Below are 144,179 nucleotides of genomic sequence, written 5' to 3'. Positions count from 1 at the left end.
AACCTGACTAAGGTGCATTCATATGCAAACGGACATTTCACACTGACAGGCTGGGTGGAAGGGAACCGATTGACGTCATCAACATTTAACATGATTACTGGAAACAATACCCCGAGAGGTAACTCAGACACACTCGGTCTCCTGGTGGAAGGCAGGAGATGGCCGGGCCATTGTCTTCCAGGAGAGAAGCCAGTTAAAAAAGATCGGTTTGAGATCGAAACCCATTACATGCTAATGGAGGCCATCAACTCAGGGAACGGCAGACGCCCAGTAATCAGCACCCATTATCTCTCCAGGTGCAAGGCCTGGGAGTGGGATAACGAAATAGCATTTTTCACAAAGATTTCAAAGGTTATGAGTCACTCCAGGCCACGGGGGGCGGGAGGGGTGGTGGTCGAGATAGATCACCTGAGTCAATACATCGATGAGTATAGGATCTGCTGGGCTCTGCTTTCTGCTCTCTTCTCTCCTCCTCGGCATCGATCTACAGCGAGTCTCCCAAGTGGGGCTGAGGTCAATTCAACGGAACACCGCCAGAAGCTGGAACTTGGATAGTGTGTTGGCGGCACGGAATCAGGAGCGAGACGTGCAGGAAGAAACTGCAAGCAAGACAACGGGCAATCGGGGTGAGTATATTACCTGCGTCTATACATCTACAAGACCACTTAGCTGTGTAAGGATTTGTCCCAACCATACCTTAGAGGGTTTTCGTGCTGGGGGTCCTATAGAATCATAGAATCATAGAAGTTACAACATGGAAACAGGCCCTTCGGCCCAACATGTCCATGTCGCCCAGTTTATACCACTAAGCTAGTCCCAATTGCCTGCACTTGGCCCATATCCCTCTATACCCATCTTACCCATGTAACTGTCCAAATGCTTTTTAAAAGACAAAATTGTACCCGCCTCTACTACTGCCTCTGGCAGCTCGTTCCAGACACTCACCACCCTTTGAGTGAAAAAATTGCCCCTCTGGACCCTTTTGTATCTCTCCCCTCTCACCTTAAATCTATGCCCCCTCGTTATAGACTCCCCTACCTTTGGGAAAAGATTTTGACTATCGACCTTATCTATGCCCCTCATTATTTTATAGACTTCTATAAGATCACCCCTTAACCTCCTACTCTCCAGGGAAAAAAGTCCCAGTCTGTCTAACCTCTCCCTGTAAGTCAAACCATCAAGTCCCGGTAGCATCCTAGTAAATCTTTTCTGCACTCTTTCTAGTTTAATAATATCCTTTCTATAATAGGGTGACCAGAACTGTACACAGTACTCCAAGTGTGGCCTCACCAATGCCCTGTACAACTTCAACAAGACATCCCAACTCCTGCATTCAATGTTCTGACCAATGAAACCAAGCATGCTGAATGCCTTCTTCACCACCCTATCCACCTGTGACTCCACTTTCAAGGAGCTATGAATCTGTACTCCCAGATCTCTTTGTTCTATAACTCTCCCCAACGCCCTACCATTAACGGAGTAGGTCCTGGCCCGATTCGATCTACCAAAATGCATCACCTCACATTTATCTAAATTAAACTCCATCTGCCATTCATCGGCCCACTGGCCCAATTTATCAAGATCCCGTTGCAATCCTAGATAACCTTCTTCACTGTCCACAATGCCACCAATCTTGGTGTCATCTGCAAACTTACTAACCATGCCTCCTAAATTCTCATCCAAATCATTAATATAAATAACAAATAACAGCGGACCCAGCACCGATCCCTGAGGCACACCGCTGGACACAAGCATCCAGTTTGAAAAACAACCCTCTACAACCACCCTCTGTCTTCTGTCGTCAAGCCAATTTTGTATCCAATTGGCTACCTCACCTTGGATCCCATGAGATTTAACCTTATGTAACAACCTACCATGCGGTACCTTGTCAAATGCTTTGCTGAAGTCCATGTAGACCACGACTACTGCACAGCCCTCATCTATCTTCTTGGTTACCCCTTCAAAAAACTCAATCAAATTCGTGAGACATGATTTTCCTCTCACAAAACCATGCTGACTGTTCCTAATTAGTCCCTGCCTCTCCAAATGCCTGTAGATCCTGTCCCTCAGAATACCCTCTAACAACTTACCCACTACAGATGTCAGGCTCACTGGTCTGTAGTTCCCAGGCTTTTCCCTGCCGCCCTTCTTAAACAAAGGCACAACATTTGCTACCCTCCAATCTTCAGGCACCTCACCGATAGCGGTGGATGATTCAAATATCTCTGCTAGGGGACCCGCAATTTCCTCCCTAACCTCCCATAACGTCCTGGGATACATTTCATCAGGTCCCGGAGATTTATCTACCTTGATGCGCGTTAAGACTTCCAGCACCTCCCTCTCTGTAATATGTACACTCCTCAAGACATCACTATTTATTTCCCCAAGTTCCCTAACATCCATGCCTTTCTCAACCGTAAATACCGATGTGAAATATTCATTCAGGATCTCACCCATCTCTTGTGGTTCCGCACATAGATGACCTTGTTGATCCTTAAGAGGCCCTACTCTCTCCCTAGTTACCCTTTTGCCCTTTATGTATTTGTAGAAGCTCTTTGGATTCACCTTTGCCTGATCTGCCAAAGCAATCTCATATCCCCTTTTTGCCCTCCTGATTTCTCTCTTAACTCTACTCCGGCAATCTCTATACTCTTCAAGGGATCCACTTGATCCCAGCTGCCTATGCATGTCATATGCCTCCTTCTTCTTTTTGACTAGTGCCTCAATCTCCCGAGTCATCCAAGGTTCCCTACTTCTACCAGCCTTGCCCTTCACTTTATAAGGAATGTGCTTACCCTGAACCCTGGTTAACACACTTTTGAAAGCCTCCCACTTACCAGACGTCCCTTTGCCTGCCAACAGACTCTCCCAATCAACTTCTGAAAGTTCCTGTCTAATACCATCAAAATTGGCCTTTCCCCAATTTAGAATTTTAACTTTTGGGCCAGACCTATCCTTCTCCATAGCTATCTTAAAACTAATGGAATTATGATCACTGGTCCCAAAGTGATCCCTCACTAACACTTCTGTCACCTGCCTTTCCTTATTTCCCAAGAGGAGGTCAAGTTTTGCCCCCTCTCTAGTCGGGCCATCCACATACTGAATGAGAAATTCCTCCTGAATACACTCAACAAATTTCTCTCCATCCAAGCCCCTAATGCTATGGCTGTCCCAGTCAATGTTGGGAAAGTTAAAGTCCCCTACTATTACCACCCTATTTTTCTTGCAGCTGTCTGTAATCTCCTTACATATTTGCTCCTCAATTTCCCGTTGACTATTTGGGGGTCTGTAGTACAATCCTATCAAAGTGATCTCTCCCTTCTTATTTTTCAGTTCTACCCATATAGACTCAGTGGGCGAACCCTCGGATATATCCCCTCTCACTACTGCCGTGATGTTCTCCCTAATCAAGAACGCAACTCCCCCTCCTCTCTTACCTCCTGCTCTATCTTTCCGATAGCATCTGTACCCTGGAACATTGAGCTGCCAGTCCTGCCCCTCCCTTAGCCATGTTTCAGTAATAGCTATAACATCCCAGTCCCATGTACCCATCCATGCCCTGAGTTCATCTGCCTTGCCCATCAGACTTCTTGCATTGAAATAAATGCAGTTTAATCTAGACTTCCCTTGGTCTTTGCCCTGCTTTCTCAGACCATCTGCCGGTCATGTTCTGTACACTCTCCCTTACTGCCTTTTGTTTCTGTCACCACTTTATTTCCCACTGACTTCCTGCATCGGTTCCCATCCCCCTGCCACATTAGTTTAAACCCTCCCCAACAGCACTGGCAAACACTCCCCCTAGGACATTGGTTCCAGTCCTGCCCAGATGCAGACCGTCCAATTTGTACTGGTCCCACCTCCCCCAGAACCGGTTCCAATGGCCCAGGAATTTGAATCCCTCCCTCTTGCACCATCTCTCAAGCCACGTATTCATCTTAGCTATCCTGTCATTCCTACTCTGACTAACCCGTGGCACTGGTAGCAATCCTGAGATTACTACCTTTGAGGTCCTACTCTTTAGTTTAACTCCTAACTCCCTAAATTCAGCTTGTAGGACCTCATCCTGTTTTTTACCTATATCGTTGGTGCCTATATGCACCACGACAACTGGCTGTTCACCCTCCCCCTCCAGAATGTCCTGCAGCCGCTCCGAGACATCCTTGACCCTTGCACCAGGGAGGCAACATACCATCCTGGAGTCTCGGTTGCGTCCGCAGAAACGCCTGTCTATTCCCCTTACAATCGAGTCCCCTATCACTATAGCTCTGCCATTCTTTTTCCTGCCCTCCTGTGCAGCAGAGCCAGCCACGGTGCCATGAACCTGGCCACTGCCACCTTCCCCTGGTGAGCCATCTCCCCCAACAGTATCCAAAACGGTATACCTGTTTTGGAGGGAGATGACCGCAGGGGACCCCTGCACTGCCTTCCTACTCTTCCTCTGTCTGTTGGTCACCCATTCACTATCTCCCTCAGTAATTTTTATCTGCGGTGTGACCAACTCACTGAACGTGCTATCCACGACTTTCTCAGCATCGCGGATGCTCCAAAGTGAATCCATCCGCAGCTCCAGAGCTGTCAAGCGGTCAAACAATAGCTGCAGCTGGACACACTTCCCGCAGGTGAAGGAATCAGGGATACAGGAAGGAGCCCTGAATTCCCACATCCCACAAGAGGAACATGACACGGCCCTGGGATCTCCTGCCATGACTTAACCCTTAAATTAGCTTAAGAACAACTACAATGTCAAGAGAAAAAAAAAGGAAAGAAAAACTACTTACCACTCCCTTTAAGGAGTTTACTCCTTTAAATTGTTCTCAATTTAGAGAATGTTAACTACACTCGGGACCTTGATTCACTAAAAAATAAACGCTACTTCCTATAAGACCTGCAGACCTTCCCTTTCCTTTTACTTTAGTTACTGTAGATAAGTAGAAATACTCACCTGAACCTACTCACCAATCAGGTGCCTCCCCTGTGTCGCGTCCCGATCTGATTCCTGACGTCACTTCGAACTCGGTCGCAGCTCCGCTCGGCTCGGATCCTCTCAGCTGTTCTCAGCACTCTGAAATCCCGCCTTTTATCGGACGCTCCCTCCGCTCGGCTCGGATCCTCTCAGCTGTTCTCAGCGCTCTGAAATCCCGCCTTTTATCGGACGCTCCCTCCGCTCGGCTCGGCTCCTATGTTAGTTTATTTCATGGTTTTTTTTCCTCTTATTCGGCCGTGGTAATTTAGCACGGTAGGGTTATTCGGTTTGGACTGGTTACCAGTGTTATTGTTAATCTTATTAAACACAATACGGCTGAGCCTGAAAACGTGTGTCCGAGTCTGATCTGTGCTGAAATCCCTATCGTTCCAGAACTTATAGTAAGAGGTGTGTTTTCAGTACGCCCGAGAAAACCACTTACATTCTGGCACTCATCGTGACCTGCACGATCCCGAGATAAACTTGTATGGGGCCCTCACCTGCCTGCAGCAAGCGACTCTAACACCTCCCAAAATATGGGTGTTAAAACAACATTGGGCAAGAGTGTGGTATGAACGCAGAGCTAAGGACGTTATCATGATTTTAACTCCCCCACACACCCCGTTCTGGTCAGCCACAGGGGGTTATAATTGGGGCTTATATTGTTTACAGAAGTGGATTTAAAGAGTCCTATAATAAGATTCGTAGCAGCATTTTGAGGTTATTGTTAATTACTACTACGAGAGAAACAAACACTTGGAGCTGTTGTCTCTGTGCCAGGAATTAAAGTTCTAGATGCAGAGGGGGTAATTTTAACCCCCCATATGGGCAGGACAGTGGCGGGGGGGTTAATTGTTTAACATGGGAAACCTGATCCGAACCCGCCGTGACTGTGCCTACTTCCGGTTTAACCGCGGCAGGTTGGGGGACGGCCGAATAATCCGCTCTGGAGAGGCGGGTCGGTAATTATAATATGTTAATGAGGCTCCACGCCTCAGAGTTTGTCAGCATTTTGAATTTAATGCCTCTACCACAGGTTTCCTGGGCCTCGGGAAACCCGGCAGCTGAAGGAAGGCGAGAACTGCCGGATCCAGCAGGTAAGTGCTTTTCCAGCACTGCTTGTGGGCCAGGAGGTGCAGGAGTGCTTCCCTCGGCCCCCCAAGCAAACCTGCCTCGACCCTCAGACCCTCATCGCAATAGAACCATAGAACCATAGCAAAGATACAGCACAGAAGGAGGCCATCCGCGTCAGCTCGAAGAACAGCCAGGTGCCCATTCTAATCCCACCTTCCAGCACCCGGTCCGTAGCCCTGCAGCTTACAGCACTTTAGGTGCAGGTCCAGGTACTTTTTAAAAGAGTTGAGGGTCCTTGCCTCTACCACCAATTGGGGCAGTGAATTCCATACACCCGCCACCCTCTGGTTAAAAAGTTTTTCCTCATGTCACCTCTAATCCTTCCGCCAATCAGCTTAAATCTATGTCCTCTCGTTCTTGAACTCTCCGATCCTCAGAATCCCCCCCCCTTCCACGATCCGGTCTCTGTCCACCCCGCGATCTGACCTCTCCCTGTGCGATCTCTCCCCCCGCAATCCGATCGCTCACCCCCGCGATTCAACCACTCCCCTCCACAATCTGATAACCTTGTCACCGTAATCCCTTCTCCCCTGCTCCGTCCACCGTTACTTATAACATCAAGTGTGAGGAGCTCATGGATTTCTTTATCACTAAGGTTGAGACCGTCCGTTCAGCTGTCTATGCCGCATCTCTCCCTTCCCCTTGCCCACCACACCAAGCTGCCCCCAAGGTGCTCCCCTGCCATATCCCTGAACGCGCATCTTTCTCTAATTTGCCTCCTATCTCTACTCTTGCCATCTCTGAGCTCATCTTGTCCATGAGATCCACCTCCTGCTCTCTGGACCCTTTTCCCACTAAACTGCTCCCAATTTACCTTCTTGGCCTCCATGCTAGCTAATATTGTAAACAGTTTCCTCTCCTCAGGTACTGTCCCTCTCCCTTTTAAATCTGCCATCATCACCCTCCTCCTCAGAAAACCCACCCTTGTTCCTTTTCTACTTGCAAACTACTGCCCCATCTCCAACCTCCCTTGTCGTCTCCCAAATACATGCCTGTCTTTCTTGCAACTCCATGTTTGAACTTCTTCAATCAGGTTTCCACCCCCGCCATAGCACTGAAATGGCCCTAATCATAGTCACAAATTACATCCTTTGTGACTGTGACCACAAAACACTATCCCTCCTCATCCTTCCAGACTCTCTTCATTCTTTGACATGGTTGACGATACCATTCTCCTCCAATGCCTCACCTCCATTGTCTAGCTGAGTAGGACTGCCCTCACCTGGTTCCACTCTCACCTGTCCAGTCATATTCAGAGAATCTATTGGAATGGTTTCTCTTCCCACTCCCACACCGTTACTTCTTGAGTCCCCCACGGATCTATCCATGCCACCCTCCTATTTCTTAATTACAGCATTTACAGGTTATCATCCAAAGACATGATGCCAGGTTCTACATCTACGCTGATGACACTCAGCTCTACCTCACCACCACCTCTCTCAACCCCTCCATTGCCTCTGTGTTGTCAGACTGCTTGTCCAACATGCAGTCCTGGATGAGCCACAATTACCTCCAATTAAGCCGTTGTCTTCAGCCCCCACCACAAACTCTGTACCCACGCCACCAATTCCATCTCCCTCCCTGGCCACTGTCTCAGGCTGAACCAGACTATTCGCAAACTCAGCGTCCTATTTGACCCTGAGCTGACGTTCCCACTCCATATCCTCTCCATCAGAAAGGCCGCCTACTTCCACCACCATCTCCGTCCCTGCCTCAGTTTATCTGCTTCTGAAATCCTTATCCATGCTTTTGTTATCTCCAGACTCGATTATTCCAATGCTCTCCTGGCCAGCCTCCCATCTATAAATTTGAGCTCATCCAAAACTCTGCTGCCCATATTCTAACCCATTCACCCATTACCCCTGTGCTTGCTGATCTACTTTGGCTTCTGGTTCACCAGCGACTTGTTTTTAAAATTCTCATCCTCATGTTTAAATCCCTCCATGGCCTTGCCCTTCCATACCTCTGTATCCTCCTACAGCCCTACAACACTCCAAGAAATCTGCGTTCGTCCAACACTTGCCTCTTGTGCATCTCCCACTTCCTTCGCCCCACAAACGGTGTCTGTGTTTTCAGCTTTCTAGGCACTCTGGAATTCTGTCCCGAAACCTCTCCATCTCTCTCTCTTCCTTTAAGACCCTCCTTAAAAAATACAGGGGAAAAATTGGATAAGGGTCCGTTCTGGGCAATGGTAGATGCGCTACCACCCCCTCGCCCGACAGACCCTACGCAGGCAGCACGTGAACTTCATGCTGCCTGATACTTACCCTGAAATCTCCCTGCAGCAAGCGCAGCCCTCACTGCACGGAGAATGAGGAAGTTTGAAATGGGCGTGGACAGCGCACGTCACCAGCTGCCTGCACTACTTAAAGGTGCAGTCACATTTCCAATGGCAGATACACAGCCAAGGAGGATAAGGGAGAATGGCATCACGAGTAGCTGCACCGGCAAGACAGCGGGCACCATGATTCTCCGACAATGCTCTGGAGGCCCTGGTGGAAAGTGTGGACCAGAGGAGGGCAGCCATGTATGCGCAGGGTGGCTGGAGACCGTCTAGACTACAGCTGCGTAGGCATTGGCAGGCCGTGGCACAGGAGATGAATGTGAGGAGCATTGCACCACGCACGTGGGGGTAGTGCTGCAAGAAATTTACATGAGTGGTCAAGGTGAGTGAATGCAAGTGTCAAGTGGCACATCCTACCAACTGTACCAATACTCCATGCACGACACCTCCCGTCACCCACCCACCCACCAACAAACACTGCCATCCATACGCAATGGAGCGTCTCAACCGCACATAATGCCACACTTGTAGGCCACACAACCACCACTCATGTCACACAAATTGGCAGCTATTCGACCATGACAGGCACATCACCCACACACCTTGCAGGACACTCCCTGACACACTGTCCTCTGTCTTGCAGGAGAAGGTGGCGTATAACACACGGCAACAGGAGGGACTTGAGGCTGGACGGGCATGTCTGCACATCCTCACCCTCCTAGAGGAGATGGTGCTGCGGATCATTGGGCGGGCCGTCGCTGCAGCTGTTACAACGTGCCGCGCTGGAGGTCCTGATGAAGGGGGTCTCTGCATATCTAATGCTCCTTCTCCTTTTCCACATCTCCCTCCTCCCATAATCTTTTCTGACTCACGTGCTGCACATGCTGCCAGCACGCACCTCTTACTTGCTCCTCTCCCCACTCCACAACTCAACCTGTTTCCCTTTGTCATTGCAGATACCCAAGAACACGTGATGGTGCCCGAGAAGGAGGAGGACACTGAAGCCACACCGTCACTCGATCTGACACTTGCTTCCACCAGCTCAGAGACTGACACTGCGCGTCCTTTAGAGGTTAGGTTAGAGGAGGGATCTGCAGGTGGTGAGACACCAGGCACAAGTGCACAGGAACCGGGGCGGGGGGAACGGATACCACAGGTACCAGCTCATCGGAGGGTGAGGTCACTCACTAATTCTGCTGCAGAGGAGTCAGATGATGACTTCGATGGGCCAGGCTACAAAAGACGGCTGATGGGCGTACACCAACAAATGCTTGGGGCACTGGAAAACCTGCGCACAATGAGAAGGGGCATGGAGGAGTCCAGCTCCAAATTGGCGCAAGGCTTTGCGCAGAGCTTGGAGCCCATCCTTTCCAACATGGAACAGGTGGTCACCTCCATCAGCGCACCTGTGGAACCCACCATGATGCAGCGTCTGATGACTGATGTCACTGCATCCAAGGTCTGACTGTTGCATTTGCAGCTCAGACTGCTGCCTTGGAAGTTCAGACTGCTGCTATCGTGGGTCTGGGGACCACTGTGGAGCGGGGCTTCCAGGGCGTCACGGAACTCCAGCAATCCGTTCTCCAGCTGATCACCAGGATTGCTGTGGCGCCGGCCTGGGAGAGTGGCAGTGGCGCCATGGCAGTCGGACCTGCTGTCCTCTCTCAGGACGATAGCATTCCTGCTCCCACTCCTGCCACTCCACCAGTGCCCCTGTTGTTGTCTGTCGGCCAGCCAGGCCATACTGCTGCAGCCCATGTTGAGATGGAGCAGTCTGAAGCCGGGCCCTCCAGGCCCAGAGCTGCTCGAGGTCGTCCTCCAAGGCCATCTGGACGTACCTCCATTGAAAGCCAGCAGCCTTCCACCACCCATGTTCGAGCCACTGGGGAAGCACCTCGTAGGGGCACTAGGATAGGTAAAGGCACTATGGGAATGCACAAGGGTGAATAGTTCTGTTATGTTTGGATATTTTCATTTTTTTTTATTCGTTCATGGGCATCGCTGGCGAGACTGGCATTTATTGCCCATCCCTAATTGCCCTTGAGTAGGTACTGGCGAGCCGCCTTCTTGAACCGCTGCAGTCCGTGTGGTGACGGTTCTCCCACAGTGCTGTTAGGAAGGGAGTTCCAGGATTTTGACCCAGCGACGATGAAGGAACGGCGATATATTTCCAAGTCGGGATGGTGTGTGACTTGGAGGGGAACGTGCAGGTGGTGTTGTTCCCATGTGCCTGCTGCTCTTGTCCTTCTAGGTGGTAGAGGTCGCGGGTTTGGGAGGTGCTGTCGAAGAAGCCTTGGCGAGTTGCTGCAGTGCATCCTGTGGATGGTACACACAGTGCGCCGGTGGTGAAGGGAGTGAATGTTTAGGGTGGTGGATGGGGTGCCAATCAAGCGGGTTGCTTTATCTTGGATGGTGTCGAGCTTCTTGAGTGTTGTTGGAGCTGCACTCATCCAAGCAAGTGGAGAGTATTCCATCACACTCCTGACTTGTGCCTTGTAGATGGTGGAAAGACTTTGGGGAGTCAGGAGGTGAGTCACTCGCCACAGAATACCCAGCCTCTGACCTGCTCTTGTAGCCACAGTATTTATATGGCTGGTCCAGTTAAGTTTCTGGTCAATGGTGACCCCCAGGATGTTTATGGTGGGGGATTCGGCTATGGTAATGCCGTTGAATGTTAAGGGGAGGTGGTTCGACTCTCTCTTGTTGGAGATGGTCATTGCCTGGCACTTGTCTGGCACGAATGTTACTTGCCACTTATCAGCCCAAGCCTGGATGTTGTCCAGGTCTTGCTGCATGCGGGCTCGGACTGCTTCATTATTTGAGGGGTTGCGAATGGAACTGAACACTGTGCAATCATCAGCGAACATCCCCATTTCTGACCTTATGATCGAGGGAAGGTCATTGACGAAGCAGCTGAAGATGAGGAACTCCTGCAGCAATGTCCTGGGGCTGAGATGATTGGCCTCCAACAACCACTACCATCTTCCTTTGTGCTAGGTACAACTCCAGCCACTGGAGAGTTTTCCCCCTGATTCCCATTGACTTCAATTTTACTGGGGCTCCTTGGTGCCAGACTCGGTCAAATGCTGCCTTGATGTCAAGGGCAGTCTCTCTCACCTCACCTCTGGAATTCAGCTCTTTTGTCCATGTTTAGACCAAGGCTGTAATGTGGTCTGGAGCCGAGTGGTCTTGGCGGAACCCAAACTGAGCATCGGTGAGCAGGTTATTGGTGAGTAAGTGATTTATTAATCCATAAATGAGAGTTTGGTTTGACATTTGGTGGTGATTTTTATTCATGCAATGAGCTGAGATGGACACCAATGTGTAATCTGTAGGAGGGCGATTTGATTGTCTTGTGGGAAGGGAAAGGTGGGGAATATAGGACTGTTGGTGAATTGGGGGATGTAGTTCCAATTATTGATAGCGGGCACGGATCAGGCGAGCACGCACAGCCCTTGCAGACAAGGTTTGTGGATCCTGCTGCAACCTTGCGTCTTCCTCCACCTCCTCTTTCAGCTCCACCCCCTCCTCCTGCTCCTCCTCAGCCTCTTCCTCCTCCTGCTCCTCGGCCTCTTCCTCCTCAGCCTCCTCCTCCACCTCTGGCTCAGGATCTTCTGCGGTCATTGGTGGCAAAGGCTGGTCCCTCATGATAGTGAGGTTGTGCAGCATGCAGCAGACCACCACGAATCTGCCCACCCGCTCAAGGGCTCCTCCAGACCAGTTTAGGCAGCGGAAGCGTTTTTTGAGGAGGCCTATGGTGTGCTCCACGATGTTGCGTGTGGCAGCTTGGGTCTCATTATAGGCCTGTTGTGCACGTGTGCGTGGATTCCTGACCTGTGTCATGATCCACGGCCTGAGGGGGTAGCCCTTGTCGCCCAGTAGCCAGCCTTTGACTTGCCGATTCGGGTGAAAGATAGCTGGCACGTTGGACTGCCGCATGACGAAGGTATCGTGACTGCTCCCAGGATAGCGGGCATCGACCTCCAAGATGTGATGCGTGTGGTCGCACTCCACTGCACGTTGAGGGAGTGGAAGCCCTTTCAGTCGACGAAGACAGCCGAGTTGATGTGTGGGGCACGCAGGGCAATATGTGTGGAGCCCATGGCACCCTGCACTATGGGGAAGACAGCAATGTGAGCGAACACCCGTGCTCGCTCCTTCTGATTGTCTCTGTCGAGAAGGAAGGCGATGAACCTGTTCCTCATGTGTTTCAGTGCATCTGTGACCTCCCTTATACAGCAGTGCACTGCATACTGCGAGATGCTGCACTTGTTGCCAGCAGAGGCCTGAAATGCTCCTGACCCGTAGAAATTCAGTGCCGCGGTTACCTTCACAGCCACAGGCAATGCTGTCCTTGCCCTATTCTGAGGCTGCAGTTGTTGCCGCACCAGTTGACAGATCTCAGCGATGGCTTCCTTGGCCGGCGTCGGATGCAATCCTCCTCGATCATGTTGAGGTAAGAGAATTGATCCCTGAAGGCCCTCATTGGGTAGGGCCTCCTGCTCAGTGCCCTGCGCCTCCTCGACCTCTGTCTCCTCGCAGCTTGACCTGCTGGGCGTGGCCTCTCTGCATGCTCCCAGTCAGGCTCAGTGCCCAACGGGAGCCCTAGCAGACCACCCATGGTTGGTAGGAATGTTGTTCAAAAGTAGTGTAGGAACTCTCAATAAGAATAGGGAGCTTCAAAAAACACTTCCTACTCCTCTTGCAGCCAGAAGCAATAATCCAGCAACTAACCTGCAACACCTGCATGGCCCTTTAAATAGCGCTGGTGGGGGGTCCTTCAGGCACTGTAAGAAACGGTTAGATGGTTGGGGACAAGACTGTGCGTTGAGTTGAGCGTTAAGGTCCAAAATTGTGTGTATCACTTTAAATCAGTGTTGCACACTGATTGCAGCCATTTTCTCCCTACTTTACATGGCTCCAGCATTCGGGATTAGCGCATGCGCTAACTCCTATACCAAGATGGCATCTGACGCACATCACGCAGGAAACGTGCGTGTGCATCCAAGACGCCATCTTGGATGTCGGAGGGGCCATGTAGCGCCGAAACAACGGGTGCTACACGGCCCAATTTAACGCCCAATCTCTTGAACCAAGCTTTTAGCCACCCATCCTAATATCTTCTTTGGCCCGGTGCCAATTTTTGTCTGATTATGCTCTTGTGAAGCACCTTGGGATGTTTCCATATGTTAAAAATGCTATATAAATGTAAGTTGTTGTTGTCTTATGTCATCCTACAGATATCACCTGCAATAACAGATTTTGCAAAAACTGTCTTCTAACCACAAAATAGGGTCCTGAACATAAAATAGATTCTTTAATAAAGCCACCAGACACCAGAACTGCTAACGTTCCTAACAGTTATTTCTGAACCTTTTCTTTTGTTCCTTTTCTCTTTCCACTTAGTTGGTCAAAATAGCTTGTTCAGAATGGGAGCTCCTCCTTTACTAATGTTTTTTGGAGGAACAAGAGGAGGAGAAATGATGGAATGCCAGTCAAATCCATCTGCATTAGAGTCCGGCTGTGCCCACCGGCTGACATTCTTCCACCCACGTTTAGAGGAAGAGGTGCACCTTCCTGGCAATGGCCATATGGAACTGGCTCCATCAGCTTTAGGTCAGCAAACAGCCAAATGAAGAGCTGTACCATCTACTGCGAGGGCACCTGCAGCTAACATGCTGCAATGTAAAACCTGGCATCATGTCTTCAGATTTTGTCACTGAGCGGCAGTATGTAAGTAACGATCAGCTACACCCTCCAATCCTTCTAGACACGCTGTAATGCTGCCCTGTAGGGAGGGCATTTTGAAGTAGTAAACAAAGCCACCTTCTTGCTACCACCTCATCAAGCACTGCTCCATTACTCAGCTACAGACTTGGTTTCATAGAAAACATAGAAACATGGAAAATAGGAGCAGGAGTAGGCCATTCGGCCCTGAAAGCCTGCTCCACCATTTGATATTATCATGGCTGATCCTCTATTATCTCAATACCATATTCCTGCTCTCTCCCTATACCCCATGATGCCTTTTGTGTCGAGAAATCTATCAAGCTCCCTCTTAAATATATTCAGTGAATTGGCCTCCACAGCCTTCTGTGGTAGAGAATTCCACAGGTTCACCACCCTCTGAGTGAAGAAATTTCTCCTCATCTCAGTCCTATATGTGCTACCCCGTATCCTGAGTCTGTGACCCTTCGTTGTGGAACTCCCAGCCAGGGGAAACATCCTCCCTGCACCCAGTCTGTCTAGCACTGTCAGAATTTTATATGTTTCAATGAGATCCCCTCTCATTCTTCTAAACTCGAGTGAATATCGGCTGAGTCGACCCAATCTCTCCTCATACAACAGTCCTGCCATCCCAGGAATCAGTCTGGTGAACCTTCGCTGCACTCCCTCTATGGCAAGTATATCCTTTCTCAGGTAAGGAGACCAAAACTGCACACAATACTCCAGGTGTGGTCTCACCAAGGCCCTGCATAACTGCAGTAAGACATCCTTACTCCTGTACTCAAATCCTCTTGCAATGAAGGTCAACATACCATTTGCCTTCCCAACTGCTTGCTGCACCTGCATGTTTGCTTTCAGTGACTGGTGTACAAGGACACCCAGGTCCCTTTGTACATCAATATTTCCCAATCTATCACCAATTAAATAATACTCTGGCTTTCTGTTTTTCCTTCTGACGTGGATAACTTCACATTTATCCACATTATACTGCATCTGCCATGTATTTGCCCACTCACTCAACTTGTCTAAATCGCCTTGAAGCCTCTTTGCATCCTCCTCACAACTCACAATCCTACCTAGTTTTGTGTCGTCAGCAAACTTGGAATTACTACATTTGGTTCCCTCATCCAAATCATTGATATATATTGTGAATAGCTGGGGCCCAAGCACTGATCCTTGCGGTACCCCACTAGTCACCGCCTGCCACCCCAAAAAAGATCTATTTATTCCTACTCTCTGTTTCCTGTCTGTTAACCAATTTTCAATCCAGGCCAGTATATTACCACCAATCCCATGTGCTTTAATTCTGCACACCAACCTCTTATGTGGAACTTTATCAAAAGCCTTCTGAAAATCCAAATAAACCACATCACTGGTTCTCCCTTATCTATTCTACCAGTTACATCCTCAAATAACTCCAGTAGGTTTGTCAAACATGATTTCCCTTTCATAAATCCATTTTGACTTTGTCTAATCCCGTTGATATTTTCTAAGTGTCCTGTTATCACATCCTTCATAACAGACTCTAACATTTTCCCTACTACTGATGTTAGGCTAACTGGTCTGTAGTTCCCTTTTTTCTCTCTCCCTCCTTTTTTAAATAGTGAGGTTATATTTGCCACCCTACAATCTGCAGGAACTCTTCCATAATCTATAGAATTTTGGAAGATGACAACTAATGCATCCATTATTTTCCATGGCTACCTCTTTTAGTACTCTGGGATGCAGATTATCAGGCCCTGGGGATTTATCGGCTTTCAGTCCCATTAATTTCTCCAGCACTATTGTTTTACGAATAAGAATTTCCTTTAATTCCTCCTTCTCACTAGTTCCTTGGTTCCCTAGCATTTCTGGGAAGTTATTTGTGTCCTCTTCAGTGAAGACAGAACCAAAGTATTTGATTAATTGCTCTGCCATTTCCTTGTTCCCCATTATAAATTCTCCCGTTTCTGACTTTAAGGGACCTACATTTGTCTTCACTAATCTATTTCTTTTTACATACTTGTAGAAGCTTTTACAGTCCACTTTTATGTTCCTTGCAAGTTTACTCTCATACTCTATTTTTCCCCTCTTAATCAATCTCTTGGTCCTTTTTTGCTGAATTCTAAATTGCTCCCAATCCTCAGGCTTGCTACTTTTTCTGGCAATTTTATATGACTCCTCTTTGGATCTAATACTATCCTTAATTTTTTTTGTTAGCCATGCTTGGGCCGCTTTTCCCTTTGTGTTTTTGCACCAGAAAGGAATGTATAATTGTTGCAATTCATGCATTAGTTCCTTAAATGTTAGCCATTGCCTATCCACCATCATGCCTTTTAATGAAGCTTCCCAATCTATCATAGCCAACTCACTCCTCATATCTTCATAGTTTCCTTTGTTTAGATTTAGGACCCTAGTTTCGGATTGGACTACTTCATTTTCCATCTTAATGAAGAATTCTATCATCTTACGGTCACTCTTCCCTAAATGACCCTGCATAACAAGATTATTAATTAACCCCTTCTCATTGCACAATACCCAATCTGTCTCCACATTCCTGTTTCCTGCCTCTATATTCACTTTGTCATCCATTGGATTTCCCCAACAACCTTTGCAAAGGATTAAGTACACATTAGAAACATCAGCAGCCTATGTAAAGGCTACCAATATTTTTGTCCCTTTATGTGACCTTTAATGGCTGCCTCTCTTTAAATTTCTTGCCTGCCCCAATGTCTGAAGCATTTCCCAGCACCAGGTCCAATACAGTCTGGGAGCTTGCCCATCGATGTAGGTGAAGCTGATCCTACAAAATCGGGCAGCGTTAGGCGGGGACTGGCACTAATAACATAATCGCTCATAGAAACTGAAGACAGTCTCTGACAGTATAATGTTCAGGCACGGAAAGCCTTTCCTGCTATCATTCCTAACAGTTATTTCTGAACCTTTTCTTTGTTCCTTTTCACTTTCCACTTAGTTGATCAAAGGCTTGTTCAGAATGTGAGTTCCTCCTTTACTTACGTTTTTTGGAGGATCAAGAGGACTCAACAAAGTCTGCTGCCCCAGACACAAAATACAAAGTTCTTTTCAAAATACAGTTGCCCTGAAGACAAGCCTTAAATCACAGGATAAATTTTCCACTTCGACACTCCTGGCATGGAGCCTCGCCTGCCGGAAGTACATGTTGCTACGTTGCTACAGACCATAATTTTCTGTCCATTAAAATTAATGTGTAGAAAACCATGGGAGGTGCTTACTCAATTTTTCAATATATGCTTTTGGCAGTGAAGCTCCAGCCCAAGAGCCCACAAGGAGAAAATTTACCCTCAGACTGCTCCATACATCTAAAGTCTATGGGGTAGAAATTGTTCAGAGCAGTGAACCAACACCGCTCGCCACTCCATAAATTTATACCAACTCACAAACTTACCACGGTCTTTTCTTCTGCCACTTCCTTTAATAGGAAGCAGAGAAGAGCTCAGCGTCAGTTCAGGTGAAGCTTGGACCCTGAGGAGGAGCGAGCTCTCCCCTCAATAATCAGATGTAAGGAATCGCGCAACACCAGGTTATAGTCCAACAGCTTTATTTGAAACCACAAGCTTTCGGAGCTTTGCTCCTTCGTCAGGAGAAGTGAGGAGGAGTTGCATAAAGGCACAGCACATATAGTCAGTGAACAATGCCTGGTGATTACAGATAATCTTTCTAACTGCCCTTTATCACATCTCGACAGAGAGATAATCACAGCAATCAAAGGAGTGTTCAAACAGGTTAGTCAGGGAAACCTTACATCCAAGAATACTGAGGTGGGGTCACCAGGGGTCAAATGTAGCAGATGCTGGGGTTTGTATTAAAAACAGATAACTTTTTTTTTGCTGGAAATCGCAGCAGGTCCCGCCGCATCTGTGTATGGAGAACAAGCCAACTATGACTTGAGTCTGGATGACTCTACGTCAGGTGGGGTTACGTGTAGCGTGATATGAACCCAAGATCCCGGTTGAGGCCGTCCTCATGGGTGCGGAACTTGGCTATCAATTTCTGCTCGACGATTTTGCGTTGTCGTGTGTCTCGAAGGCTGCCTTGGAGAACATTTACCTGAAGATCGGAGGCTGAATGTCCTTGACTGCTGAAGTGTTCCCTGACTGGGAGGGAACCCTCCTGTCTGGCGATTGTTGTGCGGTGTCCGTTCATTCGTTGTCGCAGTGTCTGCATGGTCTCGCCAATGTACCATGCTCCGGGGCATCCTTTCCTGCAACGTATGAGGTAGACAACATTGGCCGTGTTGCAGGAGTATGAACCATGTATCTGGTGGGTGGTGTCCTCTCGTGTGATGGTGGTATCTGTGTCGATGATCTGGCATGTCTTGCAGAGGTTGCTGCGGCAGGGTTGTGTGGTGTCGTGGACGCTGTTCTCCTGAAAACTGGGTAATTTGCTGCGAACGATGGTCTGTTTGAGGTTGGGTGGCTGTTTGAAGGCGAGTAGTGGAGGTGTGGGGATGGCCTTAGCAAGGTGTTCGTCATCATCGATGACATGTTGAAGGCTGCGAAGAACATGGCGTAGTTTCTCCGCCCCGGGGAAGTACTGGACGATGAAGGGTACTTTGTTGGTTGTGTCCCGTGTTTGTCAATAATCAGATCGCAGCATTTTTGACATGCTGCGAAAAAATCTCTGCAGGCTTGGAGCATTAAACTGGAAAGTGAAAGGTACAACATTTTAAATCATATGTAAAAATAGTCATAGACAGCCAAAAAAGAGGGTAAGAAATAATTGAATTAAATAAAAGCGACAGAAGGGAAAAGTAAAAAAATAATATTAAATAAAAAAAAACATTTTAATGACCAAAAACGATTAAAATAAAGAGTAATATCAGACAACATATACTTAACATTTAATTTTTTGTTGTTTGGCAGTCATTAAGATTAACCGCGCTTTGAAAAATTAGTTTAGACCTGGTATTTTTAAGCATACCTGTTTGGTGGCGATATTAGTTCCTTTCCAGCTGGGCAGATAAGCAAGTTTGCAATTTTTCAATGATTTCTCTGATTGCAGCATGCGATGGCCCTTTAATTCAAAGCTGTCATATCACTGGCGAACTACTAGGAACAAGTTCCGGATTTCCGCGTTTCACTGTGCATGTGCCGAGGCATTGAATTTAAGAGCAGGGGGGTTTTGCTAGAACTGTATAAAACTCTACTTAGGCCACAGCTAGAGTACTGTGTACAGTTCTGGTCACCACATTACAGGAAAGATGTGATTGCACTAGAGAGGGTACAAAGGAGGTTTACGAGGATGTTGCCAGGGCTGGAGAATTTTAGCTATGAGGAAAGATTAGATAGGCTGGGGTTGTTTTCTTTGGAACAGAGGAGGCTGAGGGGTGATTTAATTGAGGTGTATAAAATTATGAGGGGCCTAGATGGAGTGGATAGGAAGGACTTAATTCCCTTAGCAGAGGCGTCAAAAATCAGGGGGCATAGATTTAAATTAATTGGTAGAAAGATTAGAGGGGAGTTGAGGAGAAATATTTTCACCCAGAGTGTGGTGGGGGTCTGGAACTCACAGCCAGAAAGGGTGGTAGAGGCAGAAACCCTCATCGCATTTAAAAAGTATGCACTTGAATATACAATTGAAGTGCCGTGACCTACAAGGCTACGGACCAAGAGCTGGAAAATGGGATTAGACTGGATAGCTTTTTTTCGGCTGGCGCAGACACGGTGGGTTGAATGGCCTCCTTCTGTGCCATAAATTTTCACGCTTCTATGATTCTATGATTCTATGTGCTAATGCCGGAACTTGCTCCTCCATTTCGCCATTAACAACGGAGACCGCTGTTGAGCTCACCGTTATTTCGGGAGCGATTTCTGCCCAATCATATCAAAAAGATATAATACAGAAAATTGGCAATTTTAAGCCCAATGGAGGTTTATTTCCATCATAGGGAAAACAGTAGAATACGTTACCTCTCCTGAGAGATAATTAATCTTTTTAAGGGTAAATTTTCAGATTACACACCCACAGTGAGGTGCCTCATCCATTGACCATAAGAGATAGGAGCAGGAGTAGGCCATTCGACCCCTCAAGCCTGCTCTGCCATTTAATGAGATCATGGCTGATCTGATTTTTACCTCAATTCCACTTTCCCGCTCTTTCCTCATATCCTTTGACTCCCTTGCTGATCAAAAATTTAAGGAGTCTTACAACACCAGGTTATAGTCCAACAGCTTTATTTAAAATCACAAGCTTTTGGAGGCTTCCTCCTTTGTCACCTGACGAAGGAGGAAGCCTCCGAAAGCTTGTGATTTTAAATAAAGCTGTTGGACTATAACCTGGTGTTGTAAGACTCCTTACATTTGTCCACCCCAGTCCATCATCGGCATCTCCACATCATGATCAAAAATTTGTCTAACTCAGCCTTGAATGTATTCAGTGATTCAGCCTCCACAGCTTTTTGGGGTAAAGAATTCCAAAGATTCACGACCCGCTGGGAGAAGAAATTCCTCCTCATTTCCATCTTTAAATGGGTGACCCCTTATTCTGAGACTATGCCCCCTAGTTTTAGATTCCCCCATGAGGGGTACATCCTCGCAGCATCTACCCTATCGAGTCCCCTCAGAATCTTGTATGTTTCAATAAGATCTCCTCTCATTCTTCTAAACTCCAATGAGAATAGACCCAACCTGTTCAATCTTTCCTTACGGAATCAACCTAGTGAACCTTCTCTGAACTGCCTCCAATGCAAGTATGTCCTTCCTTAAATAAGGGCACCAGAACTGTACGCAGTACTCCAGGTGTGGTCTCACCAGCACCCTGTACAGTTGTAGCATGACTTCCCTGCTTTTATACTCCATCCCCTAGAAATAAAGGCCAATATTCCATTTGCCTTCCAGATTATCTGCTGTATGTATGTTAACTTTTTGTGTTTCATGTAAGAGGACACCCAGATCCTGCTGTACCGCAGCATTTTGTAGCATTTCTCAATTCAAATAATATTTTGCTTTTTTATTTTTCTTCCCAAAGTGGATGACTTCACATTTTCCCACATTATATTCCATCTGCCAAATTTTTGCACATTCACTTAACTTGTCAATATCCCTTTGCAGACACTTTGTGTCCTCATCACAACTTGCTTTTCCACCTGTCTTTGTATCATCAGCAAATTTGGCCACAAGACACTCTGCTCTTTCATCCAAGTCATTGATATATATTGTAAATAGTTGAGGCCCCAGCACTGATCCCTTCAGCACCCCACTAGTTACAGATTCCCATTTTGAAAATGACCCTTTTATCCCGACTCTTTATTTTCTGTTAGATAGCCAATCCTCTATCCATGCCAGTATATTACCCCCAACACCATGAGCTCTTATCTTGTGCAGTAATCTTTTATGTGGCACCTTATCGAATGCCTTTTGGAAATCCAAATATACTGCATCCATTGGTTCCCCTTTATCCACCCTGCCTGTTACTTCCTCAAAGAACTCTAATAAATTTGCCCGACATGATTTCCCCTTCATAAAACCATGTTGACTCGCCTTGATTGTATTGTGAGTCTCCAAATGTCCTGCTACAACTTCCTTCATAATGGATTCAAGCATTTTCCCAATGACAGATGTTAGGCTAACTGGTCCATAGATACCTGCTTTCTGTCTCACTCCCTTCTTGAATATGGGTGTTACATTTGTGGTTTTCCAGAATCTAGTGAATTCTGGAAGATTACAACCAATGCATCCATTATCTCTGTAGCCACTTCCTTTAAGACCCTCGGATGCAAGCCATCAGGTCCAAGGGACTTGTCAGCCTTTAGACCCATTAGTTTACCTAGTACTTTTTCTCTAGTGGTAGTGATTGTTTTTAGTTCCTCCCTCCCCTTTGCCCCTTGATTTTCTACTATTATTAGTGTCTTCTATTGTGAAGACAGATACAAAATATCTGTTGAATTCCTCTGCCGTTTCCTCGTTTTCCATTATTATTTCCCCAGTTTCATCCTCTAAGGGACCAATGTTTACTTTAGCTACCCTCTTCCTTTTTATATACTTGTAGAAGCTTTTACTGGGAGCACATAATGGGAAATTGCACGAGTGGGAACAGTTGGAAGGTTGTGGGCTGCGTGGGAGTTATTTCCTGATATCCGAGCAGGAGAGGCTCCAGAATTTTGTTCCCAGTTTTTTCCCATTTGAGAGACATGAGGAAAACACATCCTTGGGAATCATTTTAATGAAATTAAGTAAAAGCATTGACATACCACCTTTTACATCCCTAAGGCGCTTCATACAAGAGCCAATTAATTCATTTTAAATGCATCGCAGTTGTAATATAGATAAACATGGCAGCAATTCGTGCATCGCAAGATCCCACAAACATCAAATGAGATGAAAGATCAGTCAGTCTGTTTTTGGTATTAGCTGTGGGAAGAATGTTGAATGGAATGCTGGGAAAGCTTCCTGCACTTTTTCAAATAGTGTCAGGGGATCTTTTATATCATATGAGGCCTTGGTTTAACATCTCATTCGAAAGACAGCTCCTGCGGTAAAGCAGCACAGTTCAGATCGGTCAAGGCCCTGTGGGTGGCGGAGCGGGCCCAGGGGCTGAGTGGCCGGGTCCTGCTCCTACTTCTTGTGTTCTTTAGATTTGAGGTTAGGATCAGATCAGCCATGATCTTATAGAATGGCGCAGCAGGCTCGAGGGGCCGATTGGCCTACTCCTGCTCCTATTTCTTATGTTCTCGGACCGGAATGTCAGCCTAGATTATGTGTTCAAGTCATGAACTGGATCTTGAATCTTGACTCAGAGGCAAGAGTGCTACCAATTGAGCCAAAAGTTAGTTTTAGTGGAAACAACTTTCAGTGCAGTAAAGTCTTGAGACACGCAATAGCCCCTAACTCTACTTCACTTTATCCCCTAACTCTACTTCACTTTATCCCCCAAGCTCTTCTTTATAAATAATCTTGTGTTATATAGGTTCAATTATAACACAACCAAAATATTGGGTCTTGAATCAAGCACACAAGGAAACTAATGTTGTTTACTGCTTCAGGTAAAATGTAATGTTTAAATTATGCAACATTTCGCATCCTTTGGAGCTTTAAGTCATGAGGCAGGTATTTAAAAATCAGCAAAGCAACACTCTGTAGATGTAATATTGATTCAGAACAAATGAATAATGCTCTTTTCAACATGAATATTTATCAAATAATGTGCACAACCAAATACATTTCATATGTCCTCTGACTCCTTCCATCAAAGGTGTTGTTTTGTATATTTCAGCCAACTGTCGGACGGTTTCAACTTTAACAGTTTGTTTTGAATCCAAGAATTCTACAACCAGTCATTGCCGACATGTTTTATTCTTCACATAACTGAGGGGTTTCACTCAACAGTGGACTGATTATTATAATCAGGAAAGAAGTTACATTTTGACAACAACGTTTCTCTTGTCTTGTCATTCAACTCTTTTGAGGGGCATTACTTGTCTCTTTCATGCATTCAGTTTGGTTTCTACCCAATTGAATCTGAGCAAATCACCAACCAACTGACATATATCTCATCAACTCACTGCAGCAACCACAGTGTGGAAGACTCTTTCTTCATTCTATTCTGATGGATTTGCTTTGTATTCCACACAGTTTGAACTCCCATCGGCAGGTGCTTCAGGTGTTGTCCACTGATGTTGCTTCTAAACCTACTGTAAAATCTATAACAATAATATCTTACATTATAGAATACTCTTGTGAATGACTCAGTGCAAGAATTTAGGGAATTTAGGGGAGACCAAAAGCATGGCCAGAGAGATGGAAATGTTAGGAGGTTTTAAAAGGTAAGCAAGGCAGGGTTTGAAAAAGAATTCCAGAGGGCAGCTATTGGCTGAAAGTTTGTCACTAATGGTGGAGCAGAGGGCAGACAGTAATCCAGAGTTAAAGGAATGAAGGGTGCAGGCTATGCATTAGGGCTAAGGAAGAGTTCCCTGATAGGGTGGAGCAAGGTCATGGGAGGGATTTGAAGGTGAAGACAGGATATTGAAATCAATTAGGTATAATGCAGGGAAACAGTGAAGCTTGGCAGGGAGGACTTTATGCAAGAAAAGATGCACGCCACAGATTTCTGGATTAGTTTGCGAAGGGCGGGTACATAGAAACAGGAGTAGGCCATTTAGGAGTTGAGTTTGTTCCACCATTCAATTAAATAATGGCTGATCTATACTTCAACTCCATTTATCCTCCTTTGATCGATATCCCTTAATATCCGACCCAACAAAAATCTGTTGATATTTGACTTGAAAATTTCAATGAACCCAGCATCCACAGCCTTTTGGGGAAGGAATACCCTGGGGGCAGAAATTAAGGGGAACATTTGAGAAATCAATCGTCTAGGTGATGACGGAATGGACATGTGTTTCAGCAGCAGTGACATTGAGGTAAGTAGGCAGTGTTCTTGGTGACAGAGCTAATGAGGGGTTTAAAGTTCAGGTCAGCATTGAACAGCATGTCAAGATTGAGCACCATAGGGCTCAGCTTGAGTAGACAGCCAAGGAACTTGATGAGTCAGAGACAAGGGCATATAGTTGTTGGTGAGCTGCAATGAGTTGTAGGAAATTTTAGCTCAATCAATATTTGATACTGGCCAAGCAATTGTAAAGTACAGCAATTATCCTGGAGTTAGTGGTAGTGGAAGAAAGCTAGAGTTGGTTATTATCTATGTAAATGTGTTTGTTGACCCCATTTTTATGGATGGTGTCATCAAAGGTTAGAATGCTAGATGAATATGATATTGAATATGATGGAGCCCTGGGGTATGTGGCAGTTGACCACATGGACACAGGAGGAGAAACTGCTGTTGGAGATGTATTGACTGCACTGGGAGCCACAAGAAAGTTATAAGGGTCTAGACAGAGTAGATGGAGAGAAACTGTTCCCATTGGCAGAAGGGTCAAGAACCAAAGGGAATAGATTTAAGGTGATTGGCAAAAGAACCAAAGGTGACATGAGGAACAACTTTTTACACAGCTAGTGGTTAGGATCTGGAATGCACTGCCTGAGAGGGTGGTGGAGGCAGATTCAATAACTGCCTTCAAAAGGGAACTGGATAAGTACTTGAAAGGAAAAAATTTGCAGGGCTATGGGGAAAAGGCGGGAGAGTGGGACTAGCCGGATTGCTCTTGCAAAGAGCTGGCGTGGACTCGATGGGCCAAATGGCCTCCTTCCATTCTGTAACCTTTCTATTAGTCTATTATTCTATTATACCACAAAAGTGGACCTCAGTGAAGAGGCAAAAGGGAATGGAATGGTCTGGACGGTCTCACTGCTATGAATGGGTTGGAAACTCAATTGGAGTATTTCAAATAGGGACTGGTGAGGCAGGTGAGCATGTAGGTTGTGATGATGCATTCAAAGACCTTTGGGGAAAAAAGACAGGTGAGACACAGAACAGCGGTTTGAAAACCTAGAGAAATTGATGGCAGGCATTTTAAGAAGGGGAAGACGATGGCAGTTTTGAAAACAGTAGGAGCAATATCTGACAATACGATAAAGTTGACTAGCATGGACACAAGAGGGGAAATTGTATAATTAGGTGCTGGGTCAGAAGGGGTTAAGGGAGCTTCATGGAGAAGCTGAGTGTGCTGAGATCAGATGGGAGAGCGAGATAGGTGGGAAACTGCAGAGGTGGGGTGGGCTGGAGTGATAAGAGGGCTAAGAGGAGTGATGAGCAGCAAAGTCAGAGGAGCTGAGGCAGCTGAATAGATAGCCTCCAATTTGGCAACAAAAACGTCCATCAAATCCTCACAGCTAGAAACATAAGTGAGGAGGGAAGCTTTAGGAGAAGAATGTCGTAAGGGATGGTTCACGATGGTAAAGAAGAGTTTGAGGTTGTTCTTCATGCTCAGGAGCAATAGGAGGATTTGACCACAGAGAGGGAGAGGCAGGATCGCTGGATCAAACCATATTTGGAGGTGGGCAGTGAGGCTAGACAGATAACATGTAGCTGTGACCTTTGAATTTGAGTTCACGGAGGTGGCTGTTGTATCAGTAGTGAGAGACCATTTGGGATCTGGTTGGGATGAGGGCAATAAAATGAAAGCAAGGCAGTTGTTGAGCAGATGGATGATGATAGACTGAGTTGCAGGCAAGAGGTCAGAGAGTTAGGACTTAGAGAGGGCAGAGGTAAGTAGGGATGAAAAAGGAGAGTGAAGGGGCTGGGAAATGTGTGTGGTGAAAGAAATTAAGACATGATTGGAAATTACCCTGTTGGTGATTGTGACTTTGAAAATAACAAGGCAACATGTGATAACAAAGGTAGTGGCTTTGGGTGGGAGATTTTATCTGGAGATTGCAGTTGAGGAAAGAAAAGATGAGCAGCGAAATCAGAGCAGGTAGAACAGATGAGTTCAGGTGCAGGTTAAAGTCATTGAGGATGAAGTGTCGCTCAGTGCAATTCCTTGTTAGTATAGTGGTGAGTATCCCCGCCTGTCACGCGAGAGACCGGGGTTCAATTCCCCGACGAGGAGGTTATTGCTGCTTTCGAAGCTTCACTTTCATTATCTGTGGAATTTGCTGCCCCAGGAAGCTGTGGAAGCTACATCATGAGATAAATTTAAAACAGAAATGGACAGTTTCCTAGAAGTAAAGGGAATTAGGGGTTATGGGGAGCGGGCAGGAAATTGGACATGAAGCTGAGTTCGGATCGGTCAATGCCCTGTGGGTGGCGGAGAGGGCCCAGGGGCTATGTGGCCGGGTCCTGCTCCGACTTCTTGTGTTCTTTAGATTTGTGGTTGGGATCAGATCAGCCATGATCTTATTGAATGGCGGAGCAGGCTCGAGGGGCCGATTGGCCTACTCCTGCTCCAATTTCTTATGTTCTTATGACAGATGGAAAGATATTTCAGAAAGGAAGGTACTGGAGAGCTGAGAGTAACAAATGGTGAGAATCTTGAAGGGTGATAGAAACTGAAGTCTTTAAATGTGGAGAAGGTGCTGGAGGAGTATGGGGATAGGCCAAAATGAAACCAGAAATTTCATACTGCTTCCATGCCATAGGCTGCAGACATAGCTGGGTGGGACATCCTTGCTGAGAGCGAATGAGTCACTGTTGGTGAGGCAGGTTTTGGTTCGGCCCAGGATGTCAGTGCTGTCATTCTCAATGATCTCTCTTGCTAATAAAAGAATATGCGTTCTGTCGGGTGATATGGGTGAGCTGGGCAGCCAGAGATTTGCTAGGAGGATTGGAGAAGGCATGGGTAGATTCACTGGTGTGAATACAGGAGGGGGAGGGTTAGAGGAGTTGACTCCCGTGGGACACAATGGACAAGATAAATTCAAGGACGCAGCTTGGGCAGCTGGTCCTAGAGAGCTGGCTGTGTGTGCCATGATGGATGCAGTGGAGGATAAGTCGGTTCTAACCTGCTCATCCTTCGCTGCATCCATCATGAGTTAGTTGTCCACTAATACTGTTCCCCACATGTAAATTTACAACTTCAAAAATACAAAGAAGTGTGATGTGATATATTTTGGAAGGAAAAACCAGGAATTGGAATATAAATTCAGTGGAAAGACTTTGGAGGCTGTGGATAAATAGTAAGATTGTGGGGTGCAAATACATAATTCCTTGAAAGTGTAACTGCAAGTAGATAAAGTCATACAAAAAGGCCAACATCATTTTGTGTTTTATAAATAGGGGTATAGAGTACAAGAGCAAAGAGGTAAGGCTAAGATGAAATTTAAATGATAAATTTGTACAAGACAATGAGCCAGAGATAGAGTACTGTCTGCAGTTTTGGGTGCCCCACTATTGATAGGACATTAAAGCCAAAGAGAGCATATAGCACAGAAACAACAGGATGAGAACAGGGCTGGAAAACTATCAAGGAGATACTGGGACTATTTCCACTGGAGCAGAGAAGGCTAAACAGAGATTCAATTGAGGTATTTTAAATTATGATGGAGTTCGACTATCTCCCCTGGTTGGGGAGTCAATGATGAGGAGTCATCAATTCAAAACTGTCACTAAGAGAATGAAGAGAGAGGTTGGAGAAATTTATTTTTGCAGAGGTTGTTACAGTATGGAATGCTTTGCCACAGGAAGCAGCTGGAGATGAACACCATTGCATCTTTTAAGGGAAGAGTGCATAAACATATCATTTTTCATTTTTCATTCGACATGTTGTCAACTGTGGAATCTTCAAGTTGAAAGAACAGACTGCAAAGCAATAGGCCATTTAACTAATTCTTCCTAGCCAGAATATCAATAGCTTCACATCAGCCTTTCACAATAAGCCAGCCACTGGCCATCTCTGCTAGAGTTCTTCCTTTCAGAGCTGCTATTAAAGTAAGCCTAAAAAGGTTCCTATTGGTGCATCTTTGCTAGAAATTAGCCACCCCAATATTATTTTGTTTAATTAAACTCAACTCATTTGCATTACATAACCTTTGACACTGAATCTTCATTTCATTTAGCATTGCTCGTGAAGTAACAGAATTAATCCCCACTAGGTCTTCTGCTGGCTTCTGAAGGGAGGTGATGCGGGTTAGCCCCTGAAGGTGCTTTGTGCACTAAGTCTGACAGGCTATAACTCGATTCAAAAATTGATTTTGCCAATTGTGACATTTTCAGTCAGAGGGAAAAGGCCAGAATCTTCACTCACTCACCTGACGAAGGAGGTAAACTCCGAAAGCTTGTGATTTTCAAATAAAACTGTTGGACTATAACCTGGTGTTGTAAGATTCCTTACATTCAATAATGCAGACTGGCACTTTTGAAAGATTTTCTTTCACCGGTTTCAATTATGAATTACTCTACTGGACATTTTTTGCACTGATGGTTTGATCTATCATAACATGAATGCTCCTGATTGAGAGTGCAGTATTCTTTCAGTACTTTAATAACACAATCAATCTCTGTGTCCCCACAAGATAATTACAAGAAGAATCTGGGCCCACTACCTTGATATCTTCAACAAACAGGCACCGTACTGGAGCAGGATTCTATATTTTGCAATGTGTGACAAAGAGCACTTCATGGCTCATTATATTTTTTCTCCAAAGGAGAAGCACATTAAAATAAAAAGGAAGAGATAATCTGTTGCCATATAGATGTTGCATTATGACTCATGCATCGTCCATAGCCAACCACTTCTTCAGCTCACTGTCAACGAATATCCTCAATACGAAAAGCAGAAAGAATGTTCATCTGAATGAATGCTCGAACTGACAGGAAATAGTCTGCTCCACTTAGGGCACAACGAACATTGGTAAATTGTCACTTACTTGTCCCTTCTGAGGGTGGAAGAGGATTTATCAATGGCAGCAATACCCTAAATCTCAGCTGGTAGAAACTTAAATATGTAAATATTTATCCAGCTGTCGGCCTGGTGTTTGCCATGAATTGTCCACCCCCGAGGATAGAGATATTGCAGAAACACATGGTTAAAAACAAATATTTATTTTTTCAGTTCAAAAACAATTTGCCTGCGATGCGTCATTAATATCTTGTCCCAGTAGTGACAGGCCTTCAACAATAATCAGGGGTGGTGAAAAACTGAAAAATAAAGACGTTTTCAACAGTGACGGAGAGAAAGCTAGGACAAAAAGATCTCATCTTTACTGGCAGTAAACAGAAAGAGGACACCAGATTTTGGCCCAGTGGTGTCTTTTTGTACTGACCGAGCATTTCCATTGACTCCTCACAGCGACACAACACCATCATCTCACAGGAGAAATAGAAACATCACACGACATGAGCTTTGCAACTTGTGTTACGTGTAAAATAATACCAAAATCAATCACCTGCTGCAGCTAACTGGTAAACTCCAGCCAAGGACTTCAATGGCTGAATACAAAATTTTAGTTGAAAATATACTCCCACAGTCTCCACACTCCCACACTCCCACAGCAACCACACTCCCACAGACTCCACACTCCCACAAGCTCCACACTCCCACAGACTCCACACTCCCACAAGCTCCGCACTCCCACAGACTCCACACTCCCACAAGCTCCGCACTCCCACAGACTCCACACTCCCACAGACTCCACACTCCCACAGACTCCACACTCCCACAGACTCCACACTCCTAGAGACTCCACACTCCCACAGACTCCACACTCCCACAGCAACCACACTCCCACAGACTCCACAGACTCCACACTCCCACAGACTCCACACTCCTAGAGACTCCACACTCCCACAGACTCCACACTCCCACAGACTCCACACTCCCACAGACTCCACACTCCCACAGACTCCACACTCCCACAGACTCCACACTCCTAGAGACTCCACACTCCCACAGACTCCACACTCCCACAGCAACCACACTCCCACAGACTCCACAGACTCCACACTCCCACAGACTCCACACTCCTAGAGACTCCACACTCCCACAGACTCCACACTCCCACAGACTCCACACTCCCACAGACTCCACACTCCCACAGACTCCACACTCCCACAGACTCCACACTCCCACACCCTCCACACTCCCTCATTCTCCACACTCCCACAGACTCCACACTCCTAGAGACTCCACACTCCCACAGACTCCACACTCACACAGACTCCACACTCACACAGACTCCACACTCCCACAGAATCCACACTCCCACAGACTCCACACTCCCACAGACTCCACACTCCCACAGACTCCACACTCCCACAGACTCCACACTCCTAGAGACTCCACACTCCCAGAGACTCCACACTCCCACAGACTCCACACTCCCACAACCTCCACACTCACACAGTCTCCACACTCCCACAACCTCCACACACCCACAACCTCCACACTCCCACAGACTCCACACTCCCACAGACTCCACACTCCCACAGACTCCACACTCCCACAGACTCCACACTCCCACAGACTCCGCACTGCCACAGTCTCCACACTCCCACAGACTCCACACTCCCACAACCTCCACACTCCCACAGACTCCACACTCCCACAGACTCCACACTCCCACAGACTCCGCACTGCCACAGTCTCCACACTCCCACAGACTCCACACTCCCACAGTCTCCACACTCCCACAGACTCCACACTCCCACAGACTCCACACTCCCACAGACTCCACACTCCCACAGACTCCACACTCCCACAACCTCCACACACCCACAACCTCCACACTCCCACAGACTCCACACTCCCACAGACTCCACACACCCACAACCTCCACACTCCCACAGACTCCACACTCCCACAGACTCCACACTCACACAGTCTCCACACTCCCACAACCTCCACACACCCACAACCTCCACACTCCCACAGACTCCACACTCCCACAGACTCCACACTCCCACAGACTCCACACTCCCACAGACTCCGCACTGCCACAGTCTCCACACTCCCACAGACTCCACACTCACACAGTCTCCACACTCCCACAGTCTCCACACTCCCACAGACTCCACACTCCCAAGGACTCCACACTCCCACAGTCTCCACACTCCCACAGACTCCACACTCCCACAGACTCCGCACTCCCACAGACTCCACACTCCCACAGACTCCACACTCCCACAGACTCCACACTCCCACAGTCTCCACACTCCCACAGACTCCACACTCCCACAGACTCCACACTCCCACAGACTCCACACTCCCACAGACTCCACACTCCCACAGACTCCACACTCCCACAGTCTCCACACTCCCACAACCTCCACACTCCCACAGTCTCCACACTCCCACAGACTCCACACTCCCACAGACTCCACACTCCCACAGACTCCACACTCCCACAGACTCCACACTCCCTCAGTCTCCACACTCCCACAGACTCCACACTCCCACAACCTCCGCACTCCCACAGACTCCACACTCCCTCAGTCTCCACACTCCCACAGACTCCACACTCCCACAACCTCCACACTCCCTCATTCTCCACACTCCCTCAGTCTCCACACTCCCACAGAATCCACACTCACACAGACTCCGCACTCCCACAGACTCCACACTCCCACAGACTCCACACTCTCACAGACTCCACACTCCCACAGACTCCGCACTCCCACAGACTCCACACTCCCACAGACTCCACACTCACACAGACTCCACACTCCCACAGACTCCACACTCTCACAGTCTCCACACTCACACAGACTCCACACTCCCACAGACTCCACACTCCCACAGACTCCGCACTCCCACAGACTCCGCACTCCCACAGACTCCGCACTCCCACAGACTCCACACTCCCACAGTCTCCACACTCCCACAGACTCCACACTCCCACAGACTCCACACTCCCACAGACTCCACACTCACACAGACTCCACACTCTCACAGACTCCGCACTCTCACAACCTCCACACTCCCACAGACTCCACACTCCCACAGACTCCGCACTCCCACAGACTCCACACTCCCACAGACTCCGCACTCCCACAGACTCCGCACTCCCACAGTCTCCACACACCCACAACCTCCACACTCACACAGACTCCGCACTCCCACAGACTCCGCACTCCCACAGTCTCCACACACCCACAACCTCCACACTCCCACAGACTCCACACTCCCACAGACTCCACACTCCCACAGACTCCACACTCCCACAGACTCCACACTCCCTCAGTCTCCACACTCCCACAGACTCCACACTCCCACAGACTCCACACTCCCACAGACTCCACACTCACACAGTCTCCACACTCCCACAGACTCCACACTCCCACAGTCTCCACACTCCCACAGACTCCACACTCCCACAGACTCCACACTCCCACAGACTCCACACTCCCACAGACTCCACACTCACACAGTCTCCACACTCCCACAATCTCCACACTCCCACAGACTCCACACTCCCACAGTCTCCACACTCCCACAGACTCCACACTCCCACAGTCTCCACACTCCCACAGACTCCACACTCCCACAGACTCCACACTCCCACAGACTCCACACTCCCACAGACTCCACACTCCCACAGACTCCTCACTCCCACAGACTCCACACTCCCACAACCTCCACACTCCCACAGACTCCTCACTCCCACAGACTCCACACACCCACAGACTCCACACTCCCACAGACTCCACACTCCCACAGACTCCACACTCCCACAGACTCCTCACTCCCACAGACTCCACACTCCCACAACCTCCACACTCCCACAGACTCCGCACTCCCACAGACTCCGCACTCCCACAGACTCCACACTCCCACAGACTCCACACTCCCACAGACTCCACACTCCCACAGACTCCACACTCCCACAGACTCCACACTCCCACAACCTCCACACTCCCACAGGCTCCACACTCCCACAGTCTCCACACTCCCACAGTCTCCACACTCCCACAACCTCCACACTCCCACAGACTCCACACTCCCACAGATTCCACACTCCCACAGACTCCACACTCCCACAGACTCCACACTCTCACAGACTCCACACTCCCACAGACTCCTCACTCCCACAGTCTCCACACTCCCACAGACTCCGCACTCCCACAGACTCCGCACTCCCACAGTCTCCACACACCCACAACCTCCACACTCCCACAGACTCCACACTCCCACAGACTCCACACTCCCACAACCTCCGCACTCCCACAGACTCCACACTCCCACAGACTCCACACTCCCACAGACTCCACACTCTCACAGACTCCACACTCCCACAGACTCCACACTCCCACAACCTCCACACTCCCACAGACTCCACACTCCCACAGACTCCACACTCCCACAGGCTCCACACTCCCACAACCTCCACACTCCCACAGACTCCTCACTCCCACAGACTCCACACTCCCACAGGCTCCACACTCCCACAACCTCCACACTCCCACAGACTCCACACTCCCACAGACTCCACACTCCCACAGACTCCACACTCCCACAGGCTCCACACTCCCACAACCTCCACACTCCCACAGTCTCCACACTCCCACAGACTCCACACTCACACAGTCTCCACACTCCCACAGACTCCACACTCCCACAGACTCCACACTCCCACAGACTCCACACTCCCACAGACTCCACACTCCCACAGACTCCACACTCCCACAACCTCCACACTCCCACAGACTCCACACTCCCACAGACTCCACACTCCCACAGACTCCACACTCCCACAGACTCCACACTCCCACAGACTCCACAGTCTCCACACTCCCTCAACCTCCACACTCCCACAGACTCCACACTCCCACAGACTCCACACTCCCACAGACTCCACACTCCCTCAGTCTCCACACTCTCAGTCTCCACACTCCCACAACCTCCACACTCCCTCAACCTCCACACTCCCTCAACCTCCACACTCCCACACCCTCCACACTCCCACAGTCTCCACACTCTCAGTCTCCACACTCCCTCAACCTCCACACACCCACAACCTCCACACTCCCACAGACTCCACACTCCCTCAACCTCCACACACCCACAACCTCCACACTCCCACAGACTCCACACTCCCAGTCTCCACACTCCCACAGTCTCCACACTCTCAGTCTCCACACTCCCTCAACCTCCACACACCCACAACCTCCACACTCACACAGACTCCACACTCCCACAGTCTCCACACTCCCACAGACTCCACACTCACACAGTCTCCACACTCCCACAGACTCCACACTCACACAGTCTCCACACTCCCACAGACTCCACACTCCCACAGACTCCACACTCCCAGTCTCCACACTCCCACAGTCTCCACACTCTCAGTCTCCACACTCCCTCAACCTCCACACACCCACAACCTCCACACTCACACAGACTCCACACTCCCACAGTCTCCACACTCCCACAGACTCCACACTCACACAGTCTCCACACTCCCACAGACTCCACACTCACACAGACTCCACACTCCCACAGACTCCACACTCACACAGTCTCCACACTCCCACAGACTCCACACTCCCACAGACTCCACACTCCCACAGACTCCACACTCCCACAGACTCCACACTCCCACAGACTCCACAGACTCCACACTCCCACAACCTCCACACTCCCTCAACCTCCACACTCCCACAGACTCCACACTCCCACAGACTCCACACTCCCACAGACTCCACACTCCCTCAGTCTCCACACTCTCAGTCTCCACACTCCCACAACCTCCACACTCCCTCAACCTCCACACTCCCTCAACCTCCACACTCCCACACCCTCCACACTCCCACAGTCTCCACACTCTCAGTCTCCACACTCCCTCAACCTCCACACACCCACAACCTCCACACTCCCACAGACTCCACACTCCCTCAACCTCCACACACCCACAACCTCCACACTCCCACAGACTCCACACTCCCAGTCTCCACACTCCCACAGTCTCCACACTCTCAGTCTCCACACTCCCTCAACCTCCACACACCCACAACCTCCACACTCCCACAGACTCCACACTCCCTCAGTCTCCACACTCTCAGTCTCCACACTCCCTCAACCTCCACACTCCCACAGACTCCACACTCCCACAACCTCCACACTCCCACAGACTCCACACTCCCACAACCTCCACACTCCCACAGTCTCCACACTCCCACAGACTCCACACTCCCACAACCTCCACACTCCCACAGACTCCACACTCCCACAACCTCCACACTCCCACAGACTCCACACTCCCACAGACTCCGCACTCCCACAGACTCCACACTCCCACAGACTCCACACTCTCACAGACTCCACACTCCCACAGACTCCGCACTCCCACAGACTCCACACTCCCAGACTCCACACTCCACACTCCCACAGACTCCACACTCCCACAGACTCCACACTCCCACAGACTCCACACTCCCAGACTCCACACTCCACACTCCCACAGACTCCACACTCCCACAGACTCCACACTCCCACAGTCTCCACACTCCCACAGACTCCACACTCCCACAGACTCCACACTCCCACAGACTCCACACTCCCACAGACTCCACACTCCCTCAGTCTCCACACTCACACAGACTCCACACTCACACAGACTCCACACTCCCACAGACTCCACACTCCCACAACCTCCACACTCCACACTCACACAGACTCCACACTCACACAGACTCCGCACTCCCACAGACTCCGCACTCCCACAGTCTCCACACTCCCACAGACTCCACACTCCCACAGACTCCACACTCCCACAGACTCCACACTCCCACACTCACACAGTCTCCACACTCCCACAGTCTCCACACTCCCACAGACTCCACACTCACACAGGCTCCACACTCCCACAGACTCCACACTCACACAGTCTCCACACTCCCACAGTCTCCACACTCCCACAGACTCCACACTCCCACAGACTCCACACTCACACAGACTCCACACTCCCACAGACTCCACACTCACACAACCTCCACACTCCCACAGGCTCCACACTCCCACAGTCTCCACACTCCCACAGTCTCCACACTCCCACAGACTCCACACTCCCACAGACTCCACACTCCCACAGACTCCACACTCCCACAGACTCCACACTCCCACAGACTCCACACTCCCACAGTCTCCACACTCCCACAGACTCCACACTCCCACAGACTCCACACTCCCACAGTCTCCACACTCCCACAGACTCCACACTCCCACAGACTCCACACTCCCACAGACTCCACACTCCCACAACCTCCACACTCCCACAGACTCCACACTCCCACAGACTCCACACTCCCACAGACTCCACACTCCCACAGACTCCACACTCCCACAGACTCCACACTCCCACAGACTCCACACTCCCACAGGCTCCACACTCCCACAGACTCCACACTCCCACAGACTCCACACTCCCACAGACTCCACACTCCCACAGACTCCACACTCCCACAGACTCCACACTCCCACAGACTCCACACTCCCACAGACTCCACACTCCCACAGACTCCACACTCCCACAGACTCCACACTCCCACAGACTCCACACTCCCACAGACTCCGCACTCCCACAGACTCCACACTCCCACAGACTCCACACTCCCACAGACTCCACACTCCCAAGGACTCCACACTCCCACAGACTCCACACTCCCACAGACTCCACACTCCCACAGACTCCACACTCCCACAGACTCCACACTCCCACAGACTCCACACTCCCACAGACTCCACACTCCCACACCCTCCACACTCCCACAGACTCCACACTCCCTCATTCTCCACACTCCCTCATTCTCCACACTCCCTCAGACTCCACACTCCCACAGACTCCACACTCCCACAGACTCCACACTCCCACAGACTCCACACTCCCACAGACTCCACACTCCCTCATTCTCCACACTCCCTCAGACTCCACACTCCCACAGACTCCACACTCCCACAGACTCCACACTCCCACAGACTCCACACTCCCACAGACTCCACACTCCCACAGACTCCACACTCCCACAGACTCCACACTCCCACAGACTCCACACTCCCGCAGACTCCACACTCCCACAGACTCCACAATCCCACAGACTCCACACTCCCACAGACTCCACACTCCCACAGACTCCACACTCCCACAGACTCCACACTCCCTCAGACTCCACACTCCCACAGTCTCCACACTCCCACAGACTCCACACTCCCACAGACTCCACACTCCCACAGACTCCACACTCCCACAGACTCCACACTCCCACAGACTCCTCACTCCCACAACCTCCACACTCCCACAGACTCCACACTCCCACAGACTCCACACTCCCACAGACTCCACACTCCCACAGACTCCACACTCCCACAGACTCCACACTCCCACAGTCTCCACACTCTCACAGACTCCACACTCTCACAGACTCCACACTCCCACAGACTCCACACTCCCACAGACTCCTCACTCGCACAACCTCCACACTCCCACAGACTCCACACTCCCACAACCTCCACACTCCCACAGTCTCCACACTCCCACAGACTCCACACTCCCACAGACTCCACACTCCCACAGACTCCACACTCCCACAACCTCCACACTCCCTCAGTCTCCAGACTCCCTCAGTCTCCACACTCCCACAGACTCCACACTCCCACAACCTCCGCACTCCCACAACCTCCACACTCCCACAACCTCCACACTCCTACACCCTCCACACTCCCGCAGACTCCACACTCCCACAGACTCCATACTCCCACAGACTCCACACTCCCACAGACTCCACACTCCCTCAGTCTCCACACTCCCACAGACTCCACACTCCCACAGACTCCACACTCCCACAGACTCCACACTCCCACAGACTCCACACTCCCACAGACTCCACACTCCCACAGACTCCACACTCCCTCAGTCTCCACACTCCCACAGACTCCACACTCCCACAGACTCCATACTCCCACAGACTCCACACTCCCACAGACTCCACACTCCCTCAGTCTCCACACTCCCACAGACTCCATACTCCCACAGACTCCACACTCCCACAGACTCCACACTCCCTCAGTCTCCACACTCCCACAGACTCCACACTCCCACAGACTCCACACTCCCTCAGTCTCCACACTCCCACAGACTCCACACTCCCACAGACTCCACACTCCCTCAGTCTCCACACTCCCACAGTCTCCACACTCTCACAACCTCCACACTCCCACAGTCTCCATACTCTCACAACCTCCACACTCCCACACTCCCACTACCTCCACACTCCCACTACCTCCACACTCCCACAGACTCCACACTCCCACTACCTCCACACTCCCACAATCTCCACACTCCCACAGACTCCACACTCCCACAGACTCCACACTCCCACAGACTCCACACTCCCACAGACTCCACACTCCCACAGACTCCACACTCCCGCAGACTCCACACTCCCGCAGTCTCCACACTCCCGCAACCTCCACACTCCCGCAACCTCCACACTCCCGCAACCTCCACACTCCCGCAACCTCCACACTCCCGCAACCTCCACACTCCCGCAGTCTCCACACTCCCGCAACCTCCACACTCCCGCAACCTCCACACTCCCGCAACCTCCACACTCCCGCAACCTCCACACTCCCACAATCTCAGCTGGACGAGCTCTATTTAAAGGGGCATTCCTCCAATGGCTGCTCCAGGAGCAAACACCCAAAATTATACAATGGAGCAGCCCAGGGGAAAGGCTGCTCCTAGATTCAATGATGCCTCACTCCAGGTGCTACTGGATGGGGTGAGGTGGAGGAGGGATGTCTTTTATCCGGTGTACTGGAGGAAGTGGCCTGCCTCTGCCACCAAGAAGGCCTGGCTTCAGGTGGCAGAGGAGGTCACCAGCAGCAGCAACATCTCCCGCACCTGGATCCAGTGCAGGAAATGCTTCAATGACCTAACTAGGTCAGTCAAAGTGAGTACACTTACTCATTCTCCTACATTCCATCTTCCACATCACCGCACTCACCCCACAAATCGTTATGCACTGCCAACACTACTCTATCACATCACTCCTCACACACACTCAAAGCTCATCCTCAACTTACCTGCACTTCCTCACTTCCCCAGTACTCATCCCACCACTACCACTCAACCCGATCTTCATACAATGTCATGGTTCTGTCTCATATTCACCCTCTGATGCATCTCTTTCATGGTCAGCTGCACCCAAACCAATGCATTCAGCGGTTGGCCACATCACTATGAGTCACTCACGCCTCTCTACTTTCTCCCCTTATAGGAGAAGAGAGCCCAGAATGCACGGGAGAGGGTGAGGACCGGAGGGGGTCCGCAACATCAGGTCGTCCTCACGGACGTGGAGCAGGAGACGCTGGAACTGATCCCACCCTCGAGTGCCTGTCCGTTGGGGATGCCGAGACTGGCACCTGACAAACGTCTGGTGAAGAACTTTAATATTCAGCACACACAAAATCAATTGATGTTAACATGCCTTGCCATCTTCAGCATCTCAACATCTGTCATCATGCTTAATATTGCCTTCTGTTCTCTTGCAGGGCCTTCAGCGACCGCTGTGATGGTGGAGGAGATTCCTCAGAGGACCTGCCGGCCTCTGAGGGGGCACCGTCACATCTGAGCGCGCCATCCACCAGCGCAGATACACACACCTCGGTGGCTCCCCGTCCTCAGTTAGTTGGGGTCGCACATGATGAGTCACCACACACGTGAGCACGAGCAGACACTGGTGGCAGGGGCAGCTGTGGAGAGTCTGCGTCAGTGGGAGCACTCTTCTCCAGGTTCTGCTCAGCTGGACACAGATGCTGAACCCTGGGGGCCATCCATTAAAAGGAGAATGATCGAGGGGCAGCAGCACATTTGCGAGGTGCTGGAACAGGTGCCACGTGCACTCTCCACAATCGCGCAGAGGATGGAGGAGACCAACTCCTGCATGAGAGGAATGGTGGCACAGGTACAGGAGGGCCTCTCTGTGATACTGTCACAGGGACGTGAGGGCATCTCTGAGACAGTGTCGCGGGTAAGTGGGGGAATGTCTGCAATGGACGGAAGGCGAGCCTCCATGGAGCTTCAAGCATGGCTCACAATTGAGTCCATTGAGGCCCTGACAACGGCCCTTCAGAATCAGGGTGAACAACATTCTGCCGCCTTAAACAGGCAGGCAGATACTCTAGCACTGGCCTTACAAAGCTTCACACATGTCCTCCAAACCGTTGTGCAGCAGGGTGGTAGGAGTGATGTGGGCCTGGCACAGGGGAGGGAAGATGGCGGAAGGGGACATGGAAATGGGGAAGCCACTCAAAGCACCCCCACGTCTCACCCGTTGCCCCCCTCTCAACCAGTACCCGCAATGCTGCCTCCTCTCTAGGTTGCTGAGTCTGCCCCTGCACAGGTGCAGGTGGAGCAGTCTTGGGAGGGGCCCTCACGGGCACCAAAACCCAGAGGGCATAGGCCCAAAGCATCTAATTGGTCAGGACATGAACAAGAGCAACCTGCCACTACCTCTGCTGCAGCCACAGGGGATGCACCAGGTAGAAGTAGTCGTAAGCGAAAGGCAAAGGTTTTGTGAACACAAAGGGGATGCACAAGGGCGTTTGATGGTTGGTCATGTTTTTTATTTACATTTGCTTTTTGTTAATTGCACATTAAATATTATTATTGTCACCACTACTGCCACGTCTTGGCCATTCTTGACTGGCTTGTGTAATAAAGCCCTTTCATGAGGTTCACTATGGATGCCCACACTTGATGCCACCCATTGGGTCATTCTACAGTGGGTGTATGTGTAGTTGAAGGACTGTTTTGTGCAGGGGGCTGGTGTGGACGCTGCTCTGCCCAGGTGGTGAGGACTGGACTCTTCACACTGTCTGATGTTAGGAGAACCATTCACATATCAGTGACTCCCTGGCCTCACGAGCAGCCAGGTGAGCTGTTGTTCTGCCCATGGGTTGCTCCTCCTCCTCCTCTGCCTCCTCCTCCTCTACCTCGTCTTCATCCTCCTCCTCCTCCTCAATGTGGGTGACAGATGTGGATGGGGCCTCCTCCAGCAGCACCCCTCTCTGTTGTGCCATGTTGTGCAGGGCACAACACACGACTATAATGCATCCCACTCTGTTTGGTGTGTATTAAAGCGCTCCCCCAGAACGATCAAGGCACCTGAAATGCATCTTGAGCAGCCCTATAGCATGCTCAATTGTTATATCGACGCTATTGCTCGGTGGTGGGGTTCCTCAGAGGTGCCATGAGCCACGTGTGAAGGGGGTATCCCTTGTCCCTGAGGAGCCAGCCCTTGCGGGTGTTCGGTGCGTGGAAGTGGGGCGGATGTAGGACTCCTGGAGGATGAAGGAATCGTGGCAGCTGCCAGGGTAGTTGGCGCACACATGAAGGAATCTCTTGCGGTGGTCACAGATGAGCTGAGTGTTGATGGAGTGATAGCCTTCCTGTTGATGAATGGTCTTGGCTCTTGTGGAGGTGCTCGTATTGCTATATGTGTGCAATCGATTAAACCCTGCCCTTCCTAATCCTGGAGTACCGAGGCTAATTGTAGCATCATTGCCCTGGCTGAGATTTGCTAACTCAACACAGACGGAGGATTGAACCTGGCCCTTTCCTGGCCTGTTTAGCTCAGCTATTCACACTACTTTAGCAAACTAAGCCATTGGGAGAAGCCTCTCTTCCTCCCTTCCCCTGCTGAAATTGTTTTGCCAGAATTTGTATCGGTACAACATGACTTCCATCTAAAATATAAGAACCAGCACAAAATGTTATTGCACAAATGCAAAATGTAGCTAGGTGGCTGGCAGAGTTCATATGACGAAGTCTGTATTCTGAGGGGGCGATTTTCACCCGATCAAGCCGGTGGAAACTGGGCAGGTGGGCAGTTAAAATACCCTGAGTTACTCACCTGCTAGAAAGCAACCAGAATCCCGCTGTTCAAAATTTTAACCTGCTTTCCTGAGCAAGCGGCAGGGACACCCATCCAAAGATGGCAGGGCTGTTCTTTACATGTGAAATTTGGGTTCTAATGCAGGCTTGAGTGGAGAAGCCAGCCTGAATCAGGTTGGAAAAGGATCAGCCACAGAAGAGGCCGATAACAGGCAAGCTTTTTCCTTTCCTTTGTGGGGCCAGGAGGAGCAGAATTGTTACTGTAGCAGTTTTTTGAAAGGTGCTTTGGTTTAATATAATTTCTCTCTCTTTATTTCTGTTTAATTTTCTTTCGAAACAATTTGCTTCCTTTCCTTCAGTTATGTAATCACTTCATTTCTTCAGTGCTGATTTAATTATCCAGTCTTTTATTTCCTTCGCAGAATTCTTTTCTTTTGTTTATTTAATTTATTTCTGACATGTTTCTTGCACTGTACTGAGAGTTTACTCAATCCTATCAGACTGTACTGCTTGGATTATTGTTACATGTTTGAAAACCACTCATGGGGGTGGATTTTCATGTGTCCGATTCCATCGAGTGGGAAGTGAGTGATGTGAGTGATGTGAGCCCACCACCCGCCCGATAAATTGGGCCATGGTCGGACCTGATTTCCATCGAGTGGGAAGTGAATGATGTGAGTGATGAGAGCCCACCACCCACCCAATAAATTGGGCCATGGTCGGACCTGATTTCCATCGAGTGGGAAGTGAGTGATGTGAGTGATGTGAGCCCACCACCCGCCCGATAAATTGGGCCATGGTCGGACCTGATTTCCATCGAGTGGGAAGTGAGTGATGTGAGCCCACCACCCACCCAATAAATTGGACCATGGTCGGACCTGATTTCCATCGAGTGGGAAGTGAGTGATGTGAGTGATGTGAGCCCACCACCCACCCAATAAATTGGACCATGGTCGGACCTGATTTCCATCGAGTGGGAAGTGAGTGATGTGAGTGATGTGAGCCCACCACCCGCCCGATAAATTGGACCATGGTCGGACCTGATTTCCATTCCATTGGCAAACTGCTTGTGCATTTCGAGCAGCTCACTGATCGGAGAGGCCTGTAAATCTGGCAGCTCCAGTGCGAAGCCCAGCCCCATGCACGTAAGTTAAGGGGGGGTAGGAGGCAATCTCGAGGGAGGGCCTCAAAGGGTGGGGCGATAATGGGGAGTGATTTTTGTGGGGTCAGGAGTGCATTACCTGTTTTTGAAGGCCTGCAGCAAACCCTTTAATCCAGCTGGGTTAGGCCGTTTAATGCAAGTATCAGTAATGCTTTTGAAAAATCACCATTAAAGCTCTTGATAGTTGTAATTTTTTTTCCATAAACATTACAGTGAGATGGGAGATGTTCGCTAAGACCCCCAGAAAAGCAACAAGGGTAATTTTATAGCCTGCAGTTAAAAATGATTTTGGGAGCCCCAAAAAATCTAAGACAGTAAGTAGTAATTGTAGGTGATAATGATTCAGAGGTACAGGGTGGCTCCTACTGAATAGTTAGTGTTAAATACAGCAGGATGTACAAAAGGGAGTGTCCATACTCTTTCTTATGAAGTCATAATGATCCCAACTCTATCCAGTTTTCAGGCAGGGAAAAGAAAGCTTTGAGAGACAACGGGAAGGGGAGAGACAATTAGATCATTTTTTGTTAAAGGAATGCGCCAGGGAGCAATGTTAAGTAAAGCTGGTTTTATTTTGCCTCAAGAGGTTTGCTAGTGGGAATGATTCTGGGCCCTGACGCAGCTAGTGGCAGTCTGAAAGTAAGCATGTTGAGAGTCACTGAGTGTGAGAAGATCTGTTTTTATCAGATTGTAGCGACAAATAAAAGCAGCACAAAACGTGTGTTGGGATCTTTACCATCACCAGTACCGCATTTTCTGGTATAGTAGAGGATCTCCCTTGGCATTGCTGACAGATAGTCTGGGGCCCGGAGCATAGTTGTGACATACAGCTGCTAACCAGGTCTGTCTGCCTAAGACCATTGCTCAAGTATTCCCTTTGGGATTCTGGTTAATATTAGTTGCTTAGGAATTTCTCAGTTCAATTAGCAGTCAGTAAATTGTTTGGACATTTCGGTCTCCTGGTCAAAGACTAGATAGATGGATGGATGGATGGGCCCTGAAATTCTGCTGGGGTTCTGGTGGTTTCCCACCATTACACCAGCAGGAGACCATCAGAATTCCCAGGAAATAGCATAAATGGCCGTTTCAGCCATTAATGCCATTTCCAGTCTACTGCTGGGATTACAGTGGGCGACCAATAGATCCCCAGCAGAATTTCAGGGCACATAATCTTTAACTTTTCTTTTGCTTGTGATGGCAATGAAAGTATTTTTCTAATGGCTGTCCCCCATGGTCCTACTGAGCCCTGAAATTTTTTTGGCTCACACCGACCTCTAGTTTGTTTTTACACTGAGCTCCTTGGAACATTCCTATAATCCTTGAGAAGCTGGCACAGGAAATAACCCTCAGAATAATCACGCCATTGTTTGCTAATATTTCATTAAAAAATAGGATTATGATTTTTTTTCCATCATAAACATTTTTAATCTTCATAATAAATAGTGTAATTTCTTTATTTCCTCATCATTTGGCCAGGTTGAATGTTACAATGATTTCAAATAATACTTTTTTTGCTGTTTCCACTTTTCTCTTTACTGCTGTGAAGAATGAAAAATGTCTAGCCTGTATTAAAATCGCTCTCTGTCTCCCTTACAAGCACCCACACTGCATATTATTGCTTGTTTAGTAAACCCAATTCTTTGCTGGAACTAGACTGATGCAGTCCCAACTGTCTGGGCATTCAAGAGTTGGCTCCTTGTTTTACTTCACAATTTTGATTATACTATTGGCACTTCTGTTCTTTTTTAATTTAATTTGATTTAAAAACTTTACAAGATGCAAACATACCCTTGTAATTTTAATAATACTACAATGTATTCATTTTCTGGGGGGAAGAAAACAAATATGCTTGAATTTAAGTAATGGTTCTGACTATGGGCTCTATCTGCAAGTATGTGTACATATTTCTCTCTTGAATTAAATCCCCCAAGAAATGACAGAGCACCATGTTCACAGGTTTAAAAATACACCCGGATTAAAAAATAGATATCCAACAGAAAACATCCCATCTATTTTGCAAAGGGTGACCAGAACTCTCTCCACCCACTGTTGCCAGTATCTGTAAGAGGAAAAGCTGAATCGTATGATTATATTGAGAAAACGAAACAATTCCTTTGTATCCATCAGTTCAATTAGTCCACCCACGCATCCAGATCTACATGAAAAGTTGGAAGATATTCTAAAACTCATATTTATGTTTGTTGCTTTCATTAATGCTTTTGTATTTTACAAAAACTGTATTCTGAAACCATTCAAACGGCAATATGTACAGACAGGATTCAGTATATACAGACAAATTTTAGGGTTTAGTGGAAGCTTTGCGTGATGGGAGGATATATCTGGACTTTGGGCACACCCTGATTAGCAGCCCGCAGGATCTGCCGTCTATACATTTTAATGGACAGGAAGTTGTGTGGACTGCATTGCGGGCGTGTTCTCAAATTCCAGAAATGCATGCCCGCCGTGCGAGGATCTGAACAGGTAGGCAGCGTACAGATCAACATGTAGTGAGCCAGAATGAAGGCCCCTCAATCATGAAGATCAAACAACTAAGAATGAAAAATAGGCAGTCAGCAAGAGCTACCAAGAAAAGAAAGCTGAAGCTGAACCAATCAAATCACTGCACCAACCACTCCCAAAATATTGTGAAGTTGCTTTGTGTTGCAGGTTGGATTTTGCCACAGATAAAATTCTCCAGGTGAAAGGAAAGAAAGAACTTGCATTTATATAGCACTTTTCATATCCTCAGGGTGTCTCAAACTGCTTCACAGCCAATGAATTGCTTTTTGAAATGTAGTCACTGTTGTTATGTAAGGAAACAACAGCAGCCAATTGGCACACTCATTTGCAATGAGAAAAATGACCAGTTAAACTTTTTGAGTGATGTTGGTTCAGGGGTAAATGTTGGCTAGGACACAGGGTGAACTCCCCCACTCTTCTTCAGATAGTGCCGTGGGATTTGTACGTCCACTTGAACAAACAGACGGGGTTTAGCGTCTCATCCAAACGATGGCACTTCTGATGGTGCAGCACTCCCTCAGCACTGCACTGACGTGTCAGCCTAGATTATAGCCCCAATTTAACCCCTCATGCCTAATGAGAATGGGGCATATGAGGGGGGAGGCCGGTGGGGGGGGTTTAAGAGAGGCTGTGTTGCTGTCACCTGGTCCATGCCGCATTCTCACTCCACACCATTTTAGCAGGCATGTTTCAGCCAGCCTGCGAGGAATTCGCCCCAGGCAGTGTGGGGCCTCATCAAAATGTATAAGTTGCCATCCAATTACGTAATTTGGACTGCAACTCGATTTTAACCCTGGGCTGTGTGGTTTGTGCTCAGCATTAACCATGCCTGGGAAAGTTGTACTGAAGTGGATCCAGGGCCAGAAAGGCCCAAGTAAATAAACTTTAATTTTTTTAAGGTTTCCTTGATGGCCAGGAGCAGGAGTTCTCCTCCAGGCCCCATTAGGAATCTTTGGGCCACTCCTGCACTGGGCTTCCTACAATCATCTCAAACCTATCCCCCCACCCCTCACCCTCTTCACTTACCTTGCCGAAGACTGTTCCTGCGGGTCTCTGCCTGAGGACTCCTGCCACCTGACGTCCTTAGTACGGGTGGATTTAAATGCGGCCCAAGAGTTAAAATGGCCCAGGCCTCAAGTTGGCCACACTCACCGCTCGCCCTGAGTTACAATCGTAGCTTATGTGCTCAAGTCCGCAGTTCTACAACTCATAATAAATTAACCTGTTCTATATAAGAACATAAGAACCTAAGAAATAGGAGCAGGAGTAGGCCAATCGGCCCCTCGAGCCTGCTCTGCCATTCAATAAGATCATGGCTGATCTGATCCTAACCTCAAATCTAAATTCATGTCCAATTTCCTGCCCGCTCCCCATAACCCCTAATTCCCTTTACTTCTAGGAAACTGTCGATTTCTGTTTTAAATTTATTTATTGATGTAGCTTCCACAGCTTCCTGGGGCAGCAAATTCCACAGACCTACTACCCTCTGAGTGAAGAAGTTTCTCCTCATCTCAGTTTTGAAAGAGCAGCCCCTTATTCTAAGATTATGCCCCCTAGTTCTAGTTTCACCCATCCTTGGGAACATCTTTACCGCATCCACCCGATCAAGCCCCTTCACAATCTTATATGTTTCAATAAGATCGCCTCTCATTCTTCTGAACTCCAATGAGTCCCAAACTACTCAACCTCGCCTCATATGTCCACCTCCTCATCCCCGGGATTAACCAAGTAAACCTTCTTTGTACTGCCTCGAGAGCAAGTATGTCTTTTCTTAAGTATGGACACCAAAACTGTATGCAGTATTCCAGGTGCGGTCTCACCAATACCTTATATAACTGCAGCAATACCTCCCTGTTTTTATATTCTATCCCCCTAGCAATAAAAGCCAACATTCCATTGGCCTTCTTGATCACCTGCTGCACCTGCATACTAACTTTTTGATTTTCTTGCACTGGGACCCCCAGATCCCTTTGTACTGCAGTACTTTCCAGTTTCTCGCCATTAAGATAATAACTTGCTCTCTGATTTTTCCTGCCAAAGTGTATAACCTCACATTTTCCAATATTGTATTGCATCTGCCAAATCTCCGTCCACTCACCCAGCCTGTCTATATCCCCTTGTAGGTTTTTTATGTCCTCCTCACTCTCTACTTTCCCTCTCATCTTTGTATCATCTGCAAACTTTGATATGTTACACTCGGTCCCCTCCTCCAAATCGTTAATATAGATTGTAAAGAGTTGGGGACCCAGCACCAACCCCTGCGGAACACCACTGGCTACTGGTTGCCAGTCCGAGAATGAACCATTTATCCCAACTCTCTGCTTTCTGTTAGATAACCAATCCTCCACCCATGCCAGAATATTACCCCCAATCCAGTGATTCTTTATCTTGAGCAATAATCTTTTATGCGGCACCTTGTCGAATGCCTTCTGGAAGTCTAAATACACTACGTCTACTGGTTCCCCTTTATCCACCCTGTACGTTATGTCCTCAAAGAACTCAAGCAAATTTGTCAGACATGACTTCCCCTTCATAAAGCCATGCTGACTTTGTCCTATTAAATTATGTTGATCCAAATGTTCCGCTATTGTCTCCTTAATAATAGACTCCAACATTTTACCCACCACAGATGTTAGGCTAACTGGTCTATAATTTCCAGCCTTCTGCCTACTACTCTTTTTAAATAAGGGTGTTACATTAGCAGTTTTCCAATTTGCCTTTGCCGAGTCCAGAGAATTTTGGAAAATTCTTACCAAAGCATCCACAATCCCAACTGCCACTTCTCTCATACATATCCTCACCTGTTGCCTGTATAGTGCTGTAAATCTCTGGAAAGTGTTTTTTCAGAGAGATGTACTCCTGTGTGACAAGCTGAAGGCTCAACTTGGAGCACTTTGTTAAAGCTTGAATTATTGATTCAAGTTTTTCTGATTGTTTTTTCTATAAATGTTTTAAATATTTCCTCTCGGGATCTGGTTGACGCTGGGAAGGCCACATTTATTGCCCTGAGAAGATGCTGGGGGGGGGGGCTTTTTCCTTGAAATGTTGCTGAGCGTGTGGTGAAGGTGCTCCCACAATGGTGTTAGGTAGGAAATTCGAGGATATTGTCAAGCGGCAACAAAGGAACGATGATATATATCCTAGTTTGGATGGTGTATGACTTAGAGGGGAACTTAGAGGTGATGGTGTTCCCACGACGTTGCTACTCTTGTCCTTCTTGGTGGTAGAGGTCACAGAGGAGGGAGGTGCTGCATAATAACCATAGTGAGTCACTGCAGGGCATCCTGTAGATTGAACACACTACAGCCACAGTGTGCCAGTGGTGGATGGGGTGGAGATTGAATCCAGCAACAGGGGCACTAATCAAGCAATCTGCTATGTCTTGGATGGTTTTGAGCTTCTTGATTGTTGTTGCGGTTGCACCCATCCAGACGAGTGGTGAGTATTCCATCACATTCCTGACTTAGAATCATAGAAAAATAGCATCATAGAAAATTTACGGCACAGAGGGAGGCCATTCAGCCCATCGTGTCCGCGCCGGCTGAGAAATGAGCCACCCAGCCTAATCCCACTTTCCCGTATTTGGTCCATAGCCCTGCAGGTCACGGCTCTTCAGGTGCATATCCAGGTATTTTTTAAAATGAGTTGAGGGTTCCTGCCTCTACCACCCTCTCAGGCAGTGAGTTCCAGACCCCCACCACCGTCTGGATGAAAATAAATTTCCTCATTTCCGCTCTAATCCTTCTACCAATCACTTTAAATCCATGCCCCCTGGTTATTGGCTAAGGGAAATTAGGTCCTTCCTATCCACTCTATCTCGGCATCTCATAATTTTGTACACCACAATCAAATCACCCCTCAGCCTCCTCTGTTCCAAGGAAAACAACCCCAGCTGATCCAAGTCATCATAGCTAAAATTTACGAGTCCTGGCAACATCCTCGTAAATCTCCTCTGCATCCTCTCAAGTGCAATTACATCCTCCTGTAATGTGGTGACCAGAACTGTACGGAGTACTCAAGTTGTGGCCTAACTAGTGTTTTATACAGTTCCAGCATAACATCCCTGCTTTTATATTCTATGCCTCGGCTAATAAAGGAAAGCATTCCATATGCCTTCTTAACCACCTTATCTACCTCTCCTGCTATCTTCAGGGATCTGTGGACATGCACTCCAAGCTCCCTCACTTCCTCTACATCTCTCAGCCTCCTTGCCTTGTTTGCTCTCCCCAAATGCATTACCTCACACTTCTCCGGATTGAACTCCATTTGCCACTTTTCTGCCCATCTGACCAGTCCATTGATATCTTCCTGGAGTCTACACCTTTTCTCCTCACTATCAACCACTCGGCCTATCTTTGTGTCATCCGCAAATTTCTTAATCATGCCCCCTACTTTTAAGTCCAAATCGTAATGTATACCCCAAAAAGCAAATGACCTGGTACTGAGCCCTGTGGCACCCCACTGGAAACAGCTTTCCAGTCGCAAAGCCTTGTAGATCGTGGAGAGGCTTTGAGGAATCAGGAGATCACAGAGTACCCAGTCTCTGCCTTGCTCTTGTTGCCACAGTCTTGATATGGCTGGTCCAGTTAAGCTTCTGGTCACTGGTGATTCCCAAGATGTTGATGTTGGAGGGCTCAGAGTTGGGGATGTCATTGAAGGTCAAGGGGAGATGAATTGGCTTTCCTTTGTTTGAGGTGGTCATTGCCTGACACTTATATGGCACGAATGTTACCTGCCACTTGTCAGCCCAGGCCTTGATATTATGCAGGTTAGGCTGTATGCCTGGTATGGAATGCTTCCTTAACAGAGGAGTTATGTTTGGAGCAGAACACTATGGAATCATCAGCAAGCAGCCCCACTCCTGAACTTATGATAGAGGGAAGTCAGTGAGGAAGCAGTTGAAGATGATGGGGCTGAGGACACTTCCCTAAGGAACTTCTGCAGTGATGTCTTGGAGCTGTGATGACTGGCCTCTGACAAGCACAGTCATCTTCCTTTATGTCAGTTATGATTCCAGCTACCAGAGGTTTTTCCCTTTGATCCCCATTAACATCAGTTTTGCTAGGGCTCCTTGATTGCATATTCTGTCAAATGTTGCCTTCATATTGAGGGCAGCTAATCTCACCACTCCTCTGGCACTCAGCTCTTGCATCTATGTCTGGATCAAGGCTGTGTGAAGTCTGGAGCTGAGTGGCTCTGGCGGAACCTGAACTGAGCATCAGGGAGCAGGTTATTGATGAGTAGGTGTCTCTTGATGGCACTATTGAGTCGTTCCATCACTTTCTGATGATTGGGAGGCAGCTGATAGAGTGATAATTGGTCGGCAACATAGTGGAAAATCTTGCCTTTATTGTTTTGGTTTATCCAGTAAAGTGGCAACTTGAATGAGGGACTACTGCCAACCATGAAACCATACCACAGCGTAAGGCAGATCTTCCTCTTTGATGCTTGGACGTACAGCATTATATGAGTGGAAGGCATATGGGAAAAGTGAGCTCAGAAGACCGTACTCAGTCCACCGAATTTTGCCTTGTACATGTGATGCCCAAATGCATTTAAGGGGAAGCTAGATAAGTACATGAGGGCGAAAGGAATAGAAGGGTATGCTGATGGGGTTAGATGAGGTGGGGTGGGAGGAGGTTCCTATGGAGCATAAACACCGGCATAGACCAGTTGGGCTGAATAGCCTATTTCTGAGCTGTAATTCTATGTAAATGCTGAAGAGGAAGACCTGCCTCTATGAGCCACTGGGTTCAGGAGAAAAATAAAAAGGGGTGAGAAATGAGAAAATAAAGTAAAACTGAAAGCATAGATCTTCGGATCGGTATTGTTTTAACCCATTTAAAATAAAAGGGTCAATGTCAAAGTTAAAATACCGCCAATCAGAAAATCTAGGCTGTCACCTCTCCTGAAATATAGGGTGAAACTTTCAACTTCGATGTGGGTGTAAAACAAGTGGTAGCAGATCAGCTACTAGTTATACACTCTGCCTGATTCCACTAACATCAATGGAAAGAAAATTGTGTACTGTGTATAACAGGCGGCCGATTCACCACTGCCCACTTTACGCCCCCACCAAAGTTGAAAGTCTCGCCCATAGTATCAGTGCTTCTTAAGGTGTGGTGCATTTTGTATGATTGTAGTTCTGATAGGCAATGATATGCATGTGAAGGTGCATATACCTGCACCAGTTTATTGAATGCGGTTGTCAGTCTTAAAGCACGAATCTTTCAACTTAAAGCTGTGAAGTTAATTACAAAACACTAATAAACCTGTACATATTTGAACTGACGTTTGTATTCTTTTATCAGCAGTCAGCTTTTTATAAGCATGATTCTTTTGTAGGACACTGTAGGTTTCTAGTTAAATGGGTTTATGGATTGCTCTTGATGGCCAGGAGGCTAAGCTATTGTTCAGTTAAGATGTATGTCTGTGGGTTTGAGGCTATCTTAATGCAATTTTCTTAATCATAGTAAATGTGGAAAACTATCAGGCTTGAAAACTTAAAGAAACTGGCAGTGTACAATAAATCCTGAAGGTAACCAGTGCAGAAGAGATCAATAGCCTTTCAGCGTTGAGGAAATGAAGAACTCTGAAGGTTTTAAGCTCCCACACAAATCAAGTGAACTCTGATCTCAGAAGGTATTGCTGGTAGACTGCACTAAGGTGCGGCACAATGGCTGATGTACAAGATATAGCATTCTGGCTTCACAGAGATCTAACATGTTTACAGTAATATCATCGTAATTTAGTGGGTGTGCATTCAAACTATTCTGTTTCAAAATCACATCAGCAGGTATATATGACTAATGATTTTAAGTTGCTTTACGTGACACATTATGAAAGAAAATATTGAAGCATACAGTAAGTGGTAGATATTCAACTATTTGATCACTTTAGAAAGAAAATTACAGGCACTAAACCAAATAACACTTATGTGTATAGAACGTTTAAGCAATTGGCTATGGCAAGTAATAATTGATAATACCATATTACTCCAATGGTTTTCTATCTACATTGAGTGCTGCTCTTCCCCGTGGCTTTCTGAGGTACGCAACATGCTGCACACAGCATTACTCAACTGTGTCACTCAACTATATCATTCTTTGAAACTGAAATGTTAAAAGGAATACATTTTTTAAAAAGTGATGCATGCATTACCTTGAAAGAGGTAAAATGGCTGGTATTGCATACCAATAATTAAAATTAGAATAAGATATGCTTTGAAATGAATTAGTAATGTATTATTTGTTCTACTGCTCGAAAGCTCCTATTTGAGAAAAGTGGAGACACTTCCATGACAGCCACTGTGTCAATAGCATTGGTAATTAGTCTACCTTATGTAAAGTGTCATTTTTCATTGTTCTGCTTGACAGCAACACTTCCATTTGCAGCATGAGACTTTCAGCTCTGTGAATTCAATGGAAATTACTGACAGTAAGTTTAAAATGCGATTGAAGCTTATTCAGCATAATTACCGAAGTCTTTCTGATGCATATTTACAGAGTCTGGTGTGCATGTGTGGTCTCTTTGTTTGTACTGTCAATAGTCATCTCCTGCTCAAATGGCTCTTGAACTCTTATTGTGTCTTCTTCAGAGTGTCTTCATGTTCGCAGACAGCAAACAGCAATTCACATTCCAGGTATTGCTGGAGGTTGCTGATGAAGATTCAATGTGCTCCTGCTGTTTTCCCTTATCAATGTAAACCATCCTTTTCATTACCAACTTTCCCCTGCAATATTAATTTATCTGATCCAGATCTTCTTTGTATTGAATAGAAATGAATACATTCTTCCAACTTTGTGCTACTCAACAAAATCCAGCGTGGACTAGCTGCAAAATAATCAGTCATATAACACAATTGATGCTGCAGTGAGGAGGGCAGTGAGTGTAAGATACTTTCTTCTACTACAGGACCAAAGAGGGGAAGACATTATAGGAATGTGCACACTTAAACATTTCACTGTTGTCCCCTTAAAGTATATTTAAACATGTTTTAAACTCATGTATTGGTGGGTGCCCCACTATTCCTTCTTGGAATGAATGAAAAGATTTTTGGATAGGTAGCTCAAAGAAAAGGAAAATAAAGGAAAGAACTTGCATTTATATAGAGCCTTTCATGACATCCCAATACACTCTACAGCCAATTAAGTACTTTTTGAAGTGTATTCACTGTTGTAACGTAAGAAAACGTGGCAGTCAATTGGTGCACAGCAATGCGATATGAGCACAACCAGATAATCTGTTTTATTGATGTTGGTTGAGGGATAAACATTAACCAGGACACCGGGAGAACTAGCGCCATGGGATCTTTTATATCCACCTGAGAGGGCAGACAGAGCCTCTGTTTAATGTCTCATCTGAAAAACTCAGCCACATATAAGCTCCAATATTGTTGTGCTGTGCGTTGCAGGTGTGTCCCCTTTCTGTTGCCTGTGGATTTCCAGGGGGGTAGCGCAGACTGCCTGCATCTGCAACAGGTGGAAGCTTGCAATAATATGTAAATGAAGCAGGTGGTGCCTAGCCATGACTCCCACTTTATTTGTTTTCAAGAATACTAGTTGGAGCTCAGTTGAAGGCACCCCAGGAGATGCAGATATTAGACATTAGTAGGATCTGTTGTCAGCTGTTGGAGTCCACCAGAAAGTAAGTACCTTCCTTTGTTGTACAGGGATCTGATCTTCAGGGCTGGAAGCCTTCTGGCTGCTGCTTTTGGCCCATGGCCATTACCATTAGATTTCCTCCCCTGATTCTGGGTACTGGCCTCTGACAGGGGGTTGGTGGGATCCATGCTAATGACCTGAATCCAGAAATACAGGCCTGTTACTATATTACAATATTTTCTACATTACAACAGTGTCTACACTTTAAAAAGTAGCTCATTGGCTGTAAAGTGCTTTGAGATGTCCTGAGGGCATGAAAGACACTATAAAAACTCAAGTTCTTTCTTTCTTATGTTCAGATGAGGTCATGTGTAGCAACTTCGTGGAATCTGACTGTGGTGGAACAAAAGCAGATGAGAGAGAAGAAACACAGGTTAGGAAAGAGGTGTTAGCAATCAGAAGTTTAAGCAGAAAGGACCCGAATGACATGGATAGGGAATTTGTTGGGCGGTAGGAGACAGAGAGTAGGGATAATGGGTATGTACTCCAATTGGCAGGATGTGACTACTGGTCACTGGCCTATCAAAATCACGAAGGGTTAGATAAAATAAATAAAGAGAAACTGTTCCCATTGGCAGAAGGGTTGAGAACCAGAGGACGCAGATTTAAGGTGATTGGCAAAAGAACCAAAGGCAACATGAGGAAAAACTTTTTTACGCACGAGTAGTTATGATCTGGATTGCGCTGTCTGAAAGAGTGGTGGAAGCAGATCCAATCGTGCCTTTCAAAAAGGAACTGGATAAATACTTGAAGGGAAAAAATTTGCATAGCTACGGGGAAAGAGAGGGGGAATGGGACTAACTGGATTGCTCTTACAAAGAAGCGGCATGGACTCGATGGGCCGAATGGCCTCCTTCTGTGCTGTAACCATTCTATAATTCTATGATTCTATGGTGTCCCCCAGGGATCTGTACTGATCCTCAGCTTTTCACTATATTTAGATGAAGGAATAGAGAGCCGTATATCCATGTTTGCTGATGACGCTAAGTTAGGTGGCACAGTAAATAATATACATGGGAGCAGAAAGTTGCAAAGGGATATTGATAGATTAAGTGAGTGGAAAAAACTGTGGCTGATCAAGTTCAGAGTGGGGAAGAGTGAGGTCATCCACTTTGGACTTAAGAAAGATAGATCAGATTATTTTCTAAATGATGAGAAGCTGGGAACTGTGGAGGAGCAAAGAGACTTAGGGGGTTCATGTACAGAAATGAGAGTAAACTCTCAAGAAATATAAAAACAGATTGTAAGAGCTTCTACATGTATGTAAAAAGGAAGAGATTAGCAAAAGTAAACATGGGTCCCTTAGAGGCTGAGACAGGAGAAATTATAATGGGGAATAAGGAAATGCAGAGACTTTAAACAAATATTTTGTATCTGTCTTCACAGTAGAAGACACAAAAAACATACCAGAAATAGTAGGGAACCAAGGGTCTAATGAGAGTGAGGAACCAAGGAAGAAGATGCTGCCAGAGTCTCACGAAAGGAAGATATAGTTGAGATGCTGGATGGGCTAAAAATTGATAAAGAAGAGGTACTAGAAAGGCTGGCTGTACTTAAAATAGATAAATCACCCAGTCCGGATGGGATGCATCCTAGGTTGCTGAGGGAAGTAAGGGTGGAAATTACGGAGGTACTGGCCATAATCGTCCAAACATCTGTAGATACGGGGTGGTGCTAGAGGACTGGAGAATTGCAAATGTTACACCTTTGTTCAAAAAAGGGTGTAAGGATAAACCCAGCAACTATAGGCCAGTCAGTTTAACCTCAGTGGTGGGGAAACTTTTAGGGATGATAATCCGGGACTAAAGTAACAGTCACTTTGACGAGTGCAGATTGATTAGGGAAAGCCAGCATGGATTTGTTAAAGTCAAATCATGTTTAACCAAGCTGATAGAGTTATTTGATGAGGTAACAGAGAGGGTAGGTGAGGGCAATGCAGCTGATGTGGTGCATATGGACTTTCAAAAGGCATTTGATAAAGTGCAGCATTTAAAGCTTATCATCAAGATTGCAGCCCATGGAATAAAGGGATTATTGCAACATGAATGCAGAATTGGCTAAGTGACAGGAAACAGAGAGTAGTGGTGAATGGTTGTTTTTTGGACTGGAGGGAGGTGTACAGTGGTGTTCCCCAGGGGTCGGTGCTGGTTCCACTGCTTTTCTTGAAAAATATTAATGACTTGGACTTGGGTGTACAGGGCACAATTTCAAAATTTGCAGATGACGCAAAACTTGGAAGGGTAGTCCTACCACTAGGAGGATAGTGATAGACTTCAAGAGGATATAGACAGGCTGGTGGCATGGGCGGACGCGTGGCAGATGAAATTTAACGCAGAAAAATGCAAGGTAATACATTTCGGTAGGAAGAATGAGGAGAGGCAATATAAACTAGAGGGCACAACTCTAAAAGGGGTACAGGAACAGAGAGATCTGGGGATATATCTGTACAAATCGTTGAAGGTGGCAGGGCAGGTTGAAAAAGCAGTTAAAAAAGCATACGGGATCCTGGGCTTTATAAATAGAGGCCTAGAGTACAAAAGTATGGAAGTCATGATGAACCTTTATAAAACACTGGTTCGACCACAACTGGAGTATTGTGGAGTATTGTGTCCAATTCTGGGCACCGCACTTTAGCAAAGATGTGAAGGCCTTAGAAAGGGTGCTGAAGAGATTTGCTAGAATAATTCCAGTGATGAGGGGCTTTAGTGGTTATGTTACTGGACTAGGAATCCAGAGGCCTGGACTAATAATCCGGAGTCATGAGTTAAAATCCCACCACGGCAGCTGGGGAATTTAAATTCAATTAATTAAATTCAATTAATTAAATAAAATCTGGAATTAAAATACTAGTATCAGTAATGGTGGCCATGAAACTACCGGATTGTCGTAAAAACCCATCTGGTTCACTAATGTCCTTTAGGGAAGGAAACCTGCTGTCCTTACCCGGTCTGGCCTATATGTGACTCCAGACCCACAGCAAAGTGGTTGATTCTTAATTGCCCTCTGAAATGGCCTAGCAAGCCACTCAGTTGTAAAATCTCACCAAAAAAAGTCATAATAAGAATAAAACCAGACGGACCACCCGGCATCGGGCCACTAGGCACCAGACACGACAAAGGCAAACCAAGCCCAGTCGACCCTGCAAAGTCCTCACTAACATCTTGTGCAAAAATTGGGAGAGCTGTCCCACAGACTAGTCAAGCAACAGCCTGACACAGCCATACTCACAGAATCATACCTTTCAGCCAACGTCCCAGACTCTTCCATCACCATCCCTGGGTATGTCCTGTCCCACCGGCAGGACAGACCGACCAGAGGTGGTGGTAGAGTGAAATACAGTCAGGGAGGGAGTAGCCCTGGGAGTCCTCAACATTGACTCTGGACCCCATGAAATCGCATGGCATCAGGTCAAACATGGGCAAGGAAACCTCCTGCTGATTACCACCTACTGCCCTCCCTCAGCTGATGAATCAGTCCTCCTCCATGTTGAGCACCACTTGGAGGAAGCACTGAGGGTAGCAAGGGCACAAAATGTACTCTGGGTGGGGGACTTCAATGTCCATCACCAAGAGTGGCTCGGTAGCACCGCTACTGACCGAGCTGGCCAAGTCCTGAAGGACATAGCTGCCAGACTGGGCATGCGGCAGGTGGTGAGTAAACCAACACAAGGGAAAAACTTACTTGACCTCGTCCTCACCAATCGACCTGACGCAATGCATCTGTCCATGACCGTATTGGTAGGAGTGACCACCGCACAGTCCTCATGGGGATGAAGTCCCGTCTTCGCACTGAGGACACCATCCAACGTGTTGTGTGGCGCTATTACCGTGCTAAATGGGATAGATTCAGAACAGATCTAGCAGCTCAAAACTGGGCATCCATGAGGAGCTGTGGGCCATCAGCAGCAGCAGAATTGTATTCCAGCACAATCTGTAACCTCATGGCCCGGCATATTCCTCACTCTACCATTACCAATAAGCCAGGGGATCAACCCTGGTTCAATGAGGAGTGCAGAAGAGCACGCCAGGAGCAGCACCAGGCGTACCTAAAAATGAGGTGTCAACCTGGTGAAGCTACCACTCAGGACTACATGCATGCTAAACAGCGGAAGCAACATGCTATAGACAGAGCTAAGCGACTTCTCAACAAACGGATCAGATCAAAGCTCTGCAGTCCTGCCACATCCAGTTGTGAATGGTGGTGGACAATTAAACAACTAACGGGAGGAGGAGGCTCTGCAAACATCTCCATCCTCAATGACGGCAGAGTCCAGCACGTGAGTGCAAAAGACAAGGCTGAAGCATTTGCAACCATCTTCAGCCAGAAGTACCAAGTGAATGATCCATCTCGGCCTCCTCCCAATATCCCCACCATCACAGAAGTCAGTCTTCAGCCAATTCGATTCACTCCACGTGATATCAAGAAACGGCCGAGTGCATTGGATACAGCAAAGGCAATGGGCCCCGACAACATCCCAGCTGTAGTGCTGAAGACTTGTGCCCAGAACTAGCTGCGCCTCTAGCCAAGCTGTTCCAGTACAGCTACAACACTGGCATCTACCCGACAATGTGGAAAATTGCCCAGGTATGTCCTGTCCACAAAAAGCAGGACAAATCCAATCCGGCCAATTACCGCCCAATCAGTCTACTCTCAATCATCAGCAAAGTGATGGAAGGTGTCATCGACTGTGCTATCAAGAACCACTAACTCAACAATAACCTGCTCACCAACGCTCAGTTTGGGTTCCGCCAGGACCACTCGGCTCCAGACCTCATTACAGCCTTGGTCCAAACATGGAAAAAAGAGCTGAATTTCAGAGGTGCGGTGAGAGTGACTGCCCTTGACATCAAAGCAGCATTTGACCGAGTGTGGCACCAAGGAGCCCGAGTAAAATTGAAGTCAATGGGAATCAGGGGGAAAACTCTCCAGTGGCTGGAGTCATACCTAGCACAAAGGAAGATGGTAGTGGTTGTTGTAGGCCAATCATCACAGCCCCAGGGCATTGCTGCAGGAGTTCCTCAGGGCAGTGTCCTCGACCCAACCATCTTCAGCTGCTTCATCAATGACCTTCCCTCGATCATAAGGTCAGAAATGGGGATGTTCACTGACGATTGCACGGTGTTCAGTTCCATTCGCAACCCTCAAATAATGAAGCAGTCCGAGCCCGCATGCAGCAAGACCTGGACAACATCCAGGCTTGGGCTGATAAGTGGCAAGTAACATTCGCACCAGACAAGTGCCAGGCAATGACCATCTCCAACAAGAGAGAGTCTAACCACCTCCCCCTGACATTCAACGGCATTACCATCACCAAATCCCCCACCATCAACATCCTGGGGGTCACCATTGACCAGAAACTTAACTGGACCAGCCATATAAATACTGTGGCTACAAGAGCAGGTCAGAGGCTGGGTATTCTGCGGCGAGTGACTCACCTCCTGACTCCCCAAAGCCTTTCCACCATCTACAAGGCACAAGTCAGGAGTGTGATGGAATACTCTCCACTTGCTTGGATGAGTGCAGCTCCAACAACACTCAAGAAGCTCGACACCATCCAAGATAAAGCAGCCCGCTTGATTGGCACCCCATCCACCACACTAAACATTCACTCCCTTCACCACCGGTGCACTGTGGCTGCAGTGTGTACCATCCACAGGATGCACTGCAGCAACTCGCCAAGGCTTCTTCGACAGCACCTCCCAAACCCGCGACCTCTACCACCTAGAAGGACAAGAGCAGCAGGCACATGGGAACAACACCACCTGCACGTTCCCCTCCAAGTCACACACCACCCCGACTTGGAAATATATCGCCGTTCCTTCATTGTCGCTGGGTCAATATCCTGGAACTCCCTTCCTAACAGCACTGTGGGAGAACCGTCACCACACGGACTGCAGCGGTTCAAGAAGGCGGCTCACCACCACCTTCTCGAGGGCAATTAGGGATGGGCAATAAATGCTGGCCTTGCCAGCGACGCCCACATCCCGTGAACGAATAATAAAAAAAAAATCCCATCTGGACCGGGTGACTTGTTAACTTTGAGTGATGCCAACCTATTTAGCACCTCCATTCTATCTATTTTTATCCTATCCAATATCTCTACTCCCTCCTCCTCTACTGCAACATTAACTTCATCCTTTTCTTTTCTGAAGACAGATGCAAAGCACTCATTCAGTACCTCAGTCATGCCCTCTGCCTGCACAAGAAGACTTCCCTTTTTGTCCCCAATTGGCCCCACTGTTCCTTTAACTATCCTTTTATTTTTTTATATGTTTATAAAATATTTTTGGGTTCCCTTTTTTGTTACCCTCTAATCTTTTCTCATATTCTCTCTTTGCCCTCCTTATATCCTTTTTCAATTTCCTCCTGCACTCTGAATTCTGCTTGGTTCTCTATTGTATTCTGTACCTATTTGTCATAAACCTCCTTTTTCTGTTTTATTTTAACCTCTATTTCCTTTGTCATCTAGGAAGCTCTAGCTTTGGATGCCCTACCTTTCCTTCTTATAGGAATCCTGAACACAGTATATGTTAGCTATATTTACATTATGTCAATACTTTTTATATTATATTCATGTAACATTTTGATAATTGCTCAATTTTAAATCAAACTAATGAATAATTTGGACTTTAGAAAATATTTGCAGTAGCATATATGTTCATGGTAGTACAATCAATAGTTTAATACAATCTATTTAATGAAATATACTGAATCGAGCAAAACAGAGTTTCAGTTTAACCCCTAACTCTCACTGGAGAAATAGAGCAACTGAATGAATACATTGGAACATTAATCTTGTGAAAATATGTCAGGAATGTGTTGCATGTATTGATTTGGTAATAACACAGCCGCTAGTTATTTAACTGACTAATGTGGAAAACGGAATCATTTCTGGCCCAGCACGTTTGCTGCTTGTAGCAAACATTAATTCCGAGTGGAATTACAACGAACATCTGTTGGCCTTTCGGGTAATTTTAAAATGATTACCCAGTTGCTTTTTTTTAATGTGGTGCCTTTTGTGAAGGTGGCAGGGCAGGTTGAGAAAGTGGTTAAAAAAGCATACGGGACCCTGGGCTTTATAAATAGAGGCATAGACTACAAAAGCAAGGAAGTTATGATGAACCATTATAAAATACTAGTTCTGCCACAACCGGAGTATTGTGTCCAATTCTGGGCACTGCACTTTAGGAAAGATGTGAAGGCCTTAGAGAGGGTGCAGAAGAGATTTACTAGAATGATTCCACAGATGAGGGACTTTAGTTATGTGGATAAGCTGGGGTTGTTCTCATTGGAACAGAAAAGGTTAAGAAGAGATTTGATTGAGATATTCAAAATCATGAAGGGTCGAGACAGAGTAGATAGAGAGAAACTGTTCCCATTGGCAGAAGGGTCAAGAACCAGAAGACATAGATTTAAGGTGATTGGCAAAAGAAACAAACGTGACATGAGAAAAAACGTTTTTACACAGTGAGTGGTTAGGATCTGGAATGCACTGCCTGAGGAAGTGGTGGAGGCAGATTCAATCATGGCCTTCAAAAGGGAACTGGATAATTACTTGAAAGGAAAAAAATTGCAGGGCTACGGGGTTAGGGCGAGGGAGTGGGATTAGCTGGATTGCTCTTGCATAGAGCCGGCATGGACTTGATGGGCCGAATGGCCTCCTTCCATGCTGTAACCTTTCGATGATTCCATGGGGGAAAACAAAAATTGGATAAGGGCCATTTTTGGGTGCGGGTAGCGTGATGCATTATCACCCTGTGCCCACTGACCCCTGTGCAGGCAGAACCTGAGTTTCGGCTGGCCTGCGTGCTAACCTGCAATTAGCGTTCCATTTTAGGCCTTGCATGTGGAATCAATGGAATTTACACTTTCCACCAGCAGGGGAAGCCCAATCTCTTAAAGGAAGGATGCTTCTTCGAAATCTCTTAAAGGTAGCTGATTCCTGTTATTTGCTGAAAATAACAGTCTACTGTCTGCACGGAATCTGAACGGAGATCAGACATTGCACATGTAAAACACAGATGCAGGTCCCATCCCTATGTTTGCACATTGATGAGTTATGTTAAAACATTGAATAAAGGTTGCGCACTACTAAGTCCCACATCCTCCAATCTGCACGCCAGACCTCACCAATCTGCCGATCTGAGTTGGTACCAGGCCTGCGAGAAACCGTGCACCAAGGTTCTCTGCTGATGCACTAGAGACCTTGGAGCAAGAGGTGGACAGAAGGAAGGACATCCTATATCCACAGGGGTGATGGGGGTGAGGGGGTGCAAGAGGTCCTCCAGACATATATCCAAAAGGCAGTGGGAGGCAACGGGGGACGAAGTCAATGCCAGGTGCACAGCATCATGAACATGGATGCAGTGCAGGAAGAAGTTCAATGCTTTGACATGAGTGGTCAAGGTGAGTGAGGCCAACTGTCAAGTGGCGTCTCCTACCAACTGCACCACGCACTACACCCCTCATCACCCACATACCAATAAACTCTTCCCATCAGTACTCAACTCTTCCAACCAGATGCTTTCTCTCACGTTTACACATTATCACTGTTTCAAGCCACCCACCCACAACTCACAGGCCACACACACTGGCAGCTATTCAAACATGACAGGCACATCATCCAGACACATGTCCCGCTTTCTTGCAAGAGAAGGTGGCGCATATCAGGAGGCAGCAAGTGGCCGTGGCATTTAGCCCCGCGAGCCTGTTCCACTATTCAATGAGGTCATGCTGGACCTGTGACCTAACTCCATAAATTCACCTTAGCCCCATATCCCTTAATACACTTGGTTTACAGAAATTGATCAATCTCAGATTTAACATTCACAATTGAGCTAGCATCAACTGACGTTTGCAGAAGAGCGTTTCAAACATGTCCCACCCTTTGCATGTAGAAACATTTCCTAACTTCACTCCTGCACCTCCTGGCTCTAAATGTTAGGTTATGTCCCCTATTTCTAGTATTCAAGTATAGGAGACCTCCAAAAACCGTTACAAATGTCTCGGCAGCCAGAAGCAATAATCCAGCCACTAATTTGTAAATCCTGCATGGTCCCTTTAAATAGAGCTGATGGGGGGTTCTCCAGTCACTCTAAGATACGTTCAAATGATCGAGGGTTAAGACTGTGCCTTGAGTTGAGCATTAAGTCCCAAAATGGTGCCTATCACTTTAAATCAGCGATGCACACAGACTGTAGTCATTTTCTCCCTACTTTACATGCTTCCCGCATTTGTTATCTGCGCCTGCGCTAACTCCTATACCAAGATGGCGTCCGGCGCACGTCACGCTGAAAACGTGCCTGCACATCCAAGACGCCATTTTGGATGTCAGAGAGGCCGTGTAGTGCCAAAATAACGGGCACTACACGGCCCAATTTAGTACCCTATGATTCTATTCTATGATCTTATTGAATGGCTGAGCAGGCTCGAGGAGACTCCTGCTCCTATTTCTTATGTTCTTATGTCCTTATTTACAGCAATAGATGCTGCCAACATTATTTGAAGGGCAAGGAATACAGGATGTGTGAATTTTTGGGGTTCAACATCTTCAGCCCTGGCTCACAACCCCCTTAAAACAGTCACGAACAAGAGCTGAAGACCGATAATAGTGAGGCATCTGCAGCCACCAGGATCATGGTGGAGAAGACTATCTGTTTGTAATGCCTTGACAAATCAAAGGAGGTGTTTCAATAAAGCCTGGCAATGATCTCCAAACTCACTGTGATACTTCTCGCATAACTTTGCCAACCAATGAGGTAGTGACATGGAGCAGGTGGAAGAAGAAGCCCAGTTCCACTAGTGCCCGAAAAGGACGCTGACCCGGAGCCTGATGTAATGCAAACAAAGTCATCTGTACATGTGCCCAATAAAGTGGAACAGTACACTATCCCCACCATTGCCCTCAAAATTTATCCCATTGATATAACACTATTCCCGCACTACCGTGTTACACAGGAAGAAAACTGCTTTTGTCACACCCCTCCCCTGAGTGCTGACAGGGCCCAGTCTGCCTAAGTGATTCCCATCCCAGTACCATCACATCTGGAGTCCCCCACAGATCCCTGGCCACATTCCCTTCCTCATATACTGCCCCTTGGCAGCATCATCCAAGGCCATGAGGTCAGCTTGTATATGTAAGCCAATGACACCCAGGTCTACTGTTCCACCGCATCTTCCAACCTCTTCATTGGCTGTCCACCACATCTCTCAGCCTCTCCCCACCATTGGTGGCAGTGCTTTCAGTTGCATGGGTCCCACTCCCTCTGGAATTCCCTCCCTAAACCTCTCTGCCTTTCCAGTTCCCTCTTCTCCTTTAAGACCTTCCTTAAAACCTACCTCTTTGATAAGCTTTGGTCACCCCTCCTAATATCTCCTTCTTTGGCTCCGGCTCTCTACCTCACTCTCCTCCTTTAAGTTGGTCCTTAAAACCTATCTCTTTGACCATGCTTTTGACTGCATGCCCTAATATCTGTTTATGTGGTTCAGTGTCAAATTTTGTCTGATAACGCTCCTATGAAACGCCTTGCAACGTTTTACTACGTTAAAGGCACTATATAAATGCAAGTTGCTTTTTTTATTGTTTGGCTCGGTGTCTGTTTTCCTAACAACTCTATGAAGCACTTTTGGACATATTTCTATGTTAAAGGTGCTTTTAATTGCGAGATGTTGTTGTTTTTGTTGATGTTCCTCTGCTAAAACTCTCATCCATGCTTCCCTTCTGTTTCCCAAATCACATCCTAAGCCTTCTAACATCCCAATGTATCTCCCCATTCTATTCCACACGTCAACACAAGGTCTTTGTTCCCCTACTCCTTTCTGGCCTCAGCTCGCAGCCCTAAAGGCTCAGGGTCTCACCTGCATATCTAGCATCAACTCCCATATTGCCTACCTCACTTGATCCCAGTAAGATGTCGAAGCTGAATACGCACAGATATTTGGAGAGGCACAGAAGGGAATGGGGGCCGTGGGATAGTAAGACATGAGAAATCTGATAGAGTGAGAAAAGAAGTTGGGCACAAAGAAAGATTTCTACACATCATGATGAAAAAAATGAATGACAGCTATACAGAAAGAAAGAGCAAAAGAGTGTTAAACAAATAGACAGAGAGAAAACATAAGCAATTGGAGAGTGGGAAAGAAGAATAGAAGCAGTTATGGGAAGAGGGATATCTTATTTGGTTGCCCATGAGCAAAACTACAGCAGATCGACTAGTACCATTTAATATTTTATATGCTTTGATGAGATCACTTCTTCACTGTCCTCCTTTTAGACTGAAAGGGTCAGGATTCTTAAAACTTTCTTCGGAGCTCATTCTCTTTTACACTTTGGATCAGTCTTGTACTCTTTGTATTCTTTCTATGCTTGTATTTTTTTATAATCGCATTGTGACCAGGCTGAACATAATAATGTAAGGAGTTAATTTAACACTGGTGACATGTTAATTATGTATTAATTGAAGTGAAATTGGTGGGATTCATTTAATTTGAATTAATTAGTTAAAGGATAAGTCATGTCAGGACAGCCCAGCCCCGTGTTATGCTCTTCCTGCTCGATGTGGGAAATCAGGGACCCTTCCGGTGTCCCTGACAACCATGTGTGCGGGAAATGTATCCAGCTGCAGCTACTGACAAACCGCATTGCGGCACTGGAGCTGCGGATGGATTCGTTAAGGAGCATTCGCGATGCTGAGAACGTCGTGGATAGCACGTTTAGTGAGGTGGTCACACCGCAGGTAAAGGTTGTACAGGCAGGAAGTAATTGGGTGACCACCAGGCAGAGTAAGAGGAGCAGGCAGGCAGTGCAGGGGTCCTCTGTGGCCGTCCCCCTCTCAAACAAATATACCGCTTTGGATATTGTTGAGGGGGATGACTTATCAGGGGAAGGCAGCAGCAGCCAACTTCCTGGCACCAGGGGTAGCTCTGCTGCACAGGCTGGGAGGAAAAAGAGTGGAAGAGCTATAGTGGTAGGGGATTCTATCGTAAGGGGAACAGACAGGCGTTTCTGTGGCCGTAAACGTGACTCCAGGATGGTTTGTTGCCTCCCTGGTGCCAGGGCCATGGATGTCACTGAGCGGCTTCAGGGCATTCTCAAGGGGGAGGGTGAGCAGGCAGAGGTCGTGGTCCACATTGGGACCAACGACATAGGTAGGTAGGGAGATGAGGTCCTGCATCAAGAATTTAGGGAGCTAGGTAGCAGATTAAAGAGCAGGACCTCAAAGGTTGTAATCTCTGGATTACTCCCAGTGCCACGGGCTAGTGAGTATAGAAATAGGAGGATAGAACAGATGAATGCGTGGCTAAAGAGTTGGTGCAGGAGGGAGGGTTTCAGTTTCCTGGATCACTGGGCCTGCTTCTGGGGAAGGTGGGACTTGTACAAGTCGGACGGGTTGCACCTGAACCAGAGCGGGACAAATATCCTTGCGGGGAGGTTTGCTAGCACTATTGGGGGGGGTTTAAACTAACTTGGCAGGGGGATGGGATACAGAGTGGAGCTACAATAGGGGGTGATGTGCAGCCAAATATAGAGAAAAAAACAAGTCAGCTTGGAAGACAGGGCAAATATGTGAGGGCAAGGCTGGACGGCATCTATTTTAATGCAAGGAGTCTTGCGAATAAGGTGGATGAACTGAAGGTGTTGATAAACACATGGGAGTATGATATTGTTGCTGTCACAGAGACATGGTTGAGGGAGGGGCAAGACTGGCAGCTCAATATTCCGGGGTACAGAATCTTCAGGCGAGACAGAGGGGGAGGTATAAGAGGAGGGGGGGTCGCAATATTAATTAAAGAATCAATTACTGCCATAAGGAGGGATGATATATTAGCAGGTTCCTCTAATGAGGCCATATGGGTGGAGCTTAAAAACAAAAAGGGGGCAAGCACTTTGATGGGAGTGTACTATAGGCCCCCAAACAGTCAGGGGGAGATAGAGGAACAGATATGTAGGCAAATCTCAGAAAATTGTGCAAATAATAGGGTAATAATAGTGGGGGATTTCAACTTCCCCAATATTAACTGGGATACTCAGAGTGTAAAAGGCATAGAGGGTACAAAATTCTTAACGTGCATCCAGGAGAGCTTTTTGAGCCAGCATGTAGAAAGTCCGACAAGAGAGGGGGCGGTACTGGACCTAATTCTAGGGAATGTGGCTGGCCAAGTGGAAGAAGTGCTAATAGGTGAGCACTTTGGTGACAGTGACCATAATTCGGTGAGATTTAAGGTGGTCATGGAAAAGGATAGGGAGGGGCCGGAAATAAAGGTTCTAAACTGGGGGAAGGCCGATTTTAATAGGATAAGGCAGGATCTGGCCAAAATGGACTGGGATCAGCTGCTTGTAGGAAAATCCGCATCGGAGCAATGGGAGTCTTTCAGAAGGGAGATTGAGACCATACAATGGCAACATGTTCCCGTAAAGGTCAAGGGTGGTTCCAAGAACTCCAGGGAACCTTGGATGTCAGGGGATATACGAGAATGGATTCGGAAAAAAAGGAGGGCTTTTGGCAGATACAAAAGGCTAAAGACGGAGGAAGCCCTAGAGGAGTACAAAAAGTGCAGGGGGATACTTCAAAAAGAAATTAGGAGATCAAGGAGGGGCCATGAAATAACACTGGCGAGCAAAATAAAGGAAAATCCTAAGATGTTTTATAAGTATATTAAGGGTAAGAGGATGACTAGGGAAAAAATAGGGCCCATTAGGGACAAAAATGGCAATCTGTGTGTGGAGCCGGTAGATGTAGGAGGGGTTCTAAATGAATTTTTTGCATCTGTTTTCACTATGGAGAAGGACGACGTAGACATAGAAATACGGCAGGGGGACTGTGATATACTCGAACATATTAACATCGAGCGGGAGGAGGTATTGGCGGTTTTAGCAGGCCTAAAAATGGATAAATCCCCAGGCCCGGACGAAATGTATCCCAGGCTACTGTGTGAGGCAAAGGAGGAGATTGCGGGGGCTCTAACACATATATTCAGAACCTCTCTGGCCACAGGGGATGTGCCAGAGGACTGGAGAACCGCTAATGTAGTACCATTATTCAAGAAGGGGAGTAGGGAAAAACCGGGGAACTACAGGCCAGTGAGCCTAACATCAGTGGTAGGAAAATTATTGGAAAAAATTCTGAAGGACAAAATTAGTCTCCACTTGGAGAAGCAAGGATTAATCAGGGATAGTCAACATGGCTTTGTCAAGGGAAGATCATGTCTGACTAATTTGATTGAATTTTTTGAGGGGGTGACTAGGCGTGTGGATGAGGGTAACGCAGTGGATGTGGTATACATGGATTTCAGTAAGGCCTTCGATAAAGTCCCGCACAGGAGACTGGTCAAGAAGGTACGAGCCCATGGAATCCAGGGTGCCTTGGCACTTTGGATACAAAACTGGCTTAGTGGCAGAAGGCAGAGGGTGATGGTCGAAGGTTGTTTTTGTGACTGGAGGCCTGTGGCCAGTGGGGTACCACAGGGATCGGTGCTGGGTCCCTTGCTGTTTGTGGTCTACATTAATGACTTGGATATGAATGTAAAAGGTATGATCAGTAAGTTCGCTGATGATACAAAAATTGGTAGGGTGGTAAATAGCGAGGAGGATAGCCTCAGTCTGCAGGACGATATAGATGGGTTGGTCAGATGGGCGGAACAGTGGCAAATGGAATTTAACCCGGAAAAGTGCGAGGTGATGCACTTTGGAGGGACTAACAAGGCATGGGAATACACAATGAATGGGAGGACCCTAGGCAAGACAGAGGGTCAGAGGGATCTTGGTGTGCAAGTTCACAGATCCCTGAAGGCGGCGGAACAGGTAGATAAGGTGGTAAAGAAGGCATATGGGATACTTGCCTTTGTTAGCCGAGGCATAGAATATAAGAGCAAGGAGGTTATGATGGAGCTGTATAAAACACTGGTTAGGCCACAGCTGGAGTACTGTGTGCAGTTCTGGTCGCCACACTACAGGAAGGATGTGATCGCTTTGGAGAGGGTGCAGAGGAGATTCACCAGGATGTTACCAGGGCTGGAGCGCTTCAGCTATGAAGAGAGACTGGGAAGATTGGGTTTGTTTTCCTTGGAGCAGAGGAGGCTGAGGGGGGACATGATTGAGGTGTACAAAATTATGAGGGGCACAGATAGGATAGATACTAAGGAGCTTTTTCCCTTCGTTGAGGTTTCTATAACAAGGGGACATAGATTCAAGGTAAAAGGCGGGAGGTTTAGAGGGGATTTGAGAGAGAACGTTTTCACCCAGAGGGTGGTTGGAGTCTGGAACTCACTGCCTGAAAGGGTTGTGGAGGCAGGAACCCTCACAACATTCAAGAAGCATTTGGATGAGCACTTGAAATGCCATAGCATACAAGGCTACGGACCAAATGCTGGAATATGGGATTAGAGTAGACAGGGCTTGATGGCCGGCGCGGACACGATGGGCCGAAGGGCCTCTATCCGTGCTGTATAACTCTATGACTCTAAAATGTAGCAATTGTGTTATGGTTCATGGAACTGTCACTAATTTTCATCCATGTTCCTAAAAATGGGCTTGGGAGTAAATAGGTGCTATTTATATTAGTACACAGGCCCAGCATTAACAATACTTTTGCTTGTTCAGAACCTCAGCCTCCGGCCCCATATCCTTTCCTTCACCAAGACCGTATACTTCCACCTCTGTAATATCGCCCGTCTCCTCCTGTGCCTCAGCCTATCTGCTGCTGAAAATCTCATCCATGCTTTTGTTACCTCCGGACTCGACTATTCCAATTCTCTCCTGGCTGACCTCCCATCTTCCAGCCTCTGTAAACTTCAACTCATCCAAAACTCTGCTGCCCATATTCTAACTTACACCAAGTCCTGTTCACCCATCACCCCTGTACTCGTTGACATACGATGACATCAAATTTTAAAATTCTCAACGTTGTGTTCAAATCCCTGCATAGCCTCGCCTCTCTCTATCTCCGTAACTTCCGCCAGCTCTAAAACCCTCTGAGAACTCTGCATTCCTCCAATTTTGGCATCTTGTGCATCCCCGATTTCCTTCGGCTTACTACTGGCGGCAGTGCCTTTACCTGTTTTGGCCCTAACCTCTGGAATTCCCTCCCTAAACCTCTCTGCCTCTCCACCTCTCTCTCCTCCTTTAAGGGGAGAGAAAGAGGTTGCAGGAAGGAGTTCCCCAGGTGGGGGGGTGGGGGTGGGGAGAGAACTAGAGATCAAGGTGGCGGTCAGCAGATCACAGGGGAGAGAGATAGAGATTGCGGTGGTTGAGGGATAGAGATCCCGGGGGGAAAGAGATTTTTTTTTCATTCCTGGGATGTGGGCATTGATGACATCTCTAATTGCCCTTGAGAAGGTGGTGGTGAGCTGCCTTCTTGAACCGCTGCAGTCTGTGTGGTGAAGGTACTGCCACAGTGCTGTTAGGAAGGGAGTTCCAGGATTTTGACCCAACGACGATGAAGGAACTGCAATATATTTCCAAGTCAGGATGGTGTGTGACTTGGAGGGGAACGTACAGGTGGTGTTGTTCCAATGCACCTGCTGCTCTTGTCCTTCTAGGTGGTAGAGGTCGCGTGTTTGGGAGGTGCTGTCAAGGAAACCATGGCGAGTTGCTGCAGTGCATCTTGAAGATGGTACACACTGCAGACACGGTACGTCGATGGTGGTTGAGGGAGTGAACGTGGTGGAAGGGGTGCCAATGAAGTGGGCTGCTTTGTCCTGGATGGTGTCGAGCTTCTTGAGTGTTGTTGGAGCTGCACTCATCCAGGCAAGTGGAGAGTATTCCATCACACTCCTGATTTGTGACTTGTAGACAGTGGAAAGGCTTTGGGGAGTCAGGAGGCGAGTTATTCGCTGCAGAATACCCAGCCTCTGGACTGCTCTTGTAGCCACAGTATTTATGTGGCTAGTTCAGTTTCTGGTTAATGGTGACCCCAGGGTATTGATGGTGGGGGATTCGGTGATGGTAATGCTGTTGAATGTCAAGGGAAGGTGGTTACACTCTCTCTTGTTGGAGATGGTCATTGCTTGGCACTTGTATGTCACGAATGTTACTTGCCACCTACCAGCCCAAGCCTGAATGTTGTCCAGGTCTTGCTGCATTCAGGCACAGACTGCTTCATTATTAGAGGGGTTGCAAATGGAACTGAACACTGTGCCGTCATCAGTGAACATCCCCACTTCTGACCTTATGATGGAGGGAAGGTCATTGATGAAGGAGCTGAAGATGGTTGGGCCTAGGACACTGCCCTTAAGAACTCCTGCAGCGATGTCTTGGGGCTGAGATGATTGGCCTCCAACAATCACTACCATCTTCCTTGTGCTAGGTATGACTCCAGCCACTGGAGTGTTTTCCCCCTGATTCCCACTGACTTCAATTTTACTAGGGCTCCCTGATGCCACACTCGGTCAAATGCTGCCTTGATGTCAAGGGCAGTCGCTCTCACCTCACCCCCACAATTCAACTCTTTTGTCCATGTTTGGACCAATGCTGTAATGAGGTCTGGAGCCGAGTGGTCCTGGTGGAACCCAAACTGAGCATCAGTGAGCAGGTTATTGATGAGTAAGTGTTGCTTGTTAGCACTGTCGACGACACCTTCCATCACTTTGCTGATAATTGAGAGTAGACTGATGGGGCGGTAATTGGCCGGATTGGATTTGTCCTGCTTTTTGTGGACAGGACATACCTGGGCAATTTTCCACTTTGTCGGGTAGATGCCAATGTTGTAGCTGTACTGGAACAATTTGGCTGGAGGCGCGGCTAGTTCTGGAGATAGAAATCGCGGAGGGGGGGAGATATAGAGATTGTGGTGGGGAAGAGATTGAGATCGCCGGGGGGGTTGGAGAGAAATAGAGATCCCGGGGGAGGGGGGAGAGATAGAAATCGCAGTGGGGAGAGATAGAGTTCGCCTGCAGCCATTAAATTCAAATGGCTGGCAAAATCTGAGGAACTCAGCCTCACTTGAATATTAAAATCACTGACCGGCCTCTCCAGAGTGGTTTACTCGGCCGTCCCCAAACTTGCCACGTAGGCGCGTTCGTAGCAGGTTGGGGTTGGGTTTCACATTTCTACCTATTTAACCACCCCCCCTCCCCAACGACCCTCCGTGTCTGAAGGATCGTGCCCAGTTAACTGTCATAAGTGCGATGGTACAGGCACTGCTGACATCTGCTCCTAACCCCGCCACTGTATTCAGGGTCAGCCTATTTGCATATCTTTGGCGGGCACCTATGCGAGTCTGAGCACCCACTATAGATCATAGATAGAATCATAGAAAGTTACGGCACAGAAGGAAGCCATTCGGACTATCGTGTACGTGCTGGCCGATAAAGAGCTATCCAGCTTAATCCCACTTTCCAGCACTTGATCCGTAGCCCTGTAGCTTACGGCACTTCAAGTGCACATCCGAGTACTTTTTAAATGAGTTGAGGGTTTCTGCCTCTACCACCCTTTCAGGCAGTGAGTTCCAGACCCCTACCACCCTCTGGGTGAAAAAAGTCCTCCTCAGCTCCCCTCTAATCCTTCTATCAATTAATTTAAATCTATGCCACCTGTTCACTGACCCCTCTGCTAAGGGAAATAGGTCCTTCCTATCCACTCTATCTAGGCCCCTCATAATTTTATATACCTCAATCAAATCTCCCCTCAGCCTCCTCTGTTCCAATGAAAACAACCCCAGCCTATCCAATCTCTCCTCGTAGCTAAAATTCTCCAGTCCTATCAACATCCTCATAAATCTCCTCTGTACCCTCTCTAGTGCAATCACATCTTTCCTGTAATGTAGATGGGGCAGGAAATGTGGCAACGAATGGCCACTTGGGAGTGGGCCTCTTGTAAAAGTGCAGACTCTTCAACTGATCAGTCTCCTTTATAAAAGGACCAATGAAAGCATTTCCTGACAGCATTTCTAGTACCTTGCAGGCCATGATCCAGGCCTGGTCTTGGTGGATCTCACTTCTGCCCTGACAGCCACCTGTTTGCCGGATTCTTCTTAGTTCCCAGAACGTTCGGTGGAATGGAAGTGGGAGTTGAGAGTATTCCAGTGTGGAAAAGCCCTTCCTCAGTCCCGCCTCCCTCAACATCGTGCGCCATGTTTAGGATGGATGAAAGTTTTGTTTGCCTTCAGCCCCATTGGAAATTTCTGAGGCATTTTCTTCATGACGGAGACCCAGCATTACTGAGTGCAACACAAATTTCTGCTCCAGTCAGCCTCGAAACACTTGACATACACTGCCAGTGCCCTAGGATTTTCAAACCCAGCATTTATTGCATGAAAGGAAATTTTGTAAAGAGAAGGGAAAGGCTACAGCATAGTGTGTAGGTTTCTGGGTATAGTAAAATAAAATATCAAATATCTTGCTAGCTGAACTTCAAAGAGCAGGGTGAATTCTTTTATTCCATCAATTGTAGTTGTGCTGAATGATAATTAGCCATCAATCTTTCTCATCTGCAACTTTCCATGTTTCTATTTTCCAGCCTGTTGTAATACTTCTGAAACTTCCTTCTCGCCTTCCTTTTCTTCTGCATTTCCAGTATGAAATTTTCCAGGAAAACATGTCTGAAATTCCCAAACTTGGAGAGTTATAGAGATGTCAGATCATTGACAATCATTCTAATTGCCTACCTTGGTATTTTTCTTTAAACTGGGCAGCTTCCTTTTCCTCCACACCTTCTTCCCTGTATGGCAGACGAGAGACCCACAATTTTCCAGTACATAATTATAGCATGTGGGGTACCTTTTCCAATGCATGCTTGTAATGTGTGATGTACTTTTTCACAAACAAAGGCTTGAAAAATCTAATTTATAAGCTCAACTCTATTTCCTCTGTTCATCAAATCATTAATATCTTCAGAAAAAGTTCCAGGAGGTTAAGTTCCTGAATCTATGGTGACTACCTTTTAACACGTTTTGCTATTACAGTTGTTCACTCACTAGATCTCTCAAGATCATTTCAAAGACTTTCACTGTAACAGGTGTTAAACCCAGCTAGCTGTGTATTATCTTCCCTTTTATTTAAAATATGGAGTTATGCCAGTCACTTTCCAATCCTGAGGAATCACTCCCAGATTTAGCAAACTGACAAAAATATCAGTTAAAACTCCATTAATTTCAGTCCCCTCTTCTTTTAGACCATATAGCTTATAAACAGACATATCAGCATTCTACCCCATGCACCTTCAATGAGAGAGTGAAATTGAGGGAGCTGCAATAATTTCCTCTATTAAATCTGTTTCCCAATGGACACAATTCAGTGCCACTGAAATATTTATTAGGGAGCCTGATTAATTAATATCCACTCGTATAATGCACAGTGTAATGATGTACTACAATAAATATGTAGTGCATTTAACATAGAAATCTGTCCCAAAATGCTTCACGAGGCATAATGAAAACAAATGTACTTCAAAATATAGTTTAGGCTAACAATTCCAGGATCTTCAAACATATGACATTCAGGGTCTTTCTGTCAGTGATGTCCTTGTGCTCATTTTGCTAGGAATAGTGACAAGATTTTTCCTTTGGGCAATTTCTAGGAGTGCTCAGCCAAGGGGGTCAAGACACCCTACATCATTAATTTGAATTCTGTGGCTTGCTGGGCAGATATTTTACGGTTGCAAGGAGGATTAGATTTGGACATTTTTGACTGTGTAATACTTGTGATTATGGGAACACTGGGACTTTGGGAACAGAAGTAGGCCATTCAGCCCCTTAAGCCTGTTCCGCCATTCAGTTAGATTACAATTGATTTGCATCTCAACCCCATTTTCTCTTTTCATGTCTTTTCCTAAATGCTTGCCCATGAGCATTTTCAGTCCTTAATAATGACACCAGTGAGCTTCTCTGTGGGTTTAATTTTGTGCGAATTAAGGTTTTACTCCCCTTTTTAATGCACTTTCAGGAATGCACAGGTTGATAGTGCATTGTTGGAGCTCGAATGTGTTACAACAAATGCACAATCAAACAGCCAATCAAAAAATCTGAAACAAATGAGGTGACTCATTCATTAACTCCCTTATAGGCATATAATACGACCACTATTATTACATTCCTATCCGTCAGCTCAGCAGCGACGATGGTGTTGATAATAGGTATATAAACTCTATAAATAATGCCCAGTGCAACAACCCAGCTGTGGGGTATGCAAATGGAAGCGCTGAGGAAGGGAATAAGATGTAAAACACCAACATTACTGATGGGCCCTTCAGATTATTGTGAATGGCATGAAGGGAATGGGAAGCTCCTGTCCAATGTTGGGATATCGAAGCTTTTGTCTTCATGAGCCACACAGGTGTGCACCATGGAGCTTTGGAGACCTCATATAAAGTTTAGATTAATTAATGTGCATATATCTCAAGTTACCGATATTCTACCAATTATTCTGATTACAGATTTATCCACCAATTAAGCAATAGGTCATCCAAACGTCTAGACCCACAAAATTCAAAAAGGACAAACCATAAAATAAGAAATATAAACTCAAGTATGACTGAGGGCCAGAGTGCCAGGCCTGATGGCTGCTCATGGCCACTGGATACTCCTGCTTTATAGTTGGATAGGCAACCCACCACTAAACAGGCCTTCAGCAGATGTAGGAGCCAAACTTCAGTTCCTCAACATCATCCGTTATTCATTGAGTTGAATGAATCGCTTATCGCTTCATAGACTGTGGCAGGTTATTTACATTTCCCCTGTGTTTTACTTTCTAAGTACTCACATCCATGCTGCTTATTTCGGTTGTGATTACAAGACAATGAGCTTCACACTTCTCATTGACATCAAACTTGATGTTTTCTCATGTCCAATATATAGCAGACATACCTGCAATGGCTGACATGCACTGTCTGTTATGTGTACACCGTGTGTTGCATCAAGTTACAGCGAGTCTGCAGCACAGAAACAGGCCATTTTACCCAACTGGTCTACGCCGGCATTTATACTCCACATGAGCCTTCTCCCTCCCTACTTCATCGAACCCAACAGCACACCCTTCTGTTCCTTTCTCCCTTGTGTTTTTATCCAGCTTCTCTTTAAATGCATCTATGCTATTTGCCTCAACCACTTCTTGTGGTAGTGCGTTCCTCATTCTTACCACTCTTTGGGCAAAGAAGTTTCTCCTGAACTCCCCGTTGGATTTATTAGTGACTATTTTATATTTATGACCTCTAGTTTTGGATTCCCCCACAAGTGGAAATATTTTCTCTGCATCTACCCTATCAAACCCGACCATTATCTTAAAGACCTCTATCAGGTCACCCCTCAACCTTCTCTGTTCCAGAGAAAAGAGTCCAGCCTGTTCAGCCTTTCCTGGTAAGTATATCCTCTCATTTTCAGTATCATCCTTGTGAATATTTTTTGCACTTTCTCCAATGCCTCTATATCCTCTTTATAATATGGAGGTCAGAACTGTACACAATACTCCGAGTGTGGTCTAACCAAGGTTCGATACAAGTTTAACATAACTTCTCTGCTTTTCAATTCTATCCCTCTAGAAATGAACCTCTGTGCTTCGTTTGCTTTTTTTATGGCCTTATTAACTTGCGTTGCTACTTTTAGTGATTTGTGTATCTGTACCCTTTGCTCCTCTATCCCATTTAGACTTTTATTATCCAAGCAGTATATTGGCCTTCTTGTTCTTCCTAATAAAATGCACCACCTCACGCTTATCTATATTGAAATTCATTTGCGAATTACATGCCAATTCTACAAGTTTATTAATGTCTTCTTGCATTTTGACGAATTCTTCCTTTGCATTAACTACACCCACCAATTTGGTATCATCCGCGAATTTTGAAATTGTACTTCTATTTCCTGAGTCCAAATTGTTAATGTAAATTGTGAACAGCAGTGGCCCCAGCACCGATCCCTGTGGAACGCCACTTCCCACCTTTTGCCAGTCTGAGTAGCAACCCTTAACCCCTACTCTCTGTTTTGTAGCCAACTTACTATCCATGCTGCTACCTGTCCCCTGACTCCATGTGCTCTGACCTTAGTCATGAGTCTACAATGCGGTACCTTATCAAAGGCCTTTTGAAAATCCAAATATATTACATCTACTGCATTACCCTTGTCTACTCTTTCTGTTACTTCTTCAAAGAATTCAATAAAGTTGGTCAAACATGATTTTCCCTTCTGAAATCCATGCTGACTACTCTTTATTGTATTTTCATTTTCTAGATGTTTTTATATTACAACTTTGAGTGATTTGTAGGGAAATTACAGAGAGGTGTAAGAACTATACAGTAGTGATAATGGGGGTCTTGAACTATCCGAATATAGACTTGGATCGTAATAGTGTAAAGGGCAAAGAGGGGGAGGAATTTCTGAAGTGTGTTCAGGAGAACTTTTTGGGTCAGTACGTTCCTGGTCCAATGAGGAAGGAGACATTTCTTGATCTAGTTCTGGGGAATGAAGTGGGTCAAATGGAGTAAGTGTCAGTGGGGGAAACATTTAGGGAACAGTGATCATTGTATCATAAGTATTAGATTAGTTATGGAAAAGGACAAGGAGTAATTTAGAGTAAAAATACTTAATTGGAGGAGGGCCAATTTCAGTGGGTTGAGAACGGATCTGGCCCGAGTAAATTGGAATCAAAGATTGGCAGGCAAAAGTGTAATCGAACAATGGGCAGCCTTTAGAGAGGAGATGGTTTGGGTACGGTCTATGGGTACATGGGGGAATGATAGGGCAACTAAAGCCCTGGAGGATGAAAGAGATAGAGAGCAAGATGAAGCAGAAAAAGGGGGCGTATGACAGATATCAGGTTGATATTACAAGTGAGAAACAGGCTGAATATAGAAAGTACAGAGAAGTGAAAAAGGAAATAAGAGGGTCAAAGAGAGAAATGAGAATAGGCTGGCGGCCAACATAAAAGGGAATCCAAAAGTCTTCTATAGGCATATAAATAGTAAACGGGTAGTAAGAGGAGGGGTGGAGCTGGTTAGGGACCAAAAAGGAGAACTATACATGGAGGCAGAGGGCATGGCTAAGGTACTAAATGAGTAAATTGCATCTGTCTTTACCAAGGAAGAAGATGCTGCCAAAGTCACAGTAAAAGAGGAAGTAGTTGAGATACTGGATGGGCTAAAAATTGATAAAGAGGCAGTACTAGAAAGGCAGGCTGTACTTAAAGTAGATAAGTCATCTCTGATGGGATGCATTCCAGGTTGCTGAGGGAAGTAAGGGTGGAAATTGCAGAGGTGCTGGCCATAATCGCCCAATCCTCCATAGATATGGGGGTGATGCCAGAGGACTGGAGAATTGCAAGTGTTACACCCTTGTTCCAAAAAGGGTGTAAGGATAAACCCAGCAACTACAGGCCAGTCAGTTTAACCTCGGTGGTGGGGAAGCTTTTAGAAATGATAATCTGGTACAAAATGAATCGTAATTTTGGACCTGTGGATTAATAAAATAAAGCCAGCACAGATTTGTTAGAGGCAAATTGTGTTGAACTAACTTGATTGAGTTTTTTGTTGAGGTAACAGAAAGGGTTGATGAGGGCAATGTAGTTGATGTGTAAATGGACTTTCAAAAAGCATTTGATAAATTCCCACAAAATAGGTGTGTCAGCAAAATTGAAGCCCATGGAATAAAAGGGGCAGTGGCAGCATGGATACGAAACAGGCTAAGTGACAGGAAAACGGAGAATGATGGTGAATGGTTGTTTTTTGGACTAGAGGAAGGTATACAGTGGTGGTCCCCAGGGGTCGGTACTAGGACCACTGCTTTTTTAAATATATATTAATAACTTGGACTTGGGTGCACAGGGCATAATTTCAAAATATGCAGATGACACAAAACTTGGAAGTGTAAACAGTGAGGAGGATAGTAATAGACTTTAAGAGGACACAGACAGGCTGGTGGAATGGGTGGACACATGGCAGATGAAATTTAACGCAGAGAAGTTGGAAGTGATACATTTTGGCAGGAAGGACAAGAAGGAGCAATATAAACTAAATGTCACAATTCTAAAGGGGGTGCAGGAACAGAGAGACCTGGGGGTGTATGTGCACAAATCTTTGAAGGCGGCAGGACAGGTTGTGCAAGCAGTTACTAAAGCATACGGGATCCTGGACTTTATAAATAGAGGCATAGAGTACAAAAGTAAGGAAGCTATAATGAACGTTTATAAAACACTGGTTCGGCCACAACTGGAGTATTGTGCCTAATTCCGGGCATCACACTTTAGGAAGGATGTGAAGGCGTTAGAGAGGGTGCAGAAAAGATTTACTAGAATGGTTCCAGGGATGAGGGACTTCAGTTATGTGGACAGACTGCAGAAGTTGGGGTTGTTCTCCTTAGAGCAGGGAAGGTTAAGAGGCGATTTAATAGAAATGTTCAAAATCCTAATAGGTTTCGATAAAGTGAATAAAGAGAAACTGTTCCCATTGGCAGAAGGGCTGAGAACCACAGGACACAGATTTAAGGTGATTGGCAAAAGAACCAAAGGTGACATGAGGAAAAACTTTTTTATGCAGCGAGTAGTTATGATCTAGAATGTGCTGCCTGAAAGAATGGTGGAAGCAAATTCAGTCGTGGTTTTCAAAAAGGAATTGGTTAACTGCTTGAAGGGGAAAAAAATGCAGGGCTACGGGGAAGAGCAGGGGAATGGGACTAACTGGATTGCTCTTACAAAGAGCGGGCACGGATTCAATGGGCCGAATGGCATCCTTCTGTGCTGTAACCATTCTATGATTTGTGAGATGTGAGCTGCAGATGATACCTCTACAATTTTGAATTATACCTATTATAATTGTGTCAATTGAAACTGCAAGGTATGAATGCTAATGAAATATCTCATACCTATACTGTTTTTTTATCCAATTCAACTTTTTGTTCAGAAATTTTTCATATTAATAGTTACAGAAATATAGAAGGGAAAAAGCCTACTAATACAAATAAGGAATGATTCCGCAATCTAGCAGTTCCAGAGAAATCTCGGGCATGCAATGTGTGATTTTCCATCCAATTAATCACAAGTTCTGCCGGATTGTGGAATTATCCCTTTAATAAATCACCAAGATGGATATGGTACGCAAAGAAGGAATTAGCTCGAATTTATGGGACGGAGGCCTCACTTAACAAATTTACTAGGCTTCTTTGAGGAAATAACAGACCCTGCTGATAATGGAAGTTCTGGAGATGTGATGTATTTAGATTTCAGTATGGCTCGTAGTCTTTCCCAGACCTGTGCTTTCCTGTTTCAACGATGTTGCACAAGTTATCTCACGCTGGCCCCAAACCTGGACCATAACCCGTTATTGTGGATCTGACCTTGATGTTGGTTTTGCTGGAGACAGCTTCATGCTGTTTTTCTTTCCGTTGGCAACAGCCACCTTTTATTTACTTTTTTTTACCCCTCTCCATCAGGGGGGAAAGAGGCTGTGATTGGAAGAGGGGAACGAGGCCACGATTGGAAGGGGGAGAGAGGCCGCAATCGTAAGGGGGTTTTCCTCCCAATCGCCTTTTCTCCTTTGAAATTTACTTGTCTTCATCCTATTCCTAAGAAATTTTATCCCTCATCCCTGACAGCAATTGCCCTATTGCTCTTGTATCAGTACTTACAAAAGTTATGGAAGCTGATGGTAACTCTTTAATTATCCATCATTTTGAAAGACCTGCTCTAATGCAAAGCTGTCAGTATGGCTTAATGTGTGATAATTATTGTTGCTGGAGTTCAACCAGAAACAGGAGCTAAAATTCCTCAGTTGCCATTGGCAATGCGGTGGAGCGAGACTTCCAGCTGCCAGTGTGGCTCGGTGCTGACCCTGCACCAAATGCTGGGGTGAAGCCGTTAGTATAAAGGGGGCAAGCATCCACTCCATTTACAGTGCTTCTTGAATGTCCATTTTTCAGGGATCCTGGAAAATCGGAGCAGCACTTGTTGCTCCATCGGGGGAGGAGACAGGCAAACAGATGGCCTTGAAGACAATCCAATACTTTGAGGAAGTTGATGATTTTAAACTTGTCACTTTCCAAGCAGCAATCAATCACTGTCGGATCAATCACCATTAGGAAAATGTAATTTTCTGCCCTACTTCTGCCAGGTTCTATCAAGCACGCCAGCATCATGCAAGCATTCTCTCCATGGGGAAAAAGAGGATGCAGAACTGGCAAGATTTTTGGTGGAAGGGTCAATTACCTCACCAGTCTTACCAATTCTCCCTATCAGAATTAAACAATAAAGAAAAATAGGGGTGGTCACCTAATGGAACGAGGTCCCACTCCAAACTCTGCACCGCCCCGCCCCGCCCCCCCCACCGGGGTTTGCCAATGTTCCACCCTCCTAGGCCCAGGAAATTCAGGGCCACTGTATCTTATTAGGTTGTTTCTATAACCTGTGCAGACTGGTTTCTAGTTTGACAGTAATAATGGCAATGCATAAAGGAAGGAATGCAATTGACTAAAGACTCTAAGCAAGGTATTCCTGAGTTCTGTTATATTTTTACACCCTGAAAAAATTACATGGCCCCGATATTTACGGGGAGGTGGGGAGAGTGCAGGAAGGCTGAAAACGGCCAAAGAACCCAGGAAGGCCTGGGACACGGAGGTCATGCCGAACTGAACGGTAGGACCTCATTAACATTATTTTGTTCCATTTCCCGCCAGGCAGCTGGCCAAATAGACAGCCTGGCCAGGAAGGAACACCAGCGGGACAGCCTCGGCAACTGGAAGGGGGGAGAAAGGCCACGAGCAGAAGTGGGGAGACAGGTCACAATCGGGAGGGCTGAGAGAGGCTGCAATCGGAAGAGGGGAGAGAATCAGTGATCGGAAGTGGGGGGAGAGGCCGTGATCGAAAGGGAGGAGCGAGGCCACGTAAGGGGGGAAAGGAGCAGAGGTCGGGCGGTGCGAGAGAGGCTGCGATTGTAAGAGGGGAAGAAGCCGCGATCGGAAGGGGGGAAAGAAGCCGTGTTTGTAAGGGGGGAAAGAGGCTGTGATTGGAAGAGGGGAACGAGGCCGCGATTGGAACGGGGAGAGAGGCCGCAATCGTAAGGGGGGAAAGAGGCTGTGATTGTAAGGGAAGAAAGAGGCCTCGATCGGAAGGGGGAGAGAGGCCACGATTGGGACGGCACTCTTGCTCCCCCTAGCCCACGAGGAATGCTGAAAAAGGCACTTACGTAGTGGAGCTGTCAGCCCCTGCCTCCCTTTCACTACCGGGTTTCCCAGCCCCTGGGGAACCCACGCAGCAACAGTCAATTGTAAATCAGGCTCCCAATTGCACTGTGGGAGCCCTATTTAAATATGTTAATTAAGTGTCCTGCTCTCCACGGCAGGACACTCAGACACCCTGATTTCCACCGCTGTAAATAAGGCGGTGGGCATGTGCGTGGTTTGTTCATAGTACCATACTACCATACAGCACAGAAGGAGGCCATGTGGCCCATTGTGCCTGTGCCGGCTCTTTGGTAGAGCTATCCAATTAGTCCAACTCCCCTGCTCTTTCCCCACATCCTGGTAATTTTTTTCCCTTCAAGTATTTATCCAATTCCCTATTCAAAGTTATTATTGAGTTTGCTTCCACCATCCTTTCAGGCAGTGCATTCCAGACCCTGATAACTCACTGCCTAAAAAAATGTTTCCTCATGTTGCCCCTGGCTCTTTTACCGATCACCTTAAATCTGTGTCCTTTGGTTACTGACCCTTCTGCCACTGGAAACAGTTTCTCCTTATTTACACTATCAAAACCGTTCATGATTTTGAATACCTCTATCAAATCTCCTCCCAACCCTCTCTGCTCTAAGAAGAACATCCCCAGCTTCTCTTGTTTCTGCACTTAACTGAAGTCCCTCATCCCTGGAACCATTCTAGTAAATCTCTTCTGTACCTTCTCAAAGGCCTTGACATCCTTCCTAAAGTGCGGTACCCAGAATTGAACACAATACTCCAGCTGCGGCCTAACCAGTATTTTACAAAGGTTTAGCATAACTTCCCTGCTTTTGTACTCTAGGCTTCTATTGATAAAGCCCAGGATTCTATATGCTTTTTTAACAGCCTTCTCAACTTGTCCTGCCACCTTCAGAGATTTGTGTACATACACCCCCAGGTCTCTCTGTTCCTGCACCCCCTTTAAAATGATACCATTTAGTTTATATTGCCGATCCTCATTCTTTCTACCAAAATGTATCACTTCACACTTCTCTGCGTTAAATTTCATCTGCCATGTGTCTGCCCATTTCACCAGTCTGTCTATGTCCTCCTGAAGACTGTTACTATCCTCTACTTTGTTTACTACATTTCTGAGTTTCATGTTATCTGCAAACTTTGAAATTATACCCCCTATACCCAAACATTGAGGACGTGTTCCCTGTATTTAATTCTTTCACCCCTTCACAACCCTCTCCCATCCATCGTTGGGGGGGTGGATAATAGCGAGGCCATGGTGTCTGAAGTAGGACTGAAAAATTGTGAAATTGAGCGATTGAAACCACCTAAACCTTTGAATCTGGAAGACAACGGATGCGAAAATTGACAATGTTGGAAGCAACGTATTGGCTGTGAAGCACCCTGAGGATGTGAAAGGGGCTATATAAATGCAAGTTCCTTCATTTTTCTTTTCTTTAACATTTCTAGTTGTATCTGACTGCTGCTTTAGCTGAAGAGCTCAAATAAATTGCAGTGTTCCTTGTTTCTGTATGTCATTGATGAAACTGCTTTAGAAATTTTCCACATGTTTACACTTGGAGACGAACAAAAGAATAAGCTTGATGTACTCTATGAATGTTTTGAAGCCTGTTGTGACCTTTGTGAGAACACAGCATGTGAGAGTCACAAATTTAATACTAGGGTACAAGCATCAAATGAAAGTATATGCGAAAGATCCAAATGGTTATCTGAATGGTGATAGATTGGGAAAAGGGGAGGTGCAATGAGACCTGGGTCTCCTTATACACCAGTCGCTGAAAGCGAGCATTCAGGTGCAGCAAGAGGATTTGAGTACAGGAGCAGGGATTTCTTACTGCAGTTATACAGGGCCTTGGTGAGACCATATCTGGAGTATTGTGTGCAGTTTTGGTCTCCTTATCTGAGGAAGGATGTCCTTGCCATGGAGGGAGTGCAACGAAGGTTTACCAGACTGATTCCTGGGATGGCAGGACTGACGCATGAGGAGAGATTGGGTCGACTAGGCCTATATTCACTAGAGTTTAGAAGAATGAGAGGTGATCTCATCGAAACATATAAAATTCTAACAGGACTAGACAGACTAGATGCAGGGAGGATGTTCCCAATGGCTGGGGAGTCCAGAACCAGGGGTCACAGTCTCAGGATATGGGGTATGCCATTTAGAACCATGATGAGGAGAAATTTCTTCACTCAGAGGGCGGTGAACCTATGGAATTCTCTACCACAGAAGGCAGTGGAGGCCAAGTCATTAGATGTATTCAAGAAGGCGATAGATATATTTCTTAATGCTAAAGGGATCAAGGGATATGGGAAAAAAGCGGGAACAGAGTACTGAGTTAGACAATCAGCCATGGTCATTTTGAATGGCGGAGCAGGCCCGAAGGGCCGAATGGCCTACTCTTGCTCCTATTTTCTATGTTTCTGTGTTTCTAAAATATTTGTCTAAATCACCTGAGCTTGGAGGATTGTGTGATAGTTTAGTAATAGAGAAGATAATGGGGGTAATTGACATAGAAATAAAAATTGGGAGAGATGTAAAACGGGCTGCCGGTTCACTATCATCTGTTTTACACTATCGCATAAAGTCAAAATTACCCTCAATCTGTGGGAGAAGACCCAGATACAATTAGACAGAAATTACTTAGACTACTGATTTTTATAAGATATTAAGGGGAACAGATAGGGTGGATAGAGAGAAACTATTTCGCTGGTTGGGGATTCTAGGAGTCGAGGGCACAGCCTAAAAATTAGAGCCAGACCTTTCAGGAGTGAGATTAGAAAATATTTCTACACACAAAGGGTGGTAGAAGTTTGGAATTCTCTTCCGTAAACAGCAATTGATACTAGCTCAATTGCTAAATTTAAATCTGAGATAGATAGCTTTTTGGCAACCAAAGGTATTAAGGGATATGGGCCAAAGGCAGGTATATGGAGTTAGATCACAGATCAGCCATGATCTTATCAAATGGCGGAGCAGGCAAGAGGGGCTGAATGGCCTACTCCTGTTCCTATATTCCTATGTTCCTATGATTTAACGTTACAAAGCTATAGATGTTTGTGGAGTGGCTGAGATTTCCAAGTCACAGAAGAAGTTCAGGGCGAAGTTATAGTGCACCGATGATTACACACCACACTCTAGAAATTCCTCGGGATGCGATCTTGGCAGTTACGCTAGGCTGACCCCGCCAGTGACCTCTTCAGTTTACGCTGCTGGAAGTCGCTGGTTCAGGGGAGGGACCATGAGGAGTGTGTCTTTGGTGGGTTGGGACACATTTGCAGTGTTTACTCACTGAAGAAAGAAAGAGTGAGCTTGCATTTATATAGAGTCTTTTATATCCTCAGTTTGTTTCAAAGTGCTTCATTGCCAATGAATTGCTTTTGAAGTGCAGTCACTATTGTCTTGTAATCAAATTCATCAGCCAGTTTGCATAGAGTAAATTCCCACAAATAGCAATGCGATAAATGACTAATTAATCTGTTTTTGAAAGTGTTGATTGAGGAAGTTACAATATACCAGAAGAATTCCTCTACCCATTTTTGAATAGTGCCAAGGGATCTTTGACGCCCACCCAAGAGGACAGACAGAGCCTTGGTTTAATGTCTCATCTGAAAGATAGCACCTCCAACAATGCAGCAACCCTCTAGTACTCTCCTGAAGTCTCAGCCTAGATTATGTGCTTAAGTCCTGAAGTGGGACTTGAACCCATAATCTCTTGACTCAGGGGCAAATGTGCTACCACTGAGCCAAGTTGGCCTGGTGAGACCAGGTATACCTCTCCTGACTGCGGGTTGGAGTGCAGATAATCCCAATCTAAGAAGTCTCCGTGCCTGGACCTGCCCCATCTTACGTTGATGGCCCTGTAGTAGAAAGCGAAGGCTTCACCTCCACAAGACCATCCTAGAAGAGTCAGCAAAAGGCTGAGGAATTTCAGCCCTCCTGGATACAAGATCACTAGTGACATTACAAAAGTATGACTGACATGTGATATACATTCCTGGAAAATTAATGTATGCAGCTAATACTTTGTTGTAAGCCTTTAGTGAAGATTGTCAGAGTTCCAGTGATAACAGGGCATGTGCATAGTTTGACAACATCAATGACAGTATCTGAATGGGAGATGTGAACAGACTAGACAGGAGATGGTCAGATCAAAATCACCTTGTTAAAGGAAATTGTGGATGACTAGAATTAAAGAAATAGGCCTGGAAATTTGGGCACGCCCACTTTTGGGCACGCGGGGGACACAGGCCGACATTCTCCCAGTTCCGCATTTGGTAAGTATTTTTTAAAATATTACTTTCATGGCCAAATTTCTAGGCCATGAACTCTATGTGATTAAGAGTCCAGTTTTCAAAGGCAGTAGAACTGCCTCATAGTCTATGTGAAGATATCCTACAAGCAGAAATTGATAGCCAAGTTCCGCACCCATGAGGACGGCCTCAACCGGGATCTTGGGTTCATGTCACACTACACGTTACCCCACCAGCGAACAAATGTTATCTGTTTTTAATATAACGGGTCAGTTGCTGTCTTTTCTATGTTTCTACCTCTCTATCTCTGTTTTTTTTTGTTTGTTTTTTTTTGGTGATTTGTATATTCTGTGAGAACTTGCAGGTAACACCTGTCTGTCTGCACACTGATTGCCTTGGCAACGGGCAGTTGAAAAAACTGTCTGTACTCACCAAGCATTGTTCTGTGAATTATAAATGCGATTTCATTTCGAGGATTTCATTTCACATCGTTCACCTGAGGAAGGAGGAAGTCTCCGAAAGCTTGTGAATTTAAAATAAAATTGCTGGACTATAACTTGGTGTTGTAAAATTGTTTACAATTGTCAACCCCAGTCCATCACCGGCATCTCCACATCATGATAACAATATGTTTGAGATTAAAAGAATTCAGGTAAAGAAGCAGAAAATTTATTCTGATCAGGATATCAAACCTGTTAAAAAAGCAAAAAAGCTGGAAATGTGAAATAACAGCAGAAAACAGTGGAATCATGTAACAGGTCCACGAGCATCTGTGGAGAGAACAGACAAGGTAATGTTTCAGACAAACAACCTTTCAACAGAATTGAATCAAAACCAAGGGGAGACCGAGAGAAAATAACAGAGGAAGATCTGAATTAACCTATAAAACTGCTTAAAAGAAGGACAGTAACCAAGATAATCTTTACATCAGATAATGGAAAGAAATTAAATACTTTAGAGAACCAAAGGGAGTAAAATTGATCGTTGGCCGAGTCACAGGAGTATGAACCATGCACCTGGTGGGTGGTGTCCTCTCGTGTGATGGTGGTATCTGTGTCAATGATCTGGCATGTCTTGCAGAGGTTACCGTGGCAGGGTTGTGTGGTGTCGTGGATGCTGTTCTCTTGAAAGCTAGGTAATTTGCTGCGAACGATGGTCTGTTTGAGGTTGGGTGGCTGTTTAAAGGCGAGTAGTGGAGGTGTGGGGATGGCCATAGCGAGGTGTTTGTCCTCATTGATGACATGTTGAAGGCTGCGGAGAACATGGCGTAGTTTCTCCGCTCCGGGGAAGTACTGGACGACAAAGGGTACTCTGTTGGTTGCGTCCCGTGTTAGTCTCCTGAGGAGGTCTATGCGATTTTTTGCTGTGGCCCGTCGGAACTGTCGATCGATGAGTCGAGCGTCATATCCCGTTCTTACTAGGGCGTCTTTCAGCGTCTGTAGGTGTCCATCGCGTTCCTCCTCGTCTGAGCAGACCCTGTGTAAGCATGGTACATTGGCGAGACCATGCAGACGCTGCGACAACGGATGAACGGACACCGCGCAACAATCGCCAAACAGGAGGGTTCCCTCCCAGTCGGGGAACACTTCAGCAGTCATGGACATTCATCCACCGACCTTCGGGTAAGCGTTCTCCAAGGCGGCCTTCGAGACACACGACAACGCAAAATCGTCGAGCAGAAATTGATAGCCAAGTTCCGCACCCATGAGGACGGCCTCAACCGGGATCTTGGGTTCATGTCACGCTACACGTTACCCCACCAGCGAACAAATGTTATCTGTTTTTAATATAACGGGTCAGTTGCTGTCTTTTCTATGCTTCTACCTCTCTATCTCTGTTTTTTTTTTGTTTGTTTTTTTTTTGTTTGGTTTTTTTTTGGTGATTTGTATATTCTGTGAGAACTTGCAGGTAACACCTGTCTGTCTGCACACTGATTGCCTTGGCAACGGGCAGTTGAAAAAACTGTCTGTACTCACCAAGCATTGTTCTGTGAATTATAAATGCGATTTCATTTCGAGGATCTCATTTCACATCGTTCACCTGAGGAAGGAGGTAGCCTCCGAAAGCTTGTGAATTTAAAATAAAATTGCTGGACTATAACTTGGTGTTGTAAAATTGTTTACAAATGCCTTGTCCAAGCTGATCTTGTCCACGAGACCCACCTCCTGCTCCCTGGACCCTATTCCCACCAAACTGCTGACCATCCAACTTCCCTTTCTGGCCCCCATTTTAGCAGATATTGTTAACAGTTCTCTCTCCTCAGGTACTGTCCCTCTCCCCATCAAATCTGCCATCATCACCCCCATCCTCAAAAAACACACCCTTGATCCCTCTGTCCTTGCAAACTACCTCTCCTATTTCTTATCCACATGCTGTCCCTCGGTGACATCATCTGAAAACACAACATTAGGTTCTACATGTTAGCTGATGACACCCAGCTTTATCTCAGCACCACTCTCGACCCCTCCATTGTTTTCAAACCCCTCCATGGCCTCTCCCCTCCCTATCTCTGTAACCTCCTCCAGCCCTGCAACCCTCCAATTCTGGCTTCTTGTGCATCACTGATTTTAATTGCTCCACCATTGGTGGATGTGCCTTCAGCTGCCAAGGCCCTAAGCTCTGGAATTCCCTCCCTAAACCTCTCTGCCTTTCAACCTCTCTCTTCCTTTAAGACGCTCCTTAAAACTTCCTTCTTTGACCACGCTTTTGGTCACCTGTCCTAATATCTCTTTATGTGGCTCGGTGTCAAATTTTGTTTGATAACCCTCTTGTTTTACTACATCAAAGGTGCTATATAAATGCCAATTGTTGTTGTTGTTGAGATGAGAAGATGGATTTAAAGCCTATAGATCAGGTCTGAATTAAAACAGTAGAAGCTGATGAAGTAGGGTAGTTTCTGTTGTCTATGAAAAAAAGAAAAGGTCCAAGGGTGCTGACTATCCCACCAGTATAGGCCGACACCAAGGGTGTAGACTCCTCCACCAGTACAGGGCAACACCAAGGGTGCTGACTATCCCACCAGTACAGGCCAACAATAAGGTGTAGACACTCCCGTTAGTACAGGCCAGCGTGGGAACATAGGAACAGGAGTAGGACGTTCAGCCCCTAGAGCCTGTTCCACCATTCAATTAGGTCATGGCTGATCTGTATCTTAACTCCATCCTTGGTTCTGTAATCCCTAATACCCTTGCCTAACAAAAACCTATCAATCTCATTTTTGAAATTTTAATTGACCTAGCCTCAGCAGCTTTTTGGTGGAGAGAGTTCCAGATTTCCACTATCCTTTGTGTGAAGAAGTGCTTCCTGACATTACCCCTGAATGGTCTAGCTCTAATTTTAAGGTTATGCCCCCTTGTTCTGGACTCCCCCACCAGAGGAAATAGTTTCTCTCTATCTACCCTATCAAATCTTTTAACATCTCAAACACCTCAATTAGTTCACCCCTTAATCTTCTATACTCAAGGGAATACAAGCCTAGTCTATGCACCCTCTGTGGCAGAAGGGTCGGTAACCAGAGGACACAGATTTAAGGTGATTGGCAAAAGAGCCAGAGGTGACGTGAGGAAACATTTTTTTACGCAGCGAGTTGTAATGATCTGGAATGCATTGTCTGAAAGGGTGGTGGAAGCAGATTGAATAGAAACTTTCAAAAGGGAATGGAATAAACACTCGAAGGGAAAAAAATTACAGGGCTATGGGGAAAGAGCAAGGGAATGGGACTAATTGGACAGCTCTTTCAAAGAGCCGGCACAGGCACGATGGGCCGAATGGCCTCCTCCTGTGCTGTACCTACTATGATACAATGATACTATGAACTTGTCCTCATAACTTAACCCTTTTAGCCCAGGTGTCATTCTGGTGAATCTACACTGCACCCCCTTCAAGGCCAATAGGTGGTACCTGAGGTGCCATGCCCAGAACTGAATGCAATACTTTAAATGGGGTCTAACCAGAGATTTATATAACTGTAGCATAACTTCCACTCCTTTGTTTTCCAGCCCCCTTGAGATAAAGGCCAACATTCCATTAGCCTTTTAAATTTTTTTTTGTATCTGTCCACCAGTTTTTCATGATTTCTGTACTTGGACCCCTAAATCTCTCTGCTCCTCCACAGTTCCTATCTGCTCACCATTTAGAAAATACTCTGATCTATCTTAGATCTAACGTGGATTACGTCACACTTCCCCACATTGAACTCCATCTGACACAGTTTTGCCCACTCACTTAATCTATCAAAGTCCCTTTGCAACTTTCTGCTCCCATCAACAATATTTACTGTACCACCTAACTTGATGTAATCAGCAAAGAAGGTTATCTAGGATTGCAACGGGATCTTGATAAATTGGGCCAGTGGGCCGATGAATGGCAGATGGAGTTTAATTTAGATAAATGTGAGGTGATGCATTTTGGTAGATCGAATCGGGCCAGGACCTACTCCGTTAATGGTAGGGCGTTGGGGAGAGTTATAGAACAAAGAGATCTGGGAGTACAGGTTCATAGCTCCTTGAAAGTGGAGTCACAGGTGGATAGGGTGGTGAAGAAGGCATTCAGCATGCTTGGTTTCATTGGTCAGAACATTGAATACAGGAGTTGGGATGTCTTGTTGAAGTTGTACAAGACATTTGTAAGGCCACACTTGGAATACTGTGTACAGTTCTGATCATCCTATTATAGAAAGGATATTATTAAACTAGAAAGAGTGCAGAAAAGATTTACTAGGATGCTACCGGGACTTGATGGTTTGACTTATAGGGAGAGGTTGGTTAGACTGAGACTTTTTTCCCTGGAGAGTAGGTGGTTTAGGGGTGATCTTATAGAAGTCTATAAAATAATGAGGGGCATAGATAAGGTAGATAGTCAAAATCTTTTCCTAAAGGTAGAGGAGTCTATAACAAGGGGGTAGAGATTTAAGGTGAGAGGGGAGAGATACAAAAGGGTCCAGAGGGGCAATTTTTTCACTCAAAGGGTGGTGAGTGTCTGGAACGAGCTGCCAGAGGCAGTAGTAGAGGCGGGTACAATTTTGTCTTTTAAAAAGCATTTGGACAGTTACATGGGTAAGAAGGGTATAGAGGGATATGGGCCAAGTGCAGGCAATTGGGACTAGCTTAGTGGTATAAACTGGGCGACATGGACATGTTGTGCCGAAGGGCCTGTTTCCATGTTGTAAACTTCTATGATTCTATGATTCTATATGGCTCTCTATTCCTACATCTAAATCATTTATAAATATTGTGAAAAGCTGAGGCTCCAGTACAGATAGTACAGATGCCTGGAGGATACCAGTTGTCATATCCTGCCAATTTGAGTACATACCCATTTTCCCTACATCTGTCTCCTACCTCTTAACCAATTCCCTACCCATGTCAATAGGTTGCCTTTAATTCCATGCATTGAGATAAAGGCCAACATTCCATGAGCCTTTTAAGTTATTTTTGTAGCTGTCCATAAACATAACATCCATAGGCACTCCCTTATCTACCATGTTAGTTACCTCTTCAAAAAATTCAACTACGTTCGTTAGACATGACTTACCCTTTACAAATCCACGCTAGCTCTTTCTGGTCAGTTTATATTTGTCCAAGTGCTCAGTCTCTCTGTCCCTAATAACAGATTCTAGTAATTTCCCCACAATAGACATTAGCTTAATAGGTCTATACTTTCCTAGTTTATCTCTCTTACCCTTCTTAAATAGCAGAGTAACATTGGAAATGTTTCCATCCAAAGGGCGAATTCATGAACCAATAGAGTTTTGGAAGATCATAACTAGAGCATCTGCAATTTCCTCACTTACTTCTTTTAAAACCTCGGGGTGGAAACGACAGGGCCTGGTGATTTGTCTAACCTTAGTCTCATCATTTTCTCCATTATCATTTTTTACTTATATTATATCTAGCAAGTTCCTCCCCTTGATTTATTTTTATTTTTCCTCATATCTCTGGTACTTTATCCTCATCCTCTATAGTGAAGACCGATACAAAATAAGTATTTAGCAAGTCTGCCATTTCCTGATTTTCAATTACATTATCACCTGCGTCTGTCATTAAGGGGCTACAACATACTTAGCCACCCTTTTTCTCTTATACTTGTAAAACCTTTAGTGTTGTGCTTGATATCCCTCACAAGTTTTTTCTTGTATTCCATTTTTTATCTCTTACTACTTTCGTTGTATCCCTTTACTGTTCTTTATATCTCTCCCAGTCCACGGGATCTCTACTCTTCTTTGCATTCATATAAGTCCTTTCTTTTAGTTTTATACTATCTTTCACTTCTCTTGTTGACCAAGTTTGTTTAATTACACAACGCCAAGGGTACAGACTCTCCAACATGTCCAGCATGAAGGGTGTCCAACCAAGCATCAGTACTCCTCCCCTTATCCCGGATACTGATAGAACCATCCTATATCAGCAGCAACCCCTGCTGTAAAGAAAATGGAAGCTATGTTTAAGGCCTGAACTTACTAAAGTTAATATTTAAGCTAGAGGGCTGTAGAGTGCCCAGAAGAGAGAAAAAGGTAAGTGGCTGTTTCTGGAGCTTTCATTGAGCTCCATTGAACAGTATCTCATAGAATTTACAGGGCAGAAACATGTCATTGGCCCAACAGGTATGCTCATACACCACACGAGCCTCCTCCCACCTTACTTCATCTCACCCTATCAACATATCTTTCTATTCCTTTTTCCCTCATGTACTTATCCAGCTTCTACTTAATTGCATCCATGTTATTATTTGCCTCAACCACTTCACGTGGTAGCACGTTCCACATTCTCACCACTCTCTGGGTAAAGAAGTTTCTCCTGAATTCTTTATTAGATTTATTAGTGACTACCTTATATTTATGGCCCCTAGTTTAGACACCCCAAAAGTGGAAACATCTTCTTTACGTCTACCCTATCAAACCCCTTCATAATTTTAAAGACCTCTATCAGGTCACCTCTCAGTCTTTTCCTTTCTGGAAAAAAGAGCCCCAGCCTGTTCATTCTTTCTTGATATTTGGACTCTCTCAGTTTTGGTATCATCCTGGTAAATGTTTTTTGCACTTTCACCAGTGCCTCTATATCCTATTTATAATATGGAGACCAGAACTGTGCACAGTACTTTAAGTGTGGTCTAACCAAGGTTCGATATAAGTTTAACATAACTTCTTTGCTTTTGAATTCTATTCCTCCAGAAATGAACCCCACTGTTTTGTTTGTACATTTTATGGCTTTGTTAACGGGCATTGTTACTTTTAGTGATTTGTGAATCTGTACCCCTGGATCCCTTTGTGCCTTTACCCCATTTAGACTCTTAAGCCCCGATATTAAGGGGGCGGCAGAAGGGTGCAGGTGAGTGCGGCAGCATGGGAAGAACTCGGCAAGGCCAGGGACATGTAAACCCTGCCGATCTTAATGGCAGGGCTTCATTTAAATAAACATCTGCAGACTCCTAGCAAAACCTCACACTTATCTATATTGAAATTCATTTGCCATTTACATGCAAGAGATGTGTGTGGTGCAGCCTCTGACCAGATCAGACCTAAAATGGCAATCAGGGTCCCAGACCCCCGATTCGCATATTAAAAGGGGCCTACTGCCTGAAACAGGGGAGCATCTTGGGCGCCCAGTGGTAGGGTCTTTTCAAAATCTTGCCAGCGTCTTCGTTAATGGGGTAATAAGAATACTGACCCCATTTTGTGACTGTTAACCACTCCGTTAACGCCAGACGATAGAAGTCAAAATGGTTAAACAGTATTTCCTTTAATAAGACACGTAAGGGTAGAATTTCTGTGAAGCTTTTCCAGGGGGCAGAAGTGTATCCGGACGTGACCACCTCTGAAATCCCAGGGACAGGATCATTAGAAAATTTGGGGTGGGTGCCTAGGTCTGTGGTGGCACAAAAAAGCACCCACCCCACTGATGAGGTTGGAGTTGGAGAGGCCCCTTGGCAACCGAGGCCTGAATCAGCCCAAGGAAAACTGACCTTCATATTTTTAAATTTCCCCTCAGGAAGCAGAGGGGCAGCCGGCACCGGCGCCTGTTTTCAGCAGCTGTAGGTGCCACGAAGCCATCAAGGATGAGCCGGATGGAATTCCCAGGACGCTCTGGAATGCTGCCAAAGTTGTCTTTTGATGTAATGGTGCAGGCCTAAGAAGCACCCGCCTTAGGAGCGCAACTTGGCAGGGAACTTAAGATGGTTGGAAAGAAAGAAAGACTTGCACTTATATAGCGCCTTTCACATCCTCAGAATGTCCCAAAGCGCTTTAAGGCAATGAATTACTTTTGTGAATTAAAAGTGAGAACCAGGCAGAATATAGAAAGTTCAGAGGGGAAGTGAAAAAGGAAATAAGAGGGGCGAAGAGAGCATGAGAATAGACTAGCGGACAACATAAAAGTGAGGTTAGGGAGGAAATTGCAGGTTCCCTAGCAGAGATATTTGAATCATCGACAGCTACAGGTGAGGTGCCTGAAGATTAGAGGGTAGCAAATGTTGTGCCTTTGTTTAAGAAGGGCGGCAGGGAAAAGCCTGGGAACTACAGACCGGTGAGCCTGACATCTGTAGTGGGTAAGTTGTAAGAGGGTATTCTGAGAGACAGGATCTACAGGCATTTGGAGAGGCAGGGACTGATTAGGAACAGTCAGCATGGTTTTGTGAGTGGAAAATCATGTTTCACGAATTTGATTGAGTTTTTTGAAGGGGTAACCAAGAAGATAGATGAGGGCTGTGCAGTAGACATGGTCTACATGGACTTTAGCAAAGCCTTTGACAAGGTACCGCATGGTAGGTTGTTACATAAGGTTAAATCTCACGGGATCCAAGGTGAGATAGCCAATTGGATACAAAATTGGATTGACGACAGAAGACAGAGGGTGGTTGTAGAGGGTTGTTTTTCAAACTGGAGGCCTGTGACCAGCAGTGTGCCTCAGGGATCGGTGCTGGGTCCGCTGTTATTTGTTATTTATATTAATGATTTGGATGAGAATTTAAGAGGCATGGTTAGTAAGTTTGCAGATGACACCAAGATTGGTGGCATTGTGGACAGTGAAGAAGGTTATCTAGGATTGCAACGGGATCTTGATAAATTGGGCCAGTGGGCCGATGAATGGCAGATGGAGTTTAATTGAGATAAATGTGAGGTGTTGCATTTTGGTAGATCGAATCGGGCCAGGACCTACTCCGTTAATGGTAGGGCGTTGGGGAGAGTTATAGAACAAAGAGATCTAGGATTACAGGTTCATAGCTCCTTGAAAGTGGAGTCACAGGTGGATAGGGTGGTGAAGAAGGCATTCAGCATGCTTAGTTTCATTGGTCAGAACATTGAATACAGGAGTTGGGATGCCTTGTTGAAGTTGTACAAGACATTTGTAAGGCCACACTTGGAATACTGTGTACAGTTCTGGTCACCCTATTATAGAAAGGATATTATTAAACTAGAAAGAGTGCAGAAAAGATTTACTAGGATGCTACCGGGACTTGATGGTTTGACTTATAGGGAGAGGTTGGATAGACTGAGACTTTTTTCCCTGGTGAGTAGGAGGTTTAGGGGTGATCTTATAGAAGTCTATAAAATAATGAGGGGCATAGATAAGGTAGATAGTCAAAATCTTTTCCCAAAGGTAGGGGAGTCTATAACGAGGGGGCATAGATTTAAGGTGAGAGGAGAGAGATACAAAAGGGTCCAGAGGGGCAATTTTTTCACTCAAAGGGTGGTGAGTGTCTGGAACGAGCTGCCAGAGGCAGTAGTAGAGGCGGGTACAATTTTGTCTTTTAAAAAGCATTTGGACAGTTACATGGGTAAGATGGGTATAGAGGGATATGGGCCAAGTGCAGGCAATTGGGACTAGCTTAGTGGAATAAACTGGGCGACATGGACATGTTGTGCCGATGGGCCTGTTTCCATGTTGTAAACTTCTATGATTCTATGATTCTAAGATTCTTCTAAAGACATCTTAACATTAAATGGGTAGTAAGAGGAGGGGTTGGGCCGATTAGGAACCATAAAGGAGATCTACTCATGGAGGCAGTGGGCATGGCTGAGGTACTAAATGAATACTTTGCATTGGTCTTTACCGGGGAAGAAGATGCTGCCAGAGTCTCAGTAAAGGAAGATGTAGTTAAGATACTGGATGGGCTAAAAATTGAGAAAGAAGTTAAAGGTTAGCTGTACTTAAAATAGATAAGTTACCTGATTCGGATGGGATGCACCCTAGGATGTTGAGGGAAGTAAGGGGGGAAATTACGGAAGTACTGGCCATAATCTTCCATACATCCTTAGATATGGGGGGGGGGGAGGGGTGCTAGAGGACTGGAGAATTGCAAACGTTACAACCTTGTTCAAAAAAGACAAACCCAGCAACTACAGGCCAGTGAGTTTAACCTCGGTGGTGGGGAAACCTTTGGAAATGATAATCCGGGACAAAAGTAACAGTCACTTGGAAAAGTGTGGATTGATTAGGGAAAGCCAGTACGGATTTGTTAAAGGCAAATCGTATTTAACCAACTTGATAGAGTTTTTTGATGAGGTAACAGAGAGGGTAGATGAGGGCAATGAGAACATAAGAACATAAGAAATAGGAGCAGGAGTCGGCCAATCGGCCCCTCGAGCCTGCTCCGCCATTCAATAAGATCATGGCTGATCTGATCCTAACCTCAAATCTAAATTCATGTCCAATTTCCTGCCAGCTCCCCGTAACCCCTAATTCCCTTTACTTCTAGGAAACTGTCGATTTCTGTTTTAAATTTATTTAATGATGTAGCTTCCACAGCTTCCTGGGGCAGCAAATTCCACAGACCTACTACCCTCTGAGTGCAGAAGTTTCTCCCCATCTCAGTTTTGAAAGAGCAGCCCCTTATTCTAAGATTATGCCCCCTAGTTCTAGTTTCACCCATCCTCAGGAACATCCTCACCGCATCCACCCGATCAAGCCCCTTCACAATCTTATACGTTTCAATAAGATCGCCTCTCATTCTTCTGAACTCCAATGAGTAGAGTCCCAATCTACTCAACCTCTCCTCATATGTCCGCCCCCTCATCCCCGGGATTAACCAAGTGAACCTTCTTTGTACTGCCTCGAGAGCAAGTATGTCTTTTCTTAAGTATGGACACCAAAACTGTATGCAGTATTCCAGGTGCGGTCTCACCAATACCTTATATAACTGCAGCAATACCTCCCTGTTTTTATATTCTATCCCCCTAGCAATAAAAGCCAACATTCCATTAGCCTTCTTGATCACCTGCTGCACCTGCATACTAACTTTTTGATTTTCTTGCACTAGGACCCCCAGATCCCTTTGTACTGCAGTACTTTCCAGTTTCTCGCCATTAAGATAATAACTTGCTCTCTGATTTTTCCTGCCAAAGTGCATAACCTCACATATGCAGTTAATGTGGTGTATATGGATTTTCAAAAAGTTTTTGATAAAGTGCCACATGGTAGGCTTGCTATTAAGATTGCGGCCCATGGAATCAAGGGGGCAATAGCAACATGGATACAGAATTGGCTAAATGACAGGAAAAATAGAGTAGTGGCAGATGAAGTTTAACACAGAAAAATGTGAGGTGATGCATTTCGGTAGGAAAAATGAGAAGAGGCAATATAAATTGGGTACGGTAGCATTATGTTACAGAATTCGGAGTCATGAGTTCAAATCCCACCACGGCAGCTGGGGAATTTAAATTCAATTAATTAAATCTGGAATAAAAAAAAACTAGTATCAGTAATGGTGGCCATGAAACTACTGGATTGTCGTAAAAACCCACTTGGTTCACTAATGTCCTTTAGGGAAGGAAACCTGCCGTCCTTACCCGGTCTGGTCTATATGTGACAACATAGCAATGTGGTTGATTCTTAATCGCCCTCTGGAATGGCCTAGCAAGTCACTCAGTTGTACAATCTCACTACAGAGAATCACAATAAGAATAAAACTGGATGGACCACCCGGCATCGGACCACAAGGCACCGGACACGACAAAGGCAAACCAAGCCCAGTCGACCCTGCAATGTCCTCCTCACTAACATCTGGGGACTTGTGCCAAAATTGGGAGAGCTGTCCCACAGACTAGTCAAGCAACAGCCTGACATAGCCATACTTACAGAATCATACCTTTCAGCCAACGAACCAAACTCTTCCATCATCACCCCTGGGTATGTCCTGTCCCACCGGCAGGACAGACCAGAGGTGGCGGTACAGTGGTATACAGTCAGGAGGGAGTGACCCTGGGAGTCCTCAACATTGACTCTGGACCCCATGAAATCTCATGCCATCAGGTCGATCATAGGCAAGGAAACCTTCGGCTGACTACCACCAACTGCCCTCCCTCAGCTGATGAATCAGTCCTCCTCTATGTTGAGCACCACTTGGAGGAAGCACTGAGGGTAGCAAGGGCACAAAAAGTACTCTGGGTTGGGGACTTCAAAGGTCATCACCAAGAGTGGCTCGGTAGCACCACTACTGACCGAGCTGGCCGCGTCCTGAAGGACATAGTCCATGACAGTATTGGTAGGAGTGGCCACAGCACTGTCCTTGTGGCGACGAAGTCCCATCTTCACTCTGAGGACACCATCCAACATGTTGTCTGGCACTACCAACGTGCTAAATAGGATAGATTCAGAAAAGATCTGGCAGCTCAAAACTAGGCATCCATGAGGCGCCGTGGGCCATCAGCAGCAGCAGAATTGTATTCCAGCATAATCTGTAAACTCATGGCCTGGCATATTCCTCACTCTACCATTACCAACAAGACAGGGGATCAACCTGGGAGTTTGGTGAAGTGGGGGAAGGAGGTGCTGCTTTGCCTTGCTTTTCCTGCAGAGCGGTAGTGGACCTGAGAGTAGAAGACTGAGATTGTGGATTAAAAGCAGCAGCAGACCTGCAACAAGAGACAACTACTGTGCGACATCACAGGGACTTAACTCCTGGACCTAAGATAAATAAGAAGCAAAAAGTAATCCAAGTGGGACATCACCAAGGAAGAGGTAAGTGATTGGCTGGTGAGTATTTTCCTGCTGAATTTGTCTAAGGTTAGAGTTTGTGGATTCTCTGGTCTCTGTTGTGTAGTGGGGGACTGCTGTTCAGCAAGGGCCCTTGAGTATACCTTTTTAATTGAAGTGAAATTGGTGGGATTCATTTAATTTGAGGGAGCGTCCGATAAAAGGCGGGATTTCAGAGCGCTGAGAACAGCTGAGAGGAGCCGAGCCGAGGGAGCGTCCGATAAAAGGCGGGATTTCAGAGCGCTGAGAACAGCTGAGAGGAGCCGAGCCGAGCGGAGGGAGCGTCCGATAAAAGGTGGGATTTCAGAGCGCTGAGTACAGCTGAGAGGAGCCGAGCCGAGCGGAGGGAGCGTCCGATAAAAGGCGGGATTTCAGAGCGCTGAGAACAGCTGAGAGGAGCCGAGCCGAGCGGAGGGAGCGTCCGATAAAAGGTGGGATTTCAGAGCGCTGAGTGCAGCTGAGAGGAGCCGAGCCGAGCGGAGGGAGCGTCCGATAAAAGGCGGGATTTCAGAGCGCTGAGTGCAGCTGAGAGGAGCTGAGCCAAGCGGAGCTGCGACCGAGTTCAAAGTGACGTCAGGAATCAGATCGGGACGCGACACAGGGGAGGCACCTGATTGGTGAGTAGGTTCAGGTGAGTATTTCTACTTATCGACAGTAACTGAAGTAAAAGGAAAGGGAAGGTCTGCTGGTCTTATAGGAAGTAGCGTTTATTTTTTAGTGAATCAAGGTCCCTAGTGTAGTTAACATTCTCTAAATTGAGAACAATTTAAAGGAGTAAACTCCTTAAAGGGAGTGGTAAGTAGTTTTTCTTTCCTTTTTTTTCTCTTGACATTGCAGTTGTTGTTAAGCTAACTTAAGGGTTAAGTCATGGCAGGAGATCCCAGAGCCGTGTCATGTTCCTCTTGTGAGATGTGGGAATTCAGGGCTCCTTCCTGTATCCCTGATTCCTTCACCTGCGGGAAGTGTGTCCAGCTGCAGCTATTGTTTGACCGCTTGACGGCTCTGGAGCTGCGGATGGACTCACTTTGGAGCATCCGCGATGCTGAGAAAGTCGTGGATAGCACGTTCAGTGAGTTGGTCACACCGCAGATAAAAATTACTGAGGGAGATAGTGAATGGGTGACCAACAGACAGAGGAAGAGTAGGAAGGCAGTGCAGGGGTCCCCTGCGGTCATCTCCCTCCAAAACAGGTATACCGTTTTGGATACTGTTGGGGGAGATGGCTCACCAGGGGAAGGTGGCAGTGGCCAGGTTCATGGCACCGTGGCTGGCTCTGCTGCACAGGAGGGCAGGAAAAAGAGTGGCAGAGCTATAGTGATAGGGGACTCGATTGTAAGGGGAATAGACAGGCGTTTCTGCGGACGCAACCGAGACTCCAGGATGGTATGTTGCTTCCCTGGTGCAAGGGTCAAGGATGTCTCGGAGCGGCTGCTGGACATTCTGGAGGGGGAGGGTGAACAGCCAGTTGTCGTGGTGCATATAGGCACCAACGATATAGGTAAAAAACAGGATGAGGTCCTACAAGCTGAATTTAGGGAGTTAGGAGTTAAACTAAAGAGTAGGACCTCAAAGGTAGTAATCTCAGGATTGCTACCAGTGCCACGGGCAAGTCAGAGTAGGAATGACAGGATAGCTAAGATGAATACGTGGCTTGAGAGATGGTGCAAGAGGGAGGGATTCAAATTCCTGGGCCATTGGAACCGGTTCTGGGGGAGGTGGGACCAGTACAAATTGGACGGTCTGCATCTGGGCAGGACTGGAACCAATGTCCTAGGGGGAGTGTTTGCCAGTGCTGTTGGGGAGGGTTTAAACTAATGTGGCAGGGGGATGGGAACCGATGCAGGAAGTCAGTGGGAAATAAAATGGTGACAGAAACAAAAGGCAGTAAGGGAGAGTGTACAGAACATGACCGGACAGATGGTCTGAGAAAGCAGGGCAAAGACCAAGGGAAGTCTAGATTAAACTGCATTTATTTCAATGCAAGAAGTCTGATGGGCAAGGCAGATGAACTCAGGGCATGGATGGGTACATGGGACTGGGATGTTATAGCTATTACTGAAACATGGATAAGGGAGGGGCAGGACTGGCAGCTCAATGTTCCAGGGTACAGATGCTATAGGAAAGATAGAGCAGGAGGTAAGAGAGGAGGGGGAGTTGCGTTCTTGATTAGGGAGAACATCACGGCAGTAGTGAGAGGGGATATATCCGAGGGTTCGCCCACTGAGTCTATATGGGTAGAACTGAAAAATAAGAAGGGAGAGATCACTTTGATAGGATTGTACTACAGACCCCCAAATAGTCAACGGGAAATTGAGGAGCAAATATGTAAGGAGATTACAGACAGCTGCAAGAAAAATAGGGTGGTAATAGTAGGGGACTTTAACTTTCCCAACATTGACTGGGACAGCCATAGCATTAGGGGCTTGGATGGAGAGAAATTTGTTGAGTGTATTCAGGAGGAATTTCTCATTCAGTATGTGGATGGCCCGACTAGAGAGGGGGCAAAACTTGACCTCCTCTTGGGAAATAAGGAAGGGCAGGTGACAGAAGTGTTGGTGAGGGATCACTTTGGGACAAGTGATGATAATTCCATTAGTTTTAAGATAGCTATGGAGAAGGATAGGTCTGGCCCAAAAGTTAAAATTCTAAATTGGGGAAAGGCCAATTTTGATGGTATTAGACAGGAACTTTCAGAAGTTGATTGGGAGAGTCTGTTGGCAGGCAAAGGGACGTCTGGTAAGTGGGAGGCTTTCAAAAGTGTGTTAACCAGGGTTCAGGGTAAGCACATTCCTTATAAAGTGAAGGGCAAGGCTGGTAGAAGGAGGGAACCTTGGATGACTCGGGAGATTGAGGCACTAGTCAAAAAGAAGAAGGAGGCATATGACATGCATAGGCAGCTGGGATCAACTGGATCCCTTGAAGAGTATAGAGATTGCCGGAGTAGAGTTAAGAGAGAAATCAGGAGGGCAAAAAGGGGATATGAGATTGCTTTGGCAGATCAGGCAAAGGTGAATCCAAAGAGCTTCTACAAATACATAAAGGGCAAAAGGGTAACTAGGGAGAGAGTAGGGCCTCTTAAGGATCAACAAGGTCATCTATGTGCGGAACCACAAGAAATGGGTGAGATCCTGAATGAATATTTCACATCGGTATTTACGGTTGAGAAAGGCATGGATGTTAGGGAACTTGGGGAAATAAATAGTGATGTCTTGAGGAGTGTACATATTACAGAGAGGGAGGTGCTGGAAGTCTTAACGCGCATCAAGGTAGATAAATCTCCGGGACCTGATGAAATGTATCCCAGGACGTTATGGGAGGTTAGGGAGGAAATTGCGGGTCCCCCAGCAGAGATATTTGAATCATCCACCGCTACAGGTGAGGTGCCTGAAGATTGGAGGGTAGCAAATGTTGTGCCTTTGTTTAAGAAGGGCGGCAGGGAAAAGCCTGGGAACTACAGACCAGTGAGCCTGACATCTGTAGTGGGTAAGTTGTTAGAGGGTATTCTGAGGGACAGGATCTACAGGCATTTGGAGAGGCAGGGACTAATTAGGAACAGTCAGCATGGTTTTGTGAGAGGAAAATCATGTCTCACGAATTTGATTGAGTTTTTTGAAGGGGTAACCAAGAAGATAGATGAGGGCTGTGCAGTAGACGTGGTCTACATGGACTTCAGCAAAGCATTTGACAAGGTACCGCATGGTAGGTTGTTACATAAGGTTAAATCTCATGGGATCCAAGGTGAGGTAGCCAATTGGATACAAAATTGGCTTGACGACAGAAGACAGAGGGTGGTTGTAGAGGGTTGTTTTTCAAACTGGATGCCTGTGTCCAGCGGTGTGCCTCAGGGATCGGTGCTGGGTCCGCTGTTATTTGTTATTTATATTAATGATTTGGATGAGAATTTAGGAGGCATGGTTAGTAAGTTTGCAGATGACACCAAGATTGGTGGCATTGTGGACAGTGAAGAAGGTTATCTGGGATTGCAACGGGATCTTGATCAATTGGGCCAGTGGGCCGATGAATGGCAGATGGAGTTTAATTTAGATAAATGTAAGGTGATGCATTTTGGTAGATCGAATCGGGCCAGGACCTACTCCGTTAATGGTAGGGCGTTGGGGAGAGTTATAGAACAAAGAGATCTAGGAGTACAGATTCATAGCTCCTTGAAAGTGGAGTCACAGGTGGATAGGGTGGTGTAGATGGCATTCGGCATGCTTGGTTTCATTGGTCAGAACATTGAATGCAGGAGTTGGGATGTCTTGTTGAAGTTGTACAGGGCATTGGTGAGGCCACACTTGGAGTACTGTGTACAGTTCTGGTCACCCTATTATAGAAAGGATATTATTAAACTAGAAAGAGTGCAGAAAAGATTTACTAGGATGCTACCGGGACTTGATGGTTTGACTTACAGGGAGAGGTTAGACAGACTGGGACTTTTTTCCCTGGAGAGTAGGAGGTTAAGGGGTGATCTTATCGAAGTCTATAAAATAATGAGGGGCATAGATAAGGTCGATAGTCAAAATCTTTTCCCAAAGGTAGGGGAGTCTATAACGAGGGGGCATAGATTTAAGGTGAGAGGGGAGAGATACAAAAGGGTCCAGAGGGGCAATTTTTTCACTCAAAGGGTGGTGAGTGTCTGGAACGAGCTGCCAGAGGCAGTAGTAGAGGCGGGTACAATTTTGTCTTTTAAAAAGCATTTGGACAGTTACATGGGTAAGATGGGTATAGAGGGATATGGGCCAAGTGCAAGCAATTGGGACTAGCTTAGTGGTATAAACTGGGCGACATGGACATGTTGGGCCGAAGGGCCTGTTTCCATGTTGTAACTTCTATGATTCTATGAACCCTAGTTCAATGAGGAGTGTAGACGAGCATGCCTGAAGCAGCAACAGGCACACCTAAAAATGAGGTGCCAACCTGGTGAAGCTGCAACAAAGGACTACATGCATGCTAAACAATGGAAGTAACATGCTATAGACAGAGCTAAGCGATTTCTCAACCAACGGGTCAGATCAAAGCGCTGCTGTCCTGCCGTGAATGGTGGTGGACAATTGAACAACTAACGGGAGGAGAAGGCACCGTGAACATCCCCATCCTCAATGATGGTAGAGTCCAGCACGTGAGTGCAAAAGACAAGGCTGAAGCGTTTGCAACCATCTTCAGCCAGAAGTGCTGAGTGGATGATTCATCTTGGCCTCCACCATCATAGAAGCCAGTCTTCAGCCAATTCGATTCACTCCACGTGATATCAAGAAATGGCTGAATGCACTAGATACAGCAAAGGCTATGGGCCCCGACAACATCCCAGCTGTAGTGCTGAAGACATGTGCTCTGGAACTAGCCGCTCCTCTGGCCAAACTGTTCCAGTACAGCTACAACACGGGCATCTACCCGGCAATATGGAAAATTGCCCAGGTTTGTCCTGTCCACAAGAAGCAGGACAAATCCAATCTGGCCAATTACTGTCCCATCAGTCGACTCTCAATCACCAGCAAAGTGATGGAAGGTGTCGACAATGCTACCAATAACCTACTCACCGATGCTCGGTTTGGTTCCCACCAGGACCACTTGGTTCCAGACCTCATGACAGCCTTGGTTCAAACATGGACAAAAGAGCTGAATTCCAGAGGTGAGGTGAGAGTGACTGCCCTTGACATCAAGGCAGCATTTGACCAAGTCTGGCACCAAGGAGCCCGAGTAAAATTGAAGTCAATGGGAATCAGGGGGAAAACTCTCCAGTGTCTGGAATCATACCTAGCACAAAGGAAGATGGTAGTGGTTGTTGGAGGCCAATCATTTCAGCCCCAGGACATTGCTGCAGGAGTTCCTCAGGGCAGTGTCCAAGGCACAACCATCTTCAGCTGCTTCATCAATGACCTTTCCTCCATCATAAGGTCAGAAATGGGGATGTTCGCTGATGAGTGCACAGTGTTCAGTTCTATTCGCAACCCCTCAAATAATGAAGCAGTCCGTGCCCGCATGCAGCAAGACCTAGACAACATCTAGGCTTGGGCTGATAAGTGGCAAGTAACATTCGTGCCAGACAAGTACCAGGCAATGACCATCTCCAACAAGAGAGAGTCTCACCACCTCCCCTTGACATTCAATGGCATTGCCTTGGCTGAATCAACATCCTGGGGATCACCATTGACCAGAAACTTAACTGGACCAGTCACATAAATACTGTGGCTACAAGAGCAGGATAGAAGCTGGGTATTCTGTGGCGAGTGACTCACCTCCTGACTCCCCAAAGCCTTTCCACTATCTACAAGGCACAAGTCAGGAGTGTGATGGAATACTCTCCACTTGCCTGGATAAGTGCAGCTCCAACAACACTCAAGAAGCTCGATACCATCCAGGACAAAGCAGCCCGCTTGATTGGCACCCCATCCACCACCCTAAACATTCACTTCCTTCACCACCGGCGCACAGTGGCTGCACAGGATGCACTGCAGCAACTCGCCAAGGCTTCTTCGACAGCACCTCCCAAACCCGTGACCTCTACCACCTAGAAGGACAACAGCACTGTGGGAGAACCTTCACCACACGGACTGCAGCGGTTCAAGAAGGCGGCTCACCACCACTTTCTCAAGGGCAATTAGGGATGGGCAATAAATACTGGCCTTGCCAGCGACCCCCACATCCCATGAACGAATAAAAATAAATAAATCTATCAATAAACTTGAGGGCACAATTCTAAAAGGGGTAGAGGAACAGAAGGATCTGGGGGTATATATGCACAAATCGCTGAAGGTGGCAGGGCAGGTGGGAAAGTGGTTAAAAAAGCATACGGGATCCTGGGCTTTATAAATAGAGGCATAAAGTACAAAAGCAAGGAAATCATGATGAACCTTTATTAAATGCTGGTTTGGCCACAGCTGGAGTATTGTGTCCAGTTCTGGGCACTGCACTTTAGGAAGGATGTGAAGGCCTTAGAGAGGGTGCAGAGGAGATTTACTTGAATCATTCCAGGGATGAGGGAATTTAATTACGTAGATAGTCTGGAGAAGCTGGGGTTGTTCTCAAAGGAGCAGAGAAGGTTGAGAGGAGATTTGATCGAGGTATTCAAAATTATAAAGGTTCTAGACAGAGAGGATAGAGAGAAACTGTTCCCATTGGCGGAAGGGTCAAGAACCTGAGGACATAGATTTAAGGTGATTGGCAAAAGAACCAAGGGTGACATGAGGAAAAACTTTTTTATGCAGCGAATGGTTATGATCTGGAATGCACTGCCCGAGGGAGTGGTGGAGGCAGATTCAATCTTGGCCTTCAAAAGAGAACTGGATAAGTACTTGAAACTAAAATATGTGCAGTGCTACGGGGATAGGGCGGGGGAGTGGTATTAGCTGGATTGCTCGTGTATAGAGCCGATGGGAACTCGATGGGCTGAATGACCTCCTTCCATGCAGTAACCTTTCTATGATTCTATGAAGTGTAGTCACTGTTGTAATGTAGGAAACACGGCAGCCAATTTGTGCACAGCAAGCTCCCAGAAACAGCAATGAAATAAATGACCAGAAATTCATAGAATCATAAAATCATTGAAAGTTACGGCACAGAAGGAGGCCATTCAGTCCATCGTGTCTATGCCGGCTGAAAAAGAGCTATCCGGCTTAATCCCACTTTCCAGCACTTGGTCCTTGGCCAGTAGGTTGCGGCACTTCAAGTGCACATCCAAGTACTTTTTAAATGAGTAGAGGGTTTCTGCTTCTACCAACCTTTCAGGCAGTGAGTTCCAGACTCCCACTACCCTCTGGGTGAAAAAAATCTCATCAGCTCCCCTCTAATCCTTCTACCGATTACTTTAAATCTATGCTTCCTGGTCACTGACCCTCTGCGAAGGGAAATAGGTTCCCTTATCCACTCTATCTAGTCCAATCATAATTTTATGTACCTCAATTAAATTTCCCCTCAACCTCCTTTGTTCCAAAGAAAACAACCCCAGCCTATCCAATCTTTTCTCATAGCTAAATGCTGAAATGCGCATCCTGTGCTAGTGGGAACTCCAGGACGCTTCCCGTGTCCTGGACATCCACAGGTGCAGGAAGTGTTGTCAGCTGGAGGAGCTCAAGCTCTGGGTTTCGGACCTTGAGCAGCAGCTGGAGTTACTACATTGCATCCGCGAGGCTGAGAGTTTTGTAGATAGCATGTTTCAGGAGGTGGTCACCTCGCAGCTTAAGAGAGTGCAGGCAGAGAGGGAATGGGTGACCGCCAGACAGACAAGGAGGACCAGGCAGGTAGTTCAGGAGTCTCCTGAGGGCATCTTACACTCCAATCAGTATTCAGTTCTGAATACTGGTGGGGGAGAGGGTTCCTCTGGCGAGTGCAGCCAGAGCCAAGACCAGAGCACCATGGGTGGCTCAGCTGTACAGGGCGGGGGGTGGGGGGGGGGGGCGCGGTGGTGAAACAGGTCGGGAGAGCAATAGTGGTAGGAGATTCCATGGTTAGGGGAGCAGACAGGTGTTTCTTCAGCCGCAGGTGTGATTCCAGGATGGTATGTTGCCTCCTTGGTGCCAGGATGTCACTGAGCAGTTGCAGAACAGTCTGTGGGGGGAGGGTGAACAGCCAGGGGTCCTGGTCCTTATAGGGACCAATGACATAGGTAGAAAGAGGGATAAGGTGTTGCAGGCAGAGTTTAAGGAGTTAGGAAAAAGATTAAAAAGCAGGACCTCAAAAGTAGTAATGTCCGGATTACTCCCAGTGCCACGCACTAGTGAGAATAGAAATAGGAGGATAGAGCAGATGACTGCGTGGCTGCAAAGGTGGTGCAAGGGGGAGGGCTTTAGATTCCTGGGGCATTGGGACCAGTTCTGGGGGAGGTGGGACCTGTACAAGCCGGACAGGTTGCACCTCAACAGGGCCGGGACCAATATCCTTGCGGCGAGCTTTGCTCGTGCTGTCGGGGAGGGTTTAAACTAGCTTGGCAGGGGGATGGGAACCTGAGTGTGAATTCAGATGGGATAAAGTTGGAACTGGAAATGGAAGGCAGAAAATTAGTGAGTGAGTCTGGAAGGCAGAGGGAACGAAGCTTAGAAAATAAACAGAGGAGTTTGGCAGCCCTTAAATGTATTTACCTCAATGCATGGAGTATAGGAAATAAGGCGGATGAGCTGAGGGCACAGATAGACACGTGGCAGTATGATATCTTAACTATTACAGAAACATTGCTTAAAGAGGGGCAGGACTGGCAGCTCAATGTCCCTGGTAACAGGGTTTTCAGACGCGCTAGAGAGGGGAATAAAAAGGAGGGGGGTGGCAATTTTGGTTAAGGAAACAATTACAGTTGTGAGGAGGGATGATATTTTAGAAGGAGCATCAAATGAGGCCTTATGGGTTGAGCTAAAGAACAAAAAAGGGGCAGTCACACTACTGGGAGTGTTCTATAGACCCCCAAACAGTCAGAGGGAGATAGAGGAGCAAATATGTAGGCAAATTTCTGAGAAGTGCAAAAACAATAGGGCAGTAATAGTAGGGGATTTCAACTACCCTAATATCAACTGGGATACAAACAGTGTGATTGGTACAGAGGGCACAGATTTCTTAAATTGCAAAAAGGAGAATTTTTTTAGCCAGTATATAGTAAACCCAACAAGAGGGGGATGGGAGGGAGGGAAGTTCTGGGTTTAGTTCTAGGAAATGAAAAGGGGCAGGTGAAAGAAGTAGCAGTGGGAGAGCATTTTGGTGGTAGTGATCATAATACAGATAGTTTTAGCATAGGACAAGGACAAAGACAGAGCATGAGTTAAAGTTTTCAATTGGGGAAAGGCCAATTTTACTAAACTGAGAAGTGATTTAGCAGAAGTAAACTGGAAACAGCTACTTGAAGGTAAATCTCTGTCAAAGCATTGGGAGACATTCAATGGGGTGATTCAAGGGGTTCAGGGTTAACATGAAAAAGGGAGGGGCTGCCAAATCTAGAGCCCCCTGATGTCAAGAAGCATTCAGGGTAAGATAAGGCAGAAAAAGAAAGCCTATGATAGACACCAGGAACTCAATACTACAGAAAGCTTAGAGGAGTATACAAAGTGCAGGGGTGAAGTTAAAAAGGAAATTAGGAAAGCAAAGAGAGGGCATGAAAAAATATTAGCAGGTAAAATCAAAGAAAACCCAAAGATGTTTTATAAATACATTAAGAGCAAGAGGATAACTAAGGAAAAAGTAGGACCTATTCGAGACCAAAAAGGTAAACTATGTGTTTGAGGCGGAAGATGTGGGTATGGTTCTTAATGAATAATTTGCATCTGTCTTCACAAAGGAAAGGGATGATGCAGGGATTGAAGTTAAGGAGGAGGGGTGTGACATATTGGATGGGATAAACATAGTGAGAGAGGAAGTATTAAGGGGATTAGCCGCTTTGAAAGTGGATAAGTCACCAGGGCCAGATGAAATGTATCCCAGGTCGTTAAAAGAAGCCAGGGAGGAAATAACGGAGGCTTTAACAATCATTTTCCAAACTTCACTGGATACAGGCGTAGTGCCGGAGGATTGGAGGACTGCTAACGTTGTACCATTATTTAAAAAGGGAGCGAAGGATAGACCAAGTAATTAGAGGCCAGTCAGCCTAACCTCGGTGGTGGGCAAATTATTGGAATCAATTCTGAGGGACAGGATAAACTGTCACTTAGAAAGGCACGGACTGATCAAGGACAGTCAGCATGGATTTGTTAAGGGGAGGTCATGTCTGACTAACTTGATTGAATTTTTCGAGGAGGTGAAAAGGAGGATCGTTGAGGGTAGCGTAATTGATGTAGTCTACATGGATTTTAGCAAGGCTTTTGACAAGGTCCCACATGGCAAATTGGATCCAAAATTGGCTCAGTGGCAGGAAGCAAAGGGTAATGGTCGACAGCTGTTTTTGTGAATGGAAGGCTGTTTCCAGTGGGGTTCCGCAGGGCTCGGTACTAGGTCCTTCGTTTTTGTGGTATACATTATCAATTTGGACTTAAACGTAGGGGGCATGATTAAGAAATTTGCAGATGACACAAAGATAGGCCGTGTGGTTGATAGTGAAGGGGAAAGCTGTAGACTGCAGGAAGATATCAATGGACTGATCAGATGGGCAAAAAAGTGGCAAATGGAATTCAATCCGGAGAAGTTTGAGGTAATGCATTTGGGGAGGGCAAACAAGGCAAGGAGTACACAATAAATGGGAGGGTACTGAGAGGTGTAGAGGAAGTGAGGGACCTTGGAGTGCATGTCCACAGATCCCTGAAGGTAGCAGGACAGGTAGATGAGGTGGTTAAGAAGGCATATTGAATGCTTTCCTTTATTAGCTGAGGCATAGAGTATAAAAGCAGTTATGCTGGAACTGTATAAAACACTGGTTAGGCCACAGCTTGAGTACTGCGCACAGTTCTGGTCATCACATTACAGGAAGGATGTAGCTGCACTAGAAAGGGTGCAGAGGAGATTTATGAGGATGTTGCCAGGACTGGAGAATTGTAGCTATGATGACAGATTGGATAGGCTGGGGTTGTTTTCCTTGGAACAGAGGAGGCTGAGGGGTGATTTGAATGAGGTGTACAAAATTATGAGGGGCCTAGATAGGGTGGATAGGAAGGACCTTTTTCCTTTAGCGGAGGGGTCAATAACCAGGGGGCATAGATTTAAAGTGATTGGTAGAAGGATTAGAGCGGAAATGAGGAAAAATGTTTTCACCCAGAGGGTGGTGGGAATCTGGAACTCACTGCCTGAGAGGGTGGTAGAGGCAGAAACCCTCAACTCATTTTAAAAATACCTGGATGTGCACCTGAAGAGCCGTGACCTGCAGGGCTACAGACCAAATGCGGGAAAGCGGGATTAGGCTGGGTAGCTCGTTTCTCAGCCAGTGCAGACACGATGGACCGAATGGTCTCCTTCTGTGCCGTAAATTTTCCATGATTTCAAAAATTCTCCAGCCCTGGCAACATCCTCGTAAATCTCCTCTGCACCATCTCTGGTGAAATAGCATCTTTCCTGTAATGTAGTGATGATAACTGTACGCAGTATTCAAGCTGTGGCTGAACCAATGTTTTATACAGTTCCAGCATAACCTCCCTGCTCTTATATTCTATGTCTTGGCTAATAAAGGAAAGTATCCCGTATGCCTTTTTAGCCACCACTGTCATTGGGAAAATGCTAGAATCCATTATTAACAAAGTAGTAGCAGGACATTTGGAGACTCATAATACAATCAAGGAGAGTCAACATGGTTTTATGAAGGGGAAATCATGTCTGACAAATTTATTAGAGTTCTTTGTGGAAGTAACGGGCAGGGTGGATAAAGGGGAACCAATGGTTGCAGTATATTTGGATTTCCAAAAGGCATTCGATAAGGTGCCACATAAAAGATTACTGCACAAGATAAGAGCTCATGGTGTTGGGGGTAATATACTGGCATGGATAGAGGATTGGCTAACTAACAAAACAAAGAATCGGGATAAAAGGGTCATTTACAAAATGGCAATCTGTAACGAGTGGAGTGCCGCAGGGATCAGTGCTGGGGCCTCAACTATTTACAATATATATCAATGAAGGAACAGAGTGTCTTGTGACCAAATTTGCTGATGATACAAAGATAGGTGGAAAAGCAAGTTGCGATGAGGACACAAAGGGCCCAATTGGATGAGAATTTAGGAGGCATGGTTAGCAACTTTGCAGATGACACCAAGATTGGTGGCATTGTGGACAGTGAAGAAGGTTATCTAGGATTGCAACGGGATCTTGATAAATTGGGCCAGTGGGCCGATGAATGGCAGATGGAGTTTAATTTAGATAAATGTGAGGTGATGCATTTTGGTAGATCGAATCGGGCCAGGACCTACTCCGTTAATGGTAGGGCGTTGGGGAGAGTTATAGAACAAAGAGATCTAGGAGTACAGGTTCATAGCTCCTTGAAAGTGGAGTCACAGGTGGATAGGGTGGTGAAGAAGGCATTCAGCATGCTTAGTTTCATTGGTCAGAACATTGAATACAGGAGTTGGGATGTCTTGTTGAAGTTGTACAAGACATTAGTAAGGCCACACTTGGAATACTGTGTACAGTTCTGGTCACCCTATTATAGAAAGGATATTATTAAACTAGAAAGAGTGCAGAAAAGATTTACTAGGATGCTACCAGGACTTGATGGTTTGACTTATAGGGAGAGGTTGGATAGACTGAGACTTCTTTCCCTGGAGAGTAGGAGGTTTAGGGGTGATCTTATAGAAGTCTATAAAATAATGAGGGGCATAGATAAGGTAGATAGTCAAAATCTTTTCCCAAAGGTAGGGGAGTCTATAACAAGGGGGCATAGATTTAAGGTGAGAGGGGAGAGATACAAAAGGGTCCAGAGGGGCAATTTTTTCACTCAAAGGGTGGTGAGTGTCTGGAACGAGTTGCCAGAGGCAGTAGTAGAGGCGGGTACAATTTTGTCTTTTAAAAAGTATTTGGACAGTTACATGGGTAAGATGGGTATAGAGGGATATGGGCCAAGTGCAGGCAATTGGGACTAGCTTAGTGGTATAAACTGGTCGACATGGACATGTTGGGCCGAAGGGCCTGTTTCCATGTTGTAAACGTCTATGATTCTATGATTCTATGATTCACTGGCGCCTGTTTTGCGCTGCCACCCAGGAAGAATATCATCCCCAAAATCTCACAGCCCACCCATGGCCAGGATCAGATGGCAAAACTGACTCGAGTGCTGCCAGACATCTTTATCCTCAAAGACACCACAGCAAAACTACTCCCCGAGGAGGGGGTTCAGTGCCTCTGACATATTTCCACAATAGGCTTGTCTCTGGCAACAATGCATCTGGGCTATTTCCACAATAGGCTTGTCTCTAATAATTTATTTGCTGTTGGTGGAAGTTGTGTAAGGTCAAGGGGCATAAGACCGGATCTCAGTTGATTAGATACCTTACTGGTTCTGGTTCCACTCCAGTTACATTAGAGCTCTGGAACTGTGAGACTCCAATCCTGGACTTGCTCAACAGAAGCGCAAATTGGAGATCAGTGCATCTGATTCATGGTGCTCCCCATTTTCTAGCCATTTAGAGCAAAGTTTCTCAAATTTAGTACCTAGAAGTAAATGTAATTAATGTTATTTAAAAAGTGAGAGTGTGTGGGTTATCCCATAATGCATTACCCAACAATCCAATGATGTTATGCGTGTTCTTGCATAATTGAGCAATGAATTGTGGAATATAGAAACTGACTTGTGAAGTTATCCTGATGCAGGAACCTCTGCAAAATCAGATCTTTACTTCCAGCTTCCCAATTGCTGGATAGTTATACTGCACATTGGGGGCTGGATTTCTCGGCATTGTGGTGCTCAGTGTGCAGTATAGTTTGGGCACTACAAGCTTGAAGTGTAACCTTTGGTGGTGAGCCTCATTGCTGTTTGGGGATTGATGTATTCAGTTATTGACTGTGGCCACTTTTTCCCGTTGAGGATCTGACTGCTCTACGTGGATATCCGTAGTGCAGTCCTAATCAACCCGTGGGAGTCAGAAAGCTTTTCCGTCAGATCTGGAGTCAGGCAGGGCTGTCCTCTCTTGTCGTATTCGTATGTTGTATCGAGCTGTTTGCCACATCCATCAGGAAGGGGGGAGGTGACAATCCCAGGCAGAGGAGGCTCTCAGATTAAGACCTCCCTGTACATGGATGGCGTTATCGTCTTTTGTCTCGACCAGCTGTCGGTCCACACACTGATGGACATCTGCGACCATTTCAAGCTGGCTTAGGAGGTCAGAGTGAACCAAAGTAAGAGCAAGGCCATGTTCTTTGGCAGGTGGGAGATCAGATCCTTTGTCCCCTTCACCGTCAGGTCGACTACCTGAAGGTGCTGGGGATCTGGTTCGGGGGGCCCCTGGCCTGCACAAAGATCTGGGAGGAGTGGATCGCCAAGGCCAAACAGAAGCTTGGTATATGGGTGGGGCGATCCCGCTCCATAACCGGCAGGAATCTGGTGATAAGGCGTGAGGTACTCGCGGTATTGATCCAGGTGACCCAGGTATGGCCCATTCCCCACATCTCCTCTGTCACAGTCACCCGAGCTATCTTTCACTTTGTCTGGAAGTCCAAGGTAGAACGCATCTGCAGGGTCACCATGTACAAGCCCCCAGTTAAAGGGTGGAAGGGCGTCTCCAACACCACTCTGATCCTGATGGCCACCTTTGTGTGTGGCTGCCTCAGGGTGTGTGTGGAGCCCCAGTATGCAAACACCAAGTGTCACTACGTGCTGAGTTTCTACCTAGCCAACACACTGAGAAGGCTGGGTCTGGCCACGCTGGCCGAGCAGACGCAGGACGTCCCGTCCAGCTGGACCGTCCCCCCCACACCTATCCCAGGTGGAGAAGTTCCTGAGGAGGAACACCTTCGACCACAAGGCCGTTAGACAAAGGTCGACACGGAACGTTTTGAGAGTCCTGCAAGGAAAGAAGAGGGTGGACTCAATCGGGTTCTTCCCCGGCCAGACGGTTGATGCCATTTGGTGGAACGTCTCTTCTCCTGAGCTGACAAACAGGCACCAGGATGTAGCCTGGATGGTGGTGAGAAAGGCCCTCCAAGTGTGGTCTTTCCAACACGCACGTAATCTCTGTGTCACCGCGAGCTGCCCTCGCGGCTGCAGCAGGGAGAAGACAGTTGTCCACCTTCTAATGGGCTGCCCCTTCGCGCAGAGGGTGTGGACAGAGATGCGTTGGTATCTGTCCTGGTTCATCTCCAATAGTTCGGTAACTCAGGACGCTATGTTGTTCTTCGGGACGCACACTAAGACAGATATTACCTGCGGCTGGAAAACTATCAACTCGGTGAAGGAGGCCCTTTGGTCCGCCCGAAACCTGCTGGTCTTCCAGCTGAAGGAGCTGTCCATGATCGAGTGTTGCCGACTGGCACACTCCAAGGTCCAGGAGTACGTGCTACGGGACATACTGAAGCGAGGTGCGACCTACGCAAATGCCCTATGGGGAAAGGCCACCGTGAAAGGCCACTCTATCTTGAAATGTATTGTACACCATGAATCATAAGGAATATACCGTGTTTGAATTGTAATATACAGATCGCATTGTGTATGATCTGTAATGTATTGGTTTGAATTGTACTGGTTTGAAATTGTGATATTTACATTAAACTGTGTGTACCTTAAAATTCTATGAAATAAAATATATTTTGAAATTTAAAAAAAGTAAATTTCTGTTCACTGGAATTTAGTTCAATTATTGACTTGCTTTTTAATGGGTGAGCAAGTTAGCAAAAATGTGGTTTGAACCCATTTATCTTCTCTTAGTTCGTTCTGTTAAATTTAATCTGGATAGTTTCCCACCTTAGATGTGAGTATCATAGATGGTTGCTAATCATTTTAACAAATTTTTAGACTGAAAGGGATCAGTCACACTAAATAAATGATTTAGTTTCGTAATTAAGTTAATTACATTTATTTACTCCCCTGCAATAGCAGGAATGATCTCATCGTGTCGGACTGGTTTTGATCTTGTTCTGTGGTAAATACCAACTTTTAGTAGGGCTGTGGTTCACAAATATTTAATCCCATATGGCTTCCTGCTTCAAGAACAGAAATAACACAAACTCTTGTAACATAATAATCTGCCTTAAACATGCCTGCCCTGGCGACAAGTCCCCATAAAGTAAGATAAACTCAGGCTGATGCATTAGAGCAAATATATTGCCGCCTAGTGGTCACACATTGTATTAAACCCCTAAAAGAAATATTGGCCCCAATTTTAACTCTGGGTGGATTTTGGGGAGGTGGTAAGCAAAATGAGTTGTAAAGTCACCCGCTGCTCCAGAAATGAGGTCCGAGCTATTTTAACTCTTGGGTCTCATTTAAATCCTACTGGCTGACTTGATGCCCATTCTGCTTGAAGCCCTAGAAAATCACATGCCCCAGAGGCCGACCGCCAGCACAAGATAGGTGGCGGGATCAGTTTCCAGGGGCATCTCACAAGTGGTTTGCTTTTGGGATATGAGGGGGCGGGTGGGGGTGTGTGGAGAAGATCATGGCCAGGGGCCTGGAGCAACATTTCTCAGTAGGGTAGGTTAATATTTGGAACGGTGGGTTCCAGGCAGCTCTTCGGCAGTTAACTAACCTGGGTGACTGTAATAGCCCACCCACCCAGTAGGGGTAAAATCACCCCCATTAATTTGTTATTAATGCATGCACCAAGACAAACTGCAGTACAGAAGGGTAATAGTGGAGAAAGCCCTGATAAAAATACTTATGTTCAGTAATCGTTACCTTTTGTAAACTAACTTCTATGACATTTCAAGTCTTGTCCTAATTGGTAGCTCCACCACTGACCTCTGTCTACTTCAGAAGGACGGAGAGGTGGAATCTCAATGGCACCAGGGGGATCCCAGAGATATCTGGAGGTGCAGGATCTTGTTGACATTGATTTCCTCCTGTTGCATGGCTCTGAGCTACACCCTTCAAGTCTTTAAAACCTCTGTTACTACCATCTGATTGGACAAGGAGGAGTGGGAATCTCTGAGTCATGGAGGGGAGAGAAAACTTGGAGGTACAGGACTAGCATTGCAGAGAGTGGAGAGAGGAGGAGGCACAGAGCAGGCAGGATGATCTGAGAAGAGGGAAAGGAAAAGGCAATTTATGAGAAATAGCTAGTGTAGTCTAAAGCCATGGAACAAGCAGAAAAGGGGATCCTGAGGTGTAGATTGGCAGAAAAGTTTCATACCCTACACTGTAGGTTCATGTCCTTTTGAAAATTCAACCACCTACTGAGTAAAATACTCTAGAAACAGTAAAATAACAAAGGTTTTCTGTGTAGCCCTGGATTTCTCTACTCTACTATAGAGACTGGGGAGAGAGAAAAAACACAGGGGCTTAAAAATGAAAGAGGTTGAGAGAGATTGAGAGACAGAGATGGAAGTTGGAAATGAAAAAGAGGGAAAGAGAACGGAGGGTTTTAAAAATTTGTTCTCGTGATGTGGCCAACACCAAAAAGGCTGCATTTATTGCCCTTCTCTAGTTCCTCTGAGAAGGTGGTGGTGGATCTTCTCCTTGAAGCACTGCAGTCCTTGTGGTGATGGTGCTCCCACAATGTAGTTAGGTAGGCAATTCGGAGGCTCTGGGGAAGAAATTCAACTCACAGCCACCCGTTTTTCTGGCAGTAAAATCGGCGTTAGACCTCTGAATTTTGCATTATGATCTAGCATGCCCAAACTACGTTAGAAATGCTTGAATACCATCTTGGCTTGGGCCTCCAGGGCACCCATCTGACGTTAGGCTCCTTAAATATGCAAATTGGGGTCGTATGCTAAATGTGAAATTCAGATACAAATGGGAGGAGCTTGTGCTGCACATGATCCGCCTACCTGTAGCAGGCATTGAGCGGCTTAGCCAGTGATCCTTATCGGGACCATTGGAGGCTGCTTAAAAGCTGGCCCATGAAATTTTCCATTTTTATGGGCTCAGGAGAAGCAGGAATGCTCCTCCTGGGTGCAGAAAAAAACTCTGGTCCGGTGCCAGTAGGTTTGATGCCCCCATGGGATCACGATTCCCACCTCTCCCCCAAACCCAGACCTGACTTGCCAGCCAGCTCCGTGTAGGAGCTGGCAGATTTCCTACCCTCCTCAACTGGCTGCAGCGCAGCACCAGTTTGATACTCACAGCTCACCAGTGGCATTTAAATGAGGCCCAAAGTCGTTTGTTTGCCGTATTGGGTGCAAGTCGAATTTCTCCCTGTTTTGACTCAACAATGATGGAGGAATGGTGATATAGGTCCAGGTCAGGATGGTGGATGACTCAGAGGGGAATGTGGAGGTGATGGTGTTCCCATCGCATTGCTGCTCTTGTCCATCTTGTGAGTAGTTCTCAATGGAGGTTAAAGATACTGGACCAACACAGTTCACCTGATCTTTTTTTAATTAGAGTAGCTCAGGTATAATATGAGGCCAGTGACAATGCCTGCTACTTTGATGAATTAATTTTGCAGCTCGACAGTGCCAATAAGGTTTAGCACATATACAGCTTCATTCTGAGGGCTTCTTAGAACCAATAAAATACAATTCTCATAAAATCATATTAAATGCTTGCTGCTGCCAGTGACAAGCAACAAGTGCACAGCTACGTTTTGTCTGCTTAGGTTAAAGGCTCAATGACTATGATAGAGAGGAGCAGGGATGACAGACACTGCTGCCTTATATCCCTCCTCAGCCTGATAATATTTGACAGCATGTTATTTGTCAGTGCTGCAGTGGGTACATTACACATTCATGATTTGAAAGAGAAGAGGGTGATTCCCACTCCACCCTGTTAGAAGTATTTTTGGCATTCAGGGATCTGGCAGCTAGTGGTGCTCTGAGATGCTTAACTCTCCGCATGACGTCCGGGAGATATTGCCGGAGAAGCAGAAGGTCTTAATCAAATTGCAAACCCCAAGGAGCAATCGGGTATGAAATATATCCTTATCTACCTCCTCCAAGATGACTATTTCTGAATGCCAGCCTTTCACTGCGTGCTGTTGTTTGAGAGACTCCGCTGGTTTCAACAGATGCTGCCAAAGTCTTAGGAGCTGTAGCAGCCTCCGTGCTAACATTTCAGATTCTCCACACTAAATCGTTCTCATTTCTTGTCTTGAAACCATATTCATTTCCCTGTTCCTCTTGGAAAATATCTTTTTTTTTGCTCTGCTGCATAACATTTTCCCACCATTTAATGGAATTTTCCTTTTGGGCAAGAGAATACATTTTGGCTTTCACAGTCATAAGAATGCTGTTAAAATGTGTGCTGGCTTTAATTGTTATTCTGAGATTGCAAAAAATAATTATAAATGACCAATTATTGCCATTTTGAAAGAATTGCAATTACTGCAAATTCTTGCCATTTTAACAGCATGGTACAATACGGAATGTAATGGTTTCTGACTCACACGTACTCTGGAACAGAAAGCAAAAAGTAGGAACAGTCAGGAAAACCATCTGTTCTCCCACTAACTGACTCGTCAATGAGTTCTTATGCTGAATGGGCAGTTTTTGGAGCATGCAGGAACGTAGATTCTAAGCAAATCCAACATTCTCTCCCCCCAGCCCCTAATTTTCTCTCGAAGGTGGTGACTGCCACTGGCCTACAGTTCCACAACAACGGGCAACCCTCCAATACCCAACTTGTGCCCATTCTTCACGTGTTGCCAAGCTACCTCAGAGTGTTGGGCATCATGACTGAGTTCATTCCTGACATCCACACACATGCCCTTTCCATTTACTCTGGGGTTACTGGATAGCGATTAATAGCAACAACCCAGACTAATTTCGCCTCCCTGCTCAAGGGCACTGACGCCAATTGTAGGCCTCAACTACTACTCTGGATCAGGTCAACGAACATTGTACAGACTTGGAATTCAACTGCCCCCTTTCTGCTCTAAATGCCATTACATCACAGAGATGGTGCCTTTACATGTCGTCACCTCTCAGATATGTGCCTACCTCTCTGGCAATTCCTCGTTTGAATCCCTTGAATCAGATTTCTGTCCCTACCACAACACTGAAACAGCCCGAAGCAAAGTCACAAAGTCACAATATCATGGTGCGTTATCCTTCATCATCCTCCTTGACCTCTCTCCAGCCTTTGACATGGTTGGAATCACCATCTTCCTCCAATGCCTCACCTCATTGCACTGTTCATTGGGACTGCTCTCGCTTGGTTCCACTCTTACCTGTCCAATCATAGCAGAGCATCTCCAGCAATGGCTTCTCTTCCCACCCCTACACCATTACCTCTGGCGTCCCCCAAGGATCTATCCTTGACCAGTCCTCTTCCTCATCTACATGTTACCCTTAGTTACATGATCCACAGACATGGGGCCAACTTTCACGCAAGTGCTGATGACACCCAGCTCTACCTCCTCACCACTTCTCTCAATCCCTTAACTGACTTTGTGTTGTCAGAGTCCTTATCTAACATCCAGTCTTGGATGAGCCACAACTTCCTCCTGCTAAACATTGGGAAGACTGAAGCCTATGTTTTCAGTCCCCATCACAAGCTCCGTACCCTTGCTACCAACTCCATCATCCTCCCTGTCTCGGGCTGAACCAGACTGTTCACAACCTTGGCGTCCTATTCGACTCCAAGTTGAACTTCTGATCTCATATCCTTTCCATCACAAAGACTGCCTACTTCCACCTCCATGACATTGCCCAGCTCTATCCTTGCCTCAGCCTATTTGCCGCTGAAGCCCTGATTCATGCCTTTGTCATCTCCAGATTCAACTATTCCAGTGCTCTCCTGCCTGGTCTCCCATTCTCCATAAACCTCAGCTCATCCAAAACTGTGCTGTTTGCGTCTTGTTCCACAACCAATCCTACTTGCTTGTCACACCTGCTCTTGCTCACCTATGTAGGCTTGCGGTTGCCCAGCACCTCAAATTTAAAATTCTCATTCATGGCCTTGCCCCATCTAGCTCTGTAATCTCCTCCAGCCCTACAATACCTGTGCAGTGCTCTGTGTTCCTCTGACTCTGGATTCTTGTGCATCCCCTCCCTTAAGGCACCTTTGGCAAATGTTCCATCAGCCTCCTACGTCCACTCTCTGGAATTCCTTTGCTAAACCCCTCCACCTCCCCCTCCTCCTTTAAGGCCCTCCTTAAAATGCACCTTTTTAACCAAGATTTTGGCTACCTCCTCCTAATCTTTCCTTCTTTGACTTGTCTTCCATTATATTTACATCTCTGTGAAGCTTCTTGGGACATGTTTCTACATTGAAGTTGTTATATAAATTGTTATTATTGTTTATCCACCAGACATGGGGCAGCTCTCAGTGCTGTTTTTAAACACTAAATGAAGCAATAATCTTCTTGTATGGGTGTGTTAATTTCTGAGGTCTGACCTTATTGGCCACAGCTGCTGTTGAAGGATATATTATTCTCACTATGGAAGCTTGGAATCTCTCACATTCTCTATTGAAAGAAGAGGCACAATTCACATTTAAATCCAAATAACTTTAAATCTTTCCTACTGAATAAATATTTGGCATCTTATAACAAGGAGGTATTCAAGTACCAAGTACCACTGCTCTGCACACGTAAACCAGCATTAAGCAATGGGATTTAGAAGGCTGTAGTATAGGCCCTGAGTGCCCAAAAGAAGATGCCTATTATGGGCAACACATAGTTATGCCCACATGGTGCATCTAAGAAAGATTGTGGCATTCAACTGCTGCATTTACCTCACAGCGGTGTCATTGCAGCAGCCTTGATTACTACGGCAACACTGTAAGGCAAATGGTGCAGCTCAGGTGCACTCACGTTGCTGGCCTGTGCTGACTTTCCATGTCTATCATAAAGATCCAGAGAGAAAATTCATGACTTTTAAGGGGAAATAATGCAGGCTGAAATTACAGGGGTTCCAAGTGCAAAAAGTAGCAGGGCCAGATTTAGTTTATCTCAGGGTATTGAAAGAGATGGCTGAGATTTGTTTTATTTGTTGTTGGGATGTGGGTGACTAAGGCAAGGCTGAATTTTTTGCCTATCCTTAGTTGCCTGTAGACGGTGGTGGTGGGCTTTCTCCCTGAACCGCTGCAGTCCTTGTGGTGATAGTGCTCGCACAATAGTGTTAGTAGGAAATTCCAGCATTCTGACCAGGCGACAATGAAGAAATGGTGATATATGTCCAAGTCAGGATGGTATGTGACTTTGAGGGGAACATTGAAGTGATTGTGTTCCCACAACATTGATGCCCTTGTACTTCTTAGTGGTAGAGGTCTCAGGGGAGAGAGATGGTGTCAAAGAAATCTGGTCAGTTGCTGCAGGGCTTGAGCTTTTCAGATGATGTAAAGGCTTTGAGTGGTCAGGAGGTGAGCCACTTGTCGCAGAGTACCCATCCTCTGTCCTGCTCTTGTAGCTACAGCATTGCTATGGCTGGTCCAGTTAAACTTCTGGCCTAGTGGTAGTTCTGGTTCTGGTGTTGGTGATAGTCCTGATGCTGGTTCTGGTGATAATGATAGTTCTGGTGCTGCTGATATTCTTGGTACTAGTGCTGGTGCTGATGCTGTGCTGGTGATAGTGGTAGTTCAGATAGAGTCATAGAGTCATAGAGTTATACAGCACGGATAGAGGCCCTTCGGCCCATCGTGTCCGCGCCGGCCATCAGCCCTGTCTACTCTAATCCCATATTCCAGCATTTGGTCCGTAGCCTTGTATGCTATGGCATTTCAAGTGCTCATCCAAATGCTTCTTGAATGTTGTGAGGGTTCCTGCCTCCACAACCCTTTCAGGCAGTGAGTTCCAGACTCCAACCACCCTCTGGGTGAAAAAGTTCTTTCTCAAATCCCCTCTAAACCTCCCGCCTTTTACCTTGAATCTATGTCCCCTTGTTATAGTACCCTCAACGAAGGGAAAAAGCTCCTTCGTATCCATCCTATCTGTGCCCCTCATAATTTTGTACACCTCAATCATGTCCCCCCTCAGCCTCCTCTGCTCCAAGGAAAACAAACCCAATCTTCCCAGTCTCTCTTCATAGCTGAAGCGCTCCAGCCCTGGTAACATCCTGGTGAATCTCCTCTGCACCCTCTCCAAAGCGATCACATCCTTCCTGTAGTGTGGCGACCAGAACTGCAAACAGTACTCCAGCTGTGGCCTAACCAGTGTTTTATACAGCTCCATCATAACCTCCTTGCTCTTATATTCTATGCCTCGGCTAATAAAGGCAAGTATCCCATATGCCTTCTTTACCACCTTATCTACCTGTTCCGCCGCCTTCAGGGATCTGTGATAATCCTGATCCTGGTGCTGGTGATAGTCTTGGTGCTCGTGCAGTTGATAGTGACAGCACTGGTGCAAGTGCTAGTGATAGTCCTGGTGATTGTGCTGTGTTGGCGATAGTGGTTGCTCTGGTGCTGGTGCAGCGATAGTCTTGGTGATTGGGCTGGTGCCGATGCTATGCTGGTAATAGTGGTAGTACTGGTGCTGGTGCTTGTGATCATTGAAGCTTTGCTCCTGGTGATCGTGCAATGGTTATTTCAATAACATCAAGAAGAAAGTTCAGGAAATAACATTTTTTAAGTGCCCAAATAGTCATCTTATAATACGATTGGCAGAAATTACTTTAGATAAGAATTGTTAGAAAATAAAATCTATGGTTTAGTTTTGCCAGAAAATGTACATCAGAGTTATGATTGAAACATGACTAAATATTATTTTTATTTATACATGTGTACCTATATTTGTGTGTTTATATACATATTATATATACTGACAATCAATCTGAGTTATAAAGGCACTTTATACATCCATTAAATTAAATTTCTTGCCTTCCATCAAATAATCCTTTTGGGTATTTCCGGTTTCCTGAGCTGAAAACCAAGCAATTTTATTTTATTTCATCATAATGAGCCCTACGAAGTAAGAATTTGTAAAAACTGAGATTGATAGATGTTTGTTAGGTAAGATATCGAGGGATATGGGTCAAAGGTGGGTAAGTGGTACAGATCAGCTCTGATCTAATTGAATGGCGGAACATGCACAAGGGGCTGAATGGACTGCTCCTATTACGAATGTTCCGTATGCCCCCAATGACTCAGTGAGCTTGTCCAATGAGTAGCCGAGGTGCACAGCCCAGGGAGACCTGCTGTTTGACCCCCTAGTGTGCTGACTTAGCTAATTTCAGCTGGGCAGCAGCAGAGTTGCTTAAATTGGCCTCAGTGTTCCTGGTTTAAGGAGGGGAAACTCAAAATTCCCACTTCTGATCGCGATTCAGTGACCCCAGTTGAAGTGTACGTGTTAATGTCATGTGAGGACAGGATTGGATTTGGCTCTGATCTCCCTCATGATCGAGTAGCTTGCACATACTCACTGTCAATAATGGGCACTTGACTGAGGTACTAGAGGACAGTGAGTATCCATGGAGCCATATCTCAACAATGAGTCAAGGCTTTCAGGAGGTGATGTCAGAAGATTGACAAGAAACCTGCAACCTCCACCACTTAGAAGGATAAGGGCAGAAGGTGCATAACAACATTATTACCTCCAAGTTCCCCTCCAAGTCACACACCATCCTAACCTAAACATATATTGCTGTTCCTTCATCATCGCTGGGTCAAAATCCTGCATCTCCCCACCTAACTGCATTGTGGGTGCACCTTCACCACAGGGACTCCAGTGGCTCACCACCACCTTCTCAAGGGCAACTAGGGATAGGCAATAAATGTTGGCCTTGCCAGCGATGCCCACATCCTGGAGAATGATAAAAAAGAACTATAGGCACCATCATTTATTTTTTTATTAAAAATATTGCATTGTGTTGGGAAAACAATAACAAAAGGGACTCTAATGAGAGCTTAGTGGTGGCACAAGCAATGTTTAACAAGGTTGTGCTGTGGTATAATATCTTTACTTGATGCGGCATCATGGTAAAATCTTGGAGAAACATTAGCGTAACAAATAATTACACAAGTCGTAGAAACTTTGCAAAAATGCATATGAATGACATAAATAGGTAAAACTATGATTGTAGCATCTTAATATGATGAAAACACAGCCACCATGTCAGGCTCAAGAAGGCTTTAAGGAGAGATACTGGGGAAAATATTTGTCTTCAGCGCATACAGGGTAATCTGAACACTTGCTGCAGAACTCATATTTCAATGGAATGAAAATCGGAGGGGTTCTATAACAGGCAGGTGATCCTCTCCTCCAGGTTACTGCCCATGCGGAGAAGACGGAAATTTACCACAGTTTCCCAAGTATTAGCCATTTTTCTCATTGAAGAATTTCTGAAGAGAATGGACAAAGTACCAGAGGGTTGCTGGAACTCAAGGTCTGTCTGATTAAAATATTCATGGTGTACTCTCATTGCTATTAGTGCTCCCTTTTGGTGGCTCACCTTTGGTAGTGCGCAGGAGTTGCAAAATAACTTCAGTTTCTGCCATGACTTAGTGTGGCCAGCAGTCCCAGAAATGGGGGGTCCCAACCATAATGCCCCTAAGCTGCCCCTAAACGGGCGTAAATACAGAGGATAATCCGGGCCATGAAAGGAAGTGAAAGAGTTAAGGAACGGCGAAAAAGTTGGGAAAAGAAAAGTCATGATCTCCTGACTCCCCTTCTCCATGTCTATTGGATGTTCCCCTCAAATTTGTGGTTTGATCTCTAAATTTCCTCTTTACAAATATGGCATCCTATACACTCTCCCTCCTCCCTGCATCCTTACGGTTTTGAGATTAACACTCATTGCACAAGCTCCAAATTTTAACTCATGTTTTGCAGCACCTCAAAACTGTGGAATTCTGTACCTTCCTCAGTCTTTCCTTTCCACAACAATCTTCAGGTTTTTAACATTTAACCTTAACATCACCTAATCACTATTTCTTCATTTACCTCATCCTCTCTTTTACTCTTTTCAATTGTAAACAATTTTACAACACCAAGTTATAGTCCAACAAATTTATTTTAAATTCCACAAGCTTTCGGAGGCTTCCTCCTTCCTCAGGTGAACGGTGTGGAAATGAAATTTTCGAATCCTTCGCATTTGAAAATCACAGAACAATGCCTGGTGATTACTGCCTGTTGCCAAGGCAATCACAGTGAGCAGACAGAAAGGTGTCACCTAAAAGGCCACCGAATATACAAACCCCCAAAAAAAAGAGAGAGAGAGAGAAGGAAGACAGTCAATGACCCGTTATATTAAAAACAGATAACATTTGTTCGCTGGTGGGGTTACGTGTAGTGTGACATGAACCCAAGATCCCGGTTGAGGCCGTCCTCATGGGTGCGGAACTTGGCCATCAATTTCTGCTCGACGATTTTGCGTTGTCGTGTGTCTCGAAGGCCGCCTTGGAGTATGCTTACCCGAAGGTCGGTGGCTGAATGTCCATGACTGCTGAAGTGTTCCCCAACAGGGAGAGAACCCTCCTGTTTGGCGATTGTTGCGCGGTGTCCATTCATCCATTGTCGCAGCGTCTGCATGGTCTCGCCAATGTACCATGCTCTGGGGCATCCTTTCCTGCAACGTATGAGGTAGACAACGTTGGCCGAGTCACAGGAGTATGAACCGTGCACCTGGTGGGTGGTGTCCTCTCGTGTGATGGTGGTATCTTGGATGGAGAGAAATTTGTTGAGTGTATTCAGGAGGAATTTCTCATTCAGTATGTGGATGGCCCGACTAGAGAGGGGGCAAAACTTGACCTCCTCTTGGGAAATAAGGAAGGGCAGGTGACAGAAGTGTTAGTGAGGGATCACTTTGGGACCAGTGATCATAATTCCATTAGTTTTAAGATAGCTATGGAGAAGGATAGGTCTGGCCCAAAAGTTAAAATTCTAAATTGGGGGAAGGCCTATTTTGATGGTATTAGACAGGAACTTTCAGAAGTTGATTGGGAGAGTCTGTTGGCAGGCAAAGGGACGTCTGGTAAGTGGGAGGCTTTCAAAAGTGTGTTAACCAGGGTTCAGGGTAAGCACATTCCTTATAAAGTGAAGGGCAAGGCTGGTAGAAGTAGGGAACCTTGGATGACTCGGGAGATTGAGGCCCTAGTCAAAAAGAAGAAGGAGGCATATGACATGCATAGGCAGCTGGGATCAACTGGATCCCTTGAAGAGTATAGAGATTGCCGGAGTAGAGTTAAGAGAGAAATCAGGAGGGCAAAAAGGGGACATGAGATTGCTTTGGCAGATAAGGCAAAGGAGAATCCAAAGAGCTTCTACAAATACATAAAGGGCAAAAGAGTAACTAGGGAGAGAGTAGGGCCTCTTAAGGATCAACAAGGTCATCTATGTGTGGAAGCACAAGAGATGGGTGAGATCCTGAATGAATATTTCACATCGGTATTTACGGTTGAGAAAGGCATGGATGTTAGGGAACATGGGAAAATAAATAGTGATGTCTTGAGGAGTGTACATACTACAGAGAGGGAGGTGCTGGAAGTCTTAACGCGCATCAAGGTAGATAAATCTCCGGGAACTGATGAAATGTATCCCAGGACGATATGGGAGGTTAGGGAGGAAATTGCGGGTCCCCTGGCAGAGATATTTGAATCATCGACAGCTACAGGTGAGGTGCCTGAAGATTGGAGGGTAGCAAATGATGTGCCTTTGTTTAAGAAGGGCGGCAGGGAAAAGCCTGGGAACTACAGACCGGTGAGCCTGACATCTGTAGTGGGTAAGTTGTTAGAGGGTATTCTGAGGGACAGGATCTACAGGCATTTGGAGAGGCAGGGACTAATTAGGAACAGTCAGCATGGTTTTGTGAGAGGAAAATCATGTCTCACGAATTTGATTGAGTTTTTTGAAGGGGTAACCAAGAAGATAGATGAGGGCTGTGCAGTAGACGTGGTCTACATGGACACGGTACCTTTGACAAGGTACCGCATGGTAGGTTGTTACATAAGGTTAAATCTCATGGGATCCAAGGTGAGGTAGCCAATTGGATACAAAATTGGCTTGACGACAGAAGACAGAGGGTGGTTGTAGAGGGTTGTTTTTCAAACTGGATGCCTGTGTCCAGCGGTGTGCCTCAGGGATCGGTGCTGGGTCTGCTGTTATTTGTTATTTATATTAATGATTTGGATGAGAATTTAGGAGGCATGGTTAGCAAGTTTGCAGATGACTCCAAGATTGGTGGCATTGTGGACAGTGAAGAAGGTTATCTAGGATTCCAACGGGATCTTGATAAATTGGGCCAGTGGGCCGATGAATGGCAGATGGAGTTTAATTTAGATAAATGTGAGGTGATGCATTTTGGTAGATCGAATCGGGCCAGGACCTACTCCGTTAATGGTAGGGCGTTGGGGAGAGTTATAGAACAAAGAGATCTAGGAGTACAGGTTCATAGCTCCTTGAAAGTGGAGTCACAGGTGGATAGGGTGGTGAAGAAGGCATTCAGCATGCTTGGTTTCATTGGTCAGAACATTGAATGCAGGCGTTGGGATGTCTTGTTGAAGTTGTACAGGGCATTGGTGAGGCCACACTTGGAATACTGTGTACAGTTCTGGTCACCCTATTATAGAAAGGATATTATTAAACTAGAAAGAGTGCAGAAAAGATTTACTAGGATGCTACCGGGACTTGATGGTTTGACTTATAGGGAGAGGTTAGACAGACTGGGACTTTTTTCGCTGGAGAGTAGGAGGTTAAGGGGTGATCTTATTGAAGTCTATAAAATAATGAGGGGCATAGATAAGGTAGATAGTCAAAATCTTTTCCCAAAAGTAGGGGAATCTATAACGAGGGGGCATAGATTTAAGGTGAGAGGAGAGAGATACAAAAGGGTCCAGAGGGGCAATTTTTTCACTCAAAGGGTGGTGAGTGTCTGGAACGAGCTGTCAGAGGCAGTAGTAGAGGCGGGTACAATTTTGTCTTTTAAAAAGCATTTGGACAGTTACATGGGTAAGATGGGTATAGAGGGATATGGGCCAAGTGCAGGCAATTGGGACTAGCTTAGTGGTATAAACTGGGCGACATGGACATGTTGGGCCGAAGGGCCTGTTTCCATGTTGTAACTTCTATGATTCTATGATCTGTGTCGATGATCTGGCATGTCTTGCAGAAGTTACCGTGGCAGGGTTGTGTGGTGTCGTGGACGCTGTTCTCCTGAAGGCTGGGTAATTTGCTGCGAACGATGGTTTGTTTGAGGTTGGGTGGCTGTTTAAAGGCGAGTAGTGGAGGTGTGGGGATGGCCATAGCGAGGTGTTCGTCATCATTGATGACATGTTGAAGTCTGCGGAGAACATGGCGTAGTTTCTCCGCTCCTGGGAAGTACTGGACGACGAAGAATACTCTGTTGGTTGCGTCCCGTGTTAGTCTTCTGAGGAGGTCTACGCAATTTTTCGCTGTGGCCCGTCGGAACTGTCGATCGATGAGTCGAGTATCATATCCATAGAAAGAAAATGTCGTCGATGTATCTGGTGTATAGTGTTGGTTGGAGCTCCTGTGCAGTGAAGAAGTCCTGCTCGAACTTGTGCATGAAAAACTTGTGCACTTTTCATGCACAAGTTCGAGCAGGACTTCTTCACTGCACAGGACCTCCAACCAACACTATACACCGGATACATCAACGACATTTTCTTTCTATGGACCCACGGTGAGGAATCACTAAAGAGACTACACGATAACATCAACAAGTTCCATCCCACCATCAAGCTCACCATGGACTACTCCTCAGAATCAGTTTCTTTCTTGGACACACGAATCTCCATCAAAGACGGGCACCTCAGCACCTCACTCTACCGCAAGCCCACGGACAACCTCACGATGCTCCACTTTTCCAGCTTCCACCCTAACCACGTCAAAGAGGCCATCCCCTATGGACAGGCCCTGCGAATACACAGGGTCTGCTCAGACGAGGAGGAACGCGATGGACACCTACAGACGCTGAAAGACACCCTAGTAAGAACGGGATATGACGCTCGACTCATCGATCGACAGTTCCGACGGGCCACAGCGAAAAATCGCGTAAACCTCCTCAGAAGACTAACACGGGACGCAACCAACAGAGTATTCTTCGTCATCCAGTACTTCCCCAGAGTGGAGAAACTACGCCATGTTCTCCGCAGCCTTCAACATGTCATCAATGATGACGAACACCATGCTATGGCCATCCCCACACCTCCACTACTCACCTTTAAACAGCCACCCAACCTCAAACAAACCATCGTTCGCAGCAAATTACCCAGCCTTCAGGAGAACAGCGTCCACGACACCACACAACCCTGCCACGGTAACCTCTGCAAGACATGCCAGATCATCGACACAGATACCACCATCACACGAGAGGACACCACCCACCAGGTGCATGGTTCATACTCCTGTGACTCGGCCAACGTTGTCTACCTCATACGTTGCAGGAAAGGATGCCCCAGAGCATGGTACATTGGCGAGACCATGCAGACGCTGCGACAACGGATGAACGGACACCGCGCAACAATCGCCAAACAGGAGAGTTCTCTCCCTGTCGGGGAACACTTCAGCAGTCATGGACATTCAGCCACCGACCTTCGGGTAAGCATACTCCAAGGCGGCCTTCGAGACACACGACAACGCAAAATCGTCGAGCAGAAATTGATAGCCAAGTTCCGCACCCATGAGGAAGGCCTCAAACGGGATCTTGGGTTCATGTCACACTACACGTAACCCCACCAGCGAACAAATGTTATCTGTTTTTAATATAACGGGTCATTGACTGTCTTCCTTCTCTCTCTCTCTCTTTTTTTTGGGGGGTTTGTATATTCGGTGGCCTTTTAGGTGACACCTTTCTGTCTGCTCACTGTGATTGCCTTGGCAACGGGCAGTAATCACCAGGCGTTGTTCTGTGATTTTCAAATGCGAAGGATTCGAAAATTTCATTTCCACACCTTTCACCTGACGAAGGAGGAAGCCTCCGAAAGCTTGTGGAATTTAAAATAAATTTGTTGGACTATAACTTGGTGTTGTAAAATTGTTCACAATTGTCAACCCCAGTCCATCACCGGCATCTCCACATCATTACTCTTTTCAATCTTTGGTTCATCAGCTTGGTTCTTTACTTTGAAAAAAATAATGTGTGAAGCAGCACCAGCCAGGTCAGAAATTGCCCTCAAAAACAAACATTTCAGTCATTGTCAGATAAGTGCTGGAATGATAAAGGGAAATGAATCTAAAGTAAAATATCCAGAATAAGGCGTTCGACACAAGCACCAAACCTACTGCACATCCCAATCTACCTCAGCCAATTAGTGTGCTAGGTATTACTCCAAAGGAAGATGGTAGTGGTTGTTGGAGGCCAATCATCTCAGCCCCAGGACATTGCTGCAGGAGTTGTTCAGGGCAGTGTCCTAGGCCCAACTATCTTCAGCTGCTTCATCAATGACCTTCCCTCCATCATGAGGTCAGAAATGGGGATGTTCGCTGACAATTGCGCAGTGTTCCGTTCCATTCACAACCCCTCAGATAATGAAGCAGTCCGTGACCGCATGCAGCAAGGTCTGCACAATATCCAGGCTTGAGCTGATAAGTGGCAAGTAACATTCATGCCAGACAAGTGCCAGGCAATGACCATCTCCAACAAGAGAGAGTCTAACCACCTCCCATTGACATTCAATGGCATTACCATCGCCGAATCCCCCACCATCAACATCTTGGGGGGTCACCATTGACTAGAAACTTAATTGGACCAGCCATATAAATACTGTGGCTACAAGAGCAGGTCAGAGGCTGGGTATTCTGCGGTGTGTGACTCATCTCCTGACTCCCCCAAGCCTTTCTACCATCTATAAGGCACAAGTCAGGAGTGTGATGGAATACTCTCCACTTGCCTGGATGAATGCAGCTCCAACAACACTCAAAAAGCTCGACACCATCCAGGACAAAGCAGCCCACTTGACTGGCACCTTATCCACCACTCTAAACATTCATTCCCTTCACCACCGACGCACTATGGCTGCAGTGTGAACCATCCACAGGATGCAATGCAGCAACTCACCAAGGCATCTTCGACAGCATCTCCCAAACCTGCGACCTCTACCACCTAGAAGGAGAAGAGCAGCAGGTACATGGGAACAACACCACCTGCACGTTCCCCTCCAAGTCACACACCATCCCGACTTGGAAATATATCGCCATTCCTTCATCGTCGCTGGGTCAAAATCCTGGAACTCCCTTCCTAACAGCACTGCGGGAGAACCTTCACCACACGGACTGCAGCGGTTCAAGAAGGCGGCTCCCCACCACCTTATCAAGGTCAATTAGGGATGGGAAATAAATGCCGGCCTCGCCAGCGATGCCCACATCCCATGAATGAATAAAAAAAAATTCGGGAAGAAGGCCAGCGAAATTCTCACTCGAGCCGGTTGTAGGCCTTGATGGAGTGAAGTGAATAGAGTAGATCTTTGGTCTTTCCCGCCTGGGCGTTAAGCATCGCCTGGATGAAGTGCAGAAAGGAAAATTTAGCAGGGGTCATAGGAATAAAACCTAGAGGTTCTGTTAGGGGTGTGCGATCCTCACCATCAGAATTTCCTTTCTACCCAGACGATACTTCACATCCAGGCGGTAAAGTCAAAAATCTACCCTAAAGCCTCAGGGAATAGGGAGAAGGAAACAAAGGAAAATTATACCACTGGGAGAGGCAGTTGAAACACTAAGTAATACATATACAGAATTCTAGTTAGAGTCCAAAGAACCATAGACACAAATTCTTATTAGACTCCCAACGCCTGTGTTTTCTTTTGCTAACCATTAAAATACAGGAATCCAAACAGAAACAACACCTTGTCCAACCAGTTCATTGGACCACAAGGTGACAATCCTATCATTGTATTAAATCCTATCTTTGGGAAAACCAGGCGAATGTGATCTACCCACACGGCATCGAATGGCTAAACTTATCAATTAAAGCAGCAGTGTCTAGATCGGAAAACAATTGGATTCAATCAGGTAATTGACAAGTTGATTTTGGAACTGCAAAGAGGGAAAAGATGAGAGAGCTGAGAGGCAGGTACAGGAGCTACAGACAGACACGAGTAACGAGACACTATAAATGATTAATGTAGCATATCACAGTCAGCCGTCATGCATTTCCCACATCAGTTAGATCCCAGTCCATATCTACTTCCTGTGTTCAAAAGGCTCCTACTCAGGCATCTGGTCTGCCAACAGAAATGGTTCCAATGGGTGAACCCAGGCAAAGTGGATCACCTTCTAAGAAAATTAAAAACATTCGTTTGCCTTTATGCAGTTCTTTCTTTTGCTGTTTATTCTTGTTCTTATTACTTTTCTTTCCTGTTGCTGCTTTCTTACAAGTAGCTAAATTAACTCAGTAGTATGCCTACACTCTTAGGGGTAGATTTTGACTTTCGGGTGGCTGACCAGCGGCTACCTCGTACGGCGGCGAAGACGCCCCCGCAATTTTGAGGTCTGAGCCTCATTTGAATCCGACCAGCGAGCTGTTGATGCCAAACGGGTGTCCCAAGGCAGCTTGCCAGTTTTGGGCCACAGGAATGTCAGACGGCTTGGACACCAGCAACAGCTGCAGGTAGGTTCTGGGAAGCAGGGTAGGCGAATGCTCTAACCAGTTCTCTCCTAAAATGGCAATTGGGGTCCTGTCCTATTCGACCCTGATTTGCATTGTAAATGGGCCAACTGCCTGAATTAGGGTAGTTCCAGATGACCAGCAGTAGGCCCAGGAGAATATTGCAAGTGACAACGGGAACGGGGCGGTAAATCATTCTCCACCATTTTTGGGGCATTACCGCCTATTTCCGCCAGGTGGGAAGCCTCAAAATTCAACCTTTAATTTTCCTGCATACATTTGAGAAACCAATGATGGAAATGTTTATTTAAATTTGATAGAATAGCTGCAATACAAGTTTGTTTTATGCTATGTTTGTTTCAGACCCTTCATGTGTTGTTTTTTTTCTTTTCTCCTTTAACTACAGCACTTATCCTTTGCAGATGAGAGTTTGGTAGCTGAGACTCCTTGTTCACACAGGTGCTGCAAAGTGAATGTCAGGGATATGTCAGTGAGAGGGCATCTGCAGTGAAACAAGGACTGTGCCATGTAGAACTCTGATCAGTCTTTCATGTGGTGGCAATGACATGGAGATATGGAGATATGAAGCCACCATCCCACACACATACCCTTCAATTAATGCACTTCATGTATGCCCATTGACCTTGCCTGAATTGATTGAATAGTCTCAGCAGCCACACATCTGGTGCTAGCTGTTGCTGCACTTTATTGCCCTGCTCATTTTCATGGCCCTGTTGGAAAGTTTCACCAATTAGTTGCTATGTTTGCAGAAAAGAAATTGCTGCTCTTCTGTATTCCCTCCCAATAGAAAGAAAGACTTGCATTTATAGGGTGCCTTTCATGATCAAAGCACTTTACAGCCAATGAAGTACAGTTACTGTTGTAATGTAGCAAAGGCAGCAGCCAATTTGCACACAGCAAGGTCCCACGATCAGCAATGTGATAATGACCAGATAATCTGCTTTTGTGATGTTGGTTGAGGTCTGACTATTAGCCAGAATACCAGGGAGAACTCGCCTGCTCTTTTATATCCACCTGAGAGGGCAGACAGAGCTTTGGTTTAACATCTCGTCTGAAAGACAGCACCTTGCTCAGAACTGCACTAAAATGGCAGCCTGAATGTCGTGTTCAAATCTCTGGAGTGGGTCTTGAACCTACAACCTTTTGACTCAGAGGCAAGAGTGCAACTACTGAGTCATGGCAACACCCATGAACTTTAAACTGTTGAAACGCTTCAGTAATACCGTAACTGAATTGCACATTATGGGCTTGATTTTCTGCTCGAGTTATACCAGCTTCTCCCAAACTTATCTCAGGTAGATAGGGACAGGAAATTAAATGGGAAATAATTTGCTCACTCCCCTCTCACCCTGCTGATTCCAGGATTTCCCACTGGAAGTTATGAGGAGTACATCTGCCCATATCTGGATGTGCATATTGTAATAATATTTAAATGAGGGAAATATGTTATCCAACCTATATTATATCAATTGTGCCACAGCAATGGTGGATGCAAAGGACGCCTGTTCGTATTTGATATCCTGCATTACTATGGGATGAGCTGGGGCCATTTAAAACTTAAATGGCTTCAAAGCCTGTGATATAAATTGAAGAATGCTTGATTACATGGGCTTTGCACCAACATTACACTTTGGTAAGTCTCTATTGCCTACAGCAGACATTCCCCGGCCCCATTCCAGACAGACTACTCAACAGAGGCTGGGGAACCCACCAAATGACCTCAAGACCAGAAAATTGGTGGGGGTAGGGGGTATTGCTGTTGATATGAGTCAAAAGGTGGCGGGTTCAAACCCCACTCAAGAGACTTTAGCACCTAATCTAAACTAACACTTCAGTAATGAGAAAGCTCTTACTGGTGGAGGTGTTGTCCGAGAAATTGGACCTCGCTGCGCCTATTTTCTAGGCGTAAAACAAGTGCAAAAAGGAACAATTCGCGGGGCTATGTCTCATGCTCCAAAGACGCTTGAAATACATCTGACCCTATATTTGGTCAGGTGATTTTTCAAGCATCCCTATTAGCTGTCTAAAACAGGCATATGTTAATGAGGGGCCTAACCCTTGTTTCAGGACCCCGTCCCAAAATTGTGTTGCCCTGAATGCAGCCAGAGCCAGGCCTGCTACATTCAGGATAATCAGGTCTACATTTGGCCTAACTAGAGGTCCTTAAAGGAACCTTGGAGGCCGCCACCAAAAAGCTGACTTCCTTTGAAACAAATTATCTGAATGTGGAGCCAGGGGGAGCAGGAGTGCTCCTCCCTTCTCCACAGCAGTTGTGAATATCGTTGACAGCCCCCACTCGGCCCCCTCCCAATTGCATCCCCCCCGCCATCCCAGGACCAACAATCTCGCTTGGGCCTTGGGCCTAACTGTTACGGCACAGAAATTGCTCCCTGCACCCAGTTCATGCCGGCAGGCCAAAGTGATGCAATTTCTACCTCATTGTCCTTTGGATGAGATGTTAAACCAAGAATGAGATATTAAACCTGGGTAAAAGTTCCCATGGCACACTTTGATGAAGAGCAGGGTAGTTTCCTGGTATCGTGGCCCAACATTTATCCCTCAACCAACACAGGTTAACTGATCATTCATCTCATTGATGTCTACGGGACCTTGATGGTTACAAATTGGCTGCGGTGTTTGCCTGTATGACAACAATGACTATACTTCAAAGGTAATTCATTAGTTGCAAAACATTTTGGGACATCCTGAGAATGTGGGAGGCACTATATTACTGCAAATGTTTTCTTTCTTGTTTTCAAGTTTCATAATTTGGCTTGGGGATTGTGAGCCAAGGTTTCAATTAAGAAGGAAAAAAAGTTCCTGTGCATACTCGCAACACAACACTCAAAACATAGGACTCAACAACCAATCCAACCTGTACAGCAGGCAGCCACCAAATGGAGCCACACTCTGCAACTTCTTGGCCAGTAATGATTGAGAGGATCTGTGTGGATATTATGGACATAATTCGCCTGCAAATTTAGAGAATTCTTGTTTCTGCAACCGATGTCACCAAAGATGCTTGAAAATCTATCATTGCAAAAATAAAAATAAAATGATCTGTTACTGTTTAGATAGAAGCAGATCTGCAATGTAAAGGGGACATGAGAGATATGCTGTGACATTGATGTATGACTGATATCCATGGTGACACCAGCTGAGGTATAAAAAGGAGCACCATGGTTACTTTCACTGACGCGGCAGGGTGTAATCTGTGGGTGTTTAACAATTCAAATTTGTTTTTAACTCCTTGCAAAGTATTTGGTTACGTTATAATCTAAATCTGCATTAACAGTGAATGTTAGATCAGTTAGTAGGAGCTGTATGCATCAAGGTGTCAATGTTGTCTGGAGTCTATTGATTTGATTAATGTGAATAATTCATAAGTTTGCTTATGTTATATAATCTATTTCATAATGTATAGGCATATCATTGCTGTCAAATTTTAAATATCAACTATTTTTGCAATGCTGTGACAATCAGAGCATACGTGAAACCAAAAATTTGAGCGCCAATCAAGCCACAAACAAGACTATGATTATATATTAATTCTGAGGCTGTAAGTAATGTCAGCATAGAATTCAGTTAGTTCCAGCAATATCTCTTTCACAACTCTTCATTCTCTGTGGAATTGTGTAACATCTACAAGAGAATGACCCACCATCCCACTATCCCTCTTCCCAGGTGAAAAGAAATTTCAAATGGCATTGAATATAAAAATAGTTATGTATTCATTGCCTGAAGTCAAGCTCATTGCTGTTGATCACAAAGCTCTTTTTTTAGACGAATGTGTTTAATTATTAGCTGGCTTTCTGATTTCAGGTTTAAACTCAATTAACTCAATTGGATTCCAAAATTCCAACATTGACGTTGGTGCACTACTCCTCCGGTGTGATGGTCTCAGTTTCTTTCCCTGTTTGGCACTTTGTTGTGTTTCCGTGCCAACGGGCAGCATCGACGCACAGCGCAACGTCAGTCACCTGCCTCATGTGTAGACAAAGCTCCATGAGGGAGGAGGTGTAGAGGATGCAGCTAATGTTCACGTAAAATCCTTTTTCCATTGTACTTTGTGATAGGAACTGTAAGCATTTACATGCTTGACATATTTATTTGCAAATTGTCTTGCTGATTAAACCCTGAGGTTTTCTAAGAACAAACACTCTGGCTAAGAATCTCATCTGAGCTGCAGCCCGTTCTGCAGTCGTAACTTCGTCGGAGGTGCAGCAGAAATCACATTGGGCTGGATTTTGCTGTGAAAATAACAGTGAGGCCATCAGCGCTCACCTTTATTTATTCGCAAATCGTACAGCAACTTCCGGCGAGCGCATATGCGCAGTTAAACGAGAAAATCTGGAAGTTGCTGTCCGAGATGTCCTGGGGCACCATAAGCTGTGCGAAAACGACATCTCTCCGTCTGGCTCCCCATTCAAATGTATTGAACGGTGTGAAGTTCCTGTACTGACGACGTAGATTCAGACTAAACTCACCACATAAAGTTAGGGCTCGTCCATTCCAGTTTAAGTACAGTGTGGCAAATCTTAAGTACTGTTAAACAATCACTCCGGCACTGAAAAATAACTTTTACAAGAGTGGAGTGTCATTCCTTCAGCTTTTATTTATTGTTGGAGATTTTTTTAAAAAGTAAATATAATTTTTTTAGCTTTTTCTTTCTGTCTCTTTTATCCTTGTCCCTTAATCCAATCTTTCTTTCCTTCTCTTTATTTCACTTTCTGTACCTGATTTGACATTAAATTCACTATTCTAACTTACACTTCCTGGTTCACAGCCTGCACAGTTCATTAACTTTTCAATCTGTTTGTTTTTTTTTATTCGTTCATGGGATGTGGGCATTGCTGGCAAGGCTAGCATTTATTGCCCATCCCTAATCGCCCTTGAGAAGGTGGTGGTGAGCCGCCTTCTTGAACTGCTGCAGTCCGTGTGGTGAAGATTCTCCCACAGTGCTGTTGGGTAGGGAGTTCCAGGATTTTGACCCAGCGATGATGAAGGAACAGCGATATATTTCCAAGTCAGGATGGTGTGTGACTTGGAGGGGAACGTGCTGGTGGTGCTGTTCCCATGTGCCTGCTGCCCTTGTCCTTCTAGGTAGTAGAGGTCGTGGGTTTGGGAGGTGCTGTCGAAGAAGCCTTGGCGAGTTGCTGCAGTGCATCCTGTGGATGGTACACACTGCAGCCACTGTGCACTGGTGATGGATGGAGTGAATGTTTAGGGTGGTGGAAGGGGTGTCAATCAAGTGGGCTGCTTTGTCCTGGATGGTGTAGAGCTTCTTGAGTGTTGTTGGAGCTGCACTCATCCATGCAAGTGGAGAGTATTCCATCACACTCCTGACTTGGTTGAGGAGACACACATCTGCTTGCCCTGTTCACACAGGTCACAGATACCCTGTAGAGGGCACCACACTGTTTGCATCTCTAACTTACAGTTAGTTCGTTGCATCTCTAACTTACAGTTGGCGAACGCCGTTCGTTCACTGCTCACAGCAAAATCTGGCCCAATTACACGCTAAACGGGGTTTCTACCACACACCTGGCAAAGGTTATGGTGGCAGAACAGGGGTGGCTCTGAGGAAATTCCTGGCATCAATTTTATTTTTGATCCAAAGAGGCTGGTGTCAGTGATTTTTTGACCCATATTCAGAAAAAAACAAAACCCAAAAATCTGTAGGCCACTTTATGATGGAACTATTTCTTATTTGAAAGTAAGACAGTTTTATTAGGGCATACGACTGACAAGGCGCCTCACCCACTGTCCACATGTGTTGTGAAATCACAGGTGTTATTAGCGAGCCAGGATCTCAGCTGGTAGCTCTATGGTGTCTCTGTTGCGACATCTAACAGGATGAGCTAATTTATCATGTACTGAATGTTTCCCAATCTTTGGAACTTCTTACCTTGTTAAAATAATTATCTTTCCTCTGCTGTTTTGTGATTTCCATACAAACAAACTAAAAAGACAAACAGAAAAAGACTATTTGAGTCTGTCCCATTCAGCCATGTTGCAACTAGACAACACAACCCCAATACTCCCCAGCCACCAGTGACCATATAGGCAGTCTCCTGGGTGAAGCAAAAAAACCAGAGGCCAACTCAGGGGAAAAGAATTCTAGGAAATTCCTGTGATAAAACACACCTCTAGGATGATCACGTGATAGAGCAGGCGCTGGTGGATTTGTTGCTGTCCAGCACCTTCGCGCAACCAAGGATAATAAAACTTATTGGTCGCCTGTTGGTTGTTAAGGACATTACTCTTTCCCTGGGTCATCCGTGTCTGGTGAGAAGGAGGCTTTATGCAATTTTGCAACTGTTGGAGGGAACTTTTAGACTGTCGGATGTAAAAGCACTTAGAGAGATGAGTGGTGTCACTTCACATTCAACCAATAAGAAGAAAGAAAGAGCTTGCCATTATATAGCACGGTGTTGCATCCTCAGGATGCCCCAAGATGTTTAACAACCAGTGGATTTCTTTTGAATTGCAGTCTCTATTGTTGTGTAGGCAAACATGATAATCAGTTTAGCAAGTAGGCAGATCCCACAAACAGCAAATGAATGATTGACCAGTTAATCTGTCGTTACTCGATTATCAGCCATTCCACCTAGTACCACAGATTGCACCATGCTGTAGGTGGAAATTTAAGACATTTAATCAGATGGTAGTTGACATTAATCAAATTTAACATGTTAGTCTATGCAAATGATATGACCCAGTACACCAGCAGTGGAAAATATTCCAAATGGAAGGTGAGAAATAACACAGGAGCTCACGCTTCAGTGAAATTGAATTTTATACACCTATTATCAGCGGCTGGCAAAGTCACTCCATTCACACCACCTGACTGTGCTCAGGCATCTGGCGGCCAGCATTATTAGTAGGATAAATTGCTAGCTTAAAGTCTACAGAAATGCCCGAGTCTGTTGAAAGAGATTCAACAACCTAAATTGGAACATGACAAAAAGATCAAAACTTCATCATCTGTCTAAAAAAAACCCACAAAGAAAATTGCTCACAGCTCCTATATTCTATTTTTGTAACCCTTTATCTGACCTGCATATTTCTTCCATGAGATATAGGGTAAGAAGGGCCAAGAAATGCTGTGTGGTGAAGTTGAAAGTGGCCTTGGGAGAAGGAAGGCAGGCAGAGAGCTGACAACCATTTATCCCCCAATCTCCAAGCTCGAAAATGTGTCCTTGGACTAAATGGGTAGTTTATGGAGTAGGGAGGAAAACAAGAGTCAGGTTTAAATGCAAATTCCATTGAATTTGGTGTCCTTTTAAATTCTAAATGAGGCAGTAGTCTCCTTCTGCAGTTATGATAATTTCTGAGGTCTGACCTTATTTGCAGCTGCTGCCATTGAAGGATATATTATCCTTCACATTGTGAAAGCCTTGAAAACTCTCCCACTCTGTGATGAAAGAAAGCGCACAATTCACATTTAAATAAGGAATCGTTTCTTTTGAATAAATACCAAATATTTGACATCTTGTAATAAGGAGGTATTGAAGAAGCAAGTTCCACTGCTCCACACACTCACTGGTTCAGAAATTCCAGGAACTGAAACAAACTAATCTAAAAGGGGTAAGTTTAAGGAGAGCTTTGTTCCACAGGATGCAGATTGAATGAATGGGCGCTGACCTCTGTGTCTGATTGTTTGTCTGATCTGCCCATCATTGAGCATTGTGCTAACCCATTGAACTTACCTCATATTTTCCATTCTATTTGAAAAAAGGACCAATAACTGATTTAATCATTATCAGGTGCTAAGAAATGGTGGGTGTACATGGTTTTTAAACGGACGATTTCCACAAAGTGATTCTGCCCACAGAAATGAAAAAGTAAATCAGCCAATCAAAATATACTTTGATCCTTTAACATTTCTCAAGAAGCTAAGGAGCCACTTAACTACAGATCATTAATAATTTTCTCTATGCGTGCACTTGATATCCAATTTCCTGTTGTCACAACTTTTGGTAACCACCTTGTTTTCATGAAAACCTATGATTATCAACTGATCGTGGGCTCTAGGCAATTTACTACTAAATGAAGAATAGTTTGTCAATCAGGTTATTGAATGTGCAACACTTCTTCAAAATGGCTGAACAGCAAGCCCATTTTCCCAATGAAGCAAAGCACATGCATGCTCACTTCCATCAAGGCCTGGGGGGAAGTAGCAGTGGCTGGGGGGAGTGGTGGTGATTGGGGTGGAGGGGCACCGATCAGAGGGGAAGCGGTGGCTGGGGGGAGTGGTGGTGATTGGGGTGGAGGGGCACCGATCAGAGGGGAAGCGGTGGCTGGGGGGAGTGGTGGTGATTGGGGTGGAGGGGCACCGATCAGAGGGGAAGCGGTGGCTGGGGGGAGTGGTGGTGATTGGGGTGGAGGGGCACCGATCAGAGGGGAAGCGGTGGCTGGGGGGAGTGGTGGTGATTGGGGTGGAGGGGCACCGATCAGAGGGGAAGTGGTGGCTGGGGGGAGTGGTGGTGATTGGGGTGGAGGGGCACCGATCAGAGGGGAAGCGGTGGCTGGGGGGAGTGGTGGTGATTGGGGTGGAGGGGCACCGATCAGAGGGGAAGCGGTGGCTGGGGGGAGTGGTGGTGATTGGGGTGGAGGGGCACCGATCAGAGGGGAAGCGGTGGCTGGGAGGAGTGGTGGTGATTGGGGTGGAGGGGCACCGATCAGAGGGGAAGCGGTGGCTGGGGGGAGTGGTGGTGATTGGGGGGAGGGGCACCGATCAGAGGGGAAGCGGTGGCTGGGGGGAGTGGTGGTGATTGGGGGGAGGGGCACCGATCAGAGGGGAAGCGGTGGCTGGGGGGAGTGGTGGTGATTGGGGGGAGGGGCACCGATCAGAGGGGAAGCGGTGGCTGGGGGGAGTGGTGGTGATTGGGGTGGAGGGGCACCGATCAGAGGGGAAGCGGTGGCTGGGGGGAGTGGTGGTGATTGGGGTGGAGGGGCACCGATCAGAGGGGAAGCGGTGGCTGGGGGGAGTGGTGGTGATTGGGGGGGAGGGGCACCGATCAGAGGGGAAGCGGTGGCTGGGGGGAGTGGTGGTGATTGGGGTGGAGGGGCACCGATCAGAGGGGAAGCGGTGGCTGGGGGGAGTGGTGGTGATTGGGGGGGAGGGGCACCGATCAGAGGGGAAGCGGTGGCTGGCACTCATGCTCCTCCCGGCTTCACATTCCAGTGAATATATTTTGAAATCTTCGCGATCTCTGTTAGGCCGCAAGTTGATTTGGTTTACCGGAGGGCAAACCAATCATGCCATGGGGCCTCAAACAGGTATTAGGCCCTTATTTGCATATGCAAAAGGGTCCAACACCTGTTTCGAGCGTCGGCACTGCACACCAATTTTTAGGCCTTTGCCAATATGCCAGGTGGCAAACTTCAGGCTCATAACGTCTGTGCACCTCTTGCCCATCGTACTAGGGGCTTAGGAGGCCGCTTAGTGCCCAAAAATGGGTGCTGCACTGCCGAATTTCTAGCACCAAGATTTACTCTCCCTCCGCCTCCCCCCCCCCCCGCTGCACCCACCCCCCCCCCCCCCCCAGCCCTGCCCACCGTCTTCCCACCCTTTGCCCACAGTGAAGACTTGTCAGGATCAGGTATGGACATCAGAGAATCATGCAGCATAGAAGGAGGCCATTAGGCCCATTGTGGCTGTGCCGGCTCTTTGAAAGAGCTGTCCAATTAGTCCCACTCCCTTGTTCTTTCCCCATATCCCTGCAAATGTTTCACCTTTGAATATTTATCCAATTCCCTTTTGAAAGTTACTATTGAATCTACTTCCACCATCCTTTCAGTCAGTGCATTCCAGATCATGACGATTCACTGTGTAAAAAATATTCTCCTTATCTATCCCCCGGTTCTTTTGCCAATTACCTTAAATCTGTGTCATAAAAACAGTGGAAATACTCAGCAAGTCAGGCATCCATGGAGAAAGAAACAGAGTTAACGGGCTTCATTTTAGCACCCGCTATCGGGTGTGTTCCTGGCGGGGGGGCTCCGAAAATCGGGGAATCCCGGAGTGGGTCGGGAGCCCGGCTCCACCCCGTCCACTTCCGGGTTTCCCACAGACGCGCCGACGTGCGCGCGCAGCCCCCGCATGTGGGACTCCCGCAGGCAATTAAAGCCAGCGGGGTGCCACTTGACAATATTTACTTAGGTATTTCAGGTCATTAACAGACCTGATTAAGAGAATATGTGAGGAGGGGTGGGATTTTATAGACAACTGGGACTGTTTCCCATACTGGGGGAAACACTCCAAGTTGAAATGGACGTGTTGCA

Source organism: Heptranchias perlo, chromosome 6 (assembly GCF_035084215.1).
Source record: "Heptranchias perlo isolate sHepPer1 chromosome 6, sHepPer1.hap1, whole genome shotgun sequence".
In the NCBI taxonomy this organism is placed as follows: Eukaryota; Metazoa; Chordata; class Chondrichthyes; order Hexanchiformes; family Hexanchidae; genus Heptranchias; species Heptranchias perlo.
This window is presented reverse-complemented; position numbering follows the sequence as displayed.